The 144,179-nt window shown below is 43.2% G+C and overlaps 3 protein-coding genes and 3 long non-coding RNA genes across 8 annotated transcripts; 2 read left to right on the forward strand and 4 right to left on the reverse strand.

The window, feature by feature from the left end:
* Positions 1-6,588: 6,588 nt before the first annotated feature.
* LOC121546772 lies at positions 6,589-9,271 on the reverse strand. Of its 2 annotated transcripts, none has more exons than XR_005996411.2 (3): positions 9,124-9,271; positions 8,302-8,540; positions 6,589-7,149 (listed from the first exon to the last, which is right to left on the reverse strand). It is a non-coding gene; the product is annotated as an uncharacterized LOC121546772 (long non-coding RNA). The 2 variants fall into 2 exon arrangements; XR_005996412.2 differs by having other exon boundaries at positions 8,290-8,540.
* A 10,926-nt stretch (positions 9,272-20,197) lies between these two features.
* Positions 20,198-112,917, forward strand: LOC121545947 (forkhead box protein J3). Its single transcript, XM_041856891.2, has 12 exons — positions 20,198-20,429; positions 54,649-55,097; positions 67,019-67,093; positions 82,899-82,982; positions 85,125-85,226; positions 85,406-85,534; positions 95,071-95,260; positions 104,460-104,759; positions 106,552-106,653; positions 109,853-110,050; positions 110,320-110,421; positions 110,549-112,917. The coding sequence occupies exons 2-12, from the start codon at positions 54,759-54,761 to the stop codon at positions 110,659-110,661; spliced, it is 1,734 nt and encodes a 577-aa protein (XP_041712825.1). The 5' UTR covers positions 20,198-20,429; positions 54,649-54,758; the 3' UTR covers positions 110,662-112,917.
* Positions 49,332-52,205, reverse strand: LOC123482288. Its single transcript, XM_045209413.1, has 4 exons — positions 51,625-52,205; positions 51,343-51,520; positions 51,130-51,251; positions 49,332-51,027 (listed from the first exon to the last, which is right to left on the reverse strand). Exons 1-4 carry the CDS (start codon positions 51,889-51,891, stop codon positions 50,713-50,715), a joined length of 882 nt encoding a protein of 293 aa, XP_045065348.1. The 5' UTR covers positions 51,892-52,205; the 3' UTR covers positions 49,332-50,712.
* On the reverse strand, positions 52,305-54,651 carry LOC121545948. Of its 2 annotated transcripts, none has more exons than XR_005996310.2 (5): positions 54,137-54,651; positions 53,023-53,121; positions 52,761-52,902; positions 52,528-52,667; positions 52,305-52,411 (listed from the first exon to the last, which is right to left on the reverse strand). It is a non-coding gene; the product is annotated as an uncharacterized LOC121545948 (long non-coding RNA). The 2 variants fall into 2 exon arrangements; XR_005996309.2 differs by having other exon boundaries at positions 52,528-52,682.
* LOC123482289 lies at positions 58,097-59,263 on the reverse strand. The gene is made up of 3 exons (XR_006657650.1): positions 59,226-59,263; positions 58,905-59,091; positions 58,097-58,814 (listed from the first exon to the last, which is right to left on the reverse strand). It is a non-coding gene; the product is annotated as an uncharacterized LOC123482289 (long non-coding RNA).
* Positions 112,918-120,051: 7,134 nt separating the features above from the next.
* On the forward strand, positions 120,052-130,827 carry LOC121545950 (threonine-rich protein). Its single transcript, XM_041856892.2, has 4 exons — positions 120,052-120,506; positions 126,593-126,946; positions 127,260-127,368; positions 129,340-130,827. The coding sequence occupies exons 1-4, from the start codon at positions 120,440-120,442 to the stop codon at positions 129,344-129,346; spliced, it is 537 nt and encodes a 178-aa protein (XP_041712826.1). The 5' UTR covers positions 120,052-120,439; the 3' UTR covers positions 129,347-130,827.
* Positions 130,828-144,179: the final 13,352 nt, after the last annotated feature.

The following is a 144,179-nucleotide window of genomic DNA, read 5'->3' on the forward strand; positions in this document are numbered from 1 at the left end:
TTCTTACTGGTTGGTAGGTGATCAAATACTTATGTCATGCAATAAAATGCAAATTAATTATTTAAAAATCATACAATGTGATTTTCTGGATTTTTGTTTTAGATTCCGTCTCTCACAGTTGAAGTGTACCTATGATAAAAATTACAGACCTCTACATGCTTTGTAAGTAGGAAAACCTGCTAAATCGGCAGTGTATCAAATACTTGTTCTCCCCACTGTATCTGTTTGGGCTTCTTGCAGTCAATTTGCGGTCTACAAATTATTTGTAATTATACATTTTTTACATTTTAGTCATTTAGCAGACGCTCTTATCCAGAGTGACTTACAGTAGTGAGTGCATACATATCCATTATAAACTGGGTGATTCGAGCCCTGAATGCTGATAGGCTGACAGCCGTGGTATACCACGGGTATGACAAAACATTTATATTTACTGCTAATTATGTTTCGGCCCCTGATCATCCGCTCAAGAAAAAAATCGGCCCGCGTCTGAATCTAGTTGATGATCCCTGGATAAGGGCCCAATGAATTTATTTCAATTGACTTATTTCCCTATATGAACTGTAACTCAGTAAAATTATTGGAATTGTTGCATGTTGTGTTTATATCTTTCTTCAGTATAGTTTACTTTCCTGTCATGTGATGTTTACAATGGGCACTTTCCTCTGCCCATGCAAGGTGACACAACAACCAAAGGGCTAATCCTGCCGGTTTATGCTGGGTTCATAGCCGAAAGAAGTGTCCCAACTGTCAACATAATTGACACCACTGATAGAAGTGGAGCACTGAGCTGTAATAACTAGAGACAGCCTCCAAGATGGCTGACCGTTGTTTTCAACGTAATCTACTCACAATCGCATACGCCGATTCGTGGGGGCTGACATCTTGCTAGTTCTGGTTTCAGGAGCCCATTAGTACATGTGCACTAGCACTGGAGCCCAGCCGAGCCCAGCCAAGCCCAGCGCTTATTGGAGCGGGGACATGCATTCCAGCACCAATTAGAGCTGGGTAGTGGATCTTGATTCGTGGAGCCATGAAGCACCACCACACAACCGTGACACAACCACTGGAAACATGAAGAAGATGTTCTTGCAAGTAAGTTATTCAGGGCTAAGAGGACTGTGCTCTAGCTTGCTCTATATGTTCACCTCAGGAGACAGTTGTATGATATGTTCTGTTTAACACAACGAAATCACAACAATCACGACTTTGAAAACAATGCTAAAAACGTATGCAGTTATGATATGCCTATTAACAAGCCAATCTTATAATTCAAGCTGTGTCCCAATTAATCATTCTATCTATCACCTTGTATAACAAAATGTGCTAAAATATAGACATACAGTAAACATTTATATTTACTGCAGTATATATACAGTATTTAATAAAAGCTTTAGGTACTATTCGTTTATCAACTCCACCAGCATTCTATAAGAGGCTCACAACAACATTATGTATAGCCACTGACATTGAGTGATGTCAAACCAATATCAGGAGTGATGTCTGATATACGTGGCCAAGGCCTACCAGTCACGCTATGGGGATCTGGGAGCCTACGCCAGCTCAAGGAAATGTCTGATGAAGCAGAAAGACAGGATGATGGCGGCCGAGGCGGAAGCTTAGACACTGCAACCCCTAATCACTCTGTACCAAGTCTCAGTTTGGGGTGGCAGGTAGCTTAGTGGTTAAGAGCGTTGTGCCAGTAACTGAAAGGTCGCTGGTTCTAATCCCCGAGCCGACTAGGTGACAAATCTGTCGATGTGCCCTTGAGCAAGGCACTTAACCCTAATTGCTCCTGTAAGTCGCTCTGGATAAGAGCATCTGCTAAATGAATAAAATGTAAATAAGGTTTTCTGTGACTACAGGGGGACCATCCTCTCTAGCCCCCCACCAGATCCCTTCAACCTGTCTCTTCAATATGAGTACAGCATGAGGTACTTGTTATGTCCTGCTATTAAAAACAATCAACAATTGCTTAATCTGAGTAAGAACGGTTCAAATAATATTTATGTAAAAAGGAATCTTTGAACTAAGAACAACTATGTAAGAAATTTTTAAATTAAATAAAGAAATACGAAATTATCTAAACATCTCACATCCTCACATAAAACATTTGGTCCTAGTCTATGATGTGCTTCTCTATAATAACTCTTTAAGGCCATCTATAGTGGATGGCATCTAAAAAATATTATTGCCTATAATTAGTGAAATGAACTAGGGCTGGCAGGGCTGTTATATATTATGTGAGAATGGCTTGCCCAGTGCCCTCCCAAACCCTGAACAAACGTGATAAGCACAAATGTCCTTGCTTTGTCTATTTTGGATGCCCTGCCAGCCCTTCACCGGCACCTCGGGGTGATGCAGGAGAAGACAAGCTTCATCCTGGGGAAGCACCAGTGTATGGCTCATCTCCGCGAGAAGGTCCCCCCCCCCCCCATGAATCAGGAGGAAATCAGGAGGGGGCCGGGATCTTATCTTCTTGCGGAATAGGGGGAGAAGGCCATTCTACCCCATCCCACCCCCCCAACCAAGAGACCGTGGCTTCCAACCCCAGGTCCCTACCAAGAGTTTCTCTGGTCCTTTTTTTGTTGCATGGGCTGCAACTCAATCCACCGCATCCGCCTTCCGCATCTGTCGGCCTTCCGTATCTGCGGTGAAAGGTGGAAAAGCTACAGCAGTGTTTGTCAGACCATGAGACATCCTGAAAATCGGTCTTCTCACGACAACATCTGTATCGGCCCAACGGTTATGACCGCTCGACAGAAAGATGAGACTCTCACGAACACTATGTTGTTCTCCGTTTTGCTCCCACAAAGGCGTCACAGGACTCGATCTGCCAACTTCTGTCTGTAGCGTCCGAACATTTTGGTCTACAGACCAATATGACCCCTCTATGGAAAGGTGAGACTCTCATGAACATGTACATGTCGTTGTTTTGCCCACAAGCCTCGTCTGAAGGAAGCTCAGTACCAGTTAAAAAAATTATGGAAGTAGTTTAGTGTCCCCCCAAAAAAAGGTTAAATACTTGTAAAAAAAACGACAAACGTCATTCTGATATTTATTATTTAAATCCGTTTTTTCATGTATTAATCTGTTATTCAATGCGTTTTTATGGGCTAATTGCAGTAAGGCCAAATTCAATGTTTCATCCAATATTTTTTTTTATATACAGTACCAGTCAAAAGTTTGGACACACTTTATGTTCACTATTTTCTACATTGTAGGATAATAGTGAAGACATCAAAACTATTAAATAACACATGGAATCATGTAGTAACCAAAGAACTGTTAAACAAATCAAAACGTATTTTATATTTGAGATTCTTCAAATAGCCACCCTTTGCCTTGATGACAGCTTTGCACACTCTTGGCATTCTCTCAACCAGCTTCACCTGGAATGCTTTTCCAACAGCCTTGAAGGAGTTCCCACATATGCTGAGCACTTGTTGGCTGCTTTTCCTTCACTCTGCCGTCCGACTCATCCCAAACCATCTTAATTGGGTTGAGGTCGGTGGATTGTGGAGGCCAGGTCATCTGATGCAGCAGTCCATCACTCTCCTTCTTGGTAAAATAGCCCTTACACAGCCTGGAGGTGTGTTGGGTCATTGTCCTGTTGAAAAACAAATGATAGTCCCACTAAGCAAAAAAACCAGATGGGATGGCGTATCGCTGCAGAATGCTGTGGTAGCCATGCTGGTTAAGTGTGCCTTGAATTCTAAATAAATTACAGACAGTGTCACCAACAATGCACCCCCACACCATAACACCTCCTCCTCCATGCTTTACGGTGGGAACTACACATGCAGAGATCATCTGTTCACCCACACCGCGTCTCACAAAGACACAGCGGTTGGACCCCAGAATCTCAAATTTGGACTCCTGGCCTGCTTCACACAGTCCCCTCTGAACAGTTGATGTTGAGATGTGTCTATGACTTGAACTCTGTGAAGCATTTATTTGGGCTACAATTTCTGAGGCTGGTAAATCTAATGAACTTATGCTCTGCATCAAAGGTACAGTGGCTTGTGAAAGTATTCACCCCCCTTGGTATTTTTCCTATTTTGTTGCCTTACAACCTGGAATTGAAATTGATTTGGGGGGGGGGGTTGTATCATTTGATTTACACAACATGCCTACCATTTTGATATTTTTTTTTATTGTGAAACAAACAAGATATGAAACAAACAAACTGAAAACTTGAGCATGCATAACTATTCACCCCCCCAAAGTCAATACTTTGTAGAGTCACCTTTTGCAGCAATTACAGCTGCAAGTCTCTTGGGGTATGTCTCTATAAGCTTGGCACATCTAGCCACTTGGATCTTTGCCCATTCTGCTCCAGCTCCTTCAAGTTGGATGTGTTCCGCTGGTGTACAGCAATCTTTAAGTCATACCACAGATTCTCAATTGGATTGAGGTCTGGGCTTTGACTAGGCCATTCCAAGACATTTAAATGTTTCCCCTTAAACCCCTCGAGTGTTGCTTTAGCAGTATGCTTAGGGTCATTGTCCTGCTGGAAGGTGAACCTCTGTCCCAGTCTCAAATCTCTGGAAGACTGAAACAGGTTTCCCTCAAGAATTTCCCTGTATTTAGTGCCATCCATTATTCCTTCAATTCTGACCAGTTTCCCAGTCCCTGCCGATGAAAAACATCCCCACAGCATGATGCTGCCACCACCATGCTTCACTGTGGGGATGGTGTTCTCGGGGTGATGAGAGGTGTTGGGTTTGCGCCAGACATTTTTCCTTGATGGCCAGAAAGCTCAATTTTAGTATCATCTGACCAGAGTACCTTCTTCCATATGTTTGGGGAGTGTTTGCTTATTTTTTTCTTAAAGCAATGGCTTTTTTCTGGCCACTCTTCCGTAAAGCCCAGCTCAGTGGAGCGTATGGCTTAAAGTGGTCCTACGGACAGATACTCCAATCTCCGCTGTGGAGCTTTGCAGCTCCTTCAGGGTTATCTTTGGTCTCTTTGTTGCCTCTCTGGTTAATTCCTTCCTTGCCTCGCCCGTGAGTTTTGGTGGGCGGCCGTCTCTTGGCAGGTTTGTTGTGGTGCCATTTTCTTTCAATTTTTTAATAATGGATTTAATGGTGCTCTGTGGGATGTTCAAAGTTTCAGATATTTTTTTATAACCCAACCCTGATCTGTACTTCTCCACAACTTTGTCCCTGACCCGTTTGGCATGCTTGGTGGTGCAGACTCTGGGGCATTTCAGAACAGGTGTATATATACTGAGATCATGTGACACTTAGATTGCACACAGATGGACTTTAACTAATTATGTGACTTCTGAAGGTAATTGGTTGCACCTGATCTTATTTAGGGGCTTCATAGCAAAAGACGTGAATACATATGCACGCACCACTTTTCCGTTATTTATTTTTTATAATTTTTTGAGACAAGTTATTTATTTCATTTCACTTCACCAATTTGGACTATTTTGTGTATGTCCATTACATGAAATCCAAATAAAAATCCATTTAAATTACAGGTTGTAATGCAACAAAATAGGAAAAACGCCAAGGGGCATGAATAATTTTGCAAGGCACTGTAACTCTGGGTCTTCCATTCCTGTGGCAGTCCTCATGAGAGCCAGTTTTATCATAGCGCTTGATGGTTTTTGCGACTGCACTTGAAGAAACTTTCAAAGTTCTTGACATTTTCCGTATTGACTGACCTTCATGTCTTACAGTAATGATGGATTGTCATTTCTCTTTGCTTATTTGAGCTGTTCTTGTCATAATATGGACTTTTACCAAATAGGGCTATCTTCTGTATACCTTGTCACAACACAACTGACTGGCTCAAACGCATTAAGGAAAAAAATTCCACAAATTAACTTTAAAGAAGGCACACCTGTTAATTGAAATGCTTTCCAGGTGACTACCTCATGAAGCTGCTTGAAAGAATGTGCAAAGCTGTCATCAAGGCAAAGGGTGGCTATTTGAAGAATCTCAAATATAAAATATATTCTGATTTGTTTAACACTTTTTTGGTTACTACATGATTCCATGTGTTATTTCATAGTTTTGATGTAACAAATAGTAAAAATACAGAAAAAACTATTAACTTTCTTCGTCAGTCTATTCTTGTTCTGAGAAATGAAGGTTTCACAGGTCCTCAACTGGCAGCTTCATTAAATAGTACCCGCAAAATACCAGTCTCAACGTCAACAGTGAAGAGGCGACTCCGGGATGCTGACCTTCTAGGCAGAGTTGCAAAGAAAAATTCCAGTGTCTGTGTTCTTTTGCCCATCTTAATCTTTTAATTTTATTGGCCAATCTGAGATATGGCTTTTCTTTGCAACTCTGCCTAGAAGGTCAGCATCCCGGAGTCGCCTCTTCACTGTTGACGTTTAGACTGGTGTTTTGCGGGTACTATTTAATGCCAGTTGAGGACCTGTGAGGCGTCTGTTTCTCAAACTAGACACTCTAATGTATTTGTCCTCTTGCTCAGTTGTGCAAGGGGGCCTCCCACTCCTCTTTCTATTCTGGTTAGAGCCAGTTTTATTGCTTCTTCAATCAGCTCAACAGTTTTCAGCTGTGCTAACATAATTGCAAAAGGGTTTTCTAATGATCAGTTAGCCTTTTAAAATGATAAACTTGGATTAGCAAACACAACGTGCCATTGGAACACAGGACTGATGGTTGTTGATAATAGTTCTGTAAATAGTTCACTACAGTTTTCTACATTGTACTTGCCGCTTACTTGTTTTCTTTCTTGTTCTACACAAATACCATCAACACCTCCAGTGGTGTCAGGTTACATACTGACTGGTGCTGGTCCACTGTCCATCAGTTCACCTCGGCATTTAAGAGAATGGAGTTTGATGTTTAACATTGTAGCCCTGAGGGACACGATTACAGGATATGATTACAGATTTGTCTGACAGTTACAAAGCAATAATATCATAACAACCTGCGAGCTTGTATGAAATACACACAACATTTAAAAAAAATACAATAGCTAAAGGATTTAGGCATTGAAACGTTAGTCCGTTTGGCTGGGTGGCACATGGGCCAAATCAAGCACAGATTGAGCAATATATGTTGTCCCCTCCAGAGATTGGACAGTTTGATGAGCTGAGCTGGTGATCTTCTCTGCATCTGGAAGTATAGTGTCCATCAACAGGGCACGGATATCATCAGTCTGAGGAAGGAGGTGGTGGTCAGAGGGAGAGTTACTGGGTGATACGGGGTTTCCCTTGCCATGTGAGTCAAACATTATAGGATGGGAATTATTGTGACCAGACTACATCATTGTAAGTCAAACACTTGTGCAACTAGAGAGATAACACATGCATACATTCCAGAGTTGTGGACTCGAGTCACATGACTTGGACTCGAGTCTGACTGGAGTCACAAATTTGATGACTCGAGACTCGACTTGATAGAAAATAAATTAACTTCAGACTCGACTTTGACTTGCGACTGATGACTTCAAATTATCTGGCCAGGTTTTGTAATGTTTTGCCACTCATTTTGCAGCACAGAGTCTATGTGGATTAATCTACAAGCAGAGACAGTAGCTGCAGCATCACCCTTGCAAAAAAAACTGCAACAGATTGGCTAGTGAAACGCACACTCAGCACTTTGATTGGACCATTAAAAACGATCAATCAACACAGGCTGGGTGAGCTAGAGAACAGATTGCTGATTTGCTGAACAGCTATAGGATCGGGTGCAGCGCAAATGTCAAATTGTAAGGAGACAGGATTGCCGTAATGAATCAATATGCAGCTCCAAGAATTGTTTGGTGATCAAGAATATTAACTGTTTACTTTGCAAGCTCACCAGCAATGGGGCAACAATTACTAGCATAGGTCTACTGGTCTTTTGGTATGTAACAACTGCTTAATATTTATAATTTACTTATGAAGCTTGCATTTGGAATTTATTGTTAAAATCAAATATTACTGTGGCGAAGATGCATCATAGGCGCTGCTCTTCACTTGCAGTCTCTAAACTCCCACTAGTGGAGAGTGCTTTTTTCTCTTGTTGAAATATTTGCGGTTGCTTTCACACATTTAAATGCATAGGCCCTAAGTGGTAAATCTATATTCCATCTACAATAGTTGCTAGCGTTTCATCATTCCATTACTGTTATATCATTGTGATGTAGGCCTACATCTGACACAAAAGTAGTATCATCATGCACCTCCAGCATCACAGTGATATCGCTGTGATCAATGTCTGCTTCATCATTATCAACTACCTCTACCTCATCAAGATCCTCAACCTGAGCACATTAAGTGTGATCATGTGCAGCAAGATAAACATTGCCACTTACCTCTGTACTTACTTTAGTCCTTTGTTTTTTTTCCCTGGGGCCCTCTGACCACTTTTGTAGATGAGCTGGGAAAGAGAAAAATGGTGGGCACAGCAGTCAGAGTGAGGCTGACTCTTCCCATGTCATCACGGCGAAAACACTCTTCTTCAAAGTGATGGGCACAGATTTGACAGTGTTGGGTGGGTTCCCAATCCATCCGCCTGACATTTGCTACAAACTGCTGCAGCCTTGGCCTGTCATGAAACAGAAACCTGTGGAACAAGATTGTGTATTAATACTAGGCTAGAAAAGTAAGCAAAACGTTTTCTTATTAGTTGCATAGCTGCTTGAATGTATACTAAACATTTCACAAAGAAAGGCAAACATCCCTGGTGACAAATTAAACAGACAATGAAATGGTTTCAGGTAGAAGTAGCCTACATGGTCACCCAACACAAAATAATAACACGAGCACATGCTTATAGTGTAAGAGGTCCTTAATTGACATTAAAAGGTTGTAGCCTATTCTATACCCATTTGAAGAGAAAAAAGCCCCCCACCACATCATTTATGACAACATTTTCATCTGATTTGTCTCAAATAACTTTGTTGTCAGGCAATGTAGACACAATGACCATAACTACACTCAGCCCAATTATAGTTAATATTAGCGAGTTCGATGGCAAGATATTAATGGTGTTTACCTAGCCTGATAAGTGATTGTAATAGCAACCGATATTTAGTTAATGCACATTTGAAACAGGCTACTAGCTAACGTTTGCTAGCTAGCTAGCTATCCTCAAAATCATAAAAATCATACACAAAATCATAACTACAAATCGATCACCAACTAACTTGAAATGTTGAATCCTGGGCTGCGTCGAGACTGAACGATTGGTGCATTTGACAGCAACCCACGCCGGCATCTTCAAGTTCTTGCTGCTTCTTCTTGCTTGTCTTCTCGCAAATGATAACAGGTGCAAAGACGACTTGGGCAACCTAGCCAGAGGTGTACTCATTACAATGATTCTGTTGTAAAACATTTCTTAAACCGAAGCAAACAGAATGAAACAGGGAGGGACCTATCTGAATTTGTCCAATAGAAACTCTCGTTTAAGTTCCGTTTTGCAACTGTTTGGACTAGTGAATTGCAGACCCAGAGACCACTCATTTTGCGCACAAAATATAGCTCAATGATACAAAACTATAAAAAAATGTTTTATATCTTGATCTATTTATATGCCAGTAAGATTATTGGAAGCAGAATGCCAATTGTAGTCGTATAAAACATTTCATATAATTATATACAGTATATTCATATCGTTTTGTCTCCAATAAATAGTGAATATAGCATGTTATGAATGGAATAAATTCTTAATGATATCTTCTTGTTGACATATTTCTTATTTGAAGACTACAGGACGACTCACATGCAGCACAATTTTTTGTGAAACACTTAATTTTTTTCAGATTCTATCATCAATAGAAATAGAAATACATGGCATACATCAAATAAACATTTCCATGAATTTCATGATGTAATGATATTATTTGGATCCATTCACTGTCTTCCAATCTCATCTTCCAATCTCAGGAATCCAGCACCTTGAACGAGCAGGTGCCGGACAAGACCGCGTGAGTGATTTCCTTTTTTTTCCCTTCTGCCTGTGCATGTGACACAAGCTCATCCATGTAACACCATGAATATAAAAGGTTAATAACTTTGTCTTCGAGTGATGGAAACAAAAATCGACCTCGAAGACAATTCATGGACAAATTCAATGGATATTTTGGGAACAAAGGTGATAGCGAAATTGTATTTTTAGGATTTTTTAAAAATGGACTTCTCTATGGAGGCGTCTATGGGAATTGTCTTTCTGGGCTCGGCGTCAGTTCAACTGCAGTACTGCCAGTCTCCTCTGGGTACATGCGATGGCGTGCTTCCTGAACGGAACCCTGGAAGTGGAGTCACTGCCTGCGTCGGCTAAATGGCACACATAAACAATCCATGACTCAATTGTCTCAAGACTTTAAAATCCTAGAAGGATTTTTAAACCTTGAGATAATTGAGACATGGATTATGTTTGTGTGCCATTCAGAGGGTATTTGTATTTGTATTTATTATGGATCCCCAAGGCAGCAGCTACTATTCCTGGGCTCCTGCAAAATTAAGGCAGTTATACATAGTCCCCTGTAGCTCAGTTGGTAGAGCATGGTGCTTGCAACGCCAGGGTTGTGGGTTCATTTCCCACGGGGGGCCAGTATGAAAATGTATGCACTCACTAAATGTAAGTCGCTCTTGATAAGATTGTCTGCTAAATGACTAAAATGTAAAATACAATTTAAAAAACATTACAATACATACACAGATTTCACAACACACTGTGTGCCTTCAGGCCCCTACTCCACCACTACCACATACCTACAATACAAAATCTATGCGTATGTTATCATGTGTCTGTGCCTATGTTTGTGTTGCTTCACAGTCCCGCTGTTCCATAAGGCGGCAGGTAGCTTAGTGGTTAAGAGCGTTGTGCCAGTAACCGAAAGGTCGCTGGTTCTAATCCCCGAGCCCACTAGGTGAAAAATCTGTCGATGTGCCCTCGAGCAAGGCACTTAACCCTAATTGCTCCTGTAAGTCGCTCTGGATAAGAGCGTCTGCTAAATGACCAATTATTTATTTTTTATTTATTTATAAGGTGTATTTTTATCTGTTTTTTTCAATCTAATTTTACTGCTTGCATCAGTTACTTGATGTGGAATAGTGTTCCATGTAAAAAAAAATGTTTTTGTCATGGCTCTGTGTAGTACTGTGCGCCTCCCATAGTCTGTTCTGGACTTGGGGACTGTGAAGAGACCTCTTGTGGCATGTCTTGTGGGGTATGCATGGGAGTCCGAGCTGTGCGCCAGTAGTTCAAACAGACAGCTCGGTGCATTCAACATGTCAATACCTCTCATAAATACAAGTAGTGATGAAGTCAATCTCTCCTTTACTTTGAGCCAGGAGAGATTGACATGCATATTATTAATATTATCTGTCTGTGTACATCCAAGGGCCAGCCGTGCTGCCCTGTTCTGAGCCAATTGCAATTTTCCTAAGTCCCTCTTTGTGGCACCTGACCACACGACTGAACAGTAGTCCAGGTGCGACAGAACTAGGGCCTGTAGGACCTGCGTTGTTGATAGTGCAGTTAAGAAGGCAGAGCAGCGCTTTATTATGGACAGACTTCTCCCCATCTTAGCTACTGTTGTATCAATATGTTTTGACCATGACAGTTTACAATCCAGCGTTACTCCAAGCAGTTTAGTCACCTCAGCTTGCTCAATTTCCACATTATTTATTACAAGATTTAGTTGAGGTTTAGGGTTTAGTGAATGATTTGTCCCAAATACAATGCTTTTAGTTTTAGAAATATTTAGGACTAATTTATTCCTTGCCACCCACTCTGAAACTAACTGCAGCTCTTTGTTAAGTGTTGTAGTCATTTCATTCGCTGTAGTAGTCATTTCAGTCGCTGTAGTAGCTGACGTGTATAGCGTTGAGTCATCTGCATACATAGACACACTGGCTTTACACAAAGCCAGTGGCATGTTGTTAGTAAAGATTGCAAAAAGTAAGGGGCCTAGGGAGTAGGTTGTGTATATCATTAATTTAAAAGTCAAAAAATGGATGCTCCTTTAACAGTAAAAGCACATAATATCTGTTGCTCTGGTTGGAGCTGTTAAGGACATGAAAATGTTGATTATAGAAACCATTTTGGAAATGTTGACTCAAAAAGGGGAAAGAGTCAAGATGCCTTAGGAGCAGGGCTGGCCCCAGGCATAAGCAACATAGGCGGTCGCCTATGGCCCCCTGGCCACTAGGGGGATCCCGACCAAAAGCAAAAAAGAACTCAGTTGGGGTCTCAACTTACTGTTGAGCCTTAGAATAGTAGAATACACAAGGTGCAAGTTAAACATTTGGTTGTGCATCAGCAGTTTTTATCTTGTTATGTCAGTCACTGACAGTCACTCAATTAGCCATGCCAGCTAACAATTTCTTAATTGGTAAGTTACACTTACCCAAAATGGTTTTTGGGCTGTCCCCATAGGAGAACCCTTTTTGGTTCCAGGCAGAACCCTTTTGGGTTCCATGTAGAACCCTCTGTAGAAATGGCTCTATATGGAACCCAAAAGGGTTCTACCTGGAACCAAAAAGGGTTCTACCTGGAACCAAAAAAGGGTTCTTCAAATGGTTATCTTATGGGGACAGCCAAAGAACCCTTTTAGGTTCTAGAGAGCACCTTTTTTGTGAGAGTGTAGTCTAGCCAGCTATCTAAACTTGTACTATCATGGCCGAATAACGACCCGGGCAAGCAGGGCACGTGCTCAAAGGAACTTAAATATTCTGTATTGCCCATTCACCCTCTGAATGGCACACATACACAATCCATGTCTAAATTGTCTCAAGGCTTAAAATTCCTTCTTTAACCTGTCTCCTCCCCTTCATCTACACTGGTTTAAGTGGATTTAACAAGTGACATCAATAAGGGATCATAGCTTTCACCTGGATTCCCCTGGTCAGTATATGTCATGGAAAGAGCATAATGGATTGTACACTCAGTGTATATGTCAGTATATGGTGATATGGCAATATGTTAAATAACTACTAGCATATTGCAAAATAGTTGTGTTGCGTTTGAGAAGCGGAACAACAGTTATCATGTTAGCACCAGAGTTGTCAGATTAGCATGCTAGCTCCAGTGGTTAGGTTAGGGTTTGGGTTAGGGGTTGGATATGCTAGCGATTGGTTAGGATTATATTAATGATATATTGTAGTGGTGGGCAACAATATTGATAATTCAATATGATATTGATATGAACAAGGCATGTTGTGATGTTGGTTTATCTGTCCTGTTAAACTACACAATTATGTAAAAAAGCACATGACTGTTCATGCATGGACAAAACCCTCTCACAGACCTTCTCACAGGGTCCCATCTTAGAGAGCAGAGCAGGGAGAGACAGAGGAGAGGTGCTGTACTCCAACCCTGCACGCCACCATGACACCCTCTATTTGATCCTTCTTAGTAACGTTGTATTGACATTAAACTTGGTTGGAAGTCTATGGTAAAGACTAAGATTTTGCTACACTTAGTTGCTTTATTTTCAGTAATGATTAGCTATGTTTAAAACCAAAGATAAACAAATTACTTTACACATTAACACAATATATCAACACCAAATCAGAATGGCCTGCTGCAGCTGTGACTGTCTCCAGCGATGCAAAAGCTGATGATGTCAAGGAAAATAAGACCTGGAGGAAGGTTGTGGGACGAAATGCCTCAAAGGAGACTGTTTTAACCATTTTCATCATAGAGAGAGAAATCCTGACAAAGGAGAAGGCCATAGCCAACCCCATTAAGGAGGAAGAGCTCTACCACAGTTTCATATATGAATTTCATCCAAACCACGTGAGGCCAGTACAGACAGTATGTGCACGCTGGCATATACAGTGCCTTCGGAAAGTATTCATTTTCCACATTTTGTTACGTTACAGCCTTATTCTAAAATTGATTAAATATGTATATATTTTTTAAAATCTACACACAATATCCCATAAAGACAAAGTGAAAACAAGTTTGAAGATTTTTTTGCACATTTATAAAAATAAAAAAAACATGAGTATTCAGACCCTTTGCTATGAGACTCGAAATTGAGCTCAGGTGCATCCTATTTCCTGTGCATCCTGTTTATCAATTTTAGAATAAGGCTGTAATGTACCAAAATGTGGAAAAAGTAAGGAAGCAAGGGAATAGCTTCTGATCAGAGGAATAACAGTCAGAGCAAAACATGGTGTGTTCAAAGAGAACAGACCTTTCTGTTTGGAGTCACACATGGCTGACCAGAAATCAATTCAAGTTGCAATTAAAGAACTACTTGAATCAGCAGATGATAATATTGTGACTGAGTTTCTGGATAAAGCTGGATGCAAGGTGGTGGGGAGGGTGATGAGGCACATGAAACGATACAAGGGTCAACTCACAAACTGCTCCAATGGAGATTTGAATATGTTGAAGCAGCACCCCTCACTCCTGTAAGAATATTAGAAGATAAATACACAACGTAGGGAATTAAAGATCAATGGAAATTGTGTTTTTTCTGTAATGGGGAACTGAAAATTAATGGGTCAGGAACACGGGTTATTTTTCAGTTCAACGTCTGTTTAGAATCTGTGTAGGGGTTCCAGTCAGGGACTCATAGCTACATGTGGCAAGTTCTCATTGGTCCAAATTGTCTATACATTGAGCCGAAACGATATTTGGCCATTGGCTAGACTTGGGTATAAACTACATCCTGTCTCTTTGTTCAGTGGAGAAAACACTGAGGACAGGGAAGAATAAACATCTACCATCTTCTTTCCAGCATAACAACTATGATTTGTTCTCTTTGAAAAAAAATAAAAAATCTCCCCCTGAACTACTAACACTCCCATAGCACGTTCTGTAAAGATTGGCCCTCACTGGGTCAATGTATTTTATGATGGACAAGGACCTGCTCGTAAACAGGACTGGCAGACACAACCTCACTCTAGAAGGAGTAAGGAGATGGTAGAGTACACAGGAAAACACAAGGTGCATATAGAGGAAACCTTCTCACACTACAGTGACTTCGGAAAGTATTCAGACCCCTTAACTTTTTCCACATTACTGCCTTATTCTAAAATTGATTAAAATGTTTATTTCCTAATCAATCTACACACAATACACCATAACGACAAAGCAAAAACAGGTTTTTATTTATTTTTGCTAATTTATTACAATTAAAAAAGGAAAAAAAATACATTTACATAAGTATTCAGACCCTTTACTCAGTACATTTACATTTTAGTCATTTAGCAGTACTTTGTTGAAGCACCTTTGGTAGAGACTACAGCATAGAGTCTTCTTGGGGATGACGCTACAAGCTTGGCACACCTGTATTTGAGGAGTTTCTCCCATTCTTCTCTGCAGATCCTCTCAAGCTCTGTCAGGTTGGATGGGGAGCATTGCTGCATAGCTATTTTCAGGTCTCTCCAGAGATGTTCGATCGGGTTCAAGTCCGGGCTCTGGCTGGGCCACTCAAGGATATTCAGAGACTTGTCCCGAAGCCACTCCTGCGTTGTCTTGGCTGTGTGCTTAGGGTCGTTGTCCTGTTGGAAGGTGAACCTTCGCCCCAGTCTGAGGTCCTGAGCACTCAGGAGCAGGTTTTCATCAAGGATCTCTCTGTACTTTGCTCTGTTCATCTTTGCCTCAATCCTGACTCGTCTCCCAGTCCCTGCCGCTGAAAAACATCCCCACAGCATGATGCTGCCACCACCATGCTTCACCGTAGGGATGGTGCCAGGTTTCCTCCAGACGTGACGGTTGGCATTCAGACCAAAGAGTTCATTCTTGGTTTCATCAGACCAGAGAATATTGTTTCTCATGGTCTGAGAGTCTTTAGGTGCCTTTTGGCAAACTCCAAGTGGCCTGTCATATGTATTTTACTGAGGAGTGGCTTCCGTCTGGCCACTCTACCATAAAGGCCTGATTAGTGGAGTGCTGCAGAGATGGCTGTCCTTCTGGAAGGTTCTCTCATCTCCACAGAGGAACTCTAGAGCTCTGTCAGAGTGACCATCGGGTTCTTGGTCACCTCCCTGACCAAGGCCCTTCTCCCCTGATTGCTCAGTTTGGCCGGGCGGCCAGCCTCGGAAGAGTCTTGGTGGTTCCAAACATCTTTAATTTAAGAATGATGGAGGCCACTGTGTTTTTGGGGACCTTCAATGCTGCAGAAATGTTTTGGTACCCTTCCCCAGATCTGTGCCTCGACACAATCTTGTCTCGGAGCACTACAGACAATTCCTTCGACGTCATGGCTTGGTTTTTGCTCTGACATGCACTGTCAACTGAGGGACCGTATATAGACAGGATTGTTCCTTTCCAAATCATGTCCAATCAATCAAATTTACCACAGGTGGACTCCAGTCAAGTTGTAGAAACATCTCAAGGATGATCAATGGAAACAGGATGCACCTGAACTCAATTACAAGTCTCATAGCAAAGGGTCTGAATACTTATGTAAATAAGGTATTTCAGTTTTCTGTTTTTAATACATTTGCAAACATTTCTAAAAACCTGTTTTCGCTTTGTCATTATGGGGTATTGTGTGTAGATTGCTCAGGAAAACGTTTTATTTTATCCATTTTAGAATAAGGCTGTAACGTAACAAAAAGTCAAGGGGTCTGATTACTTTCTGAAGGCACTGTATGTGCAGGACAACGTGAGTAGAGCAGACGTACCACATATCTCAGCTGAAATGACAAAGTGAGACTGAGGTTGAAGAGGATAATTCCTCGGCCCCCAAGTATAAAGGTGGACTGAATAAAACATTGGAGTTGGTACCTGGTGAGTCAGAGTCTACAACAATGACCGCTCAATATGAGAAAAAGAAGAAGAGGAATAATGCAAAACAATGAAGCTAGGAAAGTGGCTACTAAGCCCAGTGATACCAGTCAAAAACCATTGATGAATGGTGGAACATACATTTATGAAACCTAGATTTTAATAGCCTATATTACCTGGTTCAGAGAAGGACATTTTTGTGTTATGTGAGAATGACCTCTGTCACTGACATAGCTTTTCAAGAGAATGTGCAATCTGCAGATTACCTCACTTTAATGCAAACTCTTGATACATGTCCCAAACAAAACCAGCCTTCAAGACTGAAACTCAGTTCCCTTAACCCAGCGTTTAGGAAACATCGTACCATGAACCTTTTTCAAACAGTTAATCAGGCCTAAATTCTCTGGGACCCTCATTCCAAGTCTACAGGAGGGAATCTAAATATTCATATAATTATTTCGAAGAGTGAACAGGTGGAATATTTATTGACTGACTCTAATCTTGATTTTATCTGTTTCTCTGAGACATGGCTGAAGAAATCTTCTCCTATTTCTGCCTTTTAATGTTTCCTGGTTTCTCCATATTCAGGATGGACAGGGGGAGGGCAGAGGGGGTGTATTCCTTATGTACATGCAAGATAACATTAATAAATTAAATCTTATCGAATGGAAACATGCCAATAACCTTCAATGTATGGGGCTGTATGTGTCCCTCTCCCCTTATATGTCTCTCACTATTATTGACTTATATCAACCACCAGCATCTGATACTTTGTTTTATGACCATCTAAATGCCATTCTTAAAGGATGCAATCATAAGAATGAGATTATCCTCATGGGCGATTTCAATATGAATTGGGAAAATAGAACGTACAGGAAAAAACGGAAAGAGATCACAGACCATTTCAGCCTGACTCAAATAATACAAAGACCAGCCAGAGTAACACAGACATCCCAGACTCAAATGGATCTGTTGTTCACTAACAGACCTGATCGAATAACTAATTCCCTTTACTTACTTACTGGCATATCTGACCACAATGCTACATTAGTGGTTAGAAAACTCACTAGAAAGATATTTAATAACCATATCAATCTGCAACAGTACGATCAAAGAATCCAGAAAAGTGAGTAGAGTAACTATTATGCAGCTATAAGTCAAATTGACTGGTCTGATCTGTTATGCAATGAAGACCCAGTCTGGACACACAACATTTCTGTCAGCTATTGACAAAATGAATATCTCTTTATCAGAAAATTCCAACGTAAGCCAAGACGTAAAACCTCTCTACCATGGATCATCAATGACCTCTGGCGGTAGATGAGAGAGCGGGATCATGCCTTGAAAAAAGGCACTGAAGTCTAGTCAAAATGATGACAGACATATATTTACTTCACTGAGAAACAAAGTGGTAAGGAATATTAAAAAGCTAAATCAGAGTTCTTCCTCAGAGTAATCAATGAAGCAAAAGGAAATGGCAAAGTGATTTTGGAAAACCTCAACAAATAAACAAGGAAAGGAGCTGATGTGGTTTACGGGGACTTGAGGTTTGGTCTCTAAGGGGCCACAGAGAATGACACAGGGACAGAGGAGGCATCAGAGCCAGGAGGATGGAGGAGGAGTGAAGCTGCCAGGAGGAGTGAACCTGCTCTCTATAACCGAAGGTGGGCGTGAGGAGGTGAATCCAGGTGGTGAAATGGTGGAACCACAATGTCCCTCACATGGGGAAACCCGTGAACCTAGTATACTGCGTTTCGACCTGAAGGTCTTCATCAGGCTGAAGCCAAGTTCATATCTGCTCCCAGTCTTGCCACAGGGGCCTCCAGGCTGGGTTTGGACACCCTCTTGACAGCGGAGAGATTTAAAAAAAAGTTTTACAGCTAATCTCCTGTAATTCTATTCATTTTGCCATGTGGTGGAGATAAATTGTTGCAGTTTTAAAGCTAATTTTCTGCAATTCTACACATTTTGCCATGACTTATGCCATGTTAACAATATCTGAGTGAGAGTGACTTACAAAATCAATGGGGGCTCCTGGGGATTCTCGAAAATCAGACCTTAGGCAACCGGAGCGTTTGAAAAAAGTGGGATGCAATGCAGATGTCTAGAGAGACTAGCCCATGGGCACGTGCCCTGCATGCCCGGTCGGTATTCTGACATGATTACTACACGTTTAGATAGCTGGCTAGACTAATTTACCAATCTAAAAATTGTTAGCTGACATGGCTAATTGAGTGACCGTCAGTGACTGACATAACAAGAGAAAAACTGCTGACGCATTACGAAATTTAAATATTGCACCTTGTATATTCTACTATTCTAACTCTCAACAGTAAGTTGAGACCCCGACGGAGTTCATTATTTATTTATTTTTGGTCGGGGGTCCCATAGCTGCCAGATACCCTAGGCAACCGCCTGTGTCGCTTATGCCTGGGGACGGCCCTGAGCCAGCTCCTTTACCAAAGGGAGAGATATAGCAGGAGAATAAGAGAAACCAACAGAGGGGACTGTGTTGGACAAACATGGCACACAAGTTGTTCACACCAACCAGCATCCATTTCCTAAACACATAAGGACTATAACCCACAAGCTACACAGCAAATGTTCTGATCATGTCTTGTGATGTCCTGTGATATGTTGAAGTGATGTGTGTGCCAGATACCATATGGGACAACATTTTCCTTTCTTTCTTCCTTCAGACATTCATTGTACCACAGACTACTGGAACACACTGCCTACAGAAATAATAGGCTTTTCTAACTATTACTTTTGTAAACACAAACTGAAGGAGTGCCTGAAAAACAATCTAAATTGTAATCATGACTAGTTTGATGTATGCATTTTTTTAAAAACATTTTTGTAGACGCGCTTAGCAACTTACAGTTAGTGAGTGCATACATTTTATTCCCCCATACTGGCCCCCCATGGGAATCGAACCCACAACCCTGGCGTTGCAAGCGCCATGCTCTACCAACTGAGCTACACGGGACTTACAATCTCTTACTTGTTTGTTATGATGCTATGTTTTTGTATTTATGTTTTGATTGTCTGTATGTTTTAACCTGCCCAGGGACTATAGATGTGAATTAGCTTCCTAGTCCTGTAGCTCAGCTGGTAGAGCACGGCGCTTGTAACACCAAGGTAGTGGGTTCGATCCCCGTGACCACCCATACACAAAAATGTATGCACGCATGACTGTAAGTCGCTTTGGATAAAGGCGTCTGCTAAATGGCATGTTATTATTATTATTTAGTTAAGTTTAAATGAATAAATATATAAATAAATGAGTAATGATTAACACATGATGATTATTATGGTTATTATTATTATTATTGTCACGTTATTGTTGTTGGCGACAATTAATTCGCCATGAAAAGTTAATTAAGTATTGAATATGGGAACTAGTTATGTGATTTTATGTTGTCTGACTGTGGTGCATGGATTTGTCTTCAACGTGCTCCCGCTGGCATTGGAAGTAGTTCCGGTGGTTTTGCAAGAGAACGGAGTCGGAGCGGGGAGACCCGGCGCGATCCTGTTGTTGGAGAAGCCAATGCGAATAGCGGGGTGAAGAAGTATCCAAATCAAGGGACACAACTGACCACAGAACCGGTCAAAGTGACACGAGTATCGCATGGGGCATGCAACTTCAGTGACAGCCCTAGAAGGTGAAGAAGCTCCGTCCTCGGAGGAAATGTTCAAGTGCAGCACTGGAACAGCTGAACCTCTCAAATTTGAACCGGTTAATAACCATCCACCAGGGTGAGTAAAGCGAATTTGGGAATGTCGTAGGCCTAACAAGGCGTGGAGAAAATATCTCACAAAGCAAAGAAATATACTTCAGCTCTGGGGTTACGTTGTGGACAGGCCTTGACAGGTTATCTCTCCCTGTCATCATACTATGCAGATAGACAGCCCATGTTATTTGAGGGTATTACATTGAACTTCAACAAGTTTGCAATATCCTATACCTTTTTCACGGTGATCCTCTGTCGTGCTGCTCTGATTGATTCCGCTGTTTCATTGGGTTGCAAGTAGCAGAATGACTGAAATTGAAACGGAATCTCAAACATTCTGACATGTATGCATCCATGCATACACTATAAGTTCAACTTTTTAGACCCGCGTGAACTTTTGACGTGATGACAATTGTGAAATGTCAAAGTAGGCTACGGGGACTGCCTCTCAGTAACACTGGTAAATTACAGAACAAAAATCTAGTGCAATTTTAGTGAGGTAAGTAGCATTATTGTATTACAATGTTGTCACTTCCCACCTATGTGTCAGTTTAATGGATGTGATGTTGTGTTTGCAACAATTGTTGCACACTAAAAGTCAGTAAATAGTTACAATATCTCTATTTGGAAATGGTCCGTTGCAAAGACACCGGGAGAAGCGAGGCGCAAGTAGTTTTCTTGTTACAATTTAGCATTGCACGAACTAATATATTATCTAGTCATTTTTATTGAAAGCATCCAAAACTAAGCGCATGTAAAAAGGAAGGTATCGGAAATACAAGAATGATGATGCATTGATGAAGTGTAGACAATTCACTGGTAGCCTACTCATGTCCATGACAAATAACATCTGTAGGCTACAGTATATTGGAATGTTTTTGTTTGAACAATGACCATTGGCATATTCAATCCATGGCTTTTATGTATGCCTATGAATACCGACAGAACCTACTACCCTAATAAGAATTTTTTTTGCATTAGGCTATATCTTCAGATGTGCATTTGTTCAATGGGCCTTGTTGCTTTTATCAATTTTTGGTGTTAATGCCTGTTTTCAAGTCTCAGAAAATCAGGTTTGCCATAGAGGAGTTTGGAATGACTCCTATCACAACACTGCAGTTTAGGTGTACTGGAAAAAGGGAATGTTTAATCTTAACAGACCATTAAGTGTGGTCCTCTGTAGCTCAGCTAGTAGAGCAAGGCGCTTGTAACGCCAAGGTAGTGGGTTCGATCCCCGGGACCACCCATACACAAAAAAATTTATGCTGTAAGTCGCTTTGGATAAAAGTGTCTGCTAAATGGCATATTATTATTATTATAAGTGAGAGGTTGAAAGAGAATTGTGTTTATTTTATAAAGAGAGAGAACACTGGTTCCTGATTTGGATACCTCCCATACTCTTATCAAGATGAGAGTTGCCTGAGTTTTACGTGTGGTCTTAAATGGTGTTGATTGAAGGTAATTTGGCTTTTTAATTGCAGAACAGCTGCCACACTCTCTCTGCTAATTGCCATGTAGACATTCTCAATAGATCACTCATAGACCATTACATGCCTCATTAAGATATATTATGCAGATTCCCATTAAACGTGATAAAAAGGAACCCTCATAATGTTTTCTGATTTGTATGTTAATCTCTGAGGTCATTATAATTACTGTCAATGTCAGCAAATGCAGCGCTGAGAAATTAGGGATGCAGCGTCAACTTACTTTCCAATTCCACTTAATAAAAGTATGTTTTGTCTTTGCAGATTTAGGTATTGAAATGTGAGGTACCGTTTGGTTGCTAGGCGTTGGGAAATTGTGTAATATTTTCATGAATATTGTTTATTATTTACTCTCCATAATGTCATCAATACTGTAGAGATTCGGGAGGAGGAAGGGTGACGTCCCTGACTGGCGGTGGAACTCAGGTAGCCATGAGCAAAGGCAGCGACCGTTACCACTGCTCCAAGAAAGCTAGCTCCATTGGTTGAGAGGTTTGGTCTTATGAACAGCCACCCACTGGAGATCTTGTCCCTCATGTGTACATGCATCTCCGATAGCCATCCTCATTCCAACACCTTTGTAGTGATTTGGGGGGAAAAGTGTCACTTCTCCTTGTCCCTATGACCACATCATAGCACACACTATTATTGTGTATGACCACACACAATAATTCACTCCCCCTCCCCTCATGTATTGATGCTTTAATCTATTATCTGTAAAAATGTCCCATAAAATGTAACCTACAAACTGAAAACAGGTTTCAAAGTTGTAAGCACTTTACAATAGTAACTACATTGTAACTACATTATACCTGGTTAAATACATGGTACATGTTTGGGTTAAGCAACAATAAGTATGAAAAAGACAAAGGGATAGTTCATGATTTTGGCAATGAGGCACTTTATCTACTTCCCGAGAGTCAGATGAACTCGTGCATACCATTTTAATCGATCTGCGTCCAGTATGAAGGTAGTTAGAGGTAGTTTCACGAGCCACTGCTAACTAGCATTAGCCCAACGACTGGAAGTCTACAGGAATAGCTAGCAGTTAGACTTCCAGTTATTGCACTAACGCTAGTTAGCAATTGCGCTGACGCTTGTTAGCAACTTCCTTCAAACTGCACCCAGATACATAAAAATGGTATCCACAAGTTTATCTGACTCTGGGGAAGTAGATAAAGGGCCTTATTGCAAAAATCCCAAACTATCTCTTTAAAAAAACTATAGGCCCTAGTTCCAGTTTAGTGATTACAATGTCATGCCATATTTAAGTGATAATGCCAGAGAAGCCGGTGTTTGGAGGATATATTGGCATGGGTGTTGTTAGGCCCGAGACTAAGTCGAGGGTCGGCAAACCGTGCCAATATATCCTCCAAACACTGGCTTCTCTGGCATTATCACTTTTATACAACGGGTTGCCAACATATTCAAATAATGATTGACATATTTTCATTAAACATTTTATTTTGATTAATTTATTCATACTATTTCATCCTTCCACAAGATATAGTCCCGACACAAATCTAAGGTTGCAACCCAAGCCGGCTGGTTGTTAGTTCTATCAGTTCGGTTGCCAGTGACATTTATTTGTATACGTCCATAACAATGAGCTAATGATGCGTGATTTTGCCTGTCATAGAAAATGTGCACTCTCGTCAGCACACTGTTGTTCAGAGGAGCTAGCCAACAACACAGCTAACACAATAACTTCAAACTGAAGCTGGAAAGACTAGCTGCATTTCGTTTAGTTTTACCTGTTTTATATTGACATTTCTTTGTATGTATCCATAAAAATGATGCCAGCTGATTCAGGATTTCGACTGGCTGAGAAAAGCTCCCTGCCTATCTGTCTCGTCCCGACTCCCGACACGTTCATCACTATGGGACAGCTGGAGATCAAATGTAAATATTGAAAGAAGGTTGCAAATGTCAGAGAGACAGACAGCAAGGTTTATACAAATCTCTGCTGATGAAAACCAAATGCTAGTCTAAAAGAAATGGGGGATAATGTCTAGATGCTTTTTATAGTGGAGATCAAGTTTATAAATTACCTGGCTGGGCTGATGAGTCAGTGGATTGCGCAGTGAGATGGAACAGAGTAAATAGGCATTTCAACGTCATAGCTTTAGCCAGTGGTAACTTGTGGAATAGACACCGGCTGGAATGTGGTTTTAACCAATCAGCATTCAGGATTATATCCACCTGTTGTATAACGTAGATCATTTGATAACCTCTTTGGTCAAAGAGTAATGCTGTAATATTACTGACTATATTATTTTCATAGGAGTGTAGATGTCTGTAAATTGTACATTAAAATTACAGCTCCAAATCAGACGACATGTCTATGGAATTGTGCAATCGTCTCTCCAACGACATTAATCCAAGGGAATATTTCCACCTTTGCATACCAATTGGATCATTTGGAATTGTAGTCCTTTGCCCGAAAGCATTACTAAATGCCCCCTTGTTAAAGTGATTATTCAAATGGCCAGCCATTAGGTGGAGTAACAGACCCCTGCAGGTGAATGGACTCCTGAACAAGCTCAATGTGCATTTAAGTCTCCATTCTGCTTGGGCTATTCCCAACATGTAACTAACTTTTGTGTTGGAGGTTTTCACAGTCCATTTATACCTATAGTGCTGTATTTTTTTCCAAATATAGGCTATTTTGTTGGACAGAGACCGTGAAGAGAGACAGGAAAGGAAGGAGGAGAGATGGTGTGCTAGAACGGCATAGGCTGGATTTTAACCCACGCCAGCACTGGCATACATGTGTGCTCCGAAGGCAGTGGCAGTAACCGTTACACCACCCCAGGCCACTACTGTGCTGCACCTTTACATGTATTCTACCTCTTGTGCATCACGATGGAGAGGAAATTATATTACTGGCAGTGTGTACCTTGCGTTATTGCTCTGTAGGCGCTGCATTTGAGACCAGGTACTTCTAGATTCATCTGAACATCCATTCTTTGATCCTGGGCTGTGTACTCTGATGTGGTCCGGGCCCTCAAACTGTTGCACATCACCCGAATTGATGAAGAGGTTTTCAACCATTAGAAAGACCTTTCTGATTTCCATTGAAAAGTGTGTTCTGTCATTTCAAAGCTAGAGAAAGATGTCAGAGTGGGACTCATTACGTTGAAAGGGTAGGAAGCATGAGTTTGGTCAAAGACTTAGTAACGTAGTTGTAGTCACGATCTGGTTACGTTACCTATAAGTACAGATATAGTTATGTTTTGAGTTATTACATATTTCCGGATATCGTCTAAACTACTCACAATGCACAATTTCTCAACGTCATATGGAGGATCTACTCTGTGCTACCGAGTTCATATGCTAGCTCGGTAGCTAGCTCAAGCTGGCTAACGTTAGCCACTAGCCATGCTAGCATGTAATTACATTCCAGACCAAGTGTTGGCGGTGGTGAGTTACAATTCACCAATCATGAGGAAGTGTGATGTAAACAAGGAGCAGGCTCTAGTGCTTTCTTACCGTGGGCTAAAAACAAAAGAGAAAATCATACCTGCTTGCTCTAATTGTGTAGTACCGCTTTGGTTCTCCTTTTTGTTTGGTCAACTTTTTGGCATGTTCCCTGTGAAGTAGACTACGGTAGTTTTGTACATTTTCCCACCTTGGCTTAGTGCTAGCGCGCTAGCTGACTGACATCTGGAATCTATCTATTTTGGATTTTGGCCCGGTGAAGCGCCCACCTCCCCCTTGCTTTGGTAGCTAACTCAGCCGGCACTCTTTAAAGGTTTTACCATCGATGGGCCCCAACCATCAATCTGTAAGTCTCTGCTCTCTCCTTTGCTTTTAATCTGCAGTAATGTTTTGGTTGTGTTAGTTGTGTTCTAGCTGGTCTTCAGTAGTTGGGCTCTAGCTTTCCGACCATAACCGTGGTGGGTGGCTAGGCTGGCTAGGCTAATAGCTAGTTGGTTAAGGAAAACTGTGATGAATAAAAAAGTATATCAGTTTCATTTAAGTACCAAAGGATTGACAGCCATCCCATATAGATTGCAAAATAGTTGGGAAGAGATTTTTGACGTACCGATCCCATGGCATAGTGTTTATGAACTGGTACGCAAAACGACACCGGATTAAAAACGTAGAATCTTTCAATAGTGTATTATTGCATTGTACTGGTTATGTTTTTAATGAGTAACAATTGTCAGCCTATTTGCATGTAAAACAATGTTATTATAACCATCAAAAAGCTGTGATACTTCTAAAACATGTAAATTACTCCCCATTTATAAAGTGCAACAAAACCGAAACCGTTCCTTCAAGTGAATGCCTCTAGGTTTCGGGGGTTGTTCCATTATTAATACTATTCAGAAGCCAAACTTTTAGGTTGGCGCAGTTGGGCGCTTTAATCTATTTTTGCTGTAAATCAATGCATTTTTAAAGAGGACAACTGAACATGGGTGAATGTGGGAATGCAGTTGATTTCTCAGTGATGCAGTGCTCTAGCCTTTACTGTACTGAGACTGAGTTCACAAACAACATCCTTCCCTCTCCTGGGACCTGTAGTAGGGGGAGTGTGCCGAAATGCTGCACTCCCATATTTTATTTATGGAAAAATTTTAACTTTGCCGTTCTCAGGATTTTTTTCTGGTTGTCGATGGGTTGCAACCTCTTCTATCATGTAAACTGTTCTTAGGTGTTACTGTGTATCTGTGTAGGCTAGATATTTGATTCTAAGTTCTCGAGGGCCACAGTGTGTTGGCAGTTCATTAGCTACTGGTTGAGATCTGAAAAGCAGTGCTGGGGTGAATCAATTCAATTTATTCTGTTGATTTGGGATGTGAATTGATATCATTTCATGAATCAAAAATGGCATTCTATTTTCTCTGAGGAAGTTTAAATGAATGTCACTTATTTAATGAATTTGAAATGGTTAAGTTAGAGTGGATTCAAGCCTAATCTCGGAACCCAAAACCAAATATTTTGCTAGCTAGCTGAATACTTAATTTGATTATGTGAGAGTGTTCAAATCTGAATACAGTAGGCCTGAATATTAGTCTGTGGAATGTGTACTCAAAAGTACCTGCTTAGCCTACTGGTAGTACCAAACATCAAATTGACCACAGGCCCTTTTCTTTGGATGAATTTACCGTCAACAGTAAGCCCTGCTGAAGTCAGTAGTCTACTCATGGGCCCATCCTTCCATGGGATGTTTATTCCAACCCATGCACAAATTGTCCATTGAGATCAATGCATGATTCAAATCGAGTTAGGGCGCATGCATCTCAAGTCAGGATTCGACCCAAAGAGGACAACTACATTTACATTTACATTTTAGTCATTTAGCAGACGCTCTTATCCAGAGCGACTTACAGTAGATTGCATACATTTTCATTTTTAACTACATTTTATTGAAAGATGAGCAAGAATCTTCAAATGAAGACATCGGCTTTAGCATTTACATTTTAGTCATTTAGCAGACGCTCTTATCCAGAGCGACTTACAGTTAGTGAGTGCATACATTTTCATCGAGGTGGAAAGTAATTACAATGATGGATTTGGCTTTTTGGACAATTTTCTCCGTCTTTTCAATGCCCATTACTCCAAGAGATGACAGTTCTCGACACGCCGACAGGCTCCTTTTGACACATTAGGTTACCCACACAACGCAGTCCTCCTCGGAAACCCCCTCAGCTCGTCAAACTCTGGGAGGAGGGTGTATTTTGTAGTAACTTCCAATACTTTGCCTTCTACTGAAAATATTTTGATTCCTTCTTCTCACTCTCGCCCTCCGCTCCATTCAGAGGCCCTTTTAAAATGCAGAAGTGTAAAGCCGTTCTCGGTCTAAAAGCCTGGCGATCAGTGGGCGGCTGTTAGCGATGCATTCAGCAGAGGGAGTGCATCACAGCCACACAAGTGTAATCAGTAAATACATTCAATCACACACAGGCCCAAACTGTTTTAAAGGGACTATGTGCCCAGTTATGAAAGCCTCATACCCAGTTCACATGGGTGTGCTACTTTAAGGGGCTTTTTGAACAACGTTCAAAATATGTTTTCAGTTAGTGGAAATCAAAATCTTTGCTCATCATATTCTGTTATTGGTCATGTTTTCTAAGTGTAGGCTAATAGTTGCTAATAAATGTAAAATTGCTCTATTGCTCACTATTCTCTCTTGAAGGTACTCCATCTTCCCTCCCTCCCCCTCCCAGCAGACGGGCTTTTAGCTACATTTTTTGCAGGGTAAAGAATAACATATTTCAGGATTTATCTAAACTCGTTCACCAATATATGCACATCTTTTATTCAGTTTCAGGCAAATTATGAAATAATGAGCATCAGGATAATAAGGATTATAGGAATCAAAGCAATTACCAAACTCCTGCTAATCGAATCATCTTTCTCTCTGACACTGTCATGCATAGGCAGTGGCTGCTAGACTAGTAATAATTTGTGATTATTTTCAAGGAATATAAATTCCCGTCCCGTAATTGTATTGGTGTCGTTGCTGTGTGACTAGGGCTGGGCGATATATCGAATTAGATTAATTCGAATGTATGTTTTTGCGCGATATTCCAAATGCCTGTATCGCAATAATAAATTATTATTCGTTTTTATGAGCGTTTATGTCCGCTTGTTTTCATGTTGTATTTTTGGTCTCATCTCCTTCGCTCCTCTGTGCTGTGTGCACCTTCCCATTTACACCAGCCATCTGTATATAATGATGAGATGCACTTCAACGCCTTAACAATGGGAGTGGCGTGAAGGCAGGCGAAAAGCTTAGGTCCAAAATAAGCCCATATAAATGCAATGGCCTTATTTTGGACAGATTTTAGCGAGAGTGAAACCTCTCGCTTCGCCTCGTCCTCTATGATTTACACACACACCATTTTACTGTAATAGAGAAGTTAACTTTTCTAATGATACCCATTTTATGTCTCAGCTACTCAAATTGCGCGCAGGGCAGATACTACTAAAACGAGCGTATCAATGAACATTGATTCTGGAAAATGTTTGTCGCGCGCGGAATTGGGGTACCGCTAGCAGCATTTTAGCCAAACACTGTTATACTAGCTGTCTAGTCCGTGTTTTATAAATGTGCAATAAGCATAAAACACAATTATATAAGGAATTGGCAACTCGTTCTCATTTTGAGAAGTAAGGTAGACCACTTGATTGCAACATCTGAACAAGTGGACATGCTAAAATTGGAGTTGGAGACAGACAGAAGTGTGTGTTCATAACAATTCAACTCTTCAACCTTGTTCGCTTGCAAATAGATCCAAATTGGCTGAACTTGGAATCACGGCCGGCCCGCTCATTGGGCAGGATTAGGAGGCCGTTTATGGCGGCAGATTGATGAGGGCGGCATTTTCTGAGCTAAACTGACTGCACCTCCAACAACACATAAAACCTCACATAATTCTGCCCAAATCAATGACACTTTCTCTCAACCTGTGGCATATTGGCTTTTTAGGTAAGCGCTGATGCCGCCCTATGAAAAGCAGTGCCCACTTTGTCAAAGGCAGTGACTCAAAATATTTATCTTGTCCCATTCCCAGTATGCCTCTCCAGGGTGCTGTTGGAGAGATGAAGCGGGTGCTGTTGGAGAGATGAAGCGGGTGCTGTTGGAGAGACGAAGCAGGCGCTCCACATTCCACACTCCACACAAGCAGGCGCTCTAACATAAATCATATCGCAGATATAGCATATGGTATAAAGATTATGTAGCCTTCTCTGTAGCCTACAGGCTGGAGATAATGTATGACAATGTAATGAGATGGAAACTTTCTACATCATGCAGGTTTCTCTGATCAAATAGCCTAACCTAAATGGCAACCAATAAAATAAAATAAATGTACTGACATGTTAACAAACAACATATACTAGAAACAGGACATGTCAAAGTAAAATGGACAATATGTGACTGTTTCAGGAAACTAGGTGTATGTCACGTGTCACTGCTTCACAGGAGAAGCATTTGAACGTAATTATATACAGTGGGGAAAAAAAGTATTTAGTCAGCCACCAATTGTGCAAGTTCTCCCACTTAAAAAGATGAGAGAGGCCTGTAATTTTCATCATAGGTAAACGTCAACTATGACAGACAAATTGAGATTTTTTCTCTCCAGAAAATCACATTGTAGGATTTTTAATGAATTTATTTGCAAATTATGGTGGAAAATTAGTATTTGGTCACCTACAAACAAGCAAGATTTCTGGCTCTCACAGACCTGTAACTTCTTCTTTAAGAGGCTCCTCTGTCCTCCACTCGTTACCTGTATTAATGGCACCTGTTTGAACTTGTTATCAGTATAAAAGACACCTGTCCACAACCTCAAACAGTCACACTCCAAACTCCACTATGGCCAAGACCAAAGAGCTGTCAAAGGACACCAGAAACAAAATTGTAGACCTGCACCAGGCTGGGAAGACTGAATCTGCAATAGGTAAGCAGCTTGGTTTGAAGAAATCAACTGTGGGAGCAATTATTAGGAAATGGAAGACATACAAGACCACTGATAATCTCCCTCGATCTGGGGCTCCACGCAAGATCTCACCCCGTGGGGTCAAAATGATCACAAGAACGGTGAGCAAAAATCCCAGAACCACACGGGGGGACCTAGTGAATGACCTGCAGAGAGCTGGGACCAAAGTAACAAAGCCTACCATCAGTAACACACTATGCAGCCAGGGACTCAAATCCTGCAGTGCCCCCCTGCTTAAGCCAGTACATGTCCAGGCCCGTCTGAAGTTTGCTAGAGTGCATTTGGATGATCCAGAAGAGGATTGGGAGAATGTCATATGGTCAGATGAAACCAAAATATAACTTTTTGGTAAAAACTCAACTCGTCGTGTTTGGAGGACAAAGAATGCTGAGTTGCATCCAAAGAACACCATACCTTCTGTGAAGCATGGGGGTGGAAACATCATGCTTTGGGGCTGTTTTTCTGCAAAGGGACCAGGACGACTGATCCGTGTAAAGGAAAAAATGAATGGGGCCATGTATCGTGAGATTTTGAGTGAAAACCTCCTTCCATCAGCAAGGGCATTGAAGATGAAACGTGGCTGGGTCTTTCAGCATGACAATGATCCCAAACACACCACCCGGGCAACGAAGGAGTGGCTTCGTAAGAAGCATTTCAAGGTCCTGGAGTGGCCTAGCCAGTCTCCAGATCTCAACCCCATAGAAAATCTTTGGAGGGAGTTGAAAGTCCGTGTTGCCCAGCGACAGCCCCAAAACATCACTGCTCTAGAGGAGATCTGCATGGAGGAATGGGCCAAAATACCAGCAACAGTGTGTGAAAACCTTGTGAAGACTTACAGAAAACGTTTGACCTGTGTCATTGCCAACAAAGGGTATATAACAAAGTATTGAGAAACTTTTGTTATTGACCAAATACTTATTTTCCACCATAATCTGCAGATAAATTCATTAAAAATCCTACAATGTGATCTTCAGGATTTTTTTTCTCATTTTGTCTGTCATAGTTGACGTGTACCTATGATGAAAATTACAGGCCTCTCTCATCTTTTTAAGTGGGAGAACATGCACAATTGGTGGCTGACTAAATACTTTTTTCCCCCACTGTATATTGAAGTCGGAAGGTTGCATACACCTTAGCCAAATAGCCTTTAAATTGTTCAACTTGGGTCAAACGTTTCGGGTATCCTTCCACAAGCTTCCCACAATAAGTTGGGTGAATTTTGGCCGATTCCTCCTGACAGAGCTGGTGTAACTGAGTCAGGTTTGTAGGCCTCCTTGCTCGCACACGCTTTTTCAGTTCTACCCACAAATGTTCTATAGGATTGAGGTCAGGGCTTTGTGATGGCCACTCCAATACCTTGACTTTGTTGTCCTTAAGCCATTTGCCACAACTTTGGAAGTATGCTTGGGGTCATTGTCCATTTGGTAGACCCATTTGCGACCAAGCTTTAACTTCCTGACTGATGTCTTGAGATGTTGCTTCAATATATCCACCTAATTTTCCTTCCTCATGATGCCACCTATTTTGTGAAGTGCACCAGTCTCTCCTGCAGCAAAGCACCCCCACAGCATGATGCTGCCACCCCGTGCTTCACGGTTTGGATGGTGTTCTTTGGCCTGCAATCGACTCCCTTTTTCCTCCAAACATAACAATGGTCATTATGGCCAAACAGTTCTATTTTTGTTTAATCAGACCAGAGGACAATTCTCCAAAAAGTAAGATCTTGTGCAGTTGCAAACCGTAGTCTGGCTTTTTTATGGCGGTTTTGGAGCAGTGGCTTCTTCCTTGCTGATCGGCCTTTCAGGTTATGTCGAAATAGGACTCGTTTTACTGTGAATATAGATACTTTTGTACCTGTTTCCTCCAGCATCTTCACAAGGTCCTTTGCTGTTGTTCTGGGATTTATTTGCACTTTTCGCACCAAAGTATGTTCATCTCTAGGAGACAGAACGCGTCTCCTTCATGAGCGGTATGATGGCTGCGTGGTCCCATGGTGTTTATACTTCCGTACTATTGTTTGTACAGATGAACGTGGTACCTTCAGGCGTTTGGAAATTGCTCCCAAGGATGTACCAGACTTGTGTCTACAATTTTTTTTCTGAGGTCTTGGCTGATTTCTTTTGATTTTCCTATGATGTCAAGCAAAGAGGCACTGAGTTTGAAGGTAGGCCTTGAAATACATCCACAGGTACACCTCCAATTGACTCAAATGATGTCAATTAGCCTATCAGGAGCTTCTAAAGCCATGACATAATTTTCTGCAATTTTCCAAGCTGTTTAAAGGCACAGTCAACTTAGTGTATGTAAACTTCTGACCCACTGGAATTGTGATACAGTGAAATATTATGTCTGTAAACAATTGTTGGAAAGATTACTTGTGTCATGCACAAAGTAGATGTCCTAACCGACTTGCCAAAACTATAGTTTGTTAAAAATAAATTTGTGGAGTGGTTGAAAAAATAGTTTTAATGACTCCAACCTAAGTGTATGTAAACTTCCGACTTCAGCTGTAAAATGTGCACTACATGACCAAAAGTATGTGGACACCTGCTCGTCAAACATCTCATTCCAAGATAATGGGCAATAATATGTAATTGGTCTCTGCTGCTATAACAGCTTCCTCTCTTCTGGGAAGACTTTCCACTAGATGTTTGAACATTGCTGCTGGGACTTGCTTCCATTCAGCCACGAGCATTAGTTAGGTCGGGCACTGATGTTGTGCGATTTGGCCTGGCTTGCAGTCGCCGTTCCAATTCATCCCAAAGGTGTTCGATGGGGTTGAGGCCAGGGCTCTGTGGAGGCCAGTCAAGTTCTTCCACACCGATCTCGACAAACCATTTTATTTTCATTTTTATTTGTTGTAATTCTTTCCTTATTTTTCTCCCCAATTTCATGATTACGATCTTGTCTCATCGCTGCAACTCCCCAACAGGCTCGGGAGGGGCTAAGGTCGAGTCATGCATCCTCCGAAACATGACCCGCGAAACCACGCTTCTTAACGCTCGCTTAACCCGGAAGCCAGCTGCACCAATGTGTCAGAGATGACACCGTTTAAATAACGACCGAAGTCAGCCTGCAGGTGCCCGGTAAAGCCCCCCCAGCCTAACCCTCCCATTTTTACATTTTACATTTTAGTCATTTAGCAGACGCTCTTATCCAGAGCGACTTACAGTTAGTGAGTGCATACATATTTTTTATTTTTATTTTTATTTTTTTATTTTTTTTGTTTCATACCTCCCCTAACCCGGACGACACTGGGCCAATTGTGCGCCGCCCTATGGGACTCCCGGTCAATGCCGGTAATGACACAGCCTGGAATCGAACCCCAGGCAGTAGTGACGCCGCAACACTGCGATTCAGTGCCTTAGACCTCTGTGCCCACTCGGAGGCCTCGACAAACCATTTTTTTATGGACCTCACTTTGTGCATGGGGGCATTGTCATGCTGAAACAGGAAAGGGCCTTCCCCAAACTATTGCCACAAAGTTGGAAGTACAGAATCGTCTAGAATGTAATTGTATGCTGTAGCGTTAAGATTTCCCTTCACTTGAACTAAGGGGTGAAGCCCGAACCATGAAAAACAGCCCCAGACCATTATTCCTCCTCCACCAAACTTTCCAATTGGCACTATGCATTCGGGCAGGTAGCGTTCTCCTGGCATCCGCCAAACCCAGATTTGTTTGTCGGACTGCCAGATGGTGAAGCTTGATTCATCACTCCAGAGAACGCGTTTCCACTGCTTCAGAGTCCAATGGCGGCGAGCTTTACACCACTCCAGCCGACGCTTGGCATTGCGCATGGTGATCTTAGGCTTGTGTGCTGCTGCCTGGCCATGGAAACCCATTTGACGAAGCTCCCGACGAACAGTTATTGTGCTGACGTTCCTTCCTGAGGCAGTTTGGAACTCGGTAGTGAGTGTTGCAACCGAGGACAAATTATCTTTATGCGCTACGCCCTTCAGCACTTGGTGGTCCCGTTCTGTGAGCCTACCACTTCGCGGCTGAGCCGTTGTTGCTCCTTGATGTTTCCACTTCACAGTAACAGCGCTTACAGTTGGCCGGGGAAGCTCTAGCAGGGCAGAAATTTGACAAACTGACTTGTTGGAAAGGTGGCATCCTTTCCAACAATGTAGAATATGTAGTATATCTGAAGAATAGTATATGTGAACAGTGTTCCCTGACTATGTAGGGCAGCTGCCTCTAAGGTGCATGGTAGAGTAACCGGGTGGTAGCCGGCTAGTGACAGTGACTAAAGTTCAGGGCAGGGTACTGGGCGGAGGCTGGCTAGTGGTGACTATTTAACAGTCTGATGGCCTTGAGATATAAGATGTTTTTCAGTCTCTCGGTCTCAGCTTTGATGCACCTGTACTGACCTCGCCTTCTGGAGGGTAGCTGGGTGAACAGGCCGTGGCTCTGTTGGCTGAGGTGCTTGATGATCTTCTTGGCCTTCCTCTGACACCGGGTGCTGTAGATGTCTTGGAGAGCAGGCAGTGTGCCCCCGGTGATGCCCGCTGACTTAACACGTTTTAATTTACCACCCTTAATGAATGCATTTGCAGACTTGGCACAAGCCCTTTCTATCCAAGGTATCAGGGTTCCTACTAGTCTTGCAGTTTTGCCTGTAATTACTGTGTCAAGGCACTGTCTTGACAGGCAATTATTATATGGATGGCTGTTGTTGAAGTTGTGGTTGCATTCAGAGATTTGCTTTTTGAGCTTGCTTCATCATGGCTGAGCCGTGGTTACAGAAGTGAAATACCTCAGTGATGGTATTAACACAACCACAAATCACAGACATGCTCTGAACCCTGTGTACCAATCAAACCTGTGGTACGGAACTCAGTGCTTCTCAATAGCTAGCCTATTTAACTGTTTTACTCAGCAAAGTACAGTATGGCTTGCCTTTGCAGACTTGAAAGAAAAAAAAAAGAACATGAATTGTAATGGCACACTCGCTTCAGATACAATAGGGGAGCACTCCCAGATATATGGGTTAGGCCAGTCACTGTGGAACTGGTTGACTGGGTAATCACCGTCTTTGGGTGTTCGGACCCTCTTTCCACAGAAGCAGTGTTATGCCCCCTCTCTGTTGTAGCGTATTACTCATCCTAGCGCCTCACTATGCTAACGCTATGTCGCCACAACATTCAAGCCCACGCTCTCAACTGCAACAACAACCGCAGCAGCACAGCAGGTCGGGGCTTGTGGCAGCCTGATTTGCAGCAAAAGCCTACTCTTAATGAGGGGAAAATAAGAACTTGTGTTGCGCTTTTCTTCCTTCCTGCAGCAAAAAGGTAGACTAATTAAGATGGCTTCCTGGGAAAGGGGGTCTGGCTCTGCTTTCTCCCACAGTGCCACTGTCAAGGGCCTTCAGGAGGAGACGGGGGTGGCTGTGCAAAAGCCCACCCGGCATTTTCCCTCCTCTTCCCTCTTTCTTTTCCCCAGCATGTTTGGTTAGATGAATATGCGTTAAACATTTTAGTTATTTTTTTCCAACTCAAAATTAAACTGGTTTGCGGGTTTTCTCCTCTTATATGTTGCTCTCGAGGGGGATCCGCAGACCGATAGTTTTTTATTCCTGGTAGACCGGCTCGTTTAAGTTTCAGGAGACGATACAGTGTGTGTTTGCGTGGGCTGGTGTGTTTGTCTCTGTTTAAGGACATTTGAAGGTTGTTTTATATGCTCAGAGATGTGCTGGTATCCTTTGGAGGCTTAGCTCTGCTACTGACCAGGTTTAGTCAGGGAATTGTCTTTACAGGGTTCAAGCAGGACATTGGTCCATACAGAAATGATCCTATACTCTGAAATGGGTATTTGAGATAGTATTTACTGGCTTTTATTAATATATTAACTGGTATTTTAGGATCTTAATTGTGTACAGCAGCGTTGCAGTTCTTGACACCTGGCACCTACTACCATACCCCGTTCAAAGGTACTTAAATATTTTGTCTTGCCCATCCACCCTCTGAATGGCACACATACACAATCCATCTCTCAATTGTCTCAAGGCTTAAAAATCCTTCTTTAACCTGTCTCCTCCCCTACACTGATTGAAGTAGATATAACAGGTGACATCAATAAGGGATCATAGCTTTCACCTGGATTCACCTGGTCAGTCTATGTCATGGAAAGAGCAGGTGTTCCTAATGTTTCATACACTCAATGTATACAGTGCCTTCAGAAAGTATTCACACCCTTGACTTTTTACACATTTTGTTGTTTTAATGTGATTAAAATTGATTAAATTGTAATGTTTTGTCAACGATCTACACACAATAATTTAATGTCAAAGTGGTAGAAAAAGTAAAATAATAATTGAAAATAAAACAATCTACAGTATCTTGATTAGATAAGTATTCAACCCCCTGAGTCAATACATGTTAGAATCACCTTTTGCAGCGATTAAAGTTTTGAGTCTTTCTGGGTAAGTCTCTAAGAGCTTTGCACACCTAGATTGTACAATATTTTCCCATTATTCTTAAAAAAATTATTCAAGCTCTGTCAAGTTGGTTGTTGATCATTGCTAGACAGCCATTTTCAAGTCTTGCCGTAGATTTTCAAGCCGATTTTAAGTCAAAACTGTAACTAGGACACTCAGGAACATTCAATGTCATCTTGGTAAGCAACTCCAGTGTATATTTGGCATTGTGTTTTAGGTAATTGTCCTGCTGAAAGGGGAATTTGTCTCCCAGTGTCTGTTGGAAAGCAGACTACCAAGTTTTCCTCTAGGATTTTGCCTCTGCTTAGCTCTATTCCGTTTATTTTTATCCTAAAAAACTCCCTAGTCCTTGCTGATGACAAGCATACCCATAACATGATGCAGCCACCACCATGCTTGAAAATATGAAAAGTGGTACTCAGTGATGTGTTGTGTTGGATTTGCCCCAAACATAACGCTTTATATTCAGGACAAAACATTAATTTCTTTGCCACATTTTTTGCAGTATTACATTAGTGCCTTATTGCAAACAGGATGCATGTTTTGGAGTATTTTTATTCTGTACAGGCTTCCTTCTTTTCACTCCGTCATTTAGGTTAGTATTGTGGAGTAACTACAATGTTGTTGATCCATCCTCAGTTTTCTCCTGTCCTAGCCATTGAACTCTGTAACTGTTTTAATATCACCATTGGCCTCATGGTGAAATCCCTTAGCGGTTTCCTTCCTCTCCGGCAACTGAGTTAGGAAGGGCACCTGTATCTTTGTAGTGACGAGGTGTATTGATACACCATCCAAAGTGTAACCTCGTCTAACCTGTACCCCCGCACATTGACTCGGTACCGGTACCCCCTGTATATATCCTCGTTATTGTTATTTTATTGTGTTACTTTTTATTATTTTTTACTTTAGTTTATTTGGTTAATATTTTCTTAACTCTTTCTTGAACTCCGAGTGGCGCAGTGGTCTAAGGCACTGTATCGCAGTGCTAGCTGTGCCTCTAGAGATCCTGGTTTGAGTCCAGGCTCTGTTGTAGCCGGCCGCGACCGGGAGACCCATGGGACGGCGCACAATTGGCCCAGCGTCGTCCAGGGTAGGGGAGGGTTTGGCCGGCAGGGATGTCCTTGTCCCATCGCACTCTGACTCGGTCGCCAGGTGCACAGTGTTTCCTCTGACACATTGGTGCGGCTGGCTTCCGGGTTAAGCGGGCCCTGTGTCAAGAAGCAGTGCAGCTCGGTTGGTTGTGTTTCGGAGGACGCACGACTCTCGACCTTCGCCTCTCCCGTGTCCGTACGGGGGTCGCAGCGATGGGACAAGGACTGTAACTACTACCAATTGGATACCCCCCCCAAAAAAAAGAAAAAAAAGAACTTTAACTGCATTGTTGGTTAAGGGCTTGTAAGTAAGCATTTCACGGTAAGGTCTACACCTGTTGTTTTCGGCGCATGTGACAAATAAAGTTTGATTTGAATTAATAACTGGATCATGCTCAAAGGGATATTCAATGTCAGCTTTTTTTTTTACCCATCTACCAATAGGTGCCCTTCTTTGCGAACCATCGGAAAACCTTCCTGGTCTTTGTAGTTGAATCTGTGCTTGAAATTCACTGCTCGACTGAGGGACCTTACAGATGATTGTATGTGTGGGGTACAGAGATGGGGTAGTCATTTAAAATCATGTTAAATACTATTATTGCATACAGAGTGAATCCATGCAAATTATGATGTGACTTGTAAGCACATTTTTATACCTGAATTTATAACAAAAGGTTTGAATACTTATTGACTCAAGACATTTCAGCTTTTCATTTTTAATTAATTTGTAAACATTTCTAAAAACATATTTCCACTTTGACATTATGGGGTATTGTGTGTAGATCAATGACACAAAATCTCAATTTAATCAATTTAAAATTCAAGCTGTAACAGCAAAATGTGGAAAAAGTCAAGGGGTGTGAATACTGTCTGAAGGCACTGTACCTTTATGGTACTGTATGGGTCGGAGTCTCACATCTGGCCTAAGCCAAGAATCACTATTAGGCTTGGGCGATATACCGTATACCGGGGTATTCCGACGGTATGATTTTCAGTACCCCTTGACTTTTTCCACGTTTTGTTACATTAGCCTTATTCTAAAATTGATTAAATAAAAAAATTTCCTCAGCAATCTACACAATACCCCATAATGACAATGCGAAAATAGTTTTTTTAGAAATTTTAGCAAATTTATTAAAAATAATAAACAGAAATACCTTATTTACATAATTATTCAGACCCTTTGCTATGAGACTCGAAATTGAGCTCAGGTGCATCCTGCTGATCATGTTTCTACAACTTGATTGGAGTCCACCTGTGGTAAATTCAATTGATTGGACATGATTTGGAAAGACACACACCTGTCTATATCAGGTCCCACAGTTGACAGTGCATGTCAGAGAATAAACCAAGCGATGAGGTCGAAGGAATTGTCCATAGAGCTCCGAGACAGGATTGTGTCGAGGCACAGATCTGGGAAAGGGTACCAAAAAATGTCTGCAGCATTGAAGGTCCCCAAGAACACAGTGGCCTCCATCATTCTTAAATGGAAGGAGTTTGGAACCACCAAGGCTCTTCCTAGACCTGGCCGCCCGGCCAAACTGAGCAATCGGGGGAGAAGGGCCTTGGTCAGTGAGGTGACCAAGAACCCGATGGTCACTCTGACAGAGCTCTAGAGTTCCTTTGTGGAGATAGGAGAAACTTCCAGAAAGACAACCATCTCTGCAGCACTGCACCAATCAGGCTTTTATGGTAGAGTGGCCAGATGGATGCCACAACTCAGCAAAAAGCACATGACAGCCCGTTTGAAGTTTGCCAAAAGGCATTTAAAGACTCTCAGACCATGAGATACAAGATTATCTGGTATGATGAAACCAAGATTGAACTCTTTGGACTTAATGCAAAGCGTCACGTCTGGAGGAAAGCTGGCACCATCCCTACGGTGAAGCATGGTGGTGGCAGCATCATGCTGTGGGGATGTTTTTCAGCGGCAGTGACTGGGAGATTAGTCAGGACCGAGGCAAAGATGAACGGAGCAAAGTACATAGAAACCCTTGATGAAAACCTGCTCCTGAGTGCTCAGGACCTCAGACTTGGGCAAAGGTTCACCTTCCAACAGGACAACGACCCTAAGCACACAGCCAAGACAACGCAGTAGTGATTTCGGGACAAGTCTCTGACTGTCCTTGAGTGGCCCAGCCAGAACCTTGAACCCGAACGAACATCTCTGGAGAGACCTGAAAATAGCTGTGCAGCGACACTCCCCATCCAACCTGACAGAGCTTGAGAGGATCTGCAGAGAATAATTGGAGAAACTCCCCAAATACAGGTGTGCCAAGCCTGTAGGGTCATACCCAAGAAGACTTGATGCTGTAATCGCTACCGAAGGTGCTTCAACAAAGTACTGAGTAAAGGGTCTGAATACTTATGTAAATCTGATATTTCAGTTTTTTTATTTGTAATACATTTGCAAAAATGTATAAAAACATTTTTGTTTTGTCATTATGGGGTATTGTGTGTGGATTGAGGAAATAAGGCTGTAACGTAACAAAATGTGTAAAAAGTCAAGGGGTCTTAATACTTTCTGAAGGCACTGTATACACTTAGTATAGCAAACATTAGGAACACCTTCCTAATATTGAGTTGGAAACTGTTGAGCGTGAAAACCCCCGTTTTTGGCATAAACCGGTGGGCCTGGCACCTACTACCATACCACGTTCAAAGGCACTTCAATATTTTTTCTTGCCCATTCACCCTCTGAATGGCACACATACACAATCCATGTCTCAGTTTTCTCAAGACTTAAAAATACTTATTTAACCTGTCTCCTCCCTTTCATCTAAACTGATTGAACTATTTTTTTTGTTTATTGCTGTAAACAAATTAAAAGTAGAGCACTCTGGTTGTTTGTAGCAGAAGCTGTGCTGCGTTCAAGTCTGAAATGGAGAGTTGGGCCTGGACTTGACAGCGGAGGGAGGCAGATTGACAGAGAACAGTGAGGGTTCTGAGCTAGGATTGAATGGCGGGAACTTGGTTACCGAGAGTTACCGGGATTTACTGCCCAAAACCACTCAGTTTTCCCGAGATGATAAATAACTGCGAGAAACTGGTAAATCATAATAAATTATTTATATGAACAGCATGGCGTGAAATGGAACCGTTAAATTATATGCGATGTCTAAATCTGGCTTCTCTTCGGCCTCTGCATGGTGAATCAACGCTCAGGGTGGGGACAGACAGCCCATCTCAGTACGGAGCGCAGTTCACAATGCATGTAGACCTAGTATCTCATTATGTTTAACTTTTTCTTGTGACAGGTAGGCCTACATTTGCTGCAGCATAGCCTATTCTACAGTAATATAAAGACAGAATGCGCGTCTAATTTACCCATCTCCATCTGGCTTTAGGTGGTCATCTTGTTTTAAAATTTTTAAATATTATACTTTTTTAAATTGTAGCTGCAGTGTTTTAAAACACTTGAATATTGTTGCTTTAAATCAGTGTACGTGTGAGCACTCTCTCGCGTTCTTTCTCTCTCTCCATCAGCTCCATTCAAATTGCATCCAAAATAGATAATCTTGTTCTAGATTGATATATATACCTATATATAGATGCCCTGGCCTACCTTTTTCAGGTAATACGTTCAAGCCTTATATTTAGCTAATTAATGATGGGTTATGCATAATAAGCTTCTAACTTATAGCCTCTGTCTCTTGCGCAATAAGCAAGCACCTGTGCTCCGCTGGCCTCTCCTTAAAAAACGCTCCTTAGCTCTTGGAGTCCCATGCAGGAAAAGCTAGACTAGAATAGCTTGCTGGACATTATTTAATTTTTTTCCATTTCTTATACCAATAGACTATTCGAAGAGGGACGCAAGTTCTTGGGGGTAGGCTTTAGCAGTTATTTATTCAAACCCATAACCATTCAATCTTTGTGAAGAGAAGAGAAAGCCTTCTGCATATTGTTCTAGTCCTACATTATTCAAGGATGTCATTCGAATAATAAGGACAACAAAACGTATTTCATTTTAACTGTTGAAAGCGAGGAAGGAATGACACAACAATAGAGAGAGAAAGAGGAGGTAGGCTAATAACATTAGGGGACATACAGTGGGGAAAAAAAGTATTTAGTCAGCCACCAATTGTGCAAGATCTCCCACTTAAAAAGATGAGAGAGGCCTGTAATTTTCATCATAGGTATACGTCAACTATGACAGACAAATAGAGAATATTTTTTCCAGAAAATCACATTGTAGGATTTTTTATGAATTTAGTTGCAAATTATGGTGGAAAATAAGTATTTGGTCACCTACAAACAAGCAAGATTTCTGGCTCTCACAGACCTGTAACTTCTTCTTTAAGAGGCTCCTCTGTCCTCCACTCGTTACCTGTATTAATGGCACCTGTTTGAACTTGTTATCAGTATAAAAGACACCTGTCCACAACCTCAAACAGTCACACTCCAAACTCCACTATGGCCAAGACCAAAGAGCTGTCAAAGGACACCAGAAACAAAATTGTAGACCTGCACCAGGCTGGGAAGACTGAATCTGCAATAGGTAAGCAGCTTGGTTTGAAGAAATCAACTGTGGGAGCAATTATTAGGAAATGGAAGACATACAAGACCACTGATAATCTCCCTCGATCTGGGGCTCCACGCAAGATCTCACCCCGTGGGGTCAAAATGATCACAAGAACGGTGAGCAAAAATCCCAGAACCACACGGGGGGACCTAGTGAATGACCTGCAGAGAGCTGGGACCAAAGTAACAAAGCCTACCATCAGTAACACACTACGCCGCCAGGGACTCAAATCCTGCAGTGCCAGACGTGTCCCCCTGCTTAAGCCGGTACATGTCCAGGCCTGTCTGAAGTTTGCTAGAGTGCATTTGGATGATCCAAAAGAGGATTGGGAGAATGTCATATGGTCAGATGAAACCAAAATTGAACTTTTTGGTAAAAACTCAACTCGTCGTGTTTGGAGGACAAAGAATGCTGAGTTGCATCCAAAGAACACCATACCTACTGTGAAGCATGGGGGGTGGAAACATCATGCTTTGGGGCTGTTTTTTCTGCAAAGGGACCAGGACGACTGATCCGTGTAAAGGAAAGAATGAATAGGGCCATGTATCGTGAGATTTTGAGTGAAAACCTCCTTCCATCAGCAAGGGCATTGAAGATGAAACGTGGCTGGGTCTTTCAGCATGACAATGATCCCAAACACACCGCCCGGGCAACGAAGGAGTGGCTTCGTAAGAAGCATTTCAAGGTCCTGGAGTGGCCTAGCCAGTCTCCAGTTCTCAACCCCATAGAAAATCTTTGGAGGGAGTTGAAAGTCCGTGTTGCCCAGCGACAGCCCCAAAACATCACTGCTCTAGAGGAGATCTGCATGGAGGAATGGGCCAAAATACCAGCAACAGTGTGTGAAAACCTTGTGAAGACTTACAGAAAACATTTGACCTGTGTCATTGCCAACAAAGGATATATAACAAAGTATTGAGAAACTTTTATTATTGACCAAATACTTATTTTCCACCATAATTAGCAAATAAATTCATTAAAAATCCTACAATGTGATTTTCTGGATTTTCTTTCCTCATTTTGTCTGTCATAGTTGACGTGTACCTATGATGAAAATTACAGGCCTCATATTTTTAAGTGGGAGAACTTGCACAATTGGTGGCTGACTAAATATTTTTTTTCCCCACTGTATACAGTACCAGTCAAAAGTTTGGACACACCTACTCATTCAAGGGTTTTTCTTTATTTTTTACTATTTTCTACATTGTAGAATAATAGTGAAGACATCAAAACTATGAAATAACACATATGGAATAATGTTGTCACCGAAAAAGTGTTAAACAAATCAAAATATATTTTATATTTGAGATTCTTCAAATAGCCACACTTTGCCTTGACAACAGCTTTTCACACTCTTGGCATTCTCTCAACCAGCTTCACCTGGAATGCTTTTCCAACATTCTTGAAGGAGTTCCCTCATTTGCTGAGCACTTGTTGGCTGCTTTTCCTTCACTCTGCGGTCCAACTCATCCCAAACCTTCTCAATTGTGTTGAGGTCGGGGGATTGTGGAGGCCAGGTCATCTGATGCATCACTCCATCACTCTCCTTCTTGGTCAAATAGTCCTTACACAGCCTGGGGGTGTGTTGGGTCATTGTCCTGTTGAAAAACAAATGATAGTCCCACTAAGCCCAAACCAGATGGGATGGCGTATCGCTGCAGAATTCTGTGGTAGCCATGCTGGTTAAGTGTGCCTTGAATTCTAAATAAATCACAGACTGTGTCACCAGCAAAGCACTCCCACACCATAACACCACCTCCTCCATGCTTTGCGATGGGAAATACACATGCGGAGATAATCCGTTCACCCACACCGCGTCTCACAAAGCCACGGCAGTTGGAACCAAAAATCTCCAATTTGGACTCATTCTTTACATTTTCATTTTAGTTATTTAGCAGACGCTCTTATCCAGAGCGACTTACAGGAGCAATTAGGGTTAAGTGCCTTGCTCAAGGGCACAGACAGATTTTTCACCTAGTCGGCTCGGGGATTAGAACCAGAGACCTTTCGGTTACTGGCACAACGCTCTTAACCACTAAGCTACCTGACTCCAGACCAAAGGACAAATTTACACCGGTCTAATGTCTATTGCTCGTGTTTCTTGGCCCAAGCAAGTCTTCTTATTGGTGTCCTTTAGTAGTGGTTTCTTTGCAGCAATTAGACCATGAAGGCCTGATTCACACAGTCTCCTATGAACAGTTGATGTTGAGATGTGTCTGTTACTTGAACTCTGTGAAGCATTTATTTGGGCTGCAATTTCTGAGGCTGGTAACTCTAATGAACCTCTGCAGCAGAGGTAACTCTGGGTCTTCCATTGATGGTTTTTGTGACTGCACTTGAAGAAACTTTAAAAGTTCTTGAAATGTTCCATATTGACTGACCTTCATGTCTTAAAGTAATGATGGACTGTAGTTTCTCTTTGCTTATTTGAGCTGTTCTTGCCATAATATGGACTTGGTCTTTTACTAAATAGGGCTATCTTCTGTATACCCCCCAACTGATTGCTCAAACGCATTAAGAAGGAAAGAAATTCCAGAAATTAACATTTAACAAGGCACACCTGTTAATTGAAATGCATTCCAGGTGACTACCTCATGACACTGGTTGAGAGAATGCTAAGAGTGTGCAAAGCTGTCATCAAGGCAAAGGGTGGATATCTGAAGAATCTCAAACATAAAATATATTTTGATTTGTTTAACACTTCTTTGGTTACTACATGATTCCATATGTGTTATTTCATAGTTTTGATGTCTTCACTATTATTCTACAATGTAAAAAATAGTAAAAATAAAGAAAAACCCTTGAATGAGTAGGTGTTTCCAAACTTTTGACTGGTTATGAATATGCGTCAGCCTACTAATTATACAAATAGGCCCTATTTTATTTCAAAATGAAAATCAAATCGCTAGCATATACTTGTAACTTTGTAGGCCGCATGTGCTGCACCAGAATCACGTTCTCTTCTGCTTTATCATGGTTTAAACGATGTGCGTAATTCCAGTCCATATAATATAATACAATACAATAGGCTACAGTAATACAGTTCAAACTCAAAAGATTAGCCTACTGTAGCTAGTTTAATTTATTTACACAAGATAGCATATAGCTAGCTACAACTATGGGCTTTTTATGATTTTCTGTCTGCAGTAGCCTATCATATACAGTTCAAGTCAGAAGTTTACGTACACTTAGGTTGGAGTCATTAAAACTCGTTTTTTAACCACTCCACAAATTTCTTGTTGACAAACTATAGTTTTGGCAAGTCGGTTAGGACATCTACTTTGTGCAAGACACAAGTAATTTTTCCACAATTGTTTACAGACAGATTATTTCACTTATAATTCACTGTATCACAATTCCAGTGGGTCAGAAGTTTACATACACTAAGTTGACTGTGCCTTTAAACAGCTTGGAAAATTCCAGAAAATGATGTCATGGCTTTAGAAGCTTCTGATAGGCTAATTGACATAATTTGAGTCAATTGGAGGTGTACCTGTGGATGTATTTCAAGGCCTACCTTCAAACTCAGTGCCTCTTTGCTTGACATTATGGGAAAATCAAAAGAAATCAGCCAAGACCTCAGAAAAGAAATTGTAGACCTTCACAAGTCTTGTTCATCCTTGGGAGCAATTTCCAAACGCCTGAAGGTACCACGTTCATCTGTACAAACAATAGTACGCAAGTATAAACACCATGGGACCACGCAGCCGTCATACCGCTCAGGAAGGAGACGCTTTCTGTTTCCTAGAGATGAACGTACTTTGGTGCGAAAAGTGCAAATCAATCCCAGAACAACAACAAAGGACCTTGTGAAGATGCTGGAGGAAACAGGTACAAAAGTATCTATATCCACAGTAAAACAAGTCCTATATCGACATAACCTGAAAGGCCGCTCAGCAAGGAAGAAGCCACTGCTCCAAAACCGCCATAAAAAAGCCAGACTACGGTTTGCAACTGCACATGGGGACAAAGATCGTACTTTTTGGAGAAATGTCCTCTGGTCTGATGAAAAAAGAAATTGAACTGTTTGGCCATGACCGGGAGACATTTCATTTCATTTTACATTTCAGTCATTTAGCAGACGCTCTTATCCAGAGCGACTTACAGTTAGTGAGTGCATACATTATTTGTTTATACTGGCCCCCTGTGGGAATCGAACCCACAACCCTGGCGTTGCAAACGCCATGCTCTACCAACTGAGCTACATCCCTTGGGGCGGCGCACAATTGGCCCAGCGTCGTCCAGGGTAGGGGAGGGAATGGCCGGCAGGGATGTAGCTCAGTTGGTAGAGCATGGCGTTTGCAACGCCAGGGTTGTGGGTTCGATTCCCACAGGGGGCCAGTATGAAAAAAATTAAAAAGAATGTATGCACTCACTAACTGTAAGTCGCTCTGGATAAGAGCGTCTGCTAAATGACTAAAATGTAAATAATGACCACCGTTATGTTTTGGAGGAAAAAGGGGGATGCTTGCATGCCGAAGAACACCATCCCAACCGTGAAGCACGGGGTGGCAGCATCATGCTGTGGGGGTGCTTTGCTGCAGGAGGGACTGGTGCACTTCACAAAATAGATGGCATCATGAGGAAGGAAAATTATGTGGATATATTGAAGCAACATCTCAAGACATCAGTCAGGAAGTTAAAGCTTGGTCGCAAATGGGTCTTCCAAATGGACAATGACGCCAAGCATACTTCCAAAGTTGTGGCAAAATGGCTTAAGGACAACAAAGTCAATGTATTAGAGTGGCCATCACAAAGCCCTGACCTCAATCCTATAGAACATTTGTGGGCAGAACTGAAAAAGCGTGTGCGAGCAAGGAGGCCTACAAACCTGACTCAGTTACACCAGCTCTGTCAGGAGGAATGGGCCAAAATTCTCCAAACTTGTTGTGGGAAGCTTGTGGAAGGCTACACGAAACGTTTGACCCAAGTTAAACAATTTAAAGGCAATGAGACCAAATACTAATTGAGTGTATGTAAACTTCTGACCCACTGGGAATATGATGAAAGAAATAAAAGCTTAAATAAATCATTCTCTCTACTATTATTCTGACATTTCACATTCTTAAAATAAAGTGGTGATCCTAACTGAGCAAGACAGGGAATTTCTACTAGGATTAAATGTCAGGAATTGTGAAAAACTGAGTTTAAATGTATTTGGCTAAGGTGTATGTAAACTTCCGACTTCAACTGTATGTATTGGATAATGGCACAATCATTTGGGCATGGGCTCATTAAATGTTGTTAATGTAGGGCTCGTAAGATGTATTTAATAAATGGCTCATCTTCAGGCTCAGGTAGCATCAGGTTTGAATTTTCATGCTGATCAAAGCTCTAATCAATTGCAGATATACAGTATTTATATGCTTTATAATGCTTTTGAATGACACTTCCGGTTTGGTGGGAAATACGGGGTTACCCGGGAGAAAAGTTATTTATTCTCGGGATGGAACATTTCTAAAATAAAGGGAAAATATTCAACCCTATTCTGGGCTTCCGGGTTCACTGAAGAGTTGGAATTCCTCCCAAGCTGTTCCCCCATTTGGTAGGCAGTTGTGAAAACAATTCCCCAGCTTTTAGTCACGCTGCAGATCGAGTTGCCATTTCCACTTTGTTGGAGTGAGAATGACAGAGGGAAGCTGGATAGACAGAACTCTGAGGAAAATTGTTGCTGTTGTGGTGGGTGGCTTTGTGATATTCCAAAGGCCTTTTTTATTGTGATGTTTCGCTAATGAGTGTTGTCAGCCAGGACTTGACAAACTCACCTTCTTGTGTGCTTTCTGTTTTACTGCATTGGAGCCTGAATATGCACCATAGAAGGACTACTCTACCTTTGGGTACAGTACATTCTACAGATGCTTGGGCCAGAGGAGAGCTGGAAAGAAACTAAAAGAGTAAGAATTTTACACCAAATAATATTTTTTGCTGCCATCTTAGTTTTTTATGGTCAATTGTACAGGTTTGAGTGAAGTTTAGAGAGAGGAAACAGTTGCTAGGCTATATAAAATATATATTTTTAAGCAGCAATATGTAACTTTTTGGCCGACGCGACCACATTTACATAGAATTGTAACTTATATCTGTCATTCTCGTTGAAAGCAAGTCTAAAAAGAAAGGTAGATCTGTTCTATGTGCGCTATTTCTATGCTTCTCGTTCTTAAGTTTAGTTTTTGCATCTTTTACTTTTGTTTTTGTACATCAGCTTCAAACAGCTAAAAATACAATATTTTTTGGTTATGAAAAATATATTTCACAGGGTACAATGATTCGCTACACTATACTTGCTTGTTTAGTCACAAACTGAAATTTGGAGAACTATTAGAATTGTAGCAACCAGGACATGGCAGAGATTTAGCATACGCAGCAAATTTGAAAATGTTAATTTTAACACATTTTTACATTTTACAGACGCTCTTATCCAGAGCGACTTACAGGAGCAATTAGGGTTAAGTGCCTTGCTCAAGGGCACATCGACAGATTTTTTCACCTAGTCGGCTCTGGGATTAGAACCAGCGACCTTTCGGTTACTGGCACAACGCTCTTAACCACTAAGCTACCTGCCGCCCAGTGTTTATATAGGGCCACTCTCATCGGTGTTAATTTAACACTTTTGGTAGTGTTCATATTTAAACACTTGGATTGTTAAAATATAACACTTCAGATGTTGTTCAAATAACCCATGGGAGTGTTTTCAACACCCTCAGTATTAAGCAGCAACACCTTTCAGTGTTGAGGATCAACTCTAGAGAATGCATCCTGTAACTGAATTGACACCAAGAAGTACCAAATTTTCACGCTAGGAAATAACCATTTTTTGTCTGGTTCTCTCCCACTCATATATCAAGCCTGCAAGTTTTAGGTGACTTAAAAAGGAGCATTAAAGGATTATTTACAAAAGTAGTGACTCTGCTTTGTTTCATTTATTTAGGCCAAAGTGAAAACAGTGCATCACAGGCGCATCAGAATGAAATTGGTGCATCACAGGCGTGATTGCAACTGATTCAAATGCATTTCAAATGAAACTTTACCACGCAAGACAATCTTAGGGTCATCCTCACTGTAAAACGTCTGAGCAATATACTTTTCTATCAAACAGAACCGGCAAAAGTAATGACCACTGAAGGACTCTGTGAAACCAAGGACTGCGTGCATCCCCAAATTGTCTCCAGTTATTTGGCAGATAGTGCCATAAACCCTATCAGTTGAAAAAGGCAAATTTACACCATCACTCTCCAGTTTTTTTACATCATTAACCAAGGGCTCTAGAATGGCATCAAAGCCATATTTCTTTAGATCTTGATAATGAAATAATGACACTAAATAAATATTAATCACAGCAGAGTTAAACTTGGGTGGCAGATTCCTGAGGACAAAATAAATGGCGCCTGTCTTGTGGAACACTACACTTGGATTCAAGCGGGTTGGCAGTTTCAAAGTCATCATAGTACAATTGGATCTGTAACGCATTTCTATGTTTTGAGAACAAGGGATGAGTTTTAAAGTAACTTCCATCACAAAAGTCTTCGTAAGTGTCTTCAACAGATATATCCCTAGGTGCATTTTCCAATAACTTACAGATTTCAGAATTGCGACACATGAACGTCAATGTTTCCAGTATAGGAATATATACAAAAGTGTCTTTCACTGGGACTTGATCATACATGCCTGTTTGTTTATTTCGCCTGCTATCATATCTAACTCCCAACACTACTTCTACTCGCTCCACAACACCCCATTTTTGGTTGAAGTACTTTTTTCTCTTGGTTTCTGTGTTAAAACTGGCAAATGAGTTTTCAAAGTTCTCAAAACTATAATTTACAGTAGATGTAGAGGGGCTTATCCATAGGCATAACTGACAGAACTTCTTGTTTAATTTGGGAGTGCAGACCGGTAGTAAGCTCTTCTAAATCACACACTACTGTTGACACAACACTATTTGCACCACCACTAGCTTGCAACTTGGCACACGTATCTTTAGCAAGACTGTCCATTCTTCTCCAACAATCACTGAGTGTTATCATGTGGGACACCAGCGTCACCACCCATTTGTTGAGCTTCTAACTGGACTGTAAAATCAGCAACATGAGAGGGCCCTTCTAAGCTCAATGCATCAACTACTTGACCAATATCCTTATGAACACTATTCAAATGTTTTCTGAAACCTGAGTACGTTGAAAACTGCCGTCTAAAACTATCTTGAGCACAGACCAATCTAAACTTGGTGGAGGGATAGAAGCTATGCTCAATTCTCAAATGAGAAATCAATGACTGGCTGTTTCTGTGCAACGCTTGACAACAAAAGCACCGTAACATACATTTATCTAGTTAAGACGTTTTGTCCTCAACTCTATCATGCTAGGGGCCTCTCTTGTTTTGCCTACATCAATGTTGTAGATGGTTGTCTGCACAAATGTGTAGAAGTTGACAAGAGTATCATCATACGTCAGGTTAAAGACAAAGTGGGCTTTGAACAGTTCATCAAACGCACACAGACCACTAGTTGCCTGGCAGGGAACAAGCCTCTTGTCCACCACAATGTAGTAGTTGTCAATCTTGCTCCGTCTTCTTCCGACGGCATGGAGGTATGGCTGTCGACCATGGCTCCTATCAAGATGGTCTTCAATGCTGCAGAATGACTGCAACACACAAAGGGTCTTTTTAAGTCACTATCCACATGTTAAGATCATGAAGAGACAACCCAAAAAAGAAATTACACAACAATTACTGTATCATCTTACCTTATGAAAGTGTACTAGTCTGCCCACAGCATCACTGGCACTGATCTTGGTCCTCTTCCCGCCTGCTGGTGGTGGGAGGAGATGAAGCAGCAGCAGCAGGGAGGACATATAATTGTCCCAGTCTGAGGGCAAGAAAAGGCAAACACCCCAAATCACATAAAATAATATAGCTGAGTTTGAAACATTGCACTACCCACGAGAGAATCCACTTACTGGTTTCTATGTCATTCTCTGTCCGTTTTTCTGCGGACTTCAGGAGGTGACGCAAATCGGTGGTCGTAATCAGGGATTTTGCCAGTTGGATGACTTTAGGCTTCAATACAGTGTCCCACTTTTCAAGGAGCTTAGAGGATGTTTCATCGTCGAACATCAGCAAAAAGTCCTGATTCGCCTAAAACAAAGTGGATCAACTCAACTTCATGACCAACACACAATCATGTCTCAATCAGAAAAATAGCCTGTAGTTCTGATTCCAAGACATACTACATCACTCACCAATCCTTTGACGTCCAGAAACCTGGGAAGGACTATGAGGACATCTGTGCTTCTGTCTGGACTATACACTAGCTCCTGGTGATACTGGAACACCTCCTTCATCTTCTGATAGATTTGTTTTTCATTGGGCGAGTGGACAACGAATGATATGGCCTCCTTGCAGGCATCACCAACAAGCTGGTGGTCCAGGTCAGTCTTCCTCCTATGGGTTGGGCCTCCCGACTGGGGTGAAATACTCTTCTTGATGGGTCGACGTGAGGTCTTCATTGATACCGTCTTCAGGCGATAATTCAGATATCCTTTGCCCGTGTCAGGATCATAGAAGTGTTCCTTTGATGTGGGAAAAGGTGACCAACCTGGTAGTCAAATGGTTATTATTTTTAGACTTGATTCTATGACTGTTTGATGCCCCTTTCAGTCCACAGAACAAGTGTCAAAATATTAAGGGATCTTAATGAAGTAAATAGGGTCACAATTCCAAGAGGATAACGTTCTCTCTGTTGACGAGTGGGAAGCCTCCTGCTCAAAAACAGTAAATTATACTGCCAAATATGTTTAACCAAAGTTTTGTTGATGAAGGTACTGTATCTTTCTACAGTCTCAATGATGCAAAATAACAATGTATAGTTTGAATGTTTTGATCCATTGTTTGTGGCCAGATTGGCTAATGAGAAGCTGACTAAGATGGAAGTTCTCTCCTGGTTCTGTGGTCCAATGTTTAGGTTGTCTGGTACTCTTTTAATACGTCTTGCCCACCAGGTCTACTAGTCAGGGCATCACGGACCATCTATTAAGACAAGAGAAAACTTAAACAATTTAGGGTTGGTTTATGCTGTCTGAATCTCCATGAGGAGCAAACACAGAAATGGGATTATCAACATCCAATATCAGTTATCATTATACCTCTTTTGCTGCTGCGGAGTCGATGGCCTCATCTCCTAAGGTTGTGTTGGCCTTTTTAGACGGTCTTTCTGGAGATCTCAGGTCTAAATCACTTGACGAGAGGGATAATGTGTCTGTGCACGAACTAGGTGTCGAACAGCCTGCAGGAGAAAAGTCTGAGCACAATGGATCAAAGAAATCAATCTATACATTCATGTTATTTGATATCATTATGTGAGACTATAGAAAGATACCTTCATCAAAGATCTTTGATTGTGAGACACAGGTCTGGATTGGCCTCAATCAGGTCCAGCAGGACATCCTCCTCCACCTCAGTTTGGGAATCATCAAAAATGTGTATTTGTGCTACAGAGGGCAGTCCAAACATATTTTGGACTTCAAAAAAGAGAGACTAATCAGAATACAGGGAGATAAGCCACTTAGGGGGCAACCGAATGGGTCTGACCCAAATCAAGCCCAAGGGTTCAATTTAAGAAAATACATCAGACAGTTCACCTTGATTGATTAAATCTCCATAAGAGAACCCAGGCTGCAACTTCATGAACTTCTTGCATTTCTGGTATTGGACCTTCACCTACGGGTTACACTGCACTCCTGCAAAATGCAATTACACACAATGTCATATTTAAGTTAAATTTGGTTGCAAACATTTTATGGTGTAGCCGTACATATAGAAACAATCACACACAATGCCCCCTTATACCCTCTCCCCTTCGTCTTCCCTGCAGTGGATCAACCATTTGTTCCAAATGCCACTTTAATGATGTAACAGGTGTCTGAATGCCTGCGGATCTGGGGCTTGGCAAGGCAATATTCCAGTGAAATCAATCAAGCTAGCTAGCTATCTAACTAGCTACAAACAGTTACCACCACCACTCAAATCTATAGGAAAGAAACTGGCCAATACATTTCAAGCCATATTGGCTTGAACACAATGTCTGATCTGTGATCAACAACAAGCACACACCATAGACATGTTCATTTAAATGACAGAGGACAACCCTAACACACCTGGCCAGGTGCACTAGTTAGCTAACGTTAGCGCTAAGTTACAAGATGTTGAGGTCGGTGTTGTAGCTAGCTATCTAGCTAGCTATCTAACCATTTTTGGCCAGACAAACATTCTTAGTTATATGCGTTTTGAAGAACAAATGAGTAGATATTAGCGATGTTGTTACCTTCACTTCCTGGCTAGTTACATGCTGCACCAAATGAGGCTCAAATTGATCACACTAGGCCACACCCCAATTAACACCATGCACCTGCTGCACCACACATTTTAGTTGGCCTCGTGAACTCAACACGCACATGTTTGAAATCACCTAACGGTACAGCCTAACTCTGATCCTTTTGGATTTCGATTCATTTTCTCAAATCGAATAGTTTGCTAATTTTAGCGAAATAACGAAGTTGAGACAAAGTTCCCGCCAACATTTAGCTTATTAATCTAGCGCTAATGTTAACTAACCACGTTAGCTAGCTAGCAACCTTTAAATCTAAATTTTGCAGATGTAGCTATATCTACAAACAAAGATCTCAACCATTCACTTAGCCGATATAAGAAGTTTGGCCACCAGCTAACTTATTAAACAATGAACATATTACTTACCTTTCAATGCTGCGCAATTCCAGCTGCCCTTGCACCGTCGGCAATTAGATGAAAAGGAAGTTTCAAGTTAACACCGGGAGCTCAATCAACCCTGCTCAGTGCCACCGCCCAACCTCTCACCTGGGAGAGGGTGTAAAAACAACTCTTAAATCAACACCTCTTAACACTAAAAATGTAACACCAAGAAAATGAACACTTGTTAACACTGGCCAATTTGCCTTGTAGTGCATCTTTAAATTGAGGGAGGCTATGCCAGACACAGTATTTGCTGTGCTGAAATCTGGACCATTCCATGAAAATAATAACATAAAGAACGAAATCTATATCCTGACACATCTATTCATCCGTAGCCCAGTCAGCTTCAAACCATGTATCTGTACGTTTATTCTAGTGTTCTCCTTTATCCACCCAATACTGTCATTTTTGGCTATGATCAAAAACAACATATCTGTTATGCAGTTTGTTCCATCAAAATGAGCAGTTGTATAGCAAACATTCTCCTTTTCTTCCAGAATTCACCCGGGACCGCTGTGCAACAGCAATCCAGTGAGCCAAAGGAGAGCATCCCCCTGCCCCTGAGTCACTCCCCTCCCAACTCCCACAACCCTTCACCACCACCACCATGACCTCTGAACTAGGGAGCAGCCTGACCTCCATGGACTGGCTTCCTCAGCTCACCATGCGGGCGGCCATCCAGAAGTCCGACGCAGGGCACCACCACCACCCCCGCGGGCATCATGGCCACGGGCCGGGCAAGAAGAGTGCCCCGCTGTACCCGGGCACCACACTGGACCAGGAGGAGGCAGCCCGGCACCGGGACGGCAAGCCACCCTACAGCTACGCCAGCCTCATCACCTTTGCCATTAACGGCTCACCACACAAGAGGATGACCCTCAGCGAGATCTACCAGTGGATCTGCGACAACTTCCCCTACTACCTGGAGGCAGGCAGCGGCTGGAAGGTAAGGGGTGGAAATAGAGGAATGGAAGTGTGAGGGAGCATTTGGGGTGCATTAAAGGGTTGGTTTACTTAAGAATCAGTTTGTTAGACTGCATGGCATTAGGTGGTGCTCATCTTTCCCATTCGTTTGGGATTGACGGCTGCATTTTCTTTTGAACGCATGAAGGGTGTGATTAACGTTGGACTATCCCTTTAAGGAACTAACTTACTAGACATCCTAGGAATACAGGAATGCTGTATTGTGCATGTAAATCTCGTCGACTCCAGACGACCAGATAATGAAATATACAGTATAATCTGGCCCAAGGACTAATAGGCCCACTGCTCATCCTCAAACTGTAAAAATGTACTCCCAGATGTACCTGGCCCAGTGCAGATGCTGTGGTTGAAACGGTAATCTGCATCAAAGGGAACGTGAGCGAATTCATTACAGTCAAGGTGACTACTATCAGCTGCACACAGTGGGAGACAGACATGGAGCCCAAGCAGTCTCTGGATTATTTGATTTTGAGAATATACTGATGATGTACAACTAAAAGAGCTTGTACAACACACACACACACAAACACGTAAGCATGCACACTCACACACACACACTCACACACACACTCACTCACAGTGAGTAAGAGACACTCCCACTCAGGTAGGCATACATGTACAGTCTACAGATTACAGTGGTGCGGCTCAGCTAGAGGAGATGGGTATCAGCCCAAGCACGCGTTTGCTTTGTATGATAATGTGGATGCGCAGGCAGGAGAGGCTGGGTTGAAACCAACACAAGCACATTAGTGACAGGATACACTGAGTGTAATCTGATAACTCGTCAAGGTCATAACACGTCCACATGGTATGAGGCAGCAGGACATGGGATGCGTGTGCCATTTGGGATCTCAACTGCTCGTTTGATACCAGCTGTTATGGAAAGAGGTGCTCTGCTGGGGCGGTAATAAAAGTGTGTTTAGTTTCATGTCACTATGAGCTATTATGACATACCATGTGTTTACATGCATACCTGCATAAATACTAGTGGAAGAGGAAAAAATCGATACAGTTACATATTGGGATATTATTTTTGACTATTTATAGTTTTGACAATATCACAATATTATTTTTGCGCTAGTTTGCTGTACCTGCACCAAAACTCCAGTATTTTTCCTTCATAGCTTGGTCTGCATCGTCTTTTTAAATATGGAGCCAATTTGTTTTCAGCACTATTTCCATGGCTGATCAAAACTTGTTTTCTCATGGCTCTCGTTTCCCTGTGCAGCAGACATATGGTGAGCAATATGTTTGGAACATCGAATCACAATAAAATCACAGTATCAAAAACATATAGAATCGTGAGAATCACAATACATATCGTATCGGTACCTAAGTATTGTGATATCGTATCGTGAGGTCCCTGGCAATTGCCAGCCCTAATATGTACTTTTATATATACAGTACCAGTCAAAAGTTTGGACACACCTACTCATTCAAGGGTTTTTCTTTATTTTTTACTATTTTCTACATTGTAGAATAATAGTGAAGACCTCAAAACTATGAAATAACACATGGAATCATGTAGTAACCAAAAGTGTTAAATAAATCAAAATATATTTTATATTTGAGATTCTTCAAATAGCCTCCCTTTGCCTTGATGACAGCTTTGCACACTCTTGGCATTCTCTCAACTATCTTCATGAGGTAGTCACATGGAATGCATTTCAATTAACAGGTGTGCCTTGTTAAAAGTTAATTTGTGGAATTTCTTTCCGTCTTAATGCGTTTGAGCCAATCAGTTCTGTTGTGACAAGGGGGGGGGGGGTATACTGAAGATAGCCCTATTTGGTAAAAGCCCAAGTCCATATTATGGAAAGAACAGCTCAAATAAGCAAAGAGACACGACAGTCCATCATTACTTTAAGACATGAAGGTCAGTCGATACGGAAAATTTACCAGCCTCAGATATTGCAGCCCAAATAAGTGCTTCACAGAGTTCAAGTAACAGACACATCTCAACATCAACTGTTCAGAGGGGACTGTGTGAATCAGGCCTTCATGGTCGAATTGCTGCAAAGAAACCACTACTAAAGGACATCAATAAGAAGAAGAGACCTGCTTGGGCCAAGAAACACAAGCAATGGACATTAGACCGGTGGAAATTTGTCCTTTGTTCTGGAGTCCAAATTTGAGATTTTTGGTTCAAACCGCCGTGTCTTTGTGAGACGCGGAGTGTGTGAACGGATGATCTCCGCATGTGTAGTTCCCACCGTAAATCATGGAGGAGGAGGTGTTAGTGTGTGGGGGTGCTTTGCTGGTGACACTGTCTGTGATTTATTTAGAATTCAAGGCACACTTAACCACCATGGATACCACAGCATTCTACAGCGATACGCCATCCCATCTGGTTTGCTCTTAGTGGGACTATCATTTGTTTTTCAACAGGACAATGACCCAAAACACACCTCCAGGCTGTGTAATGGCTATTTGACCAAGGAGAGTGATGGAGTGCTGCATCAGATGACCTAGCCTCCACAATCACCCGACCTCAACCGAATTGAGATGGTTTGGGATGAGTTGGACTGCAGAGTGAAGGAAAAGCAGCCAACAAGTGCTCAGCATATGTGGGAACTCCTTCAAGACTGTTGGAAAAGCATTCCTCATGAAGCTGGTTGAGAGAATGCCAAGAGTGTGCAAAGCTGTCATCAAGGCAAAGGGAGGCTATTTGAAGAATCTCAAATATAAAATATATTTAGATTTGTTTAACACTTTTTTGGTTACTACATGATTCCATATGTGTTATTTCATAGTTTTGATGTCTTCACTATTATTATACAATGTAGGAAATAGAAAAAATAAAGAAAACCCCTTGAATGAGTAGGTGTGTCCAAACGTTTGACTGGTACTGTACATTTGGAATAGAAAGACAACAAAGGACAGTATTTAGAAGTTATCACAAGTTTGGAACACAGTATCACAATTTAATGCAGTATAACTAATATATTAAAGCAGGTCAAATTTGTGTAAAAACAGCATTGCAGTTTTATCTGCGTCTCCGTGCGCAGAGCAGGCCAGAGATCAAGGAACTCCTTTACAGTTGGAGTGTCGGTGACTATACCCTGGCGCCGCAGGGCGAATGTGGTCTGCATCTTCCTATCGATCAGGGGTAAGTTCCTTTCCATCTTCTGAAGTTCTTGGACCATTTCCTGCTTCAGCGTTTCAAGACTCCCCACGTCCTGTCCAAGGGGGGAGTGTGGCAGAAAGTTAACTTCAGCCAGCTTTATGTTTGAGTGCGGTGGTTCATTCTCTGAATTGCTTCTTCTTCTTTTTCCTGTGTTTACGGAGACCTCCTGGCATCCTGCGCTCCTCAACTTGGTTCTGTAGTTACCCATCTTGAATTTGATGCTGTTCTTCCATCCATTCCACCCAGTGTCAGATCCTGCCTCTTTCTGACAGGGGTGTTTCATAACAAGAGCTGTAGAACTTGTATCTCCCCCTTCCACTATAAGGTGCAGTGGTGCCTTTTGTTGCAACTCCTCAATGTCCATCAAGCAGGTAAGTTGTCAGTCAAAGTCAGGGTCATCATACAGCAAGCGGAGGTCGTCGTCAAACTCAAACTTGTCCTTCAAAATGTTTATCAAGTCATCAACATATGCTGGAACTTAGGTTTATCTTCCTTGTATGGTCAGCATCAACAACGCAAAGTATCATGCTTGAGGAGCTGCAGCTGCCATTGCTGAGGAAGAATACAACATTGAGAGGTTGCACTTGGACTATCAAAACAATACAAATGGTAACACTAGGTACATAACAAATAATGACTCACCATAACATTTTCAACTCTGTCTCACTCGAATGAACCTCTTGGGGTCAACAGCAGCTGGCCAACAATGTTGTATGCAGAAAGGGTGACAGTGTCGTTGAGCTCAGATTGCAATTGGACAGACAGGCTAACTTGTGTAGATGATAGGTCGTAGGAATGAAGATGTTCTACATACCATGACTCAAAGTGACTGCAGATAAAATAAACATTGTTATTCACAAGATATATCTGAGCAATTTTGCTGAACTGAGGCAGCCCCCACTGACTCCAACTGACAAAAACATATTATGTTGTCCATCTCAGGTCATTTCAACCTAAGCTTACCTTTAACTACTGGCCTTCTGTCTAGCGCACCAAGATCCTGTAGAGAGAATGTATCAATAAAGAATTAGTATTACAATTTGTAGTGGTAACATTCTTAGGGTTGGAAACTAGTCTTTACGTCAAAGTATGTAGGCCTACTACTGTTCTTTCAGAGAATTACAGAAAATATTTATGTTTCACACCCAAGCCAAATATCAATGTCAGAAAATAAGCATATGTTATTTGAATAGTACATACCTAATTCAGAATTCGTTTTAACTTTCAAAAATCTAAGTACTGCATTGTAATTGACAACTCCATTGTGTCCTCCTCCCAGAGTGCAAAGAGCCTTGGCGTGACCCTGGACAACACCCTGTCGTTCTCTGCTAACATCAAAGCGGTCATGCTCTACAACATTCGCAGAGTATGACCCTACCTTACACAGAAAGCGGCACAGGACCTAATCCAGGCACTTGTCATCTCCCGTCTGGATTACTGCAACTCGCTGTTGGCTGGGGTCCCTGCCTGTGCCATTAAACCCCTACAACTTATCCAGAACGCTGCAGCCCGTCTGGTGTTCGACCTTCCCAAGTTCTCTCATGTCACCCCACTCCTCCGCACACTCCACTGGCTTCCAGTTGAGGCTCGCATCTACTACAAGACCATGGTGCTTGCCTACGGAGCTGTGAGGGGAACGGCACCTCCTTATCTTCAGGCTCTGATCAGACCCTACACCCAAACGAGGGCACTACGTTCATCCACCTCTAGCCTGCTAGCTCCCCTACCTCTACAGAAGCACAGTTCCCGCTCAGCCCAGTCAAAGCTATTGGCACCCCAATGGTGGAACAAGCTCCCCCACGACGCCTGGTCAGCGGAGACACTGACCACCTTCCGGAGACACTTGAAACCCTACCTCTTTAAGGAATACCTGGAATAGTATAAAGTAATCCTTCTACCCCCCCTCCCCCACCCCCCCATTAAAAAAAAGAAGGAAAAAAGTGGTTTTCCCACTTGCTATCATAAGTTGAATCCACCAATTTGTAAGTCGCTCTGGATAAGAGCGTCTGCTAAATGATGTAAATGTAAATGTAATTAGGCAGCATGCCATTGAATCAAGCTTAGACTGCGCCATTTTGTGCACCTGTCATGTTGCACTCAGCAATTGCAGACATGCGCCAAATGAGGTAGCTAGAGATCTTGACAATGGATATATTCTCCAAAAAACGCTACCACACAAATAATGTTCCAACATTAAAATGTATAGCTACTGTTATCTATCGAAGCAAAGTAATTAATTTACCGCGTGAACCCCCAGGCGACAGTGCGCACTTATATTCGTAGGTCGTATATTCGTTCGTAGCTGGTGAAGTCCACTCCAGCAGAGACACATCTGACTCCAGTCACTTTCATACATCACGTGCGCTCCCAGAGCTTGGCTTGCCTGCATTTAATTTCCAGCTTTCATTAATTACTTTAAACTGATTATATATCATCAACGTTACCTAACGTTACTTCCCCACCACCGGCATTTTCAAATCATACTATCTAACGTTAGCTAGCTTAGCACTAGCCAGCTAACCTACCTGGCGCCTAGATAACTAGCTAACTTTAGCCCTGCCTGGCACTTGCCAGCTAACCAGATTGCTAGCTTGACAGATATCCATTCAAAGTTCGACAAATCATACATACACGATGCAGTTAATAATCATTAATACATTCTTACCATTAAGAAAGTATCCACTGTCACGGGGACCGTCCGCCATGTTGGAACGATTTTGAAATGCCACATGCATGTCTTTGAACGTCGACGCATATGACGTCAGATGTAATCAAGGTCAAACTTGACAGATGTGTGCCTGTCAATATATCATCAGAAGTCTTGTTTACATAAACTCTCTGATACATTTCATGTGAATAAAAAAATACCAGTCTCACAAAATCAAAAGTGAGGTGCATGTTGTGGGAACCTAAAACAATTATGTTACTACAACGTTTTCACATATATTATGTTTACAGAACTTAATCCAATTATTTACTAGTACTGTTCGGGTTTACAGTGTGCATATCCCCTTTTACTAACGTCACAGCATTGTTGCTTTAAGTAGGCCTATTTATTAAATGTTTTCCCTTTATGATGATGATCAGGACCTGTTAGTGGTAGTTTTGTGGTAAAAATAAAAATGTGTAGGGATTTAAAAATATTACGTTCATGATTCAATTTCGTTTTAATGTTTAAACGTTCACACCCCTAGTTTAAATTGAACAATCTAAAATACATATTTTGTATAGAATAGTTTATATCAGTGGTATTCAAAGTTGGGATCGGGGAATTGCAGTGGGGTCGCCAAATAAAATAAAACAAGAAAATAAAACATGTATTTCTTATATTTTTGGTAGGGGGAACCAAAAATGAAGAGTACAGATTATTTTGTGGGACAATATACAAACGTTATTGAGAAAGATAATAATAAAAAATAAAAATAAATGATTGAGTAAATGTATGTATTGGTTCTCTTGTTTAATGAATTGAAGGTTATTTGTTGACATGAAAATTAAAATTTACCTTTTTTTTTTAAAGGTTGTCATTCGATTTGGGTGGTGGGGTCACAAGAATTTGTGGTGAAAAAAAATGTGGGTCCCCGCTGAAAAAGTTGTAATACCTCCAATATGGATGTTTTATTGAGTTGTATTCATTATTTATGTTTATTCTCTGTTGCCTGGCAACACAGACGTACAGTGCCTTGAAAGTATTCAGACCCCTTTACTTTTTCCACATTTTGTTACATTACAGCCTTATTCTAAAATTGATTAAATAAAAAATGTCCTCCGCAATCTACACAATACCCCCAATGACAAAGCAAAAACTGGTTTTTATAATTTTTTGCTGATGTATTTAAAATACAAAACAGATGCCTTATTTACATAAGTATTCAGAACCTTTTGCTATGAGACTCAAAATTGAGCTCAGGTGCATCCTGTTTCCATTGATCATCCTTGATGTTTCTACAACCTGTGGTAAATTCAATTGATTGGACATGATTAGGAAAGGCACACACCTGTCTATATAGGGCCCCACAGTTCACAGTGCATGTCAGAGCAAAAACAAAGCCATGAGGTCGAAGGAATTGTCCGTAGAGCTCCGAGACAGGATTGTGTCGAGGCACAGATCTGGGGAAGGGTACCAAAATAATTCTGCAGCATTGAAGGTCCCCAAGAATACAGTGGCCTCCATCATTCTTAAATGGAAGAAGTTTGGAACCACCAAGACTCTTCCTAGAGCTGGTCGCCCGGCCAAACTGAGCAATCGGGGGAGAAGGGCCTTGGTCAGGGAGGTGAGCAAGAACCCGATGGTCACTCTGACAGAGCTCTAGAGTTCCTCTGTGGAGATGGGAGAACCTTCCAGAAGGACAACCATCTCTGCAGCACTCCACCCATCAGGCCTTTATGGTAGAGTGGCCAGATGGAAGCAACTTCTCAGTAAAAGCCACATGACAGCCCACTCTCAGACCATAAGAAACAAGATTCTCTGGTCTGATGAAACCAAGATTGAATTATTTGGCCTGAATGCCAAGTGTCACGTCTGGAGGAAACCTGGCACCATCCCTACGGTGAAGCATGGTGGTGGCAGCATAATAATAATAATAATATAATATGCCATTTAGCAGACGCTTTTATCCAAAGCGACTTACAGTCATGCGTGCATACATTTTTTTTGTGTATGGGTGGTCCCGGGGATCGAACCCACTACCTTGGCGTTACAAGCACCGTGCTCTACCAGTTGAGCTACAGAGGACCACTGCTGTGGGGATGTTTTTCAGCTGCGGAGACTGGGAGACTAGTCAGGATCGAGGGAAAGATGAACGGAGCAAAGTACAGAGAGATCCTTGATGAAAACCTGCTCCAGAGCACTCAGGACCTCAGACTGGGGTGAAGGTTCACCTTCCAACAGGACAACGTCCCTAAGCACACAGCCAAGACAACGCAGGAGTGGCTTCGGGACAAGTCTCTAAATGTCATTGATTGTCCCAGCCAGAGCCCAGACTTGAACCCGATCGAACATCTCTGAAGAGACCTGAAAATAGCTGTGCAGCAACGCTCCCCATCCAACCTGACAGAGCTTGAGAGGATCTGCAGAGAAGAATGGGAGAAACTCCCCAAATACAGGTGTGCCAAGCTTAAAGCGTCATACCCAAGAAGACTTGAGGCTGTAATCGCTGACAAAGGTGCTTCAAAGAAAGTACTTAGTAAAGGGTCTGAATACTTATGTAAATGTAATATTTCAGTTGTTGATTTTTATAAATTTGCAAAAACTTATGAAAACTTGTTTTTGCTTTGTCATTTTCGGGTATTGTGTGTAGATTGATGAGGGGGAAAAAATGAATTAAATTGAATAAGGGTGTAACGTAACTAAATTTGTAAAAAGTCAAGGGGTCTGAATAATCTCCGAATGCACTGTATGCGACGTGTTAAGCAGATTTTTACTCCTGAACTTATTTAGGCTTGCCATAACAAAGGGGTTGAATACTTATTAACACAAGACATTTCAGCTTTTCATTTTTAATTAATTTGTAAAAATGTCTAAAAACATAACATAATTCCATTTGACATTATGGGGTATTGTGTGTAGACAGTGAGACAAAATCTTAATTTAATCAATTTTAAATTCAGGCTGTAACACAACTAAATGTGGAAAAAGCCAAGGGGTGGGAATACTTTCTAAAGGCACATGCATTCCAGCATCCCCTGTTAAATTATGCCTTTCCTGTCTGCTGGCCAGGTGTGTGTGTCCACTCACCTGTTCCTTAGGCTCCACTGTCAACCTTTCTTGGCTTTTACAGACAATTCTGTAGATGATCAGATAGATGTTTGTTAAATCTGAATTTCACTTCCAAATATTTTATATTAATCAGTATTACTAGTCTGTATTTAAGTTTTAATTTAGAGTGAGGGATTTCCGTAGTTCTATTCTCAGGAGGATAGGCACAAGTCCAATGTCATATTTCCTTCACTATTCACCCAGCGGTGTTATTCAGTGAATAGTCTCCTGAGTGGCGCAGTGGTCTAAGGCGCCGCATCGCAGTGCTAACTGTGCCACTAGAGATCCTGGTTCGAATCCAGGCTCTGTTGCAGCCGGCCGCGACCGGGAGACTCATGGGCGGCACACAATTGGCCCAGCGTCGTCCAGGGTAGTGGAGGGAATGGCCGGCAGGGATGTAGCTCAGTTGATAGAGCATGGCGTTTGCAACGCCAGGGTTGTGGGTTCGATTCTCACGGGGGGCCAGTATAAAAAAAATATATATATATATTCACTAACTGTAAGTCGCTCTGGATAAGAGCGTCTGCTAAATGACTAAAATGTAAATGTAAATGTGGTGTTGATTTCAGAAGGGTCTGGAATGCCACAATTGCAAGGCTTCATCTTGCATTTTATATAATTGATTGAGTACAGTTCATACCTGTTAAATGTTAACGACACTGCATCATTTTGGCTTAAAATGAGAATAAGAGTTTTGAATTATATTGAACAATATTTAAAGCTGCAATATGTAACTTTTTGGGCGACCCGACCAAATTCACATAGACATGTGAGTTATAGATCTGTCATTCTCATTGAAAGTGTTGGAGACCGTTATGACCTGAGCACCTTTTCTTGTATAATTAGCGTATCAGTAGTAATTATCCTGTTATGGGTTAGGTTGAATTATCTATGTGTATTGTATTTAGGCCTAGGGGAAGTACAAAAGGGTGTAAGAATGATTTTTATAAGGGTTGGATATGAGCCATTTATCTGGGGTTAGAAGATGTTTTGCAGAAATGAATAGAAACCACCTGTCTGGGTTATGATAAGGTCGAGGTTGAGTTACTTACTGTCCAGTTGCTGTGGGAAGTGAGGAGATGACTTTCAACGGCGTAGCTAGGGAGTGGAGTGAGGATAACAGGATGCAGACAGCTGAATCGTATCTCAAGAAGGGAAGACTGAGCCAGACCGCCATCTGGCCCACCCTACTGTGACATTACCCAATGTACTGTACTGTATTGTAGTTAAAAGACTGTGTGACTCTGCATCTTTATGGTCTCAACTGAAGCATCCAGTTGGATGTAATGAATGTAGTTTGAGCTTTCTTGGTGTCCGCCTGGAGTTTGTACCAGAAATCTAGATCCTAACAAAAGCAGGTCTAAGAAGAGGTAGATATGTTCTATGTGCGCAACTTCTATGCTTCCCGTTCTAAAGTTTTGTTTTTGCGTCTTTTACTTTTCGGTTTTGTACACCAGCTTCAAACTGCTGAAAATACAATATTTTGGGGTAATGAAAATATATTTCACAGCGGTTTAGATTGCACAATGATTCTCTACACTACACATTGCTTGTTTTGCCACATAAACTGAAATTATATAAAATTAAATTAGTTTATATTATTCTAATGACGGTTGGGTCTTCGTTTTGTTAGGAGGAAGAATATGTTTGTCTGGATGTGACGTTAGGGAGATGACGTCAAGGATGCTTGATGCAGCGAAGAGGATTGTAGGTAGATCTGATTCAATAAAAAAATGAGGTTTTGCCATGTATAACCACTGATAGGTGAAAGAGGACTGGGTCGACAAATCCACGAAGGAAGGAGCCGGTCACCATGGCCAACCTTTCTGCCAACCTTTCTGTTTCTGCCATCTAAGTTTCCTTTCAATCCCAGTCTGTCAATCCAGCCGATTCGTTCAAATCCAACCACATGCTTTGCTGCACTATAGTGTGTTTTTTTTGTCGGTCTGTAGACATCTCTTCCACACACAGATCCTCGCTAGGTCCCCAGGGACAGCGGAAGCACCTTCTTCTTGAATCTCTTTGTGCCCATCACTCACACAATGGGCTTCACTAACAGCAGATTTCCCATTCTCCACTAAGGGGGTGGGGTGGTGCTCCATCAAATGGAATGTTAATGTATTTGGCTGTTTTGAAGCAGTGACACGTATTCAACCCCCTATCCATACAGGATGTGTCTGTCACTGTCAATGCTTAGACCTGTAGTTAAGGTGTCCCAGTGATGTCCCTCTCCCCGTCTCAATTGTGTCAAGGCTTTAAAATCCTTCTATAACCTGTCTCTTCCACTTCATCTACACTGATTTGAAGTGGATTTAACAGGATTTAACAGGTGAAGTATATTTCACCTGTAAGTCGCTCTGGATAAGAGCATCTGCTAAATGACTAAAATGTAAATGTACAATTTCACCAGGTCAGTCTGTCATGGAAAGAGCAGGTGTTCCTAATGTTTTCTACACTCAGTGTATTTTTTTTATATATTTCTTTAACCCAAAATCCAATTCAATTCAGTGATGCTAGTCATGGCATGCTTTATGTTTAGTACTGCTAAATCACATACTGTCTCCATTCCATAGTCAACCATCTAATACTCTTAAACTTTTCTTGACCTGGAAAACAATAGAGCATGGCGAAATAGAGAATGCAGGTACATCTAGTAGGCCTAACTAACAGGTACCTGGGAGGGTGTGTGGCAGGCTGGTAACGTGCCCCGAAGTAAAATATTTACTTGTCTTAGTCATACAGACCAAGTGAAAAATGATATGCTGTAATGTTGCTGTGATGAAGACGTGTCTAACAGCCCTCCCCTTTCTCCCCTCTCTCTCTCTCTCTCTCTCTCTCTCTCTCTCTCTCTCCCCCTTTCACCTCTCTCTCTCCCCCCTCTCTCTCCCCCCTCTCACCTCTCTCTCTCTCTCCCCCTCTCACCTCGCTCACCTCTCTTCTCTCTCTCACCTCTCTCCTCTCTCTCTCTCCCCTCTCTCCCCTCTCTCATCCCTCCCAGAACTCAATACGGCACAATCTGTCCCTGAACAAGTGTTTTCTCAAAGTGCCTCGCTCTAAAGATGACCCTGGAAAAGTAAGTATTCCCTGACCATTATAGTCTTAGTACATATTTAACCTTGAATGACCACATGTTTTGGTAGGAGAAAACAGAGTCAAGTGTGTTTTCTATAAAATCGCCTACTAATTAGGTTGAATATGATGCGTCATTTCGACATGCTCAGACTCCTCCATGCACAACGAGAAGAATGAGGAAAAACAGAGGATAAACCAACAGAAAGAGGAATTGTTTTGGAGGATTTATGGAGAAAAGACAGTACAGGACTTGATAAGGAAAAACAAAAAACAAACAGACACAAAAGCACTTAAAGGCGAGGTAGAATCATTCGGTACATTGTAATTGATGTGTACAGTGTTAATTACACTAAAATACACATTTCATAGCTAAAAAGTGCATTATTTAAAAATCAATGTACACATGAATGAAAATCAATAAACTCTAATGAAAACATGTTCTAAAAATAACATTGGCAACATTAGCTGGAGCTTGACCCATTTCATTTGATTTACCAGTAGAAAAGAACTCTGAACATTCTAAACAGCATCACAAACAAATGCAGCTAAGGGAAAACCCAGAGACAAGAATACAATCTCTGACCTGCTCTTCTATACAGAACATACTTCTTGCTTGCTATTCTACCGCATGTAGACACTTTGGTCATGCCAGAAAGGGAGGAATCACTAATGGTCGACAGATCTTGGTATTTGATGAATAGGAGCCTGATAATCAACCCTTCACCATTAACACCTACAACTCTGGCACCGTAATGATTCAAGGCGTAGAAGCTGCACTTATCCTCTATATACAGTACATGAGTTTACATCACTGAAAGAGCTAGCAGACACCTTGGAAGAGAATGGCACTCTAACTGCTACACTTCAACCAGAAGACAGACTTGATGAGAAATCAGTTAATTCCAAAAGTCCCCCCACCCTCATATCTAATAACCAAGCTACCCTCACAGACATGGAGAGTGACAGCCTGTCCCAGCTGTCCCAGGCCTTTTGGAGTATCTTCCTACTGGAGTTAGAGGTGAATGAGCTTCGTGGTGAGGTGACAGTTCTGAGGCAGTGTAAGGACGAGCTGAGACAGAAACTGGCAACGGTCGAGAGCATCACAAGGAGAGACGAAGCTGACATCCGGGAGGAGCTACAAAAGGAGTTGTCAGCAGTCATAGAATTGCTACAACACAGAGATACCACCCTCCACACTCTTAAGAGTGGAGCCTACCAAAACCTTCACTACCACACCCTCCCCTCCCCTCATCGGCAGTACCACTGCTTCTCACAGTAAACCTCCGGAACTCACACAGACTCCGCACAAGAGGTCAGTAACCAGACCCAGAGCAACTCCTCCTCCCACAACAGCACATTCCCCTCATCAGATAGGTCTTACCAGACCTCTCCAAGATTCTCACATCTCAGCACCAGAGCCAGCGGAGCCATACTGGAATCCACAGGAGAGAGGAAGGCCACCTGTGGTCCCAAGGAAAGGCCACCAATGGTCCCCACCCCGTTCCATCCAAAGAACATCATTCCAGACACCACAGCACACAACAGCAGCACACAGGCAGCGCACCCTATGGCCTCCATTTTATGTGACTCCAATGGGACATTTCTCAGAGATCAACTGCTATTCCCTGGCATGTCAGTCAGTAAGCTATGGTGCCCAACAACAGCAAATGCCTTGAAAAGTCTGTCAAGCAACAACTTAAATGGGGCCGAACATATTGTAATTCACACAGCTACTAATGATTTGATGACAATGAGAGGACATGTAGGTCCTCCAATGCAGCAAGTGGCAGCCAGAGCTGCTGAGAGATTTCCTAATACAAAAATCACTATGTCCACCCTGTTGCCATGTGGAGTTGTGCCCTTCCACACTATTCAGAGCAACAATGCTTAGCTCTCTAGAGGCTGTGCTTCCAGAGTGGACAGCATCTCGCTACTCCCCATGCTAATAAGACAACACCCCAATCAGAAGAGACCAACAGTCCAGCAAGACAGCTATGCAGAAGTGGCACGAAGAATACAGCACCCTGCTGCAGCTGAGCTAAACCAGAGAAGGCATCTGCTGTACATAATCTGCTAAAAAATCAATTTATTCCTTGTTTGTTATTATCAGAAATAGAATTATTAGAATTACAGCCTATTATCATTGAGTTCCGTTTTAGATAAGTTACCCAGGAAAGGGTTAAAGTTAGCTCAATATATATATATATATATATATATATATATATATATATACATACACATACAGTGGGGAGAACAAGTATTTGATACACTGCCGATTTTGCAGGTTGTCCTACTTACAAAGCATGTAGAGGTCTGTAATTTTTATCATAGGTACACTTCAACTGTGAGAGACGGAATCTGAAACAAACATCCAGAAAATCACATTGTATGATTTTTAAGTAATTCATTTGCATTTTATTGCATGACATACAACAAAACGGACGTAGCACACGCTAGCCGTGGCCTCTTGCTCACTGGCGCTTCACCACCGGACCTTGTGATAACTCAGCTATACAGCTGATATCTGCTGGACTGTTCCTTTTTACGGTACTACATCCTGTTTATGTTTAGCCTCAGCCCAAACATGGTTAGTTTATTGTTGTTTCGGTTATTTCTAATTGTACTATATCACTGTAGACCCCCAGCCTAGCTGAACCTGCCTTGGTTAGCCCCTTTGTCCCTCCACCCATACACTCACAGACCGACTCAATTTATGCCTCTAGAGATACTATCTCTTTCAGTGTTACCCAACGCTTAGGTTTGCCTCCACTTTACTCATGTCCTTCCATATCCTTGTCTGTTCATAATGCCCTGAATCTTTTCTATAACACCCGAAATCTGCCCCCTTTATTCTATGTACCCAACGCACTAGAAGACCAGTTCTTAAAGCCTTTAGCCGTATCCTTATTCTAGTCCTCCTCTGTTCCTCTGGTGATGTAGAGGCTAACCCAGGCCCTGTAGCCCCCAGTATCACTCCTACTCCCCAGGAGCTATCATTTGTTGACTTCTGTAATCGCAAAAGTCTTGGTTTCTTGCACATAAATATCAGAAGTCTACTTCCTAAGTTTGAGTTATTCACTGCGTTAGCACACTCTGCCAACCCTGATGTTCTAGCAGTGTCTGAATCCTGGCTCAGGAAGGCCACCAAAAATTCTGAAATTTCCATCCCCAACTATAACATTTTCCGTCTAGATAGAACTGCCAAAGGGGGTGGAGTTGCAATCTACTGTAGAGATAGCCTGCAGAGCTCTATCATACTATCCAGGTCTGTGCCCAAACAGTTTGAGCTTCTACTTCTAAAAATCCACCTTTCCAGAAATAAGTCTCTCACTGTTGCCGCTTGCTACAGACCCCCCTCAGCCCCCAGCTGTGCCCTGGACACCATATGTGAATTGATTGCCCCCCATTTATCCTCTGAGTTTGTACTGCTTGGTGACCTAAATTGGGATATGCTTAATACCCCAGCCATCCTACAATCCAAGCTAGATGCCCTCAACCTCACGCAAATTATCAACGAACCTACCAGGTACAACCCTAAATCCTTAAACATGGGTACCCTCATAGATATCATCCTGACTAATATACCCTCTAAATACACCTCAGCTGTCTTCAACCAGGATCTCAGCGATCACTGCCTTATTGCCTGCGTCCGTAACGGGTCCGCGGTCAAACGACCACCCCTCATCACTGTCAAACGCTCCCTAAAACACTTTAGCGAGAGGCCTTCCTAATTGACCTGGCCCAGGTATCCTGGATGGATATAGATCTCATTCCGTCAGTAGAGGATGCCTGGTTGTTCCTTAAAAGTAATTTCCTCTCAATCTTAAATAAACATGCCCCATTCAAAAAATACAGAACTAAGAACCGATATAGCCCCTGGTTCTCCTCAGACTTGACTGCCCTTGACCAGCACAAAAACATCCTGTGGCGTACAGCATTAGCATCAAATAGCCCCCGCGATATGCAACTTTTCAGGGAAGTTAGGAACCAATATACACAAGCAGTCAGGAAAGCAAAGGCTAACTTTTTCAAACAGAAATTTGCATCCTGTAGCACTAACTCCAAAAAGTTTTGGGACACTGTAAAGTCCATGGAGAATAAGAGCACTTCCTCCCAGCTGCCCACTGCACTGAGGCTAGGAAACACTATCACCACCGATAAATCTACAATAATCGAGAATTTCAACAAGCATTTTGCTACAGCTGGCCATGCTTTCCATCTGGCTACCACTAACCCGGCCACCAACTCTGCACCCTCTGCTGCAACTTGCCCATGCCCCCCCCGCTTCTCCTTCACACAAATTCAGACAGTTGATGTTTTGAAAGCGCTGCAAAATCTGGACCCCTACAAATCAGCTGGGCTAGACAATCTGGACCCTTTCTTCCTAAAACTAGCCACGAAATTGTCGCAACCCCTATTACTAGTCTGTTCAACCTCTCTTTCATAACGTCTGAGATCCCCAGAGATTGGAAAGCTGCCGCGGTCATCCCCCTCTTCAAAGGGGGTGACACTCTAGATCCAAACTGCTACAGACCTATATCCATCCTGCCCTGCCTTTCGAAAGTATTCGAAAGCCAAGTTAACAAACAGATCATCGACCATTTCGAATACCACCGTACCTTCTCCGCTATGCAATCCGGTTTCGAGCTGGTCACGGGTGCACTTCAGCCACGCTCAAGGTCCTAAACGATATTATAACCGCGATTGATAATAGACAGTACTGTGCAGCCGTCTTCATCGACCTGGCCAAGGCTTTCGACTCTGTCAACCACCGCATTCTTATTGGCAGACTAAATAGCCTTGGTTTCTCAAATGACTGCCTCGCCTGGTTCACCAACTACTTCTCAGATAGAGTTCAGTGTGTCAAATCGGAGGGCCTGTTGTCTGGACCTATGGCAGTCTCTATGGGGGTGCCACAGGGTTCAATTCTTGGGCCGACACTTTTCTCCGTGTATATCAATGATGTCGCTCTTGCTGCTGGTGACTCTCAGATCCACCTCTACGCAGACGACACCATTTTGTATACATCTGGCCCTTCATTGGACACTGTGTTAACAAACCTCCAAACGAGCTTCAATGCCATACAACAATCCTTCAGTAGCCTTCAACTGCTCTTAAACACTAGTAAAACTAAATGCATGCTTTTCAATCGAACGCTGCTAGCACCCGCCCACCCGACTAGAATCACCACTCTCGACGGGTCTGACCTAGAGTATGTGGACAACTACAAATATCTAGGTGTCTGGTTAGACTGTAAACTCAACTTCCAGACTCACATAAAGAATCTCCAATCCAAAGTTAAATCTAGAATCGGCTTCCTATTTCGCAACAAAGCCTCCTTCACTCATGCTGCCAAACATGCCCTCGTAAAACTGACTATCCTACCGATCCTTGACTTCGGCGATGTCATTTACAAAATAGCCTCCAACACTCTACTCAGCAAATTGGATGTAGTCTATCACAGTGCCATCCGTTTTGTCTCCAAAGCCCCATACACTACCCACCACTGTGACCTGTACGCTCTTGTTGGCTGGTCCTCACTACATGTTCGTCGTCAAACCCACTGGCTCCAGGCCATCTATAAATCACTGCTAGGCAAATCCCCGCCCTATCTTAGCTCATTGGTCACCATAGCAGCACCCACCCGTAGTCTGCGCTCCAGCAGGTATATCTCACTGGTCATTCCCAAAGCCAACACCTCCTTTGGCCGCCATTCCTTCCAGTTCTCTGCTGCCAATGACTGGAACGAATTGCAAAAATCTCTGAAGCTGGAGACTCTTATCTCCCCCAATAACTTTAAGCATCAGTTGTCAGAGCACCTTACCGATCACTGCACCTGTACACAGCCCATCTGAAATTAGCCCACCCAACTACCTCATCCCTATATTGTTATTTAATTTGCTCTTTTGCACCCCAGTATCTCTATTTGCACATAATCTCTTGCACATCTAGCATTCCAGTGTTAATACTATTGTAATTATTCTGCACTATAGCCCATTTATTGCCTTACCTCCATAACTTGCTACATTTGCACACACTGTATATATATTTTCTGTTGTATTTTCTGACTTTATGTTTTTTTTTCTTTACCCCATATGTAACTCTGTGTTGTTTTTATTGCACTACTTTGCTTTATCTTGGCCAGGTCGCAGTTGTAAATGAGAACCTGTTCTCAACTGGCTTACCTGGTTAAATAAAGGTGAAATAAAAAAAAAATAAAAAAATAAGTATTTGATCACCTACCAACCAGTAAGAATTCCGGCTCTCACAGACCTGTTAGTTTTTCTTTAAGAAGCCCTCCTGTTCTCCACTCATTACCTGTATTAACTGCACCTGTTTGAACTCATTACCTGTATAAAAGACACCTGTCCACACACTCAATCAAACAGACTCCATCCTCTCCACAATGGCCAAGACCAGAGAGCTGTGTAAGGACATCAGGGATAAAATTGTAGACCTGCTCAAGGCTGGGATCGGCTACAGGACAATAGGCAAGCAGCTTGATGAGAAGGCAACAACTGTTGGCGCAATTATTAGAAAATGGAAGAAGTTCAAGATGACGGTCAATCACCCTCGGTCTGTGGCTCCATGCAAGATCTCACCTCGTGGGGCATCAATGATCATGACAAAGGTGAGGGATCAGCCCAGAACTACACGGCAGGACCTGGTCAATGACCTGATGAGAGCTGGGACCACAGTCTCAAACAAAACCATTAGTAACACAGTACGCCGTCATGGATTAAAATCCTGCAGCGCACGCAAGGTCCCCCTGCTCAAGCCAGCGCATGTCCAGGCCCGTCTGAATTTTGCCAATGACCATCTGAATGATCCAGAGGAGGAATGGGAGAAGGGCATGTGGTCTGATGAGACAAAAATAGAGCTTTTTGGTCTAAACTCCACTCGCCGTGTTTGGAGGAAGTAGAAGGATGAGTACAACCCCAAGAACACCATCCCAACCGTGAAGCAGGGAGGTGGAAACATCATTCTTTGGGGATGCTTTTCTGCAAAGGGGACAGGACGACTGTACCATATTGAGGGGAGGATGGATGGGGCCATGTATCGCGAGATCTTGGCCAACAACCTCCTTCCCTCAGTAAGAGCATTGAAGATGGGTTGTGGCTGGGTCTTCCAGCATGACAACGACCCGAAACACACAGCCAGGGCAACTAAGGAGTGGCTCCGTAAGAGGCATCTCAAGATCCTGGAGTGGCCTAGCCAGTCTCCAGACCTGAACCCAATAGAAAATCTTTGGAGGGAACTGAAAGTCCGTATTGCCCAGCGACAGCCCCGAAACCTGATGGATCTGGAGAAGGTCTGTATGGAGGAGTGGGCCAAAATCCCTGCTGCAGTGTGTGCAAACCTGGTCAAGACCTACAGGAAACATATGATCTCTGTAATTGCAAACAAATGTTTCTGTACCAAATATTAAGTTCTGCTTTTCTGATGTATCAAATACTTATGTCATGCAATAAAATGCAAATGAATTACTTAAAAATCATACAATGTGATTTTCTGGATTTTTGTTTTAGATTCCGTCTCTCACAGTTGAAGTGTACCTATGATAAATATTACAGACCTCTACATGCTTTGTAAGTAGGAAAACCTGCTAAATCGGCAGTGTATCAAATACTTGTTCTCCCCACTGTGTGTGTGTGTGTGTGTGTATATATATATATATATATATATAAAAATAAATATATATATATAAATATATACTGTATGTAGCCTCAGAATCAAAGTTAATGAGATTAGTAATTTGCTAATTGAGACTGACACTCTTAAGCCTGTGTCAAACAAAGCAATTTGGACGCAATTTGTGTGACATCATCTTAAGCAACTTTGCTGACACACGAAGCAATTCAAACACAATTGCATGCAACATCCAATTCTGTCATACATCACATCATGGTTTCATCAAATAATATAAAATACCATTTTTATTTATCACATGCGCCGAATACAACTGGTATAGACTTTACAATGAAGTGCTTGCTTACGAACCTTTCCCAACGATGCAGAGTTTTAAAAAAGTATAATCCAAAATAAAATAGTAACTAGAGGAATAAATATAATACACAAGAATGGAGCTATATACAGGGAGTACCAGTACCAGATCAATGTGCAGAGGTTCTTGAGGTAGATATGTACATGAAGGCAGGGTAAAGTGAATAGGTATCAGAATAGATAATAATAAGAGTAAAATAAAGAACAGAGTAGCAGCAGCAAATGATGAGTGTTAAAGTGTGTGTGTGTGTTTGTTGTGTCGGTATGTGTGTTGTGTGCATATGTAGTGTTTGAATGTGTGAGGGATTTGTGTGGGAGTGTAGTGTGTGTGTATATAAAGTCTAGTAAGTGTGTGTAGGGTCAGTGCAAGATAGTCAGTGCAGATAGTTCGGGTACAATTAATTGACTATTTAGCAGTCTGGCTATTTAGCAGTCTTATGGCTTGGGGGTAGAAGCTGTCTCGGAGCCTGTTGGTCCGAGAGCCGATGCTCTGGTATCGTTTGCCGGACAGTAGCAGAGTGAACAGTCTATGGCTTGTTTCCGGGCCTTCCTCTGACACCGCCTGATATAGAGGTCCTGGATGGCAGGGAGCTTGGCCCCATTGATGTACTGGGCTGTTTGCACCACCCTTTGTAGCGCTTTGCGTCAAGTTGCCATACCAAGTGGTGATGCAGTCTATCAATATGCTCTCGATGGTGCAGCTGTATACATTTTTAAGGATCTGAGGGCCCATGCCAAATCGTTTCAGCCTCCTGAGGGGGAAGAGGCATTGCGGGTTTGTGTGGACCATATTAAGTCTTTAGTGATGTGGATGCCAAGGAACTTAAAGCTCTTGACTCGCTCCACAACAGCCATGTTGATGTGGATGGGGGCGTGCTCTCCCCTCTTTCTCTTATAGTCCACGATCAGCTCCTTGGTCTTACTGACGTTGAGGGAGAGGTGGTTATCCTGGCACCAAACTGCTAAGTCTCTTACCTCCTCCCTGTAGGCTGACTCATCACCTTCGGTAATCAGGCCTACCACCATCGTGTCGTCAGCAAACTTGATGATGTTGTTGGAGTTGTGCATGGCCACGCAGTCGCGGGTGAACAGGGAATACAGGAGGGGACTAAGCACACACCCCTGAGGGGCCCCCGTGTTTTGGGTCAGTGTGGCGTAGTTGTTGTTGCCTTACCTCACCACCTGAGGCCAACCCATCAGGAAGTCCAGGATCCAGTTGCAGAGGGAGGGGTTAAATCCCAGGGTCCCTAGCTTGGTGATGAGCTTGGAGGGGACTATGTTGTTGATCGCTGAGCTGTAGTCTATGAACAGCATTCTCACATAGTTATTTCCTCTATTGTCCAGGTGGGAGAAGGCAGTGTGAAGTGCAATTGAGATTGTGTCATCTGTGGAACTGTTGGGGCGGTATGCGAATTGGAGTGGGTCTAGTGTGTCTGGGATGATGGTGTTGATGTGTGTCATGACCAGCCTTTCAAAGCACTTCATAATTACAGATGTGTGCTACAGGGTTTTTAGTCAGGTTACCTTGGAGCTCTTGGTAAGAGGGACAATGGTGGTCAGCTTGAAACATTTTGGGATTACAGACTGGGACAAGGAGAGATTGAAAATATCTGTGAAGACACCTGCCAGCTGGTCTGTGCATGCTTTGAGAATGCGTCCTGGTATTCCGTCTGGCCCGGCAGCCTTGTGATTGTTAACCTGGTTAAATGTTTTGCTGACATTGGCCACAGAGAGCGAGATCACACAGTAATCCGGAAAAGCAGGGGCTTTCACGCAAGGCACAGTGTTATATTCCTCGAAGCAAGCATAAAATGTATTTAGCTCATTTTGGAATTCTGCGTCGCTGGGCAACTCATGGCTGGCTTTCCCTTTGTAATCCGTAGGATTCCACCTTTCTCCTGTATTTCTCTTTTGCATGTTTGATGTCTCGTCGGAGGTTGTAGCGGGATTTCTTATATGCGTCCATGTCCGTGTCCCATTGTAAGCGCTAGCTCTAGCCTTTAGCCCAGCGCGGATATTGCCTGTAATCCAGGGTTTTTGGTTGGAATACGTTCTTAAAGTCACTGTTGGGACGACATCGTCTATGCACAATTTTTGGGGGGTGACACACAGAGCAACCCAGAACCAACTTTGTTGCACGCAACATAAATTGCGTTCAGAATGCTTTGTGTAACATCGGCTTTAGCAAGGAGTTACAGTCAGTGTCAGTATGGATAATTAACAATAAGCTAGTCTTAAATATATCTCAAACCAAAAGCATTGTATTTGGTTCAAAGCATTCTCTTAGACCTAAACCTCAACTGGAGTGCATAAAGGGTGTACAATTGAACAAGTTGAAGAAGCTTAACTCTTAGGAGTAACATTGGATGGTCAGTTATCATGGTTAGGTCATACTGACAAAGTTGTTGTGAAGATGGGGAGAGAGGCATGTCTGTTTATAAAAAGATGTTCAGCGTTTTTTACACAAAGATCAACTGTACTACTTGTTCAGTCACTGATATTATCCCATCTTGATCACCGTCCGGTAATATGGTCAGGTGCAGCAAAGAAAGAACTAGCAAAGCTGCAGCTGGCTCAAAACCAAGCTGCACGCCTTGCCCTTAACTGCACAAACAGAACTAACTCAGTTGCCCGGGAGGAAGGAAACCACTCAGGGATTTCACCATGAGGCCAATGGTGACTTTAAAACGGTTACAGAGGTTAATGGTTGTGATATGAGAAAACTGAGGATGGATCAACAACATTGTAGTTACTCCACAATACTAACTAAATGACAGAGTGAAAAGAAGGAAGCCTGTACAGAATAAAAATATTCCAGAAAATGCATCCTGTTTGCAATAAGGCTCAAAAGTAAAACTGCAAAAAATGTGGCAAAGAAATTAACTTTATGTACTGAATACAAAGCGTTCTGTTTGGGGCAAATCCAACACAACACATCACTGAGTACCACTCTTCATATTTTCAAACATGGTGGTGACTGCATCATGTTATGGGTATGCTTGTCTTGATAGACAGGAAACTGCTGAGTTTGAAAACCCTATCAGCATTGCAGTTTTTGACACACTCAAACCAGCACGCCTGGTACCTACTACCATACCCCGTTCAAAGGCAATCTTTTGTCTTGCTCATTCACCCTCTGAATGGCACACATACACAATCCATGTCTCAATTGTCTCAAGGCTTAAACATCCTTCTTTAACCTGTCTCCTCCCCTTCATCTACACTACCGGTCAAAAGTTTTAGAACACCTACTCATTCAAGGGTTTTTCTTTATTTTTACTATTTTCTACATTGTAGAATAATAGTGAAGACATCAAAACTATGAAATAACAAATATGGAATCATGTAGTAATCAAAAAAGTGTTAAACAAATCAAAATATATTTAATATTTGAGGTTCTTCAAATAGCCAACCTTTTTCTTGATGACAGCTTTGCACACTCTTGGCATTCTCTCAACCAGCTTAATCTGGAATGCATTTCCATCAGTCTTGAAGGAGTTCCCACATATGCTGAGCACTTGTTGGCTGCTTTTCCTTCACTCTGCGGTCCAACTCATCCCAAACCATCTCAATTTGGTTGAGGTCGGGGAATTGTGGAGGCCAGGTCATCTGATGCAGCACTCCATCACTCTCCTTCTTGGTAAAATAGCCCTTACACAGCCTGGAGGTGTGTTGGGTCATTGACCTGTTGAAAAACAAATGATAGTCCCACTAAGAATGCTGTGGTAGCCATGCTGGTTAAGTGTGCCTTGAATTCTAAATAAATCACAGACAGTGTCACCAGCAAAGCACCCCCACACCATAACACCTCCTCCTCCATGCTTTACGGTGGGAAATACACATGCAGAGATCATCCGTTCACACACACCGCGTCTCACAAAGACACGGCGGTTGGAACCAAAAATCTCCAATTTGGACTCCAGACCAAAGGACAAATTTCCACCGGTCTAATGTCCATTGCTCATGTTTCTTGGCCCAAGCAAGTCTCTTCTTCTTATCGGTATCCTTTAGTAGTGGTTTCTTTGCAGCAATTAGACCATGAAGGCCTGATTCACACAGTCTCCTATGAACAGTTGATGTTGAGATGTGTCTGTTACTTGAACTCTGTGAAGCATTTATTTGGGCAACAATTTCTGAGGCTGGTAACTCTAATAACACAACAAAATGTGAATTAAGTCAAATTGTATGAATACTTTCTGAAGGCACCACCAGACATGCTACTATGAGTTTCTTCACGGTACCCAAACCAGAATCAGTTTTATTGTGTCGCTCTCAGTTATGTATAGAAGAGCGTTGGCCAGCAACCAAAAGGTAGCTGGTTCGAATCCCCGAACCGTGAAGGTGCAAAAATATGCCGTTCTGGCCTTGAGCAATGCAGTTAACCCCCCAACAACTGCTCCCCAGGCGCCGACGACATGGACGTTGATTAAGGCAGCCCCCGCGCGCCTCTGATTCAGAGGGGCTGGGTTAATTGCGGAAGACACATTTCGGTTGAATGCATTCATTTGTGCAACTGATTAGGTATACCCTTTCCATCTCATCGTGGAATGTTCTGCCACCAGAGGTTACTCAGGCAAAAAGCAAAAACAGATAAAATCGTCTTGTATCTCAGCACCTCTCCTCTTTCTAAAGATTTGATTTAACTGTCCTGTATATAAGAATATGAATATACTGTAGGAATAGTGTATAAATAATATTTTTGTTGTCTCTTGGTGTCTTTCCAGTGTATGACTATTATTTTGTTTATAAATAATTTTTTGAATTTAATGTAATGTCTTATGTTCAAATAAAATCACATCAAATGTTATTTGTCACATACGCCGAATACAACAGGTATAGATCTTAGAGTGAAATTGTCACGATCGTTACTGGATGATGAAGCGGACCAAGGCGCAGCGTGATAAGCGTACATACTTTATTCAGTACTGACACACGAACAAAACAACAAACGAAACGTGAAGTCCTAGGTTATACAACAAACCTTAACGGAACAAGATCCCACAATGACTAGTGAAAACAGGCTGCCTAAGTATGGATCCCAATCAGAGACAACGAGCTACAGCTGCCTCTGATTGGGAACCACCCTGGCCAACATAGATCTAAACGATCTAGAATGAAAACATAGAACAACTAAACATAGGAAAATCCACACCCTGGCTCAACATTTAAGAGTCCCCAGAGCCAGGGCGTGACAGTAATGCTTACTTACAAGCCCTTAACCAACAATGCAGTTTTAAGAAAGAATACCAAAACAACAAAAAACACACAAAAATACAATATAAAATAATACGAAATAAAAGTAACAAATAATTAAAGAGCAGCAGTAAAATTAACAATAGTGAGGCTATATACAGGGGGTACCGGTACCGAGTTAATGTGCGGGGGCACCGGTTAGTCGAGGTAATTGTGGGTAATATGTACATGTAGGTAGAGTTATTAAAGTGACTATGCATAGATAATAGACAGAGTAGCAGCAGTGTAAAAGAGGGGTGGGGGGCAATGCAAATAGTCTGGGTAGCTATTTGATTAGATGTTCAGGAGTCTTATGGCTTGGGGGTAGAAGCTGTTTAGGTGTGCTAGGACCGTGTTAGTTTGTTGGTGATGTGGACACCAAGGAACTTGAAGCTCTCAACCTGCTCCAATACAGCCCCTTCTATGAGAATGGGGGCGTGCTTGGCCCTCTTCTTTTTCCTGTAGTCCACAATCATCTCCTTTGTCTTGATCATGTTGAGGGAGAGGTTGTTGTCCTGGCACCCCACGGCCAGGTCTCTGACCTCCTCCCTATAAGCTGTCTCGTTGTTGTCGGTGATCAGGCCTACCACTGTTGTGTCATTGGCAAACTTAATGATGGTGTTGGAGTCGTGCCTGGCCATGCAGTCATGAGTGAACAAGGGAGTACAGGAGGGGACTGAGCACGCACCCCTGAGGGGCCCCCGTGTTGAGGATCAGCGTGGCGGATGTGTTGTTACCTACCCTTACCACTTGGGGGGGGCGGCCCGTCAGGAAGTCCAGGATCCAGTTGCAGAGGGAGGTGTTTCGTCCCAGGGTCCTTAGCTTAGTGATGAGCTTTGAGTGATGTTGTTCTAGTCTATAATGGTTCTGTACTTTGTCTTGTATTTGTACATTTTATGTGGACACCCGGGAGAGTAGCTGCTGCATGTGCATTAGCTAATGGGATCCTAATAAACTAAACTAAATCAACTCCTGGTCTTGGATCAGGGCAGTCCTGACCAGAGTTAGGCAAGCACACACCGGCGAGAAGAGGAGGAGGGGAAAGAGCGACAGTGGCCTGCTCAGGAGGCTCACCAACCTGGAGAGGTCCTTTGGCATGCTTGATGAAGCCCTTGACCGACTCAACTGCGAACAGCTCTAAGCACTGTACACTTTAACTGAAGAGTGCACACTGGACTGCAAACTTACTGGACACTTTTCCTAACATGGTATGGTGCTAGTGTGTCAATGCAAAAAAAAGTACTTTAACTACCCCCACTAGTACTTCTATGATTCAATGCCGTGTGGGTTTGTAGCAATAAATTAGTTCATTTTCATTTCATTTTCGTCATTTAGCTCTTATCCAGAGTGACTTGAGTATGTCTTCTGCGGCGTCATTTTCTCTAGTTTGAACTTATTTTTTACCATGAATTATGAAGTCCATGGATACGTGGTTGGAAAGGTGAAGTGCTGTGCCAGGAAAAGTGTGTTTGGTAGCAGAGGTTTCTATAGTCCTTGTTTGTGCTGTGTTTAAGAAATTGCTGATCCTTGTGAATGTATAAACATAACCAATTAGTGAAGTCCCATTTTTAAGTGAACATATTTCTTATTTTTTTTAAACGTGATATCTCACAAGTGTACTGTATCTGTACTCGTAATTACTGTGATCAGCCGAGTGCTGTGCTTTGAGTCTGAATTCCAGGCTACCATTCTTTATAGGTTTTAACAATTTGGTTTTCACCAGAGTGTTTCTCTTGGCCATAGGGATGTGAACCGTTGAAAAATGAATTGAGAGGAAATCAACTCAATAATTCAACTGGAATCCTCAGCCGAGGCCTGTAGTTTGACACGAAGAAAGGTTCTCACCTGATTAGCTCTACGTGGACCTGACCAGAGCCTTAACTCACATAACAAGTCAAACCAATCAATAAAACTGCAGGGGAGACCCAATGTGCAACATGAGGGTAGCCATACATTTCTCCTGTTTTACACTGTGAAGGAGAACCTCCGAGATATAACGATAGCTACAACATGTACTCACGTTATCAACTTGTTCTGTAGCCCACTTCCCTGGGTTGTGATACTGAGATAAAAAGGGAGTTAGAAAGAGAGAGGAGATTGGCAATGAGACGAGAGCGGAAAATCCATGTTTGTGTTCCTATATGAAATCTATTCTGTCAGGCACAGTGGGCCTCCTAGGAAGAGAACAAGGGAGAACAGAGGGAAGGATATAGGGGCACGTATGCTCTATATAGTGCATTACCTTTGGGCCCTATGGGCGATGGTCAAAAGTAGTGCGCTATGTAGGGAATAAGGCGCCATTTGGGATACAGACAGTCATTGATTTACTCCACTTCTTATGTCTTGTTGCTGTGGGATGCTGCTGTGTTGTCTTGGGTTGGTTTAGAAAATCAATGATGTATTATTATGTAGCAGAGTGATTTTTGTGTGATGATACACCCAACATAATATTTGTATAACTGTGTACTACTTAATATCAAGTGGGTGGATTGTGAAGCAGGGCATCTTTTAAACAACTCATAGCATTTGTATGGCCCTAGTGTTAATATCTGGTTTGTTGTCATCTCCAGGGGTCCTACTGGGCTACAGACACCAACCCTAAAGAGGACACACTGCCCACCAGGCCAAAGAAGAGGCCACGCTCTGGAGAAAGGGTGAGTACTGGACTGGTGTCAAACCCAGATTTCGACACCTCCAACCTTTCCCAGCATGGGCCGACATACAATTTACACCGTTCCGATTAATGGTCACCCACGGCGTGCACAAATGTAGCGGTATAGCAGGTCGGGCAGCAAAATATCCCAGATTGACCGGGGGGTCGGCTAAAATATAGCATCAAATCACGGCCGGACTGCTCTGAACTATTATGTCTTTGAGTATTGCATTATTTGCTTAATTTTAAACGACTCATGATGCTGTCTCATTTCGGCCTACAGTCATCCCCTATCTTCTTTGAGATGGTGACGTCATGCCATGAAAAATCACGTCTCTCCTGCCCCTAAAGAATTAGCACTACACCACTGGTGTTCAGTGATCTGAGCGCCTGACTGAACACAGTGCTGCAGCTCACTGAGCATCGAGGAGCAGCAGGCCCATTCTCTCCCTACGCATATACCTCTGCCCTACTCATCACCACGGAAACAAAGCAGGCATGGAGCGGCAAAGTGCACAATCATCGCAGTCCAACGAAAAGAGGAAGAGGGGTGGGTAGAAGCAGAAGAGAGAGGGAGTGGGAGAAGGAGAGCATGGGAAAGAGGAAGAGCGGTATAGGGAAGGGAGGAAGAGAGCGAGGGGGAGAGGGAAGGGAGAGCTAGCAGAAGAGAGCGAGAGAGGAAGAGTGAGAGAAAAGGAAAGGGGGGGGGGAGAGAGAGAGAATATTCTAGGCTTCTGTTCCAGTTAATTACCACATAAGGCCCTAGGCTGCCATTTAGACATACAGTATTTTCTTCTGGAATAATTTTTTTATCACAAACATGAATTAATTTTACATGCAAGCCCTTCAACCCTTTTATTACGCTTCGGTTGCATTGCTGGGCAGACTTTCAAGAGTTGTTACATTGGCACACAGGAATATAGTACTTTGCTTTACTCAGAAATATAGCTGTCTTTCACTGTCTAAAGAGAATGTGTATTCCGTATGTGTATTCTTATTGGTTTTCTCTAGACCTATTGGCCGCAGACAAAGCCTTTTAGTCTGGTTTCCAATTTAATACATGTATATATCCACAACATGCATGTCCTAGTCATCGTTTTAATAGAAGGTGACAAGTCCATAGTAACATGTCTTAGTCATCATTTTAATAGAAGTTGACAAGTCTATAGTAACGTGGGCTCCCAAGTGGCACAGCGGACTAAGGCACTGCATCTCAGTGCTTGAGGCATCACTAAAGACCCCCTGGTTCGATTCCAGGCTGTATCACAACCGGCCGTGATTGGGAGTCCCATAGGGCGGCGCACAATTGGCCCAGCGTCGTCCGGGTTTGACCGTCATTGTAAATAAGAATTTGTTCTTAACTGACTTGTCTAGTTAAATAAAGGTAAAATAAATAAATAAATGTCCTAGTCATTGTTTTAATAAGGTGACAAGTCTATAGTAACATGTCCTAGTCATTGTTTTAATAAGGTGACAAGTCTACAGTAACATGTCCTAGTCATTGTTTTAATAGGGTGACAAGTCTATAGTAACATGTCCTAGTCATTGTTTTAATAAGGTGACAAGTCTACAGTAACATGTCCTAGTCATTGTTTTAATAAGGTGACAAGTCTAACTGTTCTTCTGGTGTATTCAAAGTGTTAAAACCGACAGCTAGTCAAAAGTTGTTGGGGGAGAGGCACCAACTGCCATCCTCTCTTGTAAGTGTACAGTAGCACTAATTCTCTCACAGTCTCCTTCCTTCTTTCCTCCTGCCTTGCTCCTATGTTCATACAACTCTTAAATCAAGAAGCCGTTCCCTCAATTCTATATACGCACCTTTGTCAGGGAACATGCAACCCGCTCCTCTCTTTTAGAGTTGATCATAAATTAAAGATTGCATTGTTGCAAACCAATCTTCTTACAGTTAGCAGTTTTGGGAGACCAACCGACCGTCGGTCCGTCAGATTTTTTTTGCTTATGCACAAATGTATCTGAATGTACTGTATATTAATGTAATATGTGATGATTTATCGTATAACAGCCTCAGACTGAGGGTGGTACTTGCTTCAGATTAGATGCTATCCCATCCCATCAATGTTCTGCAGAGCTCTCTCTCTTTCTCTCTCACTCTCTCATATCTCTCTCCTCTTCTTTCCTCCAGGCCTCCACCCCCTACAGCCTGGAATCGGAGTCCCTGCGAATGGACTGTATAATGTACGGAGATGCCTCTCCCCCTCTGGCAATCAACACTGTAACTAACAAGGTAATCGTCTGTCATAATGACATGCAAACCCTTAGCCCTCTTTGGCGATATTTTAACGCTGGCCATCTTTGTACCAGCAAGTGATATTAACATTGTCCATCTTTGTTCCAGCAACTGATATTAACATTGGCTATCTTTGTTCCAGCAAGTGATATTAACGTCGACCATCTTTGTTCCAGGTAGCATTATACAAGAAAGAGAAGGAGGGCAGTGACAGCCCCCGGAGCAGCCTCAACAACAGCCTCTCTGACCAGAGCCTGGCCTCTGTCAACCTCAACAGCGTAGGCAGTGTGCACAGCTACACACCGGTACGTCACGCCTCCATTCAAATCACCACTAACACTGCCACAACAGGACATTTCCTGTACAACGTCTTGAGGAGGAGGTAGATATACTAAGATGTCACTCCCAAATGGCACTATTCTGTTTATAGTGCACTACTTTTGACCAGGGCCAATCTAAGGAATAGAGTGCCATTTGGGACACAGAATAAGTGTTGTGTCAACTTCTAGGGATGGAGGTAGGGAACATGGAACCCAAAAACTGCCTATATATACTGAACAAATATATGGGGTATGGGGCTGTGCATTATCATGCTGAAACATGAGGTGATGGCGGCGGATGAATGGCACAACAATGGGCCTTAGGATCTCGTCACAGTATCTCTGTGCATTCAAATTGCCATCAATAAAATGCAATTGTGTTCGTCGTCGGTAGCTTATGCCTGCGCATACCATCACCCCACCGCCACCATGGGGCGCTCTGTTCACAACGTTGACATCGGCAAATCGCTCGCCCACACGACGCCATACACGTTGTCTGCAGTTGTGAGGCTGGTTGGTCGTACTCAAAATGAATATTCAATTCTCTGGCAACTGCTCTGGTGGACATTCCTGCAGTCAGCATGCCAATTGCACGCTCCCTCAAAACTTGAGACATCTGTGGCATTGTGTTGTGTGACAAAACTGCACATTTCAGAGTGGCCTTTTGTTGTCCCCAGCACAAGGTGCACCTGTGTAATGATCATGCTGTTTAATCAGCATCTTGGAATGCCACACCTGTCAGGTGGATGGATTATCTTGGCAAAGGAGATATTCTCACTAGCAGGGATATAAACAAATTTGTGCCCATTTTTTTTTGTAGAAATACATTTTTTGTGCGTATAGAACATTTCTGGGATCATTTATTTCGGCTCATGAAACATGGACCAACACTTTACATGTTGCGTTTATATTTTTGTTTGTTGTATAGCTTTGAGAGCCCCCCGCTAATTTTATTTTATTTATCCATGGTTGCTATAGTTATCAAAACGACATGTCAGCGTAAGCCGACACGAAACACAGCCCTTATTTTAAGTGTTTCTAAAATCCCCAATGGGAAAAATTATTGGTGGAAAAACGATTGGAACCATTTCCTTGTTTGAATGCTAGGTTTTATGGGTATTATGATTCATACTGTAGTACTCTTATTGGTCGACCTTTACTGCCGTACACGACCTCCGTTTTGGATCAGTGTTTGCTGGCTCACTACCTCAGTGGTTATTGCGGCAATGCTGCTTGTCTGAGGCTGTGTTATTGTTTGTGTCTGAGGCAACGACATTGTGACGCAGTCACTACACACAACCCCTGATCTATTCCAGGTCACACACACACACACACTGTGTGGTAATACGTGGGGTGAGGTGTATTCATGCACAAACTACTGAGGCAATATTGAATTCCTACCAAAAAGGTAGTTTATTTAGGGAATTAAGGGGTGGAGTAGAAAATAAACTGAAAACATACTCTTTGAGACCCTGTGTTTTATTCTATACCGGGCACCTAGTGTGTTCCCGGTGGAAACCAGGAGGGTATTGAATGTCTCTGCTGTAACCAATAAGCGTGCTCTTGACATCTAGCCACTTAGCTAGCAAGTTAGCAAACTAAATGCATAGCTGGAGCCCTGAGCTGGATGTCATTTATTTCACACATTTTAGATTTCTTATTGTTACTTAAAGGTGCAATATACAGAAATCGCTTCGCCACTTCCTGGTTGCTAAAATTGTTTGCCTAATTTCAGTTTATGTGAGAAAACAAGCATTGTATAGTGTAGAGAATCATTGTACCATCTAAACCGCTGTGAAATATATTTTCAAAACCCACAAATATTATATTTTTTAGAATGACACACTACGTGACCAAAAGTCATGGGCATTAATCATGGAGTTGGTCCCCCCTTTGCTGCTATAATAGCCTCCACCCTTCTGGGAAGGCTTTTGGAACATTGCTGCGGGGACTTGCTTCCATTCAGCCACGAGCATTAGTGAGGTTGGGCACTGATGTTGGGCGATTAGGCCTGAATCGCAGTCGGTGTTTCAATTCATCCAAAAGGTGTTAGATGGGGTTGAGGTCAGGCCTCTGTTCAGGCCAGTCAAGTTCTTCCACACTGATCTCGACAAACCATTTCTGTATGGACCTCGCTTTGTGCACGGGGGCATTGTCATACTGAAACAGGAAAGAACCTTCCCAAAACTGTTGCCACAAAGTTGGAAGCACAGAATCATCTAGAATGTCATTGTATGCTGTAGCGTTAAGATTTCCCTTTACTGGGACTAAGGGGCCTAGCCCGAACCTTGAAAAACAGCCCCAGACCATTATTCCTCCTCCACCAAACTTTACAGTTGGCACTATGCATTCGGGCAGGTAGTGTTCTCCTGGCATCCGCCAAACCCAGATTCGTCCGTCGGACTGCCAGATGGTGAAGCGTGATTCATCACTCAAGAGAACGCGTTTCCACTGCTCCAGAGTCCAATGGCGGCGAGCTTTACACCACTCCAGCCAACGCTTGGCATTGCGCATGGTGATCTTAGGCCTGTGTGCGGTTGCTCGGCCATGGAAACCCATTTCATGAAGCTCCCGATGAACAGTTCTTGTGCTTACGTTGCTTCCAGAGGCAGTTTGAAATTCGGTAGTGAGTGTTGCAACCGAGGACAGACAAATTTACACGCTATGCGCTTGATCACTTGGCGGTCCCGTTCTGTGAGCTGGTGTGGCCTACCACTTCGCGGCTGAGTCATTGTTGCTCCTAGACGTTTCCACTTCACAATAGCAGCACTTACAGTTGACTGGGGCAGCTCTAGCAGGGCAGAAATTTGACAAACTGACTTGTTGGAAAGGTGGCATCCTATGACGGTGCCACGTTGAAAGTCACTGAGCTCTTCAGTAAGGCCATTCTACTGCCAATATTTGTTTATAGAGATTGCATGGCTGTGTGCTCAATTTTGTACACCTGTCAGCAACGGGTGTGGCTGAAATAGCCAAATTCACTAATTTGAAGGGGTGTCCACATACACATACTTTTATACTTTTTTTTACCAGAAAGTATCATGATCCCTTGGGTAATTTTGTAATTTTCAATGATTAGTATTGTTTTTTAGCTAGTCTGTATTAAAATAGATATGTGACCGACCGGCTCGATTCAGTCTTATGTAGCAACATTTGAAATTTTGTTTTTTACATTGGATAAAAGTAGAGACAGAGCTAGGGGCGGCAGGTAGCTTAGTGGTTAAGAGCGTTGTGCCAGTAACCGAAAGGTCACTGGTTCTAATCCCCCAGCCGACTAGGTGAAAAATCTGTCGATGTGCCCTTGAGCAAGGCACTTAACCCTAATTGCTCCTGTAAGTCGCTCTGGATGAGAGCGTCTGCTAAATGACTCAAATGTAAATGTAATGTAAGCTAGAAAATGCTATATGGTATAAATTTAATCTGGAGTGCCAGAGTGTTTTCTGGGCGTTCGTAAACTCAAGAGCGTTGTCATATTGTCAGTTCGTAAATTCAAAGTATTTCGCTCACAGAGCGTTCAGAGCACACACTGAACGCTCTGGCCGAGGAGTAGGGTTGATCCGAGCGTTCTGACCGAATAACAGCAGTCAAGTACCCAAGCTAACTGGCTAATGTTGGCTAGCTTGCTAGTTACATCCAGACACAAATGAGAGAACAGCTCACTCTGACCATTTTACTCGCCCTAGCAGAGCTGGTTAGGCTGTTTTTATGTTATCCAGAGCATTTTTACCAACGTTTACTGACACCGGCCATATTCAACGGGTGTTGAGCGTTCGTAAATTTGTCAGTTATTTTTGCGCTCTGGCACACTCAGACGAGAAGAGCGAAGAGCGAATTTGCCAGCTACATCTATCGACAGTTGTCGCAGTGACATCATGAACATTCTATTGAAATGGTTACTTGCGTAGTGGAATGTTTTGTTTAGACATATAGCTAGCTAGCTAGCTAGCTAAACAATGAACCATAATCCCAACTCATAACGTTACTACCCTGCATGAATCTGCAGGTAGCTAACCAACCAGGTTCAATGTTAGCTAGCAAATAATAGGCTATTACTAGCAATGCAAATGGCTCTGAGTTACGGATAATATTACTACACAGATCATACATGTAACGTTAGGTAGCGAGCCAGCCAGCTAACGTTAGCTAGCTAGCTAACAGTACACTTTAACTTGAAATGAAAACGACTTTCTGACAAAATTAGAAACGTGTAATATCTGAAAATGTAGCTAGCTAGACTATCTTACCCATATACATGGATGGACGCCTCACCCTCTCTGTCACGGATGCCATGGTTGCCCTTAGTTTGAAGATGTAATCCAGAGACAGGTGTTTTATTCAACAACCTTCTGTGTGATCTCTTTTCGACTCCGCCTGCATATTTGCAATCAAACGCCAGAATTCTCTCCATCTCCTTAGCTATCATACTCTAATTCCACTGATTTCAAAACTTGACCTCTAGAAAGTGGAGGGCAACACTTATGCAGTTCTACTACGTGATATCTTTCAAAAAAGCCTTGTTAGAAAGGATTACCCACACATACTGACCAGCCCATGTTATAGACAAAGACGTGTGCTACATGGCAGACCAATCCGAACTCATCTCTCGGCATGTCCAGCCCACTCATTATCTCAGCCAATCATGGCTAACGGGAAGGTTGCTGTCTTTTTCCGTGGCTAAACCAACTAGGCTCATAATTTAACAATTTTATTCATATTTACAGATGGCATACAAGTTTGTTATTAAGGCACATGAAAGGTCACATGTTCCAGAAGGCATTCCTGCCAAAGAAAGTTTAAGTTCAAATGGCTCTCCTGTGAAGTACTGACGTGTGACATACGCCTAGTTTCCTGAAACGAGTCACGTACATTTTTTATATATTATAATATAATAATAATATAATATGCCATTTAGCAGACGCTTTTATCCAAAGCGACTTACAGTCATGTGTGCATACATTTTTACGTATGGGTGGTCCCGGGGATCGAACCATCAGTGCCGATTTTAGCATGTCAATCTTGGTGGTGCAAACTCCCCATTTTTTATTTTTTTATGCATGCCAGCAAAGCCACTACACTACACAACACAACACTAAACAATACATTAATTGCACTATAACGGTGACAAACGGTGCCCACAAACTGTTAGGGCCTACATAAAGCTGTCCCAACAGCAGAGCTTTCTTTTCAGCACCATGAAGTGAATCCTTACCACCGCTACACCTGGCTATCAGCGGAGCCTCGTCTGGCAGCGAAACAGTTCATTCAGCCTAATTTACTGCCTTTTTAAAAAACATAGCTGATATGGCTGACTAGCTTAAACAAATGTGGTTTCTACTGACAATTGAGATGTACAAACTAAGGCATAAGGGAACGACGAGCGGATAAGAGGCGATCCGTAATTTCGATTTAAGACATTAATGAGCGCGCTAGCACGGACATTGTCAATATAACTATTTGTTCAGCACTTTTTAAATGTACAGCGACAGAATTCAGAACATGGGCCTTCTTACAGTATTCTCCCTGTATACCAAGTCAGAACGGTATTATAAATAAAAAGGGAATATGAGCAGACAATGAAAGCTCTTACAGTATTTGGTGATTACGTTTCTCTAAAACAGGCTAAAGGCTACATGTGCACCACCAAGTCAGAACAGTAGGCTAAGTTATGAGGGGGAAAGGGACCAAAGTATTAGGGTGAGGCACATGGGCTACTAACAGTTTACTACACAACATATACTTAGTATTACTTTCTTAGCTTCAGTAGACATACAGTGCATTCGGAAAGTATTCAGACCTGTTGACTTTTTCCACATTTTGTTACGTTACAGCCTTATTGTAAAATGGATTACATTGTTTTTAATTTAGCAGACGCTCTTATCCAGAGCGACTTACAGTTAGTGAGTGCATACATTTTCATTTTCAGACTGGCCCCCCATGGGAAACGAACCCACAACCCTGGCGTTGCAAGCACCATGCTCTACCAACTGAGCTACAGGGGACAAGAAACGTGTGATGCTACAAGCTTGGCACACCTGTATTTGGGGAGTTTCTCCCATTCTGCTCTGCAGATCCTCTCAAGCTCTGTCCGGTTGGATGGGGAGAGTCGGTGCACAGCTATTTTCAGGTCTCTCCAGAGATGTTCGATCAAGTTCAAGTCCGGGCTCTGGCTGGGCCACTCAAGGATATTCAGAGACTTGTCCCGAAGCCACTCCTGCGTTGTCTTGGCTGTGTGCTTAGGGTTGTTGTCCTGTTGGAAGGTGAACCTTTGCCCATGTCTGAGGTCCTGAGCGCTCTGGAGCAGGTTTTCATCAAGGATCTCTCTGTCCTTTGCTCCGTTCATCTTTCCCTCGATCCTGACTAGTCTCCCAGTCCCCGCCGCTGAAAGACATCCCCACAGCATGATGCTGCCACCACCATGCTTCACCGTAGGGATGGTGCCAGGTTTCCTCCAGATGTGATGCATGGCATTCAGGCCAAAGAGTTCAATCTTGGTTTCATCAGACCAGAGAATCTTGTTTCTCATGGTCTGAGAGTCCTTTATGTGCCTTTTGGCAAACTCCAAGCGGGCTGTCGTGCCATTTACTGGCTTCCGTCTGGCCGTTCTACCATAAAGGCCTGATTGGTGGAGTGCTGCAGAGATGGTTGTCCTTCTGGAAGGTTCTCCCATCTCCACAGAGGAGCTCTATCAGAGTGACCATTGGGTTCTTGGTCACATCCCTGACCAAGGCCCTTCTCCCCCGATTGCTCGGGCGGCCAGCTCTAGGAAGAGTCTTGGTGGTTCCAAACTTCTTCCATTTAAGAATGATGCAAGCCACTGTGTTCTTGGGGACCTTCAATGCTGCAGACACTTCCCCAGATCTCAACACAATCCTCTCGGAGCTCTACGGACAATTCCTTCGAACTCATGGCTTGCTTTTTGCTCTGACATGCACAAAATTTTAGGAACATCTCAAGGATGATCAATGGAAACAGGATGCACCTGAGCTCAATTTGGAGTCTCATAGCAAATTGTCTGAATACTTGTGTAAATAAGGTATTTCAGTTTTTAGTAAAAAAATTAATAATGTATAGAAACAAGTTTTTCGCTTAGTCATTATGGGGTATTGTGTCTAGATTGATGAAGATTATTATTTTTGTAATAAATTTTAGAATAAGACTGTAATGTAACAAAATGTGAAAAAAGTCAAAGGGTCTGAATACTTTCCGAATGCGCTGTATATCCCTGGCATATTACATCATTTATGCAGCAGCATACAATGCATTTTTGGACTCACCTTGTTGTGCTGTGCTCACTTGAACAGGAAGGTGGCGTGGCAGTCCTTCTTGTGGGCAAATTTTGTCATCAAACTTAGTCATCAAAGTCTGGCATTCTCTGGATTTATGGCGCTTTCAAGACTATGAACTCAGGAAAAAATGTGGTCGAATCATGACGTCCGTGATCTTCAGGTCGGAGATCTAGAAAGAATTCAGAGTTGGATGACCGTTCAAAAAAAAAAATCCCAGTCGGAGATTTCCCAGTTCCGAGTTTCCAGTAGTTTTGAATGCGGCAGAAGTCATGCTGGATTGACAATGTAAATAGTCCGGGTGGCCATTTGATTAATTGTTCAGTAGTCTTATGGCTTGGGGGTAGAAGCTGTTAAGGAGCTTTTTGGACCTAGACTTGACGCTTCGGTACCGCTTGCCGTGCGGTAGCAGAGAGAACAGTCTATGACTTTGGTCCTGAATTACAGTTGAAGTCGGAAGTTTACATACACCTTAGCCAAATACATTTAAACTCAGTTTTTCACAATTCCTGACATTTAATCCTAGTATGAATTCCCTGTCTTAGGTCAGTTAGGATCACCACTTTATTTTAAGAATGTGAAATGTCAGAATAATAGTAGAGAGAATGATTTATTTCAACTTTTATTTATTTCATCAGATTCCCAGTGGGTCACTCAATTAGTATTTGGTAGAATTGCCTTTAAATTCTTTAACTTGGGTCAAACATTGTGGGTAGCCTTCCACAAGCTTCCCACAATAAGTTGGGTGAATTTTGGCCCATTCCTCCTGACAGAGCTGGTGTAACTGATTCAGGTTTGTAGACCTCCTTGCTCGCACACGCTTTTTCAGTATTGCCCACAAGTTTTCTATAGGATTGAGGTCAGGGCTTTGTGATGGCCTCTCCAATACCTTGACTTTGCTGTCCTTAAGCCATTTTGCCACAACTTTGGAAGTATGCTTGGGGTCATTGTCCATTTCGAAGACCCATTTGCGACCAAGCTTTAACTTCCTGACTGATGTCTTGAGATGTTGCTTCAATATATCCACATAATTGTCCTTCCTCATGATGCCATCTATTCTGTGAAGTGCACCAGTCCCTCCTGCAGCAAAGCACCCCCACAGCATGATGCTGCCAGCCCCGTGCTTCACGGTTGTGATGGTGTTCTTCGGCTTGCAAGCAACCCCCTTTTTCCTCCAAACATAACGATGTTCTATTTTTGTTTCATCGGACCAGAGGACATTTCTCCAAAAAGTACGATCTTTGTCCCCATGTGCAGTTGCAAACAGTATTCTGGCTTTTTTATGGCGGTTTTGGAGCAGTCGCTTCTTCCTTGCTGAGCGGTCTTTCAGGTTATGTCGATATAGGACTCATTTTACTGTGGATATAGATACTTTTGTACCTGTTTCCTCCAGATGTCTTTGTTTGTAAATCAGATAATTTTTTTTACTCGCCAAATTGAGCTCAGTTTCAAATTATCACTCTTTGAGAATAACTGTTACCGACGCGAGATGCGCATCACTTCGCACTGGCAACTTTTTTTCATTTGGAAAAGTATTCTGTTCGATTTTATTCTGTTATATTACATCATGTTTTTTACTATAAATGAGGTGTGGCTTGACTGTGATAAGGGCTCTGGAAATAAGAGTGTCGTCTGCTAAATTAACAAAACAAGGATATGTCATTGCACAGCCATAGACTTCTACAAGCAAGCGCCACTGGTGAGGTTACTGCTTTTTTGAATAATATAACCAGTTGATATTAAGGTTTCAATAAATCAATCTTAAATGGCACTTTTTTTTTTATTTACTGAATATATATTGGGCATTTTAGCAATTAGGATTTGTTATCTGTAATGGTTCTGATAAATGAGGCATTGTTGCACACTGTTGTCATATAGATAAATGCGCACATGTTTTTTCTGGCCTAGATTCTTTTTATCTTTTGAGTACTCAAGTTCATTTATTGTGGCAAAACCTACAAATATAAAACATTATTTGTACCCCCACTTTCAGACAGAGTCAGACACCCATGAGTATAGGTACAATCGGCCTAGGCTCTCGTGTTAGAAGGGTGAATGACCAGTAGGAGACCGGGATACTGAACACATGTTTACCATTACCATGCCCAAAACAGGCACAGTGTGGATATCTCAAGTTAGAATTCAGCCTTTTTAGTGATTGGACCTAAAGTGATGAAAATAAGTGAGTATCTCTCTCTCTCTCTCTCGGTCTCTCTCTGTCTATCTCTCTCTCTGTAGGTCAGTAGTCACTCGGAGCCCTCCTCCCAGTCTTTGAGTCTACAGCAGCCTCCTCTGCCTCCTCCTCCCCAACCCCAGTGCAGTGTGGCCGAGCGGGACAAGCAGCTCCTCTTCTCTGATTTCGAGGACCTCAGTGTCTCCTTCCGCAGCCTCTACAAGTCTGTCTTTCAGCAGTCCTTCAGCCAGCAAGGTGGGTCAAGGGAAACAGCACTCTGAAGCAGACCGGGGTTGAAATAGTGTTTTAGATGAGCCTGCTTGGTGCAAACAAGCTCTATCAAACGCCTTCAAAGTATTTGAAAGGAAACAAGCACGTGCACAGCTAACGTCATACCCGGTTGATGAGAAAACGGTGTGGGAAACACTAGTGGGAATGAAACGCATGCTTTTTCTACATAATTATTTTACAGGTTAGCTAAAAGCACAAGGTAATCTCCTACACCACAGTTTGGACACTTACGTTAAACAGTAATACAAGTTTTAGTGTGAATTCCTCTTTTGTACTTAAACAAATAATAATTTGTGCCACGGATCTACAATCGTTGCGCTACTTAGTCAAACGAGCAAAAGCAATCAAGGGGAAGTAGCTTTGATACTTGCTACTAGATTGTGACGCTTCTAAGTAATTGCTTCCTGCAGCATCCTATTGGGTCAACAGGCTTCCTCCTGCTTGTGTTACGATCCACCTTCTTTAACCCCAGACATGGACACGCTCTGTCGATCGCCTCACTTTTGCCTGAAATCAACCTTTAAAAATAGTTTATTTTTATTGTTTAAAAAAAAAACATTGTACAAGTCGCAGCAACGAGCTGAATTGTGTACAACAATACAATTATGAAATATCAAAACTTAACAAATATACATCACTCCTTGCTCCGGCCAAACGCTACGCCACGCCAACGGACATTAGTTTCTTCTCCGCAATGAGTCTGGATCTGAGTACCTCCCAGACGATTTCTAGAATGGAAATCCTTTCTAGACCGTCTGATTGGTCCCAGCAACCGATGGGTTGGGCCAGAACCATAACACACGTGGCTAAAGCGGCGTTTTGAACATTTATCATTGGCTTTGATACTCTGATAGGTTAGAGATCATCCAATCGTTGATTACTTTGTTTTCTACAACACCCCTCATTTTGACGCCACCACAAACAATTTCAATTATAGCAGTATCAGACTGAAGTATGTAGCGAATGATAGAGCAGAGGAAGAATTCAGTTTGAGTTGTCAGGTAAGTACTCCAGCACTTTGGATTTTAAATGATACAATGACTCTGAGGTTAAAGGCCCAGTTCAGTCAAAAAATGTATTATCCTGTGTTTTATATACTTCCACACTATGAGGTTGGAATAATACTGTGAAATTGTGATAATATTTGAAAAGACCACCTGCAATTTCAGCCTGTTGTGGTGGGATGGAGTTTTGGCCTGCCAGGTGACATCACCAGATGATAGATTAGTCAATAGACCAATAACAGCTAGTTTTCTAAGAAGCTATTTTTGTTTTTGACCATTTTAATTTAAAATAATCACAGTAAGGTACTTAATTGTTACCCAAAAATTATTTGATATTGAGATAGAAACGTCTACATTAGAGCTTTAAAGTGCATACTTTCAGCTTTAATTTGCGGGTATTTTCATCCATATCAGGTGAACCGTTTATGAATTACAGCACTTTTTGTACATAGTCCCCCCATTTTTGTCATGAGCCCTCTCACTCCACCGGGTTACCACCTTAATTGGTTTCCACTATCTTCCACTCTGCTCACCTCCCTCTCTCTACTCAGCCTAACTAGCTCCACCTGTCCCTGCTCTGCTCGGCTCTAATTACTCTGCCAGCTGCGCTGCATTACCCACTAACCTCTCCCAGTATTTAAGGCCCTGTCTTTCAGCTCTCCGGTGTCAGATCGTCTGCAAAGCTCACACCCGGAACCTGTTTGCTCGCGCTTCTGGCTCACCCTGGTTTTGTGACCCCGGACCTGCCTGTTTTTGGATACTCTTCTGCCTCAGGAGATCCAGACCTGCTTCTGCCATTACGACTCCTGACTACTCTTCAATCCCGGTAACTCTGACCAGCCTTCTGCCTTGCTACTACGTATTTTGGATTCCCTTGAACTGTACTGCTGCCTGGTTTCATTCCGCCCTGTTGTGTCTGTGTCTCCCCCCAGGACTTCTGGACCACCCACCACCGGCTTCATAGGACGCATCGCTGCCACTGGGGGGGACACAGACCCAGCGCATTGGACGGGATCCCTGTTACCCCTGGAGCCTTCATTCACTCCCTACTTCCCTTTTCCCTTAAGTTTAATAAACTTTCTGGTGTGACGCAATTGTGGTCCTCTGGTCGTCTGTCTGAATCGTGACAGTACGATCTGACCATTATGGACTCAGCGCACACTTTCCCCAACATGGAAACCGATGAGCATGAGCAGCAGTTCCAGCAGCAGCAACAACAACTCGCCATGCTCATTCAACTCCTCACCAACCTTACCCCAGCCAGTCTGCCCACCAGCCCAGCCCCCGAGTTACCTGCCCCGGTCATTGCAGCCGCTGCTCCGAACCCAAGATTGGAAACCCCGAGCGGTTCAACGGCGATTCAACCCAGGTCCGGCCATTCCTGACTAGCTGCCGACTTCAGTTCTCCTTGCAGCCAAGGACCTTCGCCACGGAGGGGGCTAAAGTTGGGTATGCCATCACTCACCTGATGGGCCGAGCTCGACTCTGGGGAACAGCAGAGTTCGAACGTCAAACCCCCGCATGTGCAACCTTCGACCTGTTTGCTGAGGAGATGCTGAAGGTGTTTGACCTGGATTCACCCACCGCAGAGGCGTCTCGTGAACTGTTCAGTATTCGACAAGGCAGACGTACAGTCGCAGACCATTCCATCGACTTCCGAACCCTGGCTAGACGAAGTTCTTGGAACACACCACCGTTGGTGGACGCGTTCTTCCATAGTTTGGCTGACTATATCAAGGACGAGTTGGTCTCCCATGAACTGCCTTCCACTCTTGATGAAGCCATCGCACTGACTGTCAGGATCGACAGAAGGATACAGACCCGTCGTCGTGAGAGGGGGGCGCCAAGGTCCACCTACTACCGGCATTCGGAGAGATCCGACTGGGCTCCTGTCATCTACTGCCACTCACCCAGGTCAGCTTGATCAGTCTGAGCCTATGGAGATTGGGCGAGCCTCCCTCACTCCTGCAGAGCGCCAGCGCCGCTTCACCTCAAACCTCTGCCTCTATTGTGGAGGTGATGGACATCGTGTGGTAACCTGCCCTTTAAAGGGCCGAAGCTCACCGGGCGTAGGGGGAGTCCGGTCGAGTTCAATGACCATCCAGTCCTCCGACCGCAAACCCCTGCTGCAAGTTCACCTCCGCCTCTCTGACTCAACTCACACCCTGGCTGCTCTGGTGGATTCTGGCGCCGAAGCCAACATAATGGACGTCAAGCTGGCACGCCAACTGGGACTGGAGAACCTCCGTTTGACACCTCCTATTCCTGCCCGGGCACTGGACGGACACTTACTCGGATCGGTCACTCATGTCACGGCCCCGGTCTCGATGGGTCTGTCCGGAAACCATCAAGAAACTATCCAGTTTCACCTGCTCCCCTCTCCAGGCCAACCCCTCATCCTGGGTTACCCATGGCTCCGCCCCGGCACAACCCTCAGCTCGACTGGGTGACCGGGGTGATCAGGGAGTGGGGAGAGGACTGCCACCGAACCTGCCTGCTTGCTGCCGCACTACCCCCTCGGCCAGTACCTACTAACTCCGCTCCGGACCTCTCCAATGTCCCAGAATGCTACCATGGTCTCAGAGAGGTGTTTAACAAAGCAAGAGCCACATCTCTGCCCCCTCACCGACCGTACGACTGTGCCATCGACCTCCTCCCTGGAACAGCTCCTCCAAGGGGTCGTCTTTATTCGTTGTCTGCTCCTGAAAGAAAGTCCATGGAGGACTACATCAATGGCTCTCTGTCCGCAGGATTAATCCGTTCATCTTCATCTCCTGCTGGTGCTGGCTTCTTCTTTGTGGGGGAAGAAGGACGGATCTCTTCGCCCCTGCATCGACTACAGGGGACTCAACGACATCACAGTGAAAAACCGTTACCCTCTGCCTCTGCTCACCTCTGCTTTTGAGTTGCTCCAGGGAGCCACTGTTTTTACCAAGTTGGATCTCAGAAACGCTTACCACCTAGTGCGGATCCGGGAGGGAGATGAATGGAAAACCGCATTCAATACACCAACAGGCCACTACGAGTATCTGGTTATGCCTTTTGGCCTCACCAATGCTCCTGCTGTGTTCCAGGCTCTAGTGAATGATGTACTGCGGGACATGTTAAACAAGTTTGTCTTCGTTTACCTGGATGACATCTTAATTTACTCCAGAAACCTGTCTGAACACACCCGCCATGTCCAGCAAGTCCTTCATCGTCTTCTGGAGAATTCCCTCTACGCCAAGGCAGAGAAATGTGAGTTTCACGTCAAGACAGTGGCCTTCCTGGGGTACATAGTGGCAGAAGGAAGTATCCAAATGGATCCTGCCAAAGTATCAGCAGTCACTTCGTGGCCAGTTCCGGAGAACAGAAAGAAGCTGCAACAGTTTCTGGGGTTTGCTAACTTCTATAGGAAGTTTATCCGGAACTACAGTACCGTTGCTGCCCCTCTCACTGCTCTAACCAGCACCAAGCAACCCTTCACCTGGACCCCAGCAGCCGACAAAGCCTTCAGTACCCTCAAGGTGAGGTTCACCTCCGCTCCCATCCTCCAGATGCCTGATGTGGACCGGCAATTCATTGTGGAGGTGGACGCCTCGGATGTGGGAGTTGGTGCTGTGATTTCTCAGTGGGCTGCGGAGGATAGGAAGCTCCATCCCTGTGCCTTTTTCTCACGTCGGTTGTCCCCCTCTGAGTGCAATTACGACATAGGGAACCGTGAGCTGCTGGCTGTGAAGCTTGCCTTGGAGGAGTGGCGTCACTGGCTGGAGGGGTCCACCATTCCATTTCTCGTTTGGACCGATCATAAGAACTTGGAGTACATCCGCACGGCCAAACGGTTGAACTCCAGGCAGTCCCGCTGGGCCCTGTTCTTCACCAGGTTTAATTTCACTCTGTCATACCGGCCTGGATCACGCAACACCAAGCCAGACGCCCTCTCCCGTCAATTCCAGAAGGATGACACCCCTCCAAGGACCCTGTGTCGATTCTGCCAAGTCCCTGCATCGTTGCAGCTCTGACCTGGGCTGTTGAGGAACAGGTGCTGGAGGCTCTCCGTAACCAGCCAGGTCCCAGCACTTGCCCAGCTGACCGCCTTTTTGTCCCCCGAAGACCTGAGGTCCCAGGTCATTCAGTGGGGACATGACTCCCGCCTAGCTTGTCACCCTGGCTCCACCCGCACTTACAACCTGCTCGCCCAGAGGTTCTGGTGGCCCTCTCTGAGGAAGGATGTACGGGAATTCGCCCAAGCCTGCCCCATCTGCAACCAACACAAGTCGTCCTGCCAGCCCCCAGCCGGATTGCTGCAGCCCCTGCCTGTGCCCAGACGTCCCTGGTCTCACATCGCCCTTGACTTTGTCACGGGGCTGCCCCCTTCAAGTGGCATGACCGTCATTCTCACCATCGTTGACCGTTTCAGCAAGATGGCACACTTCATTCCCCTCCCCAAGCTCCCAACCGCCAAGGAGACCGCCCAGGTGGTCCTGGAACACGTCTTCCGGATCCACGGACTGCCAAGGGATGTTGTTTCTGACCGTGGTCCACAATTCTCCTCCGCTTTTTGGAAGGAGTTCTGTCACCTGCTGGGAGCCACAGTCAGTCTGACTTCCGGATTCCATCCCCAATCCAATGGGCAGTCAGAGCGGGCTAATCAGGAGCTCGAGAAGGCACTGCGATGCATGACTTCACGCAACCCCCACTCCTGGTCGCAGCAATTGACATGGGTGGAGTACGCACACAATTCTCTGACCTGCTCTGCCATCGGTATGTCCCCTTTCCAATGTGTTTATGGATACCAGCCTCCTCTATTTGCCAGCCAGGAGGAGGAGGTTACTTGCCCATCTGCACTTGCTTTTGCCCGTCGATGTCGCCGCACCTGGTCACAAGCCCGAGCCACACTCCTCAGGTCCGTTGCCAGCTACACTACCGGGGCCAACCGTCGGAGAATTCCTGCTCCCACCTACCATGTTGGTCAAAGGGTGTGGTTGTCATCGAAGAACCTGCCACTCAGGGTGGAGTCGCAGAAGCTGGCACCTCGGTTCATTGGCCCATTCCCTATCATAAGAGTGATTAGCCCAACTGCTGTCCGGCTCCAACTGCCTAATTCCCTGAGGGTGCACCCCACTTTCCATGTGTCTAAGATTAAGCCCATCCATGAGAGTCCGCTGGTCCCTGCTGCGCCTGGTCCTCCTCCTCCACGGCTCGTCGATGGTGGTCTGGTTTACACCGTCCGCCGCCTGCTTCGGTCCAGACGGAGGGGTAGGGGTCTCAGTACCTCATTGACTGGGAGGGCTATGGACCTGAGGAAAGGACCTGGGTGCCAGCTAGTCGGATTGTGGATAGGACTCTCATCACCGCTTTCACCAACGGCATCCTGATCAACCTGCAATCCGTAGGGGCCGCCCCAGAGGGGTCCCTAACCGTCCGGCCCGCTCGGCTTCCTGTCCTGTGCCTGATCCTGTCTCGGGACCTGTCCCATCTCCCCGACCACGGCCCTCCGGCTTCCTCCGAGGATGAGGACGTTCACTCGGACCGTTCGGAGGAGTTCTAGCCCTCCTCCGGCTCCCCTCCTCCCGCCCGGCGTGGTGTTGCTCTTGGGACTTCTGGGGCCGTCCCTTGGGGGGTTCTGTCATGAGCCCTCTCACTCCACCGGGTTACCACCTTAATTGGTTTCCACTATCTTCCACTCTGCTCACCTCCCTCTCTCTACTCAGCCTAACTAGCTCCACCTGTCCCTGCTCTGCTCGGCTCTAATTACTCTGCCAGCTGCGCTGCATTACCCACTAACCTCTCCCAGTATTTAAGGCCCTGTCTTTCAGCTCTCCGGTGTCAGATCGTCTGCAAAGCTCACACCCGGAACCTGTTTGCTCGCGCTTCTGGCTCACCCTGGTTTTGTGACCCCGGACCTGCCTGTTTTTTGGATACTCTTCTGCCTCAGGAGATCCAGACCTGCTTCTGCCATTACGACTCCTGACTACTCTTCAATCCCGGTAACTCTGACCAGCCTTCTGCCTTGCTACTACGTATTTTGGATTCCCTTGAACTGTACTGCTGCCTGGTTTCATTCCGCCCTGTTGTGTCTGTGTCTCCCCCCCCCCAGGACTTCTGGACCACCCACCACCGGCTTCATAGGACGCATCGCTGCCACTGGGGGGGGCACAGACCCAGCGCATTGGACGGGATCCCTGTTACCCCTGGAGCCTTCATTCACTCCCTACTTCCCTTTTCCCTTAAGTTTAATAAACTTTCTGGTGTGACGCAATTGTGGTCCTCTGGTCGTCTGTCTGAATCGTGACAATTTTAGGAAACAAAAAGTATTTGGACAAATTCACTTATGTGTATTAAAGTAGTCAAAAGTTTTTAGTATTTGGTCCAATATTCCTAGCACGCAATGACTACTGTACATCAAGCTTGTGACTCTACAAACTTGTTGGATGCATTTGCAGTTTGTTTTGGTTGTGTTTCACAGGGTTCATTGGCCAATTCATTGAAAACTTTGGCTTTGGCTTGCTTATATAGAGTGGGTACTACCTGTTTGCTGAAGTGAGTGCAAGAGGGACGTTCGTAACGTGGCTCCAGCACTTTCACGAGATGCTGAAACACCCTATTCTCAACCACCGAGAATGGGCGTATATCCGCAGCTATAAACCAAAGACTGTAAAATATATAAACATAGCCTACCTATCGGTCTTATAAATTATTTGGCCCGATCAGAATCAGCTGCCAAGGGCTGCTTCAATGCAGAGGGGAGACGATTTTGTGTTGTTTCTTTGTGTTTCCGTCTTGCTCCGGCATACTGGGGTGATGTCGGCGTAAATGTGTTAACATTTGAGGTGTTGGCAGCTGCATAGGCTATTCTGGTTGAGCGTGGCGACATACTGTTAACGTTTTATCCACAACTCTCTGTCCATCAGCGTTGTAATCTACTGGGAAGCCAAAATGTGGCGATTTAAAGGATGATGGAGGATCCTCCAATTCTGGTTTACTGACCCCACCACTCGCCATCGTACAGAACTACTCAAAAGGCATAGGCCTACAACACAGCATAGGAATAGCCTATAGGCCTAGTGTTTTAATTTTGTAAATATATATTTTTATGTACTTTCACAGTGCTGACCAAACCGAGGTCCCCGGTATGGTACAAATATGTGTACCGTTACACCCCTAGCGTTAATGTGCATTAATTAAAGGAGGCAACTATTTATGCATTGCTCAGTTTGGTGAACTCTAGTCGAGTTAAGTAAATCGCCTCCTTATCGTACATTGTTATATAAATTGAAATGGTACAAATTAAATCACGCTGCCAGATTAAAATTAGGTTTATGGTATTTTTTGCACCGATCTGTGCGCTTTTGCGTGAAGAAAATGTCGCTCTGTGTTCCATTCTATTTTTATGGCCCCCGCAACCTAGGCAGAGTGAAGCTCACTGCCTTGCATGCTTCTACCCAAGGAACGGCGTCAGTAGTCATTGCCTTTTGGAGGCTGAAATGCAGTGAGTCACCCAAGCAGCCGAGCTCCTCACCCTCCCTAGAAAACAACAACGTGTCTAGACCACGTGACGGATGTGGACTGACTCAGTCAGGGTGAATCGCAACAACTTGACTACTCCTCTCCTCGTCTCCTTTCCAGCTGTGTTGTGAAAGACAGATGAATCCCTGCCAGTGCAAATGAAGGTAACGGACACAAGGAGAGGAGGCCACTTTAGACTATTGAAGTGCCACCCTCAGAGTTTCAGTGAGAATTCCTGGCTTGGTAAAACAGAGATCAGTTCAGATAATACACACGCGCCTAGAAAGAGTACATTTCCTTAAACCATCCGAATGAAATTCCTCCGGGTTTGCTTCACTATCATTTATTAGAGACAACATCTCGGCATCAGTCACGGTCACATGCTGCACTGTAGTAGCATAGGTGTATTTATTTTTCCAAAAAGGAAAATAGAAAATAATATGAACATAGTTTTAAAGCTGGAATCCTTAATGGTGAAATTGCCACGTCCGTTTGTGATATTACAACAACAAAGAAGTTACTGCAAACAACAAACACTGAAGAATCAAAAGGAGATTCAAGGAAAATGCATAAGCAAAATGATTTACAGGTAGGCAGAATGGCTAGTAATTCTCTGTCTGTTTGTCTGTGTCTGTCCGTCTGTCTGTCTGTGTGTGTGGTTGGCCCCGCAGGTATCATGGGTATGCCCAGTGAATTGAGCCAGCAGCCACGGACGTCGTGCTCCTATCAGCACTCCCCCGGCGACACCCACCCCCACAGCCACCAACACAACCACGGTCATGTTCATAGCCACCCCCACCACCACCCGCCTCTCTCGCAGCACCTCTTTCCCCACGTGACGCACAACCAACATCAATCTCATACGCACACTCAACATGGGCAGCACCCTCAACACAGCCAGCACCCCAACAGTGGGCAGCAGTCCCAGCACCATACTGGCCAGCCACCACAGATGCCCTGCACCAGCACTTGTAAGACATGACTGTACAGTACACACTACTATACATAGTACTGCATTGTCAGAGAGTAAACACGGCCAAACGATGGACAGCAGAGTGCCTCTGACTAGACTATTGGCCATCATTTTCCATTAATTTCCCACCGATTCTATATGTTGAATCAGCGCAAACAGCCACCACTTGTAGTCAACCAGCAGGAGGTCGCTATAACATACCGCGGCGACAGCAAGCGATAGGACTGTCACTCTGCTTTTAGCTGTTCACCGTGGCGGTGTGTCTGGAGCTAAAGGCAGGCCTCAGGAACAGCGGCTATCCTTAAATGCTAGTCCCTTACTATACATAGCATTGATATCTACATGCTCTGCATGGATTCCATTATTTTCAGTGTTGGGGAAGCTACTCTGAAAATATAGTTTACCAAGCTACCAATTACTTCACACTGGAAGAAGTTAAACTACACTTAAGCTACCCTTAAGAAAAATATAGTTTACTTTGAGAAAGTAGTTCACTACATCCAAACTACTTTGTGAAAAATGTTCATATCTAAATCTGAAATGTCATAGACTATACATTTACATTTTAGTCATTTAGCAGACGCTCTTATCCAGAGCGACTTACAGTTAGTGAGTGCATACATTATTTTATTTTTTTTCATACCCCTGTGGGAATCGAACCCACAACCCTGGCGTTGCAAACGCCATGCTCCACCAACTGAGCTACATCCCTGCCGGCCATTCCCTCCCCTACCCTGGACGACGCTGGGCCAATTGTGCGCCGCCCCATGGGTCTCCCGGTCGCGGCCGGCTGCGACAGAGCCTGGATTCGAACCAGGATCTCTAGTGGCACAGCTAGCACTGCAATGCAGTGCCTTAGACCACTGTGCAAGAACAGTTAATTTTGGGATCATATGTTAACAGAATGTTTAATTTAGCCTATTAAACACAAAAACTATGTTTCAAGTGAGAATTAGGCAGGTCTCAAACAGTGTGTAGTTCCAGTAGTTAGCTAAACTGTTACATGGCAAAAAAGTAATTAACTACTGAAAACACTACCTAGATTTGAATTTAGTTGAACTACCACCAAGCTACTGCAAAATGTAGTTTAATTACTAGCTGAACGAAATGTAGTTCAATACTCCCCAACACTGATTATATTAGCTTTGTAGTTTGTTTTTCTGCTACTCCTCAAAGCTCATTACGCTGTGTGAAGCTGGCGTTTCTGAACCTCACCGACGTCTTTCATTTGCCTAGACTAGTCTTTGTTTTTCCTGTGTCTCTGCACTGTGCTTTCGGCTCAGAGAAAAGGCCTATACAAATAGACGCTCCATTATCTGGGTTAGTTCTCCCTCCACAGTGGCTGGGATGAATAAAAGCAATCCCCTGTCTTTGATCCACAGCTTCAAATGTGTTGCCGTTTGGGTTTGAGATGAAAGGCAGAAAATCGTTCCTCTTCACTAATGTCTGTGATTTGAATTTCCTCTGTGAAAATACAACATCTTGTGGTCAAACGCATCACTGCATCTGACTCAAACATTACATTACTTCTGATGGTCCTTGACTGCCACTCTGTTGATTACAGCACCATGCTCTTGTCAACATTTCCCTAACCTCGTCCCCAGGGTAATTGCTACAACATTATAGAGAGCTGGCTGGTGGACGTGACTAACATTTCCCCTACCGTTACCTAGTCTTCCTACCTAGCCCCTGTTTAGCTCTATTGCCCACTCCCCCTACCTGAAATTATTTGTCTTTGAAGAAATCGGGAGGAATCACTGCAGTGTGTTTGTGTGTGTGTGTCTGCGCAGGTCTGTCCGCCGACTGGTACCCCAACCTAGACTGGCTGAAGGAGAGCTGTCGCATTGCCAGCAGCTACAATTGGGCTGACGTGGACCTCTCTCCATTCCACGGTAACACAGACTTGCATAATCCTAAAGAGAAGAAATGGTGGTAACACTTTCTTTGGACCACCATGTGTATAATGCTCTTATAATGTCTTCTGTCACACTCATAGGAATAATAATAATAATAATAATAATAATAATAATAATGCATTGAATTTATAACTCACTTTTCATTGAAAAACTTTCTCAAAGTGCTACAGTGAGTGCATTACAATAAATAAAAACAAGGGACGTAGACAGAATAAAGGACACAACTAGGGAATCTCACAGAAAGAACATAGTTGATGCTACAAGGGTCAAGGACATCAAGGAACACAGCTATATCTAATGGAAGGCCTTCCTAAAGAGGAGGGTTTTTAGGCCATTTTTAAAGGAGTGTAGAGTCTGTGATGCCTCCAGGTGGTCCGGGAGTGCATTCCAGAGGCGGGGGGCGGTCGAGCAGAAAGCCTGATCCCCCATGGAGCAAAGCTTGAACGTGGAGGAGCAGGCTATCACTCGATCTGAGATTGCAGGTGGGGTTATGGGATACGAGGAATTCTTTGAGGTATGGAGGGGCATTGCCATGGATGCACTGGAATGTCAGCAGGAGGGTTTTGAACTTGATTCTGATTGAGACGGGGAGCCAGTGCAGAGATGCCAGGAAGGGGGTGATGTGTTAGTGTTTATGCACTCATCAGGATCCTGGCAGCGCTGTTCGGAATATACTGGAGCTTCTAGAGACTCCTGCCATGGATCCCGATGAAGAGTGCGTTGCAGTAGTCCAGCCTTGAGGAGACAAAGACATGGAGGAGCTTCTCAGCATCAGACTGAGTAAGGGTGTGACGGAGTTTGGCAATATTCTTAAGGTGAAAGAATGATGCTTTGCACAGATGTTTGATGTGATCGTCGAAGGTCAGAGAGGAGTTCGGCTTAACGCCCAGATTGTAGACTGAGGATGAGATGGGGATGTTCTGGCCTGCAATGGTGAGGTGGGTTATGGGTGATTGCTGGACCGCATGTAGCTTATTGTTGGCACTACCGTCAGAGGCTCCATGTGTAGCAACATGAAGTGGGAGATCTCTAATCAATGCAAAATTGAATTAAAATTACAGAATTAAGTTAGCTAAATGGGAAGGAGTAGGCTACAATGAGCAACCGACATTCAGGCTGTTGTTTAATTTGAATCGAGTTGTTGTAGACAAGGATGGGGTTTGCAGCAAAATAGCCTCAACTAGCCTAGCTAGCTAGCTGGCTAGCTAACATCTGGCTATCTTAGCTAGCTTCTTTACATCGATTTGACTAGCCGGGTATCCAAAAAAATGTCATATTATTCTAATAGTGAAATTATTTCAAATGGCCATCCCTACTCAAGGCAGGTGTTAAGACGGGCACATGCAGCAGAGGGACTTTGGGCAGTTTTTACATACAACTGAGTGTCATCAGCATAGCAGTGGAATGAAATTCCATGCCGGCTGATGACACAGTCAAGGGGTAGCATATACAGAATGAACAGGATGGGTCTAAAAACGGTTCCTTGTGGGACACAGCAGGTGACTGGGTGGATCTGTTACCTGGACTCACCTAGCGAGACATACTCAGTTCTGACAGAGAGGTAGGAGCATAACCAACTAAGGGCTGGTCCAGAGAGTCCGATGGTGTCCCGGAGGCGTTCGAGGAGGATAGAGTGGTCGACAGTGTCGAACGCTGTGCTCAGACTGGAATTTCTCAAACAGGTTGTTTTGATTGCGATGATCCTGGAGGTGTATGGCAACCACTTTTTCCAACACCTTGGAGAGGTTCACAATGTTGACATCAGCAAACCGCTCGCCCACACAACACCATACACGCTGTCTGCCATCTGCCCGGTACAGTTGAAACCGGGATTCATCCGTGTAGAGCACACTTCTCCAGCATGCCAGTGGCCATCGATGGTGAGCATTTGCCCACTGAAGTCCGTTACGACGCCGAACTGCAGTCAGGTCAAGACCCTGGTGAGGACGACAAGCACGCAGATGAGCTTCCCTGAAATGGTTTCTGACAGTTTGTGCAGAAATTCTTTGGTTGTGCAAATCCACAGTTTCATCAGCTGTCTGGGTGGCTGGTCTCGGATGATCCCACAGGTGAAGAAGCCGGATGTGGAGGTCCTGGGCTGGCATGGTTATATGTGGTCTGCGGTTGTGAGGCCAGTTGGACGTACTGCCAAATTCTCTAAAACTACGTTGGAGGCGGCTTATGGTAGAGAAATTAACATTCATTTATCTGGCAACAGCTCTGGTGGACATTCCTGCAGTCAGCATGCCAATTGCACGCTCCCTCAAAACTTGACATCTGTGGCATTGTGTTGTGTGACAAAACTGCACATTTTAGAGTGCCCTTTTATTGTCCCCAGCACAAGGTGCACCTGTGTAATGATCATGCTTTTTAACCAGTTTCTTGATATGCCACACCTGTCAGATGGATGGATTATCTTGGCAAAGGAGAAATGCTCAGTAACAGGGATGTAAACAAATTTGTGCACAAAAGTTGAGAGAAATAAGCTTTTGTGCATATGAAAAATGTCTGGGATCTTTTATTTCAGCTCATGAAACATGGGAACAACACTTTACATGTTGTGTTTATATTTTTGTTCAGTGTACATATGCTAAAGTCATATATATACAGTGGGGAGAACAAGTATTTGATACACTGCCGATTTTTCAGGTTTTCCTACTTACAAAGCATGTAGAGGTCTGTAATTTTTATCATAGGTACACTTCAACTGTGAGGGACGGAATCTAAAACAAAAATCCAGAAAATCACATTGTATGATAGTGTACCTATGATAAAAATTACAGACCTCTACATGCTTTGTAAGTAGGAAAACCTGAAAAATCAGCAGTGTATCAAATACTTGTTCTCCCCACTGTATATTTTTTTTCCTCTCAACTGTAACTTTGATTGTTATTATCGATCATACTTTCAGTGTTAATCTTAAAACTGTCTAGGTGCATTTTGATATTGTACTAAACATAGTACAAGGACGTGAATGGGCTAAATAAAAAACTACAGGTTTGGGTCAAATACAACACAGAGTGAAACCATCTGTATTTTCAAGTATTGTGGTGGCAGCATCATGCTATGGGTATGATTGTCATGTGCAGGTGAGGGAAAGGAGACTAGGAGAAGAGGAAGGCACTAAGGACTAGTGAAATGAGAACGACCCCCTGTCTGTGTGTGTCTATGACAGGACTGAAGGAGAGCATGAGGCAGGCGGAGCTGAACAACTGGTCCCTGGACCCGGCCCAGATAGCAGACCTGTGCTCCTCCATCAACCAGTTCTTTACACGCACCGGAATCATCCCACCACAGGGACCACCACAGCCACCCCTGCCTGCCTGCCACAGCCCCATGCACACCAGCAAGCCCAGCCAGCACATCAACACAGGTCAGTGGCCATTAGGATGGCGTTGCCTTACTAGACACTGAAGTTCAGTTTCACGTTTTGGTAACGATTAGGATTTGAGGACGGTAGCTGATCCTAGGTCTGTGCCTAAGGGCAACCTCTAACGTGCGTCTCATAGATCGGAAAGGGTTGGATTGCTTAAAACAAAGTTTCCTTTTACTGATCTCATCACATAGTCTATAGATCAGTGGAGTTGTGAGGTAAGAACTGAATGACTGTTGCTTCCTGTTGGTTGTCTTCATCTCCTGTAGGTAATCTGTACATGGACTCCAGACAGAACATGTCTTCAATGATGGGACCCCCGGGTTACCCCCACATGCCCCCCATGAGCACTGCAGGCTCCATAGTGACAGGTACTACTGCTAACTACTCAGACCCTCTTATAGTGTGTGTGTGCATACATGTATGCGTGTGTGTGCATGCATACGCGTGTGCATGTGTGTGTGTCCAGCTGCCTTACACGTCTACCTCCATTCTCAGGGCACAATGGCCAGATGAACCAGCAGCACAGGATGCCACCTGGGCACTACCAGATGAGGAGGTTGCCCACCAACGACATCCAGGATGACTTTGACTGGGACTCCATCGTTTAGAGCCACCCCGAGGAGCGGAAGAAAAGGAAGGGATAGTGAGAGGGCGGGAGAAGAGTGGAAACGACCACCTGCCCTGGGAAAAAAAGAAAGAGACATTCCAGAAGAGGAATATCAATCCCCTGATCTTGGTCTTTTTATACGAGAGTATAGAGAGCGACTTTGAAGACAATCATACACAGAAGGAGGGAGACTAGTCAACGTTTGTCAGTAGACAAGTTGGGGATGGTCATATTGTCGAGAAGAAATAACTTTTGGAATGGTTTGCATTGTCTCGTCTAAATGTTCCGAGTGCCAACAGTTTTACAAGTGTTGGTGAAGTATACTTTTTTTTATTCATGCTTCTATTCTCGTTTCTTTCCACTGAAGACTGAAAGTGGAAGCTAGGGTTTGTGATTCACAATTGCATATTTCCAAGGGACGTCCGCCTGCCACTGAACTGGAAGGAATGGGCGTGGATGAAAATGCCATTATACATATGAACACGACTTGCCTCAAAAAGTGATTCATTTTTGTTCAATCGCTACACAAACATCTGGCATCATGCCAGTTAGTCCAGACAGTATCCCTCCCTGTAGCACCACTCACCTATCTGACAGGAGTGATCCATGGAATTATACTTTCGCCACTTCTAAGAAATACAGATAGTTCGAAATGTGATAATAAGGGAAGACCAGATAAGGATGCTCATTCTAAGAAGGGAATGACATTGGTACGTACGGTGGCTGTCAACGACAACAAGTGTCTTATCTCTTTGACTGATTCAGACAATGCCAACTATATGGAATTGATCGCCATCTTGTGGTTGCAGGCTTATATTGCAGAGGGAATTGACTTGTTGTCAAGAGGAGAAATCACATTACACCAGACCTCGGTTCAAATGCTTTTTGAAACCTTTCAAATACTTTGAGCATTTGTTTCAGCCCGCCTTGAATGCCAGATGGGCGGAGTTTGCACTTTAGGGACTTTTCTATTGGTTCCATCGCAAAAGGCATGCTCAATCAAGCACAGCTGAAGTTTTATATAGAATTTGAACCCAGGTCTGAATTGCACCCTTACATTTTTATTTAAAGTTGTTAGTCTATGTAACTTGCTTTAACTTTCAATGGTTTTATGAACAAAAATCTTCCAGTGTAGCAGTTATTTTGTGTTTTTGATGTCCACACTTTCTTAACTCTGTGATCATGAAAAAATGGTGATGCTGGGCCAATGTTATGTATGTATCACCTGTCAATCCCTTACTGGTGGTGTTATGGTGTCTACAGTTTTCTCTATCTCGGTGTCTGTGAGTGTGTGTGTGAGTGCATGCGCCTATGTGTGAGTGTGCACGTGTGTGTTAACGTTCATCAGGACTGTCCTGTTAGTAACTCCATGGTACGAAGCCCTCAGGGTCCCTGTTTCCTCTGTTATTTCAGAATAATGCATAACCCCTATTTCCTTTTTTAGCATTACCAAAACATCAAAGGTCAAATGGGTTTGTGTGTAGTTGAATGTACCTGTTGGCATGTGTTTCGACCACTGTGGTGGAATGGTGCGCCAAATGTACTATGTTATAAGCTAATTAAGTGAAATGATGTGTATTTAGGACTTACAGTATATACTCGTGTGCCAGGTGAACTGGTGAACGAGACTACTATAACGTGACTTTAGTCAAGGATTATATTATTTTGGCCTGTCTCTTACACAAAGAAAGAGGCCTGACACTAAATAACATGTAGTCATCCTGTTCTCTAAATGATCACATGGCTACAGTCGGTTACAGATTGGCTACATTCCGATTCTCCCTAAGTGTGCAATCATATCCTTAAAATGCCCCTCATAGATTTAAAACGAATTAACTGGTTTGAGGAATATGGTTGGAACTCCCTCCAGCCATGCTTGCACCAATCCAAAGCGTTTAAATGCATGAGGGGGAGTGAACGAGTGCACACTTTTGGAGAAGGGTAGAGAATCGGAATGCAGCCATTGACTCTCCAAAAACTTTTGACCCCTCTAAACAAGGTCAAATCCAGTCATGGTCATTGGATGGAGACACAGATGATTCCAATATGCCTAGTCATAGGATGGGAGAGGGTAAGCAGTTTTTGCACAATGCTGGGTACAGTAGCATCAAGTAGAGAAAATGGTTGGACTGATAGGCCTAACCTAACCTCTCCCCTATCTTCTGAAATAATCATAAAAAGAGCTCAGTGAGGGAAAGAGAGAATGGTGGACAATGCAGTAGAAACAAGAAATAAACAGACAGAATGATCAAATGAACTGCATTTGAACTGTGATCCCTTTAGTATACCTACAGTTCCATAATTCAAATCACATTGAACAATGTAAATCAGTATTTAACTGAATATATACTGTAACGGTGATGATCATTAAACGGGACCCAAAGTGCTTGTGTCTTTTAAAGAACTCAAATGTGTTGCAATAAATGCGGTAAAAAGGTAAATGGAACAGACACCGGATTGGCGCACATTGACGCCGAATTGGGGAACATTCAACATATCTGATCTAACAAAGTGGATATTCGTAAAATCAGTGAAGGTTGATGTATTGTAACAGGCAAATAATGTGGTTACTAAAGTCAGATGTGGATATATTTGGCTGTTTTTGCTACATAACATTTAAAGTAGTCCCTTTTCAGGTTTAGAAGAAGTGACTGCTAAATGCTAGCTCCCGTTTGTATAAGCTGGTAGCATAGCTAGCATAGAGAAATCGGTGGTGGTAGTTAAAAGTCGTTTTAACTATAATGCAGATGATTGGTGATGATGACATGAACATGTATTGGGGTTGACATCCATACAAGCATTATACTCCGATTTCTACCTCAACATAGTGTGAAATACACATATAAACAATAGCCTTAATGTAGGCACATTTTGCTGGGGGGCAATGGGGAGATTCGGGATTGTTCCCCATACGTTTCCATGGCATTTCCATTGTTTTGGTCGAGTTCCATTGACCTCTTTACCGCATCTATGGTCAAGACAACATTTCATTCAAGGTTTACGAAAAAAGATGTTCCTGATCATCTCTGTCAAGTGCTGGTTTTTGATGACTAGCAGAAACAGTATATTGTATGTCAGTGTGTTATTGTGCTAACTGTAAATAGCGTCAAGTCATTTCAATCATCCCTTTACCCTTCAGCGATGGGACTCATGAATGAAACAAATGGAGGGAGGGGTAGTATTTTGTTATTCCTCTTTCAAGAGAGACACAGTATGTGTATATACAGTTGAAGTCGGAAGTTTACATACACTTAGGTTGGGGTCATAAAACTCGTTTTTCAACCACTCCACAAATGTCTTGTTAACAAACTATAGTTTAGGCAAGTCGCTTAGGACATCTACCTTGTGCATGACACAAGTCATTTTTCCAACAATTGTTTACAGACAGATTATTTCACTTATAATTCACTGTATCACAATTCCAGTGGGTCAGAAGTTTACATACACTAAGTTGACTGTGCCTTTAAACAGCTTGGAAAATTCCAGAAAATGATGTCATGGCTTTAGAAGCTTCTGATAGGCTAGTTGACATCATTTGAGTCAATTGGAGGTGTACCTGTGGATGTATTTCAAGGCCTACCTTCAAACTCAGTGCCTCTTTGCTTGACATCATGGGAAAATCAAAAGAAATTGTAGACCTCCACAAGTCTGGTTCATAGTTGGGAGCAATTTCCAAACGCCTGAAGGTACCACGTTCATCTGTACAAACAATAGTACGCAAGTATAAACACCATTGGACGACGCAGCCATCATACCGCTCAGGAAGAAGACGCGTTCTGTCTCCTAGAGATGAACGTACTTTGGTGCGAAAAGTGCAAATCAATCCCAGATCAACAGCAAAGAACCTTGTGAAGATGCTGGAGGAAACAGGTACAAAAGTATCTATATCCACAGTAAAACGAGTCCTATATCGACATAACCTGAAAGGCCGCTCAGCAAGGAAGAAGCCACTGCTCCAAAACCGCCATAAAAAAGCCAGACTACGGTTTGCAGCTGCACATGGGGACAAAGATCGTACTTTTTGGAGAAATGTCATCTGGTCTGATGAAACAAAATTAGAACTGTTTGGCCATAATGACCATCGTTATGTTTGGAGGAAAAAGGGGGTGGCTTGCAAGCTTAAGAACACCATCCCAACCGTGAAGCACGGGGGTGGCAGCATCATGCTGTGGGGGTGTTTTGCTCCAGGAGGGACTGGTGCACTTCACAAAATAGATGGCATCATGAGGAAGGAAAATTATGTGGATATATTGAAGAAACATCTCAAGACATCAGTCAGGAAGTTAAAGCTTGGTCGCAAATGGGTCTTCCAAATGAACAATGACCCCAAGCATACTTCCAAAGTTGTGGCAAAATGGCTTAAGGACAACAAAGTAAAGGTATTGGAGTGGCCATCACAAAGCCCTGACCTCAATCCTATAGAACATTTGTGGGCAGAACTGAAAAAGTGTGTGCGAGCAAGGAGGTCTAGAAACCTGACTCAGTTACACCAGCTCTGTCAGGAGGAATGGGCCAAAATGCACCCAACTTATTGTGGGAAGCTTGTGGAAGGCTACCCACGATGTTTGACCCAAGTTAAAGAATTTAAAGGCAATGCTACCAAATACTAATTGAGTGTATGTAAACTTCTGACCCACTGGGAATGTGATGAAATAAATAAAAGCTGAAATAAATAATTCTCTCTACTATTATTCTGACATTTCACATTCTTAAAATAAAGTGGTGATCCTAACTGACCTAAAACAGGGATTTCTTATTAGGATTAAATGTCAGGAATTGTGAAAAACTGAGTTTAAATGTATTTGGCTAAGGTGGACTTCAACTGTATACGGTACCAGTCAAAATGTTGGACACACCTAATCATTCCTTCCAGGGTTTTTCTTTATTTTTTACTACTTTCTACATTGTAGAATACTAGTGAAGACATCAAAACTATGAAATAACACATATGGAATCATGTAGTAACCAAAAAAGTGTTAAACAAATCAAAATATATTTTATATTTGAGATTCTTCAAATAGCCACCCTTTGCCTTGATGACAGCTTTGCACACTCTTGGCATTCTCTCAACCAGCTTCATGGGGTAGTCACCTGGAATGCATTTCAATTAACAGGAGTGCCTTGTTAAAAGTTAATTTGTGGAACTTCTTTCCTTAATGTGTTTGAGCCAATCAGTTGTGTTGTGACAAGGTAGGGGTGGTATACAGAAGATGGACATATTTGGTAAAAGACCAAGACCATATTATGGCAAGAACAGCTCAAATAAGCAAAGAGAAAACGACAGTCCATCATTACTTTAAGACATGAAGGTCAGTCAATCCGGAAAATGTCAATAACTTTGAATGTTTCTTCAAGTGCAGTCGCAAAAACCATCAAGCGCTACGATGAAACTGGCTCTCACGAGGACTACCACAGGAAAGGAAGACCCAGACTTACCTCTGCTGCAGAGGTTAAGTTCATTAGAGTTACCAGCCTCAGAAATTGCAGCCCAAATAAATGCTTCACAGAGTTCAAGTAACAGACACATCTCAACATCAACTGTTCAAAGGAGACGTGAATCAGGCCTTCATGGTCGAATTGCTGAAAACAAACCACTACTAAAGAACACCGATAAGAAGAAGAGACTTGCTTGGGCTAAGATACACGAGCAATGGACATTAGACCGGTGGAAATCTGTTCTTTGGTCTGATGAGTCCAAATTTGAGATTTTTGGTTCCAACCGCCGTGGCTTTGTGAGACGCAGAGTAGTTGAACGGATGATCTCCGCATGTGTGGTTCCCACCATGAAGGATGGAGGAGGAGGTGTGATGGTGCAGGGCTGCTTTGCTGGTGTCACCGTCTGTGATTTATTTAGAATACAAGGCGCACTTAACCAGCATGGCTGCCACAGCATTCTGCAGCGATACGCCATCCCATCTGGTTTGGGCTTAGTGGGACTATCATTTGTTTTTCAACAGGACAATGACCCAACACACCTCCAGACTGTGTAAGGGCTATTTGACCAAGAAGGAGAGTGATGGAGTGCTGCATCAGATGACCTGGCCTCCACAATCACCTGACCGCAACCCAATTGAGATGGTGTGGGATGAGTCGGATCGCAGAGTGAAGGAAAAGTAGCCAGCAAGTGCTCAGCATATGTGGGAACTCCTTCAAGACGGTTGGAAAAGCATTCCAGGTGAAGCTGGTTGAGAGAATGCCAAGAGTGTGCAAAGCTGTTAACAAAGCAAAGGGTGGCTACTTTGAAGAATCTTAAAATCTAAAATACATTTTGATTTGGTTAACACTTTTTTGGTTACTACATTATTCCATACATGTTATTTCATAGTTTTGATGTCTTCACTATTATTCTACAATGTAGAAAATAGTAAAAATAAAGAAAAACCCTTGAATGAGTAGGTGTGTCCAAACTTTTGACTGGTACTGTTTATGTGATCAAATGCGTTGTCTTTTTGTGTGACACTCTTCCGTGTACTGCAGTCCTATAGTTACAAAAGTTTCAATGTTTATTAAAATGTTATTGATCAATTTTACTTAATTTACCTTCATTTTGTTGTCTTTCTTTTGTCTTTTTGGGCCAATGTTGGTGTCTACTGTCCAACCCAATGAAATGATACATTTGTATGATCACAGTTATATATATATTTTTTTTAAACATCCATGGTATAGGAATGATTCTTGCTCACAATAATTTCTCCAATACAGTGTATTCGGAAAGTATTCAGACCCCTTGACTTTTTCCACATTTTGTTACATTACAGCTTTATTCTAAAATTGATTAAATAAGCAATTTCCTCCAATCTTCACACAATACGCCATAATGACAACAACAACCAAAAATTACATAAGTGTTCAGACCCTTTGCTATGAGACTCAACATTGAGCTCCCGTGCATCCTGTTTCCATTCTTGATGTTTCTACAACTTGATTGGAGTCCACCTGTGGTAAATTCAATTGATTGGATATGATTTGGAACAGCACTCCCCTGTCTATATAAAGTCCCACAGTTGACAGTATATGTCAGAGCAAAAACCAAGCCATGAGATCGAAGGAATTGTCCGTAGAGCTCAGAGACAGGATTGTGTCGAGGCACAGATCTGGGGAAGGGTACCAAAACATTTCTGCAGCATTGAAGGTGGCCTCCATTCTTAAATGGATGAAGTTTTGAACCACCAAGACCCTTCCTAGAGCTGGCCGCCCGGCCAAACTGAGCAATCGGGGGAGAAGGGCCTTGATCAGGGAGGTGACCAAGAACCCGATGGTCACTCTGACAGAGCTCCAGAGTTCCTCTGTGGAGATGAGAGAACCTTCCAGAAGGACAACCATCTCTGCAGCACTCCACCAATCAGGCCTTTATGGTATAGTGGCCAGACTGAAGCCATTCCTCAGTAAAAGGCACATGACCGCCCCCGTTTGGAGTATGCCGAAAGGCACCTAAAGACTCTCAGACTATGAGAAACAAGATTCTCTGGTCTGATGAAACCAAGATTTAACTATTTGGCCTGAATGCCAAGCGTTACGTCTGGAGGAAACTTGCCACCATCCCTATGGTGAAGCATGGTGGTGGCAGTATCATGCTGTGGGGATGTTTTTCAGCGCCAGGGACTGGGAGACTAGTCAGGATCGAGGGAAAGATGAACGGAGCAAATGACAGAGAGATCCTTGATGAAAACCTGTTCCAGTGTGCTCAGGACCTCAGACTAGGGCGAAGGTTCACCTTCCAACAGGACAACGACCCTAAGCACACAGCCAAGACAATGCAGGAGTGGCTTCAGGACAAGTCTCTGTATGTCCTTGAGTGGCCCAGCCAGAGCCCGGACTTGAACCCGATCTAACATCTCTGGAGATGTTGGACGCTCCCCATCCAACCTGAAAGAGCTTGAGAGGATCTGCAAAGAATGGGAGAATCTACCCAAATAAAGGTGTACCAAGCTTGTAGCATCATACCCAAAAATACTCGAGGCTGCAATCCCTGCCAAAGGTGCTTCAACAAAGTACTGAATAAAGGGTCTGAATACTAATGTAAATGTGATATTTCAGATTTGTATTTTTAATACATTTGTGAACATTTCTAAAAACTTGTTTTTGCTTTGTCATTATGGGGTATTGTGTGTAGATTGCAATGTAATACATTTTAGAATAAGCCTGTAACTTAACAAAATGTTGAAAAAGTCAATGTGTCTGAATACTTTCTTTCCAAAAAATAAAGTGTCAACTTCACTTTGGCTCATGGTAAGACATCTTTTAATTCTGATATGTCTTGAGGAGGGCACACAACAATCTTTGGCTAGCTTAAAAGTGATGTCTATGGAAATGAGTACAGCAATTAATTGGTCTAAATTGTCAAACTAAACATAATGAGGCAAGTCCTAACTTCCACCTAAATCTAATTTTCACTTGATGACAATGGGAGACTAATTGAAAATTCTACTTATGTGGAAGTTAGGATTCACCCCGAAGAAGCTTTATATCTGCAGAAAAAGTATAATTCCTTATGAGTGAACTCGTAAATAATTTAGAAAGTGATAAAAATGTGTTACACACAGTTACTTTGGTGCTGCAGGTACATAAATCTTTCATTTTTTCCCTTTTATTTTCATCCTTCCCTCTCTCTCTCTCAAGCTATTAACTAATCAAATAATGTATCTCTTATTTCCTAAACTTTACACACCATGCTGCTTTTTCTCCAACAGATGTCGCTAGTGTGCAAAACTAGAGCGTGTTTGCACTTTCGTCAACTCTTTGGACCACCATGACCCATGTGTTAAAGTCACATAGTGTTCTAACTGCATTTACTGTGGAGGCCACTCTCTGTCAACAATGCCTGTATGTTAACCTAATCCATTTACATCTATTAAAACAGTAGTGTAATGCCTATAGACTTCTCCATAGAACTAACGGGCACTCCTTTTAGTCAAATGTATGGGAAGTGTATTGGGAAAATTTACCATTAGCTGAACCTAAAATCACAATCTGATGATTAAGTACATTATAACTTATTTCCTGGTGTAATTTGATCCAATTGGATTGCTTATGAAGGAGAATTCGAACAACAAAAAACATTGTTTAGAATGTTTTCCCCCCACTCACTGTAAAGGTTTTGTGTGGATAGAAGGTGTTTGTTTTGAGGGTATATTTGTATGCAACAAATTGCATACGTTTTTGTGGAGTCTACTTTGTGTGTATAAATGTTTTTGTATATACAGTATTTCTGTGTGTGCTGCTGGTATTGCAAGGCAGTCAGCAGCCTCACGGTGGACTGGAGAGGGGTGGACTGCATGAAGAGTGGGGCTCACTCGGGACTGGCCTGTTCAAGTAGGGAGGCAGGACCAGGGCTGAGACCACCTTACACTGCTCAGCCCCCCCTCCCTCCCCATCACACACCCCACCAGCACCAGCACCCCACCTCCACTGCCGACACGCTCACACTCTCTCTCTCCCTTGCCCTGTGCCTGTCTCTCTCCATTCTACCAAGCAGCCAGACCTCCTCTCTCTCTCTTCTTCTGCCCTGTTGACATCCCTTGAGCGCTCCACGCCTTTCTCCCTCAGCCTCCGAAGCCGTCTGCCTTCGCCGCCGCTGACGGCCAAAGTCTGTATCTACAACCGCAACAAGTTCCCTGGGACTTTTTCTGAAACTTTTTCCTCAATACCTTTTTTATATTTTTTGCTACCTCCCTTGAGACTCCAGTGCAGGTGGTGCTGTGTGTGATAGGGTCTAGTGTTGCTCTTTGCCCTGGTGGCCTCTGTACGCCGTTGACCGAAGGAGAAGACTACTTGTCACCATGATCAAAGTTCAGCTGCTGCTCTTGCTGGGCCTGGTCGGCCCCTTCTGTGCCGTCGCACACGCAAGTAAGTCAACATCCAGGGCTCGAGCCCTCCTAGCACACCGTGTTCTCTCTGTCTGGCTCTCACACTTACTCACACACACACCACACCTCTCTTCTCATATTCACACACCCTTTGTCTGTTTGGCTTGTATCCTGCCGCGTCCTGAATTTGAATCTCGGGGCTGCTCTTAGTTCTTTGTCCTTAGTTCAAAAGTTCCACTCTCGGAAGAGCGTACACGCGTTTTCTTTGGTTTGTTTGATGTGTGTTTTATTTTATTCTTCACAGTAGTCTTTAAAAATGTGTTCGGCTATGGTATAGGACTCTTGTATTCTCTTCTAGATTCTCCTCTAGGTATAAGTTCATTTAGCAGTGAATTGCTTTGGCTCATCCTGGATGGAAAAAGAAGCTTTGGCTGAGGGTGTCAATGTAATGAAGAGGGGCGACTGGGTGGACAGTCTGTGTCGATTCTAACCCCACCCCCCCCCTCCCCAAGCCTCTGGCAGGAGGAAAAGTTTGATTTGGAGACAAGGGGGAATGTGATGTAATGGTGCTAGGTCTTGTGCCTCGTGCACATGAGTTCTTGGCTGCCGGCAGGGAGAAAAAGGAATATCCTTTGGAAGGTTACCAAATAGTGCTCGGGTCTGACTTGCCAAAGATACACACTGTACACGTTGATCGGAAAGCTAATCCCTCTCCATCTCTCTCCCTTTCCCACTCTCCCTCGCCAGTCCTGGGTAGGAAAGCTTTTCCCAATGGGGAGGGAGGGAAGGAGAGGAGGGGGCAGAGACAGAGTGCAGCAGGGCAGGGCTGGTTTGCGTGTGGGTATTAATAGAGGGTAGCTCTATATTTAAGACTGTCATATGGATGGGACCGGGAGAGAGAACACCCGGCTACGTGAGGGCTTAACAGTGAGGGCTGCTGCCGCTGCCCCACCCCTACCGCGTGTTGTTAGACTGCCAGGACCCACCGCCCCCTCCACATTTACCCATCTTTGGCAGGGTATCAAGCTTTACAGGCCCCCTCACCCCTCACTCCAGCCGCCCCCTGATACTATTCCCCCTACTCCCGGTTGATGAGTCTAGGGGCGGGAGGAAGTTGGTGGGGTTTATTTTTAAACGGCAACCTTTACCGACCAGACGCGCCCCTTTCCAACGAAGGCCTGTTTGTAAGAACGTTAACTCCTCGAGCTTCTCCTCTCTGCTCCACACCCTGACAAAAAAAAAATCTAATAAAAAAAATATATATAACAACCTGCACGCGCTCCGAACAGAGCCTGTTGATGCTTGACTCCCCTGCATTCCTCGCCGACGCCCCTCCCAGCTCATAATGAGCTTTGTCTGAGCCACTCGCCTTTGAAAGACTCCATCCAGCACATCTGGCTGCAGACACGGGTCAATGCCCTCTGTCCGTGCCAGCTTGTAAAGTGACTCAAGTGTGCGCTCATACGCCGAATATGAGGCGCGCACTGTAAAATCAACTCAGGAAAGCATCGCTTACGTCTCTTGTTTTTTGCCATCCAAAATGTAAAGTTGAAAGTTGTAAGCCTACCTCTGTAAAGCAGAATCTGTGCGGTGAGAAAACAAACATCTATTTGAGTCGGCCCTGGCGAAGGCCATTTTAGCTCGCGAACGAGGTAGCCCCAGACGTAGTTGTAGGGTTGGTGTGGCAGGCACTGACAGAGAGGGTAATTCAGCCCTGCCATTAGACCAAGGGGGCACTCCCACAACATGGCTGAGCCAAGGGTTTGTGTGTCTTCACTGTCAGCATGAACATGAATGTCTCACGTCTCTAGCACCTACTCCAAAGGGCCAGACACGGAGCAAAGAAGAAAAGACCCACAGGGCTTCATAGAAACGTATACAACAGTGGACTGAGAATCATTTGATGTTTTCACTTGATATCTTACTAAAGTTCCCTGATATATTTATTGTGGCTCCCTTTAAGTCATCTCAATTCATTTTTGCTGTATTGTCCAGCAGAGGTGGAAAAGGAGGGAAAAGTTAACTTAATGTACTGCCAAAATGTAATCAATAATAGATTGATGAGTTTGACAGGATATATTTATCTCTATACACTCTATACCAGTTTATTAGGTACACCCATCTAGTACCGGGTCGGACCCCACTTTGCCTCCAGAACAGCCTGAATTCTTCGTGGCATGGATTCTACAAGGTGTGGCGTTGAAACGTTGCTCAAGGGACCTAACGTGTTCCAGGAAAACATTCCCCAAACCGTTACACCACCGCCATCAGCCTGTACAGTTGACACCAAGCAGGATGGGGCAAAAGACTCATGCTGCTTACGCCAAATCCTGACTCTGCCATCAGCATGATGCAACAGGAACCAGGATGTGTTGGACCAGGCGTTGTCCAGTGTTGGTGATTGTATTCCCATTGGAGCAGCTTCTTCTTGTTTTTAGGTGATAGGAGTAGAACCCGGTGTGGTCGTCTGCTGAAATAGCCCATCCGTGACAAGGACCGACGAGTTTTGCATTCCGAGATGCCGTTCTACACACCACTGTTGTACTGCACCATTCTCTGTAAATCCTGGACATTGTCGTGCATGAAAAGCCCAGGAGGCTGGCCGTTTCTGAGATACTGGAACCTGCGCGTCTGGCACCGACGATCCTACCACGCTCAAAGTCGCTTAGGTCACTTGTTTTGCCCATTGTAACGGTCAATCGAACTGTAACTGAATGTCTCGAAGCCTGTTTGCCTGCTTTATATAGCAAGCCAAGGCCACGTGACTCACTGTCTGTAGGAGCGAACAATTTTTGTGAACGGGGTGGTGTACCTAATAAACTGTGTATTTCTTGTGATGACTCGATATTTCACAAAAGTCTGTTATTGATGATGTATATTATTTGCCTGATATATTGTTCAAGTTCATTTGATATAGGCCCGTGGCTTCATATAAGTATTGTGCCATTGGTGGCCTCAGTGATGTTGTCCAGAAGCGGAATGTTTAATGTCCTGTATCTCCACTCATGGGAAAATAAACGCGGCCTGTATGTGGACACTATTGTGTCTAAGATAAGAGCCAGTTGGAATATTCCACTCTGGCTATCGGACCTTCCACTCAACTCAAAGTGCCAGGCAGCGAGTTACGGCGCTATGTATTTATGCGCGACTCCTACATCTAGCGTGGGAGGCTAGCTGTGCTGCGCGGTGCCATACCGTGATGAGATGGGATGGGCAGATACCTCCCTCCCCAGCTAAGGAACAACATTCTTGGGCTCCGGGGCCACAACAGACACACACTCCCTCACACGTCTGGAGATGGGCCCTTCCTGTCTACAGACAGCTTAGCACAGATTTACACACACACTCACATGCACACACAAGGGAGCCTCAATGGCAGCTGATTGTGATGGTGATGGATGTGTCCTGCTCCCTCCCTCTCTCTCTTTTCCCCTCTCTGTCTTTCTCTCTCACGATGCCATTACTGTCCGACAGGCAGGATCCCCACCCCAAACGGGCCCCACCACTTCTCCCGGCCCTTTCCTGTATTCTCTCACTCTCTCACTTTTCACTCTCGCCCCTTTGCCTGCCTGCCTTTTATGCCCCTCCCCCTTCTCCCCAAAGAGCTTGTTTGAGAGAAATTTTAAAGCAGGGTCATTAAGAAAGACTTTTAATGCGCAGCGGTGGTTAAGCGAGCTGATGACACATACACTCAAACACACACACTCAAACTCAAGCATGCACGCACGCACTCACACATGCACATACACACATCTGGTCTGAGGTCAGGCTATCATGGGACATTAAATCAGAGACAGACTATGGGACTAGGCCCCTGTTCACAAAATAGGGAGAGTGTGAGAGCGAATAAACGGAAGGGGCTGCCGCTGGGCTCTCCCCTCTTTAAGTAAGAAACATACCGTTCCCTTTCGGTTACCCTCCACCCTTTTACACCACTCTCCTCTTGCTGAGCTACAGCATTCCCAAAACGTTTATCAGGACAACTTTTAATTCATGGGGTGAGGCGGGGCAGAGAGAAGATAGGGAGAAAGAGTGGTAGAGAGGGATGGAGAGAAACGTATGGTGGGAGAGAGATGTAGAAAGTGGTTGTGTTCTCTTCCTCACTAGCGCATCTGTATTAGCCAGCACAGTGGAAAGGAAATAGTACTTAGAGCTAATTGTGAGCACAGCAGACATAATGAAGCAATTGTTAGCGGAGGGGGGTGGGGGGACATGAATACGTATAGCGCAAGGACATTCTCACTCGAGCATGGGCACTTTATCATCACAGACATTCCAAGCAAACAGAAACGTTGCAGTTTCAAGCGCTTCACGATCCGTCGTTGGAGAACAAATGTTTTGTTATATTTAAACCTGCTTGTTGCTAATGAACGTTTGAGCAAATAGGGAACTAAGAATAATGGGTCTGGGACAACTAGAGAGAGAGGGAGTCAGCTAGTCAATGTTATTTTTTATCTCGTAAAGCATTCTCTATTATGAACGGTCTCGAACAATCGGGGAAAATGACGAAGAAATGATGTCAGGTTCTAAGTTTAGACAGATCGCTCAGTGTCTTATTTCTGGAGTTGGGAGAAGTTTTGAACTGCATATTCGAAAGGGCAAAGAGTACTTTCAGGAAAAAGGAGCGATTGCAAAAGAACATGTTGCCAGTTTGCAAGTTAACCATAATTTCAGTCCTTCACTAAAATGGACTTCTACTTCTTAATTTCGATGCTGCGCTGTCCAAGCAAAGCTTTCAGTTGTGGTGTGGAGGGGAATATTTCAAACAGGCACAGATAGGACTTGGGTTGTAGAGCACAACAGTAAGGTCTCACTCAGCTTGTACTTTGCGGTCCAACCCTTTGATCAAAGAGGCTATTCTTATTACAAGAGGGTTTCATACAATTATAGGATAGATGATGGTACATTTCTCTTCAAGCATTGACAGCAGCATACCACCCTGCATCCCACTGCTGGGTTGCCTCTGAAGCTAAGCAGGGTTGGTTCCTGGATGGGAGACCAGATGCTGCTGAAAGTGGTTTTGGATGACCAGTAGGATACGCTCTTTCCTCTGGTCCCAAAAAATATCCCAATGCCCCAGGGCAGTGATTGGGGATATTGCCCTGTGTAGGGTGCCGTCTTTTGGATGGGACGTTAAAAGGGTGTCCTTTTAACGTCCCACTAAAGATCACTAAAGATCTGTGGTCACTAAAGATCCCATGGCACTTATCGTAAGAGTAGGGGTGTTAACCCCGGTGTCCTGGCTAAATTCCCAATCTGGCCCTCATACCATCATGGCCACCTAATCATCCCCAGCTTCCAATTGGCTCATTCATCCCCTCTCCTCTCCCCTGTCAATTTACCTGGTAAAATAAGGATTAAAAAAAGACAGCCCACTGAACTCAAAGAGCTTCCTTTGCAACTCTTATTGCCATCCAAAAATGGCCAGATGAGAGGATGTTTTGAGGTTGAGATCCATGTAGATCTTTGGTCTCTCTGGTAATTTCACGAACAACAAATTCCAACACATCCAAGTAATTTGGATGCCATTTTCTCTGTTAAACACCCAGCTGAATTGTCCATGGTTGCTTTCCCCTCTTAGTGACTATGTTTTAATGGTATGGCCTCATATGCTGACTTCCTGCCATCCCCATCCAGGGGCTGTTATGGCGGAGACTCCATGAACAGGAAATGAGGCAGCGGATGAGGCATGCACGTGCGCAAACACGGCCCAAGACAGGACGGAGAGGGGCAGGTTGGATGGGACAAGGGAGGAGGGAGGACCAACATTTGTTCAGTCATGGGGTGTGGCAGCCATGTTCTCACTGCTACTGATGAGTCAAGCCATGGGCTGGGAGAGGAAAAATAGATGTCAAGGAAGAGTGTTCATATTTACGTCGTTTTTTCTTTAGTTTTCCCACAATGTCCTTGCACTGAAGGACTTTCCAACTGTTGTCCCCTCTTTCCAGCGAATACATTTCAAAACGATTGCGAAATGACAGAGAGTAAAGTTTATGGTCGTGTTCAAAAAGTAATTCACCTCAATTGTCATGTATCCAATCACAAGTGGTAGCCCTTCTCTTCAGCGTGTGTGAATATTGTTAATTTGCCTCTACCAGCCTCTGACCTCTCTTTGCTGCCCCTCAGGCACACTGGTGACACCATTAGACTGGGTGTCAGATACCCCTGCTGCCACCGAGGCCCTCAAAGAAGAATCCGCCACCGATGCCCCCACGGCTGAACCCAAGACTGCGGCCGAGGAGGTCATAACGGAAGCCCCTGCCACCGAAAATCCTGTCGCTACCGAGGCCAATGGGGCTGCCTCTGAGGTGACGGAGACCGCTCCCGTGGAGACCGAAGCCCCTGCCTCCACCACTGAGGCTGCCGAGCAGGAGGCGGCCACAACGGAGGCCCCTGTTGTCGCCACCATGGCCCCGGCGTATCCCGAAGCCGAGACCACGGCAGAGGCTGAGGAGGAGTTGGTGGTGGAGGAGCCTGAGGGTAAGGATAGGAGATATCAGCTACAAATATATCAATGCTACAGTCTGTCTGTGCTCCCATAGGCGGGAATCAAATAGAGGGGCAATGATATATAGAGCTCAAGACACCATGAGATTGCTCTGCCCCCTGGTCTCTTCATTTCTATCCTTGCCTTTTAGTTGATTGTCTCATTTTTTGTCTTTGCTCTGTTTCCCTCTTTCCATTCATTTTTTCCTTCTCTCTGTTTCCTTCCTGTTCTTTCACCAAACGTGTTGTTGATTCCCTATCGAGGTCAGTCTGGTGGGGTAACTCGGTCTTTGTGTTCCTTCCACAGAGAGCACTGGCTCTGGACAAGTGGTGGGTATTGTGATTGGCGCATTGGTGGCAGTGATCATTGTCATCGCTGTGGTGATTGCCTTGGTGAGGAGAATGGGCAAATACTCGTAAGTACCTCCAAGGGATACACCCATTGAACTAGAATTGGTCACTCTATTTCTATTGATACACACACATGCTCATATGCACATGTACGCATGCACACACACGCACTCTGCATGTCCTGTTTGCCTTGTTGTGATCTTAGTAGAGGACTAAGCATGCTGTAGAAGCGTGAAGCTACTACTGTATAAAACCATGCACAATACTCTCATTTTCACAACTTATGCATGTACTTGAAAGGGTTAGTTTGGGATTTTGGCAATGAAGCCCTTTCTCTACTTCCCCAGAGTCAGATTAACTCATGGATACCATTTTTAAAATTAACTCTGCATCCAGTATGAGGATAGTTAAAGGTAGTTTAGCAAGCCAATGCTAACTAGCTTAGCGAAAACACTGAAAGTCTTTGGGATCAGTTAGCATCCATCATACTGGACACAGAGATATAACATTTGCTATCACAGGAGGTTGGTGGCACCTGAATTGGGGAGGATGGGCTCGTGGTAACGGCTGGAGCGGAATTAGTGGAATGGTATCAAATATATGGTTTCCATGTGTTTGATGCGATTCCATTCGCGCCATTCCAGACATTATTATGAGCCGTCCTGCCCTCAGTAGCCTCCACTGTTTGCTTTTCACAAGTTCATCTGACTCTGGGGAAGTAGATAAAGGGCTTCATTGCCAAAATCCCGAACTACTATGGTGAAGTGGGTGTTACCAAGCACGTGTTTTAATAGATAAGACAACCTGCATCACTTTTCAACCATAACTGGTCCTCTGAACATAACACATTTGAATCATAGATTCAAATAGAAGTGTCCGTATTCCTTTAAAAAGGAAGTTTTATTTATAAATGTTTCAAATGTTTCCTCTGAGAATACTGTCATGTTTGGGGATGTGCTTGCCTGCTAACAGGGAAAGTTTTTTATGCCATAGGGCTGCTGCTGCTAAGAAAAAGGCTGACACAAAAGAGAGCATCTTGGTTTCTGTAATTTTCTCTTTGATTATTTTCCCAGTTAATCATCTTAACTCTACGACTCTCTGTGGTTCAAAGTCACTGACACATAACAAAGGAAAATAAGAGAACCCTATTCCCTTTATAGTGCACTACTTTTGATCAGGGCCCATAGGGCTTTGGTCAAAAGTAGTGTACTTTAAAGGGGAATAGGTGTCATTTGGGATGCATTCTTTGTTATGTGTCTGTCTGTCGCCGATCGACAGGCTGTTGGTTGCTACTGCTCTCTGAGACATCCACTCATGGGCCAATGAGCCATCAGGCATTGTTCATTCAGTGAAAGAAGTGGCTCTATTCGCGCTTCAATTTCGGTCAAAAGGCTCATGTATGGACTTAGTGGGTCCATTTGACAAATGCTTTCCCAGCTGTTTGACTTTACATCATCAGTTCTGGTTGATTATGCTTCCTGTCTCAATGGCTTAATGGTTCGAAGCGGAGTAGCAACTCAAGGCTGTCAGCTTGAATGTGTTATCCTGATAACTAATTCAAGGAGATTTGTCGTTGGTCCATTTTGAAACGCTTTAGATTTTTTAATTGTTCCAATTTGACCTAAACCGTTATTTAAAGTATGTTTCTCCTTAAAACCATTCAAAACAAACTATATCCTTATACAAGCCGAATGTCTGTAGTGTCCATAACTAAGATAACCTCCTGTATATGTGTGACTTTTGAATTAACTAAATTACAATCACCCATGTTTTTATTTCCTCATTTTGGGGTCAATGGTGACTCCCCCTACGAATTATGACATTTCATGAAAAATCTACTAAAGTTAATGTTCTCCATGTGCTGTGTTATCTTTAAAATCCTAAACCAAGCAACTTTTTAGATATTATTTTTCCAAACCATCTTTTTCAATCATCAACTGAAATTTTTATGAGCCATTACCAGATTTTGTTTTGTGTGTATATGTGTTGGCCTGTGTGTCTTACACTCTCTTTCTCCTTCTCTCTTCATCCCTCAGCCCCTGAGGAGAAAGGCTGTAAGACAGGAAGTCCCCAAAAAGTTCTGGCAATTCTGAACTGCTGAACTACGTAATTTCCTGTCATTAAACAAGCATGCTACCAGCACTTGGACTGTTGCCAAAAGGAGGGGGAGGATGTTTGCCCACTTCCCCTCTTCTCCCCCAACCCCCAGACAGGGCCATTGATATCAATGGTCCTGCGCCCAACCACACAGCAACCCTCCACACCAATAACCAAACGGGGGGGTTGACCGTGACCCACAGGATGTCACAGTGAATTTCAGGATTTTTGTGTTTGTAAAAATAAAGAAAGTAAGGGATTATCTAACTTGTGGTAGAAAACGCTCTCTCTTATGCAGTGGTGTGTACATTCATTCCGATTTGCATTTGAGTTGGTGAAGAGGACCTAAACACACGACACAAAGAAACATACAAAATAAAAATAAAAAGGTGAATACAGAAGAAAAAAGGCGGGAGAGAATGTTGTGAATTTAATAGGGTGTATATACCATGCAAAGGGACTACAGTTATAACTTGATTATATGTTGCAGTTGCTCATTATAGCATTCAGTTAATGGAACATTGCAAAGCAGCCATAGGCAATTGTGGCCAATGGACCCAACTGAACCACATCCACATAGTATTTTCTCACCTTAACACCTAGCCAATGAGTCCCTAGCTACCAAAATGTTCAACAACTGTATGAAGCACTGTTTGCAGAAGTTGTTTCGACATTGTGCTCATGTTCTGAGGGTTAGTGAGGGGCTAATGAAAAGATGCCTCATTTGCAAGTGTAACGTGACATTCTGCCAGCTTTAACACTGACATATAAAAACGTAATACATATCCGTGAAATTTTGCAGAAGGGTTTGTGCCACTGTCTCTGGTATTCCCTGGATAGTTTGGAGATTTTACTTTTGGAGTGCATTAATGTGAATTGACTGTACTTTAACTGCCCCCCATTCCAATAGGACAGCTTTGACGACTTCAGGTTTTCACAAAAGCCCCCATTCTGGTAGCGTTGTCCTTTACAATGTATTTACTGTACTTCTGCTTACTTTAGTTGGGATAGAGTATACCAAGCAAACACACACAATCTTTAAATACAAGTTCCCCCCTGAATGCATGCAAAGGATGTTTTGACTTCCATGGTTGCACCCAGTTTTAGGTGCACAGTTTTAGGCAGCAATGTCTACATTTTCTTCATAATCGTTAGTGGACATTAATGGGTGTAAAAATTATTCAGTCTCAGCTTAGCTCCGCTTGCTTTAAGAACTCAGTTAATAATTGCACTGAATGAGTGATGGTAATTGTTTAATGACTCCGCTTTAGACACTGCAACTGTTTGCAACGACGTTTGTTTCCGCTTTTGCTCCATATTATCAGATCTAGGTTTTTCATTTTACTGTCAGATTTTTTCTTTTATTTAATTGCAGTGTTTTTGTTCATACTGTTTCAATAAACAAGTGAAAACACTCCACAAACATACACTGGCTTGCGACATGTTTTTATTTTTATGGGTGATGGTAGAATTCAGACGTTGTATTGTCTTTGTTGCTCCATTGTTTTTGGGCTGTTGCTTATCAAATTAAGTTTCCATGACACTGTCTAAAGTCAACAAATTCCCAAGTAATTGTCCCCAAAATCTCGACAAGCCAAACAAGAGCTGGTGACACAGCAAGTAATTAATTTACTCATAACACTGTGCTTTTTACACTAAACTGTTTCCACACAATCTTTAGTGTAAAAGCAGCACACACCACTACCCAGCATGCACAGGGGTAGAAGTCTGCAGCGAAAGCTGATTGGTCCAGTCAGGTAATGCACAAAATGACCACACCCCTGAATCAAGACCAACTACGGCCAAATGCGGTCCTGTATGGACTGCCTGAGACTGCTGAGTCTGTTAGCTCTCGCCACCCAGGGTGGTTCTCTGACGGTTAGGTGTGTTTTTCATGTTGTGTTGTGGAGTTTTTCGTACGGCACTGCTAACCCTGGGCAGCGCTCCAACAGTGAGCTGTGAGGCACACAGAGCTGGCCTGTGTCTTGCACTCTCCTCCATGTAGTTTTAGGCAGCGTCCCAAAACCCAAAACCCACTGCCCCAGCCGCCCCCAGTCCGCCGGCTTCATCCCCCTTTAGCTCTGCTCTCTCCCTCCACACAGGGAACAATGGAGTCTTTTGAGAGGGAGAAGATGGAGAGGCTATGGGCCGTTGTGACGCTCACCAAGTTCTGCTCTCCTTCTGCCATTACACAGCCTGCATGGGCTTCCCCCCAGCCCCACAGGAGGTTCTACAGCAAATTCGGTACATTGCTCCAGGGTGGAGTCACTTCCACATTCATGCATGTACTCACATACACATACGGAGACTCCTAATGCACATGCAGATGTACACAACACAACTGTATACATTATTATTTACAGGTACATACTGTACACATGAATGCACGCATGCAGTGCACACACACACATACACACACACACACACACACACACACACACACACAGAGGAATACAAGCACCACTGTCACACTGATACAGAAGCCCAGATAGGCACACAGCCACACTCAGACTGCGTTCTCACTAATTGGTCTTTTGACCAATCAGATCAGCTCTGAAAAAGATCTGATGTGAAAAGATCTGATGTGATTGGTGAAAAAACCAATTTGTGTATTGGGCTGCCTGTGTAAACACAGCTTCAGTCATGTCCGTCTGCACACACATCCACAGACTGCAGCTACCCACACTGAAATGTACACACACACACACACACACACACACACCTCCCTGCCTCATGTGTACAATACCTCCCTCATAAGCTCCCACTTGTGCAGTGTGCAGGCGTAAACATGAGCTTGGTGTGTGTGAAATAAATCCTTGTGCCGGTGTCCTCCTGCCTGGGTTTTTATGGCTGCTCCCCCCAGCCTCCCTACACACACACACACACACACACACACACACACACACACACACACACACACACACACACACACACACACACAGCCCCCAACTACAGCCCCCTGTCCTGCTCAAGAGGTGGCAGGCTTTTTCATAGGCCTGTAGACTCAGGAAGGCCGAGCAGAGGGATAATGCACAGCACTACGGTAACTCAGGCAAGCAGACATATTCCAAATAGGAAGTCCTAAGAGATCTTGTGTAGGTCATTTCCATGTGAAAGGACCAATGAGTGCCAACATGTGAAGTTCATAGGAGGGTGTCAAATGAAAGCTAAGAGTCTATATTATTTAGAAATGAAGGCATATCTACATTTTCAACCATTTTCCAGCCCAAAAAATTGGAATAAGCTAAGGTTTTGATTTCTGGTCAAACAGGTGGAAAAGGGGTCTTAGAAAACATCTACCAGAAAAGTCTTAAAAGTATTAGAAATACATCAAAACACAATAATGTTCAAGTAAAGACCCCTGCCAACTGATATCAACTGAGAGAATGTTCACTAATGTACACTAATGTACTGTATTGTACTGTACTGAACTGTAGTCTACTGTGCTGTACTTTGATGTCCAAACTTGTGAAACATAGACGTCTATGATTGGTTCAGATTTGGTCTAGTCCGGACCAACCAAATTTGGTCTTGTTTTGGGGGCAGAGCTCATTACAATAACAGCCAGTGTGTAGAATAATGCCCCAAAATCCAAAGGAGGATAATGCATACTCATACCTTTGTGTACCTATTTAGGATACATCACCCTGAAGAGAATGACTTTCATATCCATAATTATGCATTTCTGTGTAGTACAGATCAGCGACGCATGATGAAATTCCGTTACCGCAATTCCATTACTGGGTGTGAATCCACTTCACTTACTGTAGTTCAATAACCAAAAGAGATTTTTCTAAGTCAATGTGTCATGTCATCGCTGGAACCGCATTCTTTCTGCAGACATAGTTGAATCTTAATTCGGAGCAGATATTTAACAGAGTTTTTGGCAATTGTGGACACACAAAACTGAGGAAGATTTTACCAAGATTCTGTTACCAAACTTTGCATCTGCACAGTTCTTCCAGTAAATGTGCTTTTGTTAAATTGTCGGTGTAAAAAGTAGTCCTTGTGCATAAAGTTGTTTGGTTTGTTGAACTTTGAAATCAATGGTTTTTATTTGGCATACATTTTAGTCTCAGAGCAACTCTGTTACTGTGGAATTGCTCTGTAGCAAAACAATACATGCAACCTAGCTTATCCAGAACCCACTACACAGAGGTGAGTTAATTTGTGACTGGAAATGTGATATTAATATATGCCGGTATTCAATTCAATCGGACGTTGTTGACAACGCGCCTTTTAAAGACAATGCTCCTGTGTTCACAGAGACCACATTCACGGTGAACGCTGCATAAGTCCGCTCAAATGGAAATTATTAAAATGTCAAGTGTTCTACAATGCGCCATCGGATTGAATCCCAATTCCAGTAATAATGATAGAAAATGTGTACATGAATGTATGCAATTTAGCTTGTCCAGCATCAACTACACAGAAGTGAGGTGAATTTGAGGTAAACTGTGAAGAAAACAGGCCACATACAGTGCATTCGGAAAGTATTCAGACCCCTTTACTTTTTTCACATTTTGATTCATTACAGCATTTGTTATTTTATTTGTTATTTTATTTAATTTTTCTAGGGGGTTACAGCCATATTCTAAAATGGATTCAATAAATAAAAAATCCTCATCAATCTACGCACAATAACCCATAATGACTAAGCGAAAACATGTTTTTTGACATTTTTGCAAATGTATTACAAATAAAAACAAGATATACCTTATTTACATAAGTATTCAGACCCTTTGCTATGAGACTCGAAATTGAGCTCAGGTGCATCCTGTTTCCATTGATCATCCTTGAGATGTTTCTACAACTTGATTGGAGTCCACCTGTGGTAAATTCAATTGATTGGATATGATTTGGAAAGGCACACATCTGTCTACATAAGGTCCCACAGTTGGCAGTGCATGTCAGAGCAAAAACCAAGCCATGAGGTCTAAGGAATTGTCCGTAGAGCTCCGAAACAGGATTGTGTCGAGGCACAGATCTGGGGAAGAGTACCAAAACATTTCTGCAGCATTGAAGGTCCCCAAGAACACAGTGGCCTCCATCATTCTTAAATGGAAGAAGTGTGGAACCACCCAAGACTCTTCCTAGAGCTGACCGTCCGGCCAAACTGAGCAATCGGGGGAGAAGGGCCTTGGTCAGGGAGGTGAGTGGCCAGACAGAGTGGCCAGACGGAAGCCACTCCTCAGTAAAAGGCACATGACAGCCGCTTGGAGTTTGCCAAAAGGCACCTAAAGGACTCTCAGCCCATGAGAAACAGAATTCTCTTGTCTGATGAAATCAAGATTGAACTCCTTGGCCTGAATGCCAAGCGTCACATCTGGAGGAAACCTGGCACCATCCCTACGGTGAAACATGGGGGTGGCAGCATCATGCTGTGGGGATGTTTTTCAGCAGCAGGGACTGGGAGACTAGTCAAGATCGAGGGAAAGATAAACGGAACAAAGTACAGAGAGATCCTTGATGAAAACCTGCTCCAGAGCGCTCAGGACCTCAGACTGGGGCGAAGGTTCACCTTCCAACAGGACAACGATCCAAAGCACACAGCCAAGACAACGCAGGAGTGGCTTTGGGACAAGTCTCTGAATGTCCTTGAGTGGCCCAGCCAGAGCCCGGACTTGAACCCGATCGAACATCTCTGGAGAGACCTGGAAATAGCTGTGCAGCAACGCTCCCCATCCAACCTGACAGAGCTTGAGAGGATCTGCAGAGAGTAATGGGAGAAACTCCCCAAATACAGGTGTGCTAAGCTTGTAGCGTCATACCCAAGAAGACTTGAGGCTGTAATCGCTGCCAAAGGTGCTTCAACAAATTACTGAGTAAACGGTCTGAATACTTATGTAAATGTGTATTTCAGCTTTTTATTTTTAATACATTTTCAAAGATTTCTTCTAAAAACCTGTTTTTGTTTTGTTATTATGGGGTATTGTGTGTAGATTGATGAGGGAAAAAACAATTTAATCAATTTTAGAATAAGGTTGTAACGTTTCAAAATGTGGAAAAAGTGAAGGGGTCTGAATACTTTCCGAATGCACTGTGCATGAATAAAGTCCTTTTTTATTACAATTCTCTCACCACAAGCGTGGTTATCATATTTTCAAGATATTGCTAGTCAGTCGTGGTGATATATTTTTGATCCTAAACAACTGACCTACTTGGTAAGGAAGAGGGGAGGACATATTTTATGAGTATACCATTATAATACTGTATTGTTAACTCCTACTTCTTCCTTGTATGATTATCAAATCTGTGTTAATTATGATATATAATAATTAATTGAAATAATTTAATGTTAAAATATCTCAGTAGACAACACAATCTGCATAACAACGGAGCATAGTTGATTTGGGGTAAAATGGGTTTGAGGGAAACATGAATTAAGTCATTTTATACCAGTCTACTTGTGTATGTCATTGTAACTGTGTATTTCAAATATACAGAAATGAATTGATGTTCACTTAGGTGGCAAAATAACAACAAAATAACACAATTAGCATATCAGAAGTTAAATTCCTCATAAAATATCATTTCACATTAAAATTTCAGACAATCCTATCTATTCTGCATATATAATAAATAAACGGAATATATCCCAATCATCATTTGGAACAATGTACATTACAGTTGTAAGTAAAATGTATGCACTCACTAACTGTAAGTCGCTCTGGATAAGAGCATCTGCTAAATGACTTAAATGTAAACGTAAGTAGGCACATATTTCCCAGTGTCAGCAGGTCGCCCATGTCAAGAATTATACATGTGGCTAGTATGCCCATTTCTTCCACAGGGAGTTGGCATGAATGCATGGCCTGCTCTGCTAGTGGGCTTGATGTGCCAGTGTGTGCACTGCACATGAGAGGGAGTGACACATGCCTGAATGTGAAAGTGCATGAGATCCTGATGTCATGGAGAGAATATCAGCCCATAGGCCTTGAGTGCAGCAGACAGCTGGGGCAGAGGGTCGGGAAGTGGGTGGGGGGTGGAGGGGGCAAGTGTGGGTGACAGGGAGAGCACTGAACAGGGTGTGTGCGTGTGTTTTTGTGTGTATGATGCGCAGGTCAGCTATTTGTTCACCTGCACCCGCCTGCAATTGCTAATAACCCATCCGCAACCGCCCGACTATGTGATAAAGTGAAAATCTGACGCCCGCACCCGATCCTAACCCGCAAATACAGAAAATGCGCTGTACAGTCAGAGATGGCGGAATTATATTTAGACAGGCCTATGTTTCTGCTTATAATTGCCGCCATTTTGGTAGGCTATTTGCAAGTCAACTTCTCTATAATAAGATACATGCAGCTTCTCTTCTGTCATTACTTGTTGCCCTAGAAGACTAAATAAATCCTTGCTCGCCAGACAATATGTCATACATCGATATAATGAATGGTTCAATCTAGTTGACATCGGTAAAGTTCTCTTTCATCTCTGCTTCTCTCGAGCAGAGATTTTCCATGCAAAATTTCCAAATGACATCAGTTTTTGAAGGGAATTAAAAGCTGTTAAAACGACCCAACATGTTTCTGATAAGATTTAATTTCAGCTTGGATGCATATTTCATGTGGTTAAAATACTATCAGCTTTTATGATGCTGATATCGATAGCACCTATACAGACAGTCCCTAACCGCGCATTCATTCTCTCAAGATGCTGAACGAGTCAAAACGTACATTTGGTGTATCATTTTACTGTAAGAACTGCTTAATTCTGCAGGATTATATTAGACTATGTGATATATTATTATATTAGGCTATGTGTGAGGTTATAGACCTACAGTCAGTGTCCAGATTTCAGTTACTATTCCATTTAACCCATCTGAACAGTAGGACTACAGTTCCCTTGACGTGCCATATTTGAAGTCCCTGTCTTGTGACTGTCGAATTTGTATAGTGCCTCACAATAATCACATAAAACATATTTCCCAAACAAAAATGTTCTGTCTCTCCTCTTTGTTTTCAACTCTCCATTTCGCAGCTTTTCTCTTATCGAAATAAACTCCGACATTGTCCTGTTTGCCTTAGTGGATCAACGTTAACTTTTTCTGCCCAAGTTCCCAAAAGTATTTACCAATTGGCGTGTATTTGGCGCGCGTGGTTAGGACCTTAAGCTTAGGCTTATGCACTAATGCCAGATAAAAATAATCAAAGAAAAACCTCAATGTAGCCTATAGATATGAATTGCACAAGAATTGTACATTTATGGATTTTTAATGCATTGTTTTCTCTTCATTCAACCCGCCCGCCCGACACCCACCCGCTCTTTGTCCACACAATATTTCATGACCCTAAACCCACCCCGCAGATAACCCGCAGTCCCTGCGGTTATATGAGTCAACTCGCACATCACTAGCGTGGGAGAAGTAACAGGGAGAGCACTGCATATGGTGTGTATGTGTCTTGTGTTTTAAGGGAACTAGGACCATGGGAGTTCGGAGAATAAGTTAAATGTATGGTAGGAAAGACAAGTGTCGTCTGGGGGTGTCTGCGACATTTCAAAAACCAAGGGGTGTCTGCAACCCTCCACTGCAGCCAATGCACAGGTCTTTTTGTCTGCTCTGTCGTCACTTTTGTCTGCAACCAACCCGGAATACACTTGTCTTTTCTACCATAAATCAGGCATTAGGCGTCCAGGACAGGTGGTATTTGTGTGTTTGTATGTGTGTGTGTTTTTGTGTACATGTGTGCGCGCACACGTACTTGTGGGCGAGTCCTTTGGCTGCACATCTGGTGTGCTGGGATATATAGAAGTGTTTTTCTGTTCCAATGGCATGACTGTATTTTCCTGAGAGGCACAGCTTTGTGCCTGGCAGCTGGGAACATGCATTACCGTCGTGTGACACTCAGTGTCTGTAAGAGATAGCTATTGTTCTGGCCAAAACACTTTACATTGATGGGGCCCTGATACACAGTGGCCTTGTAGGCCCTCCACCCCCCAAAGTGGCCATGGTGCACATGTCATTGGCAAAAGCCCGTGTCTGCCTCGACAGGATACTTTCCCATGCATTTAAATCAGTTGCATGTTTCGGCCCAGTTTTACTGATTTCTTCCAACAATAGCTCTGTTTAAATCACTTTTGATCAGACTGGAGTGTATTTTAAAATTAGGTGAACTTTGGTTCCAGGTCCTGTCCTCCTACTGGAGTAGAGGAGTAGCATGTTAACCTTAAAGTAGTAGTGTGTAAAAGTAGTCCTCGTTTTGGCAGAGGGCCACTGACATTTAAAGTTGTCGATTTTTTTTGACGAATGATTATGTATGATTTTAATGCTTTCTGAAGTTACAATAAGGGTGGAGGTGGTTATATCTATTTTGGTTATGTGATTGTTCTCTATGTCTCTACACCGAAACTACACCACAAGCTGTGTTTTTGTCTGGCTTTACATGACTTCTTCTTCTTCCATAATCAGGGTAATATCGGATTATTATCGGGCATGTGTTATGTGGCTGTCTGTCACTAGTTGGAAACAATTCTTGTTTTTTTCTTTCAGTTGTGTGGTCCCCATTCATTTAATCTCATTATGGTACATTAACATACACTACCAGTCAAACGTTTGGACACACCTACTCATTCCAGGGTTTTTCTTTATTTTTACTATTTTCTACATTGTAGAATAATAGTGAAGACATCAAAACTATGAAATAACACATATGGAATCATGAGGTAACCAAAAAAGTGATCAACAAATCAAAATCTTCAAATAGCCACCCTTTGCTTTGATAACAGCTTTGCATACTCCTGGCATTCTCTCAACCAGCTTCACCTGGAATGCTTTTCCAAAAGTCTTGAAGGAGTTCCCACATATGCTGAGCACTTGTTGGCTGCTTTTCCTTCACTCTGCGGTCCGACTCATCCCAAACCATTTCAATTGGGTTGAGGTCGGGGGATTGTGGAGGCCAGGTCATCTGATGCAGCACTCCATCACTCTCCTTCTTGGTAAAATAGCCCTTACACAGCCTGGAGGTGTGTTGGGTCATTGTCCTGTTGAAAATCAAATGACAAAAGTCACCAGCAAAGCACCCCCATACCATAACACCTCCTCCTCCATGCTTTACGGTGGGAAATACACATGCGGAGATCATCCATTCATGAAACCGCATCTCACAAAGCCACGGCGGTTAGAACCAAACATCTCCAATTTGGACTCCATACCAAAGGACACATTTCCACTGATCTAATGTCCATTGCTCATGTTTCTTGGCCCAAGCAAGTCTCTTCTTCTTATTGGTGTCCTTTAGTAGTGGTTTCTTTGCAGCAATTCGACCATGAAGGCCTGATTCACGCAGTCTCCTCTGAACAGTTGATATTGAGATGTGTCTGTTACTTGCTTTGGGGTGCAATTTCTGAGGCTGGTAACTCTAATGACCTTATCCTCTGCAGCAGAGGTAACTCTGGGTCTTCCATTCCTGTGGCGGTCCTCATGAGAGGCAGTTTCATCATAGCGCTTGATGGTTTTTGCGACTGCTCTTGAAGTAACTTTCAAAGTTCTTGACATTTTCCGTATTGACTGACCTTCATGTCTTAAAGTAATGATGGACTGTTATTTCTCTTTGCTTATTTGAGCTGTTCTTTCCATAATATGGACTTGGTCTTTTACCAAATAGGGCTATCTTCTGTATACCACCCCCTACCTTGTCACAACACAACTGATTGGCTCAAACACATTAAGAAGGAAAGAAATTCCACAAATTAACTTTTAACAAGGCACACCTGTTAATTGAAATGCATTCCAGGTGACTACCTCATGAAGCTGGTTGAGAGAATGCCAAAAGTGTGCAAAGATGTCATCAAGGCAAAGGGTGGCTACTTTGAAGAATCTCAAATATAAAATATATCTTGATTTGTTTAACAGTTTTTTGGTTACTACATGATTCCATATGTGTTATTTCATAGTTTTGAAGTCTTCACTATTATTCTACAATGTAAAAAATAGTAAAAATTAAGAAAAACCCTTGAATGAGTAGGTGTGTCCAAACTTTTGACTGGTAGTGTATATGACCATTAAATCAAGCAGAGGAAGGGCGGCTGTAGAGCTGCTTATGAAATACAGGTGGTTTACAGCCGCACCGCCATCATCAGTGCAGCAGAGCTACTCAAATTAAATGAACTGCTTCTTTTCAGATGGTGTTACAACTACTTTAGGTTTGAAAAAAAGTGACATATATTTTTTGTTTGGCACAGCTTTAAAGCAGCATTTGAACCATAGGCATTATTAAGGGCGGCAGGTAGCTTAGTGGTTAAGAGCGTTGTGCCAGTAACCGAAAGGTCGCTGGTTCTAATCCCCGAGCCGACTAGGTGAAAAATCTGTCGATGTGCCATTGAGCAAGGCACTTAACCCTAATTGCTCCTGTAATTCGCTCTGGATAAGAGCGTCTGCTAAATGACCTACTATTATAATCAATGGTTATTTCACTATCATAACACTATACTGTATTGTTTAGGACATGTAACAGTTGCTTGATTGAACAGCGAGTTGTGAACCTCTAGCAAACACAGAGTCAAATTGAGTCAAATTCACACATCACTATAACACAAAAAATGTGGCAATGCTGAGAGACTGACACCACAAGTAAATCAAGACCTACTAAGTTAAAAATGTTGTCATAGTATATAGGCTATCCACCTTAGTCATCCAGTACATTCACCTCAAACTATGGCTTATATTGCAGAGGTGAAGAGGTCAGGGTCAGTTTAAAGTCAAGTGTGTAAGTGCAGCTTTAGTCGAGGCCTCTCCTTTCACTACCATCACAATCTCTAGTTTGGCCTACAGAACCCACACAATCAGAGTTTTGATATCGAAACAGCCCCCTGTGGATAACCACCCGACCAAAACATTAAGAGAACCCCACCCGCTCATTGATCACATAATAAAAAGCCTCTCCGATGGTATATGATGGTCTCACACGTAGGTATTCCTATAGCCCTCTGAAAGAATGTACTGTATGTTGACATGAATATGAAGGCGGGAGATATGCCATGAGAACAGCATACTTGCAAAAGTATTCATTCCCCTTGCCGTTTTTCCTATTTTGTTGCATTACAACCTATAATTTAAATTGATTTTTATTTGGACTTCATGTAATGGACTTCCAAATTGGTGAAGTGAAATGAAAAAAATAAGTTGTTTCAAAAAATTATACAAAATAAATAACGGAAAAGTGGTGCGTGCATATGTATTCACCCCCTTTGCTATGAAGCCCCTAAATAAGATCTGGTGCAACCAATTACCTTCAGAAGTCACATAATTAGTTAAATAAAGTCCACCTGTGTGCAATCTAAGTGTCACATGATCTCAGTATATATACACATGTTCTGGAAAGAATATGGCACCACAACAAACCTGCCAAGAGAGGGCCGCCCGCCAAAACTCACGGACCAGGCAAGGAGGGCATTAATCAGAGAGGCAACAAAGACACCAAAGATAACCCTGAAGGAGCTGCAAAGCTCCACAACGGAGATTGGAGTATCTGTCCATAGGACCACTTTAAGCCGTACACTCCACAGAGCTGGGCTTTACGGAAGAGTGGCCAGAAAAAAGCCATTGCTTAAAGAAAAAAATAAGCAAACACGTTTGGTGTTCGCCAAAAGCCATGTGGGAGACTCCCCAAATATATGGAAGAAGGTACTCTGGTCAGATGAGACTAAAATTGAGCTTTGTGGCCATCAAGGAAAACGCTATGTCTGGCGCAAACCCAACACCTCTCATCACCCCGAGAAAACCATCCCCACAGTGAAGCATGGTGGTGGCAGCATCATGCTGTGGGGATGTTTTTCATCGGCAGGGACTGGGAAACTGGTCAGAATTGAAGAAATGATGGATGGTGCTAAATACAGGAAAATTCTTGAGGGAAACCTGTTTCAGTCTTCCAGAGATTTGAGACTGGGACAGAGGTTCACCTTCTAGCAGGACAATGACACTATGCATACTGCTAAAGCAACACTCAAGTGGTTTAAGGGGAAATAGTATTGGAATAGTCAAAGCCCAGACCTCAATCCAATTGAGAATATGTGGTATGACTTAAAGATTGCTGTACACCAGTGGAACCCATCCAACTTGAAGGAGCTGGAGCAGTTTTGCCTTGAAGAATGGGCAAAAATCCCATTACGCCGGATTCAAAACTTCGAATTTTTCAAATTAAAATTATTATATAAAATTCTTGCTACCAATAGAATGTTATTTGTATGGGGGATACAATCTTCCCAGCTCTGCAGATTTGGCTGTGAAGAGACAGAATCATTAGATCATTTGTTTTGGTACTGTCCATTTGTAGCTTGTTTCTGGACACAGGTCCAGGAATGGCTGAAGGATTGCAATATTTCCATGGAGCTGACCCTGGAGCTGACCATATGGATGGTGTTAAGAGATACAGTGGGGGAAAAAAGTATTTAGTCAGCCACCAATTGTGCAAGTTCTCCCACTTAAAAAGATGAGAGAGGCCTGTAATTTTCATCATAGGTACACGTCAACTATGACAGACAAAATGAGAAAAAAAATTCCAGAAAATCACATTGTAGGATTTTTAATGAATTTATTTGCAAATTATGATGGAAAATAAGTATTTGGTCAATAACAAAAGTTTTTCAATACTTTGTTATATACCCTTTGTTGGCAATGACACAGGTCAAACGTTTTCTGTAAGTCTTCACAAGGTTTTCACACACTGTTGCTGGTATTTTGACCCATTCCTCCATGCAGATCTCCTCTAGAGCAGTGATGTTTTGGGGCTGTCGCTGGGCAACACAGACTTTCAACTCCCTCCAAAGATTTTCTATGGGGTTGAGAACTGGAGACTGGCTAGGCCACTCCAGGACCTTGAAATGCTTCTTACGAAGCCACTCCTTCGTTGCCCGGGCGGTGTGTTTGGGATCATTGTCATGCTGAAAGACCCAGCCACGTTTCATCTTCAATGCCCTTGCTGATGGAATGAGGTTTTCACTCAAAATCTCACAATACATGGCCCTATTCATTCTTTCCTTTACACGGATCAGTCGTCCTGGTCCCTTTGCAGAAAAACAGACCCAAAGCATGATGTTTCCACCCCCATGCTTCACAGTAGGTATGGTGTTCTTTGGATGCAACTCAGCATTCTTTGTCCTCCAAACACGACGAGTTGAGTTTTTACCAAAAAGTTATATTTTGGTTTCATCTGACCATATGACATTCTCCCAATCCTCTTCTGGATCATCCAAATGCACTCTTGCAAACTTCAGATGGGCCTGGACATGTACTGGCTTAAGCAGGGGGACACGTCTGGCACTGCAGGATTTGAGTCCCTGGCGGCGTAGTGTGTTACTGATGGTAGGCTTTGTTACTTTGGTCCCAGCTCTCTGCAGGTCATTCACTAGGTCCCCCCGTGTGGTTCTGGGATTTTTGCTCACCGTTCTTGTGATCATTTTGACCCCACAGGGTGAGATCTTGCGTGGAGCCCCAGATCGAGGGAGATTATCAGTGGTCTTGTATGTCTTCCATTTCCTAATAATTGCTCCCACAGTTGATTTCTTCAAACCAAGCTGCTTACCTATTGCAGATTCAGTCTTCCCAGCCTGGTGCAGGTCTACAATTTTTGTTTCTGGTGTCCTTTGACAGCTCTTTGGTCTTGGCCATAGTGGAGTTTGGAGTGTGACTGTTTGAGGTTGTGGACAGGTGTCTTTTATACTGATAACAAGTTCAAACAGGTGCCATTAATACAGGTAACGAGTGGAGGACAGAGGAGCCTCTTAAAGAAGAAGTTACAGGTCTGTGAGAGCCAGAAATCTTGCTTGTTTGTAGGTGACCAAATAC

Source organism: Coregonus clupeaformis, chromosome 30 (genome assembly GCF_020615455.1).
Source record: "Coregonus clupeaformis isolate EN_2021a chromosome 30, ASM2061545v1, whole genome shotgun sequence".
Taxonomy (NCBI): Eukaryota; Metazoa; Chordata; class Actinopteri; order Salmoniformes; family Salmonidae; genus Coregonus; species Coregonus clupeaformis.

What these genes read in the sequence shown, in the direction of transcription:
- LOC123482288 (XM_045209413.1), bottom strand. Translation starts at nt 51,891, where the DNA reads ATGAAGACCTCACGTCGACCCATCAAGAAGAGTATTTCACCCCAGTCG. An exon ending in AGAGAATGACATAGAAACCA is followed by an intron (nt 51,252 to 51,342) that starts GTAAGTGGATTC and finishes TCTTGCCCTCAG; the next exon opens with ACTGGGACAATTATATGTCC. An exon ending in GACTAGTACACTTTCATAAG is followed by an intron (nt 51,028 to 51,129) that starts GTAAGATGATAC and finishes TGTGTGTTGCAG; the next exon opens with TCATTCTGCAGCATTGAAGA.
- LOC121545947 (XM_041856891.2), top strand. Translation starts at nt 54,759, where the DNA reads ATGACCTCTGAACTAGGGAGCAGCCTGACCTCCATGGACTGGCTTCCT. An exon ending in GGCCACGCTCTGGAGAAAGG is followed by an intron (nt 82,983 to 85,124) that starts GTGAGTACTGGA and finishes TCTTTCCTCCAG; the next exon opens with GCCTCCACCCCCTACAGCCT. An exon ending in GCAGTCCTTCAGCCAGCAAG is followed by an intron (nt 95,261 to 104,459) that starts GTGGGTCAAGGG and finishes TTGGCCCCGCAG; the next exon opens with GTATCATGGGTATGCCCAGT.
- LOC121545950 (XM_041856892.2), top strand. Translation starts at nt 120,440, where the DNA reads ATGATCAAAGTTCAGCTGCTGCTCTTGCTGGGCCTGGTCGGCCCCTTC. An exon ending in CTGTGCCGTCGCACACGCAA is followed by an intron (nt 120,507 to 126,592) that starts GTAAGTCAACAT and finishes GCTGCCCCTCAG; the next exon opens with GCACACTGGTGACACCATTA. An exon ending in GGTGGTGGAGGAGCCTGAGG is followed by an intron (nt 126,947 to 127,259) that starts GTAAGGATAGGA and finishes TTCCTTCCACAG; the next exon opens with AGAGCACTGGCTCTGGACAA.